Source organism: Indicator indicator, chromosome 24 (genome assembly GCF_027791375.1).
Source record: "Indicator indicator isolate 239-I01 chromosome 24, UM_Iind_1.1, whole genome shotgun sequence".
NCBI lineage: Eukaryota > Metazoa > Chordata > Aves > Piciformes > Indicatoridae > Indicator > Indicator indicator.
In genome coordinates this window covers 15,470,079-15,572,897 of record NC_072033.1, presented here as the reverse complement: position 1 = coordinate 15,572,897, position 102,819 = coordinate 15,470,079, and the positions used below count along the sequence as shown (strand labels likewise).

General features: G+C 56.0%; 7 protein-coding genes across 8 annotated transcripts; 6 read left to right on the top strand and 1 right to left on the bottom strand.

Annotated features, from left to right (window-relative positions):
- The first annotated feature begins 423 nt into the window (after positions 1-423).
- On the top strand, positions 424-5,587 carry CCM2L (CCM2 like scaffold protein). The gene is made up of 10 exons (XM_054391829.1): positions 424-453; positions 641-808; positions 1,223-1,306; positions 1,429-1,612; positions 2,185-2,639; positions 3,170-3,305; positions 3,447-3,510; positions 3,762-3,909; positions 4,247-4,385; positions 4,586-5,587. Exons 1-10 carry the CDS (start codon positions 424-426, stop codon positions 4,861-4,863), a joined length of 1,686 nt encoding a protein of 561 aa, XP_054247804.1. The 3' UTR covers positions 4,864-5,587.
- A 2,448-nt stretch (positions 5,588-8,035) lies between these two features.
- Positions 8,036-15,244, top strand: HCK (HCK proto-oncogene, Src family tyrosine kinase). The gene is made up of 12 exons (XM_054391894.1): positions 8,036-8,152; positions 8,270-8,312; positions 8,568-8,667; positions 8,798-8,896; positions 9,017-9,120; positions 9,440-9,589; positions 9,880-10,032; positions 10,428-10,610; positions 10,894-10,970; positions 14,190-14,343; positions 14,596-14,727; positions 15,042-15,244. Exons 1-12 carry the CDS (start codon positions 8,036-8,038, stop codon positions 15,242-15,244), a joined length of 1,515 nt encoding a protein of 504 aa, XP_054247869.1.
- A 2,057-nt stretch (positions 15,245-17,301) lies between these two features.
- Positions 17,302-37,033, top strand: TM9SF4 (transmembrane 9 superfamily member 4). 2 transcript variants are annotated; one of them, XM_054391834.1, is made up of 18 exons: positions 17,302-17,352; positions 22,990-23,103; positions 25,646-25,745; positions 26,608-26,776; positions 26,892-27,021; positions 28,961-29,084; positions 30,197-30,315; positions 30,461-30,572; positions 31,067-31,137; positions 31,847-31,979; positions 32,523-32,604; positions 32,687-32,762; positions 33,525-33,608; positions 33,808-33,983; positions 34,270-34,333; positions 34,883-35,002; positions 35,783-35,872; positions 36,852-37,033. In XM_054391834.1, the coding sequence occupies exons 1-18, from the start codon at positions 17,338-17,340 to the stop codon at positions 36,999-37,001; spliced, it is 1,929 nt and encodes a 642-aa protein (XP_054247809.1). In that variant the 5' UTR covers positions 17,302-17,337; the 3' UTR covers positions 37,002-37,033. The 2 variants fall into 2 exon arrangements, with proteins under 2 accessions (XP_054247809.1, XP_054247808.1); XM_054391833.1 differs by having other exon boundaries at positions 17,302-17,361.
- Positions 37,034-43,069: 6,036 nt separating this feature from the next.
- PLAGL2 (PLAG1 like zinc finger 2) lies at positions 43,070-45,983 on the bottom strand. Its single transcript, XM_054392003.1, has 2 exons — positions 45,721-45,983; positions 43,070-44,291 (listed from the first exon to the last, which is right to left on the bottom strand). The coding sequence occupies exons 1-2, from the start codon at positions 45,981-45,983 to the stop codon at positions 43,070-43,072; spliced, it is 1,485 nt and encodes a 494-aa protein (XP_054247978.1).
- Positions 45,984-50,260: 4,277 nt separating this feature from the next.
- On the top strand, positions 50,261-56,258 carry POFUT1 (protein O-fucosyltransferase 1). Its single transcript, XM_054391893.1, has 7 exons — positions 50,261-50,420; positions 50,670-50,791; positions 50,935-51,117; positions 51,708-51,820; positions 52,448-52,640; positions 53,173-53,415; positions 54,510-56,258. The coding sequence occupies exons 1-7, from the start codon at positions 50,261-50,263 to the stop codon at positions 54,696-54,698; spliced, it is 1,203 nt and encodes a 400-aa protein (XP_054247868.1). The 3' UTR covers positions 54,699-56,258.
- A 4,178-nt stretch (positions 56,259-60,436) lies between these two features.
- KIF3B (kinesin family member 3B) lies at positions 60,437-67,182 on the top strand. Its single transcript, XM_054391824.1, has 8 exons — positions 60,437-61,819; positions 62,995-63,096; positions 63,643-63,765; positions 63,868-63,986; positions 64,390-64,503; positions 65,389-65,494; positions 66,418-66,596; positions 67,089-67,182. Exons 1-8 carry the CDS (start codon positions 60,437-60,439, stop codon positions 67,180-67,182), a joined length of 2,220 nt encoding a protein of 739 aa, XP_054247799.1.
- Positions 67,183-71,782: 4,600 nt separating this feature from the next.
- ASXL1 (ASXL transcriptional regulator 1) lies at positions 71,783-92,462 on the top strand. Its single transcript, XM_054391892.1, has 13 exons — positions 71,783-71,842; positions 77,804-77,886; positions 80,135-80,137; positions 80,472-80,580; positions 82,899-83,019; positions 83,093-83,190; positions 83,911-84,004; positions 84,292-84,444; positions 85,499-85,662; positions 85,755-85,851; positions 86,844-86,949; positions 87,365-87,980; positions 89,592-92,462. The coding sequence occupies exons 1-13, from the start codon at positions 71,783-71,785 to the stop codon at positions 92,460-92,462; spliced, it is 4,575 nt and encodes a 1,524-aa protein (XP_054247867.1).
- Positions 92,463-102,819: the final 10,357 nt, after the last annotated feature.

Sequence of the window (102,819 nt, the reverse complement as noted above, 5' to 3'; positions counted from 1 at the left end):
GAGGATGGGGCTGGTGTGGGGTCATGGAGCCACAGTGGGGAACACAGGGGCAGTGAGGGGCAGGGGCTGGTGTGGGGTCATGGAGCCACAGTGGGGAGCATTGGGGCAGTGAGGGGCAGGGGCTGCTCTGCAGCTGGGCCCTGTGGGCATCCCCAGCCCCAGCACCAGTCCCATTCCAGTCTACTTCAGCCCCAGCTTCTGCCCAAATTACAGCCCGGTCTCAGCCCAAGCTCCAGCCCAGCACCAATCCAGTCCCAGCCGAACCCAGTCCCAGCACCCCCAGGAGGGGCAGGAACTCACATCCCAGCCCATCCTGGTGGAGTTTCCGACACAGGAAAAGGTCGCGGCGCCGAGCGGGTTGGTGGGGGTGGCCGTACTGGGAGGCAGCTGTACTGGGAGGCAGCTGTACTGGGAGTCCCCACCATGGACGACGAGGCCAAGAAGGGGAAGAAGGTGCGTGGGGCTGGGCTGGTGTCCCGGGGGGGCTGGTGGGAGTGGGAGAGATACGCGAGGACACCAGGACCCCATATCCCCTCAAGCTCCCCCCGCAATTGGTGCAAAGTGGGAACAGAGAGCTGCCTGCTGCCTGCTGTGTGTGTGCCCGGTGCTGAGGTGTTCCCGTGCTCGTTCTGGCTGCCAGGGCTTTGTGTCGCCCATCAAGCGCCTGGTGTTCCCCAAGGCTGCGCGGCGGCCGGCCCCCCGCGGCAGTGCCTACCGGCGCCCGCTGCACTCCGTGCCCCTCTACCCCCCCAACTACCTGATCGACCCCCAGATCCTGCTGCACGACTACGTGGAGAAGGAGGTGAAGGTAAGCGGGGAGGGGGCTCCTCCGTGGTGCCCAAGGTCCCTGCCTGGCTTGGGGAGGGGGACATGGAGCCACCACACCATGCTGAGAGCCACCAACCATGGAGGCCAGGAGGGTCCTGGTCCCCTCCCTTTCCAAAGCAGTCACCCAGGGAGGGGGATGAAGGGCTGGGGGTGCAGGGACAACCTCCATTGCAGGGACAGTGGGCTGGGGGTGCAGGGGCAACCCCCATTGCAGGGACAGTGGGCTGGTGGTGAAGGGACAGCCCCCATTTCACGTTCTCCCTGCACACCCCAGGGAGGTGCATCCTGCCCTTGGGGATGGACGTGGCTGCTCCAGGGAGGGCTCTGGGTCATAAGGTGGGGAAGGAAAAAGCCCCAGCCCCTTGCAGCCACCCTGGGCTTTGTCCCCTCTCAGTTTTTAGGCCACCTGACATGGGTGACATCCTCCCTGAACCCCTCCAGCCGGGACGAAGTGCTGCAGCTGCTGGATACAGCCAGGGTAAGAGGGGTCCCCACTCCTTGAGATTCCCCCAGGTGCTGTCCAGAGGGTGGTCACCGGGTGTGCACCCCCCGTGCTGCTGGGTGCCCCATGTGCCTGGCACACACTCTGCGTCCCTGCAGCAACTGAAGGAGCTGCCACTGCAGACGACACCCGAGCAGGACAGCATCCTCAGCCTCTCTGCCCGCTGCCTGCTGCTCACCTGGCGCGACAACGAGGAACTGATCCTGCGCATCCCCACCCACGAGATCGCTGCCGCCTCCTACCTGCGCGACGATGCCCTGCACCTCCTCATCCTCAAAACCGGTGTGGGCATCCGCCCAGGGTCACCAGCTGGGCTCACAGCCAGCCCCGAGCACTTGGTGCCCCCCCGGCAATGAGGGGCTGGAGCCCGAAGGGCGCTGGGGGGAAATGCTGTCGGTCCAGCTGGGGTGGCAGCAAGAGCTGGGCACAAAAGTTCGTGTTGCCTCCAGGGCTGGAGGAGAGCCCGAGGCAGGTCCCAGATGTGCTCCCAGCCCAAATTGCCTTTAATGGCAGGAGGAGAGGAGCCTGAAGGAGATCGCAGTGCCTGTCCCCCATCCCACATGGATTCCCAGGCGGGTGCTGGGCTCTGTTCCTTTAATCAGCAACCCGGGGCTCAGCTGCCAGCCACAGGCAGGGTCCCTGGGGAGTGGGATGCACCAGGCTGGGCTCCATCTACACATGGAGCAGGTCCCTAATCCCCTACCCCTCTCTCCCTCATCCCCTTGCCCCAGCCCCACTGCGCCCAACCCACCAGGGCTGCCCCTTCACCATCCCGTCCCCCGCATCCCACCCGTGGGCAGCCAGGGCAGGGGCTGGGCGCCAGACTGATGCTTGGTCTCTTGTCACTGTCCCAGGCCTGGGAGTGGACCCCGTGCCCGCCGGAGCGCACCCCGAGATGGTTCCACTTGGCCTGCCAGAGGCTTTCCCCGACAAGAAGCGTCCGGGGGGGTCGTGGCCGGAGGGCGGGCGGCTGGGGGGCCCCATGGAGCGGCGCCACACCATCTGCAGCCTGGACTGGAGGGTGGCACGGGGTGGGCAGGAGGCCCGGCAGGGAGGCAGCCTGGAGCGGCGGCGGGGTGGCAGCTGGGAGAGGAGGCAGCGTGGGCGACCTTCGGGCAGCTGGGAGCGACGGCAGCCCTGCGGCGGCAGCTGGGAGAGGAGGAGAGCTGGCACCGCGGGGGGCAGCTGGGAGCGTGGCACTGGCTTCGGCAGCTGGGAGCGGCGGCACGCTGGCAGCAACCCTCTGGACCCCCAGGAGCCTTGTCCTGATGCCTACTCCAACCTCATCATCCTTGCCGTGCCCAACAGGGTGAGTGGACGTGGCATGTGCCCACAGGGTGCTTGAGAGGGTCCGGGGAAGGGTCGTGAGGAGCAGCTGAGGGACCTGGGTGGGGGTTCAGCCTGGAGAAGAGGAGACTGAGGGGAGACCTTCTGGCTCTGTACAGCTCCCTGAAACGATGCTGGAGCCAGGTGGGGGTTGCGCTCTTCTCCCTAGACAAGATGAGAAGAAATGGCCTCAGGTTGCCCCAGGGGAGTTTTAGGTTGGGCATTAGAAGGAACTTCCCTGAAAGGGTTGACAAAGACTGGCACAGGCTGCCTGGGGAGGTGGTTGAACCCTCATCCCTGGAGGTGTTTCAAGACATGAAGATGTGGTGCTGAGGGACATGGCACCAGCCTGGGCAGTTAGAGAAGGGTTGGAGTGGATGATCTTAAAGGTCTTCTCCAACCAAAACAATTCTCTGATTCTTTGTGCCCACCTGTTGGCTGATGGCCACCAGCTGCACATGGCCACCAGGCAGCACCCACCCATTTGCCCACTCTCCCTCCTTGGCCCTGCAGGATGCTGGTGAGGAGTCCTGTGCCCTCATCTGCCAGGTCTTCCAGATCATCTACGGGGACCAGAGCATTGAGTGCGTGGACCGTGCTGGGTACCACTACACCTCCACACCCACGCGGCCCTGGCTCTCCAGCAGGAGTGAGTAGCCAGGGACAGGCATGGGGACACCGAGTGGGGGGGCGTGGGGCTGCCAGGTAGGGGTGTGTGGGCACAGCGTGGGCATCAGGTGCCATGGCAGAGTCTTGGGCCCACTGGGAGACCTCAGCCGTCCCTCCCCAGGTGACAGCTGCCACACAGATGGGACCTATGGCTACGATGCAGACTTCAGCTGCTGCAGCTCCTTGTGAGTCTGAGCCCCTCAGGGTGCCCTTCACCCAAGTGGGTGCCCCTGCACTGGGATGGGTGCCTCTGTCCTGAGGTGGGTCACAGAGTAGATGCCACAGCACTGGGGTGAGTGCACCTGTGCCCAAGTGGGTGCCCATCCCTGCTGCAGAGATGCCCTAGCCCTGCCTAACAGTGGGTGCTGTGTGGTGGCACAGGCCAGCCGGGCACACGAGGGGGTGCCAGGGCATGCTGACCCCCATCCTCCTGCAGCAATGGCTCTCATGAGACCTTCGAGGCTTATTACAGTGGCACCTCCTCGCCCTCCTTCCACCAGTCCCACCACAGCCTGGCCACCGCCTGCAGCGGCAGCGACCAGAGTGGCACAGGGCTCGAGCAACTGCAGGAATACATGGTGACGGTGCGGGCACGGTGACGGTGCAGGCACAGGGATGGTGTGGGCATGGGGATGGTGTAAGCATGGGGATGATGTGGGCATGGGGATGGTGTGGGCATTGGGGATGGTGTGGGCATGGAGGTGGTTTGGGCACAGTGATGGTGCAGGCATGGTGACAGTGTGGGCACAGCGACAGTGTGGGCATGGAGATGCACGAGGGGCCCTTCTCCGTGCCAAAGGATGTGAATGTGGCACAGTGGACAGGTCTAAGCTCCCCACCAGCTGGTAGGGCACAGAGAGGAGGGATGGGGCTGTGTGCCACCGATGTGCCCAAGCCTGAGCCGTCTCCGTGCCCCCTCAGCTGCGCAACAAGCTGTCGCCACAGGAGATCCAGCAGTTTGCCCTCCTGCTGCGAGAGTACCGCCTGGGCACGCCGGTGCAGGAGTACTGCGCGGAGCTGCTCCGCCTCTATGGGGATCGCAGGAAGTTCCTCCTGCTGGGTGAGTGTCTGCGTTCCCACACTGCCCACCTTCTGCCCCCACGTCACCCTGGGCATGGGGTACCGCTGCCAGGGGACGTTGGGGGGCTCCACAGCTCGTTGGGGACAGGATGAGATAAGCCCCCACGGAAGCAGCAGGTGGGGCTGGCAGTGCTGCCCACCCCGGCGGGCTGACCCCACGGCTTGCGGTGCCCGTGGCAGGGATGAGGCCCTTCATCCCCGACCAAGACATTGGCTACTTCGAGACCTTCCTGGAGAGCATCGGGATCCGGGAGGGTGGGATCCTGACCGACAGCTTCGGCCGCATCAAGCGCAGCATGAGCAACACCTCGGCCTCGGCCGTGCGCAGCTACGACAGCGCCTCCCTGCGCTCCGAGGCGGAGTCCTTCAACCGCATCATCACTGACATCACCCACGACATCGAGGCGCTGGCAAGGGATGAAGAGGAGGAGGAGGAGGAGGAAGACAACTACCTGTGAGAGAGCTCAGAAGCCCAGCAGTCCCCTCACTGCTCACCCACATAGAATCAGAGAATTGTTCAGGCTGGGAAAGCCCTCTGAAAACATCCAGTCCAACCAGCAACCCAGCACCACCAGGGCCACCAAACCATGGGCCCAAGTGACATGACCACAGGTTTCTTGAACACCTCCAGGGATGGGGACTCCATCACCTCCCTGGGCAGCCTGTTCCAGGGTCTGACCACTCTTACAGGAAAGAAATTGTTCCTCATCTCCAACCTAAACCTTCCCTGGGGCAACCTGAGGCCATTTCCTCTTGTTCGTATCACCTGATGCTAGGGAGAAGAGACCAACCCCCACCTGGCTCCAACCTTCTTTCAGGGAGTTGTAGAGAGCAAGGAGGTCTCTCCTCAGTCTCCTCTTGTGTGGACTAAGCCCCAGGTGCCTCAGCTCCTCCTCCCCAGCCCTGTTCTCCAGACCTTCCCTATTTTGGACATGCTCCAGCAACTCAACATCATGGTGGGCACCTCCGAGCTCAGACTCCTCAGGTGCCCAGCTCTGCCCCAGTGCCTGGAAATGGGGATGTTTCCCCTCCTTTGCCACCACAGGAGGGGACAGGGGCTCTGCACTGTTCTGGAAGCTCTCAGCAGGACTGATGGCATCACAGGGTAGGCATGGCTGGGGGGACATCTCCAGCTGACAATGCCATGTGCTGAATTTCTGTGGATTGCAATTAAACCCTGGCACTGGGAGTGGAGCAGATCCTGCCCTGGGGAAAGGAGGTGTCAGGGTGGGAAGGCTGCTGGGGTGGGGGCAAGATGGGGTGGGGGAAAAATGGGGTGGGGAGGGTGCTTGCAGTCCTGCCAGGCACTCTGTGCACCCTGTCCACCCCAGTGCCACACGCAGGTCTCTCCCAGATTCAGGCTTGGCCTGTGCAGGGTTCTGCAGATGCTGGGGGCTACCTGCAACAATTAATTTTGTTTCATAAAAATTTGCATGTGCAAGTGCTCACCACTTCCTGAGCCACTCCTGAGCCACCCATGGTGGCTGGTGTCACAGAGGAGCCACAGGTCCTTTTGCTGGCCCCAGCCCTGCTTTGGGGGTGCTCTGGGTGAAGCAGAGCAAAAGCTGAAGGGAGGAGGGAGGGGCTGGGAAAGGGTCCCAGGGGGGAAACATCTGGCGAAGGAACACCAGGGCCAGGAGAGACACAGTGAAACCCATGGACCACCAAGGCCCCTTCAAGCTGGGGGACACCCCCATGTCCTGCACCCCCCATCTTCTGCATGCCCCCATGCCCTGCACCACCCACACGGTTTCTTTTTCCTTCCCTGGGGACACAGAGCCAGGCTCATGTCGTAGCCAGCCCAGGCTTATCCCATGCCCCCCAAAGGAACCAGCCTGGGGGCCAGGATGTCCCTGAGGGGGTATGGGAGCCCTCAGAAGCTGGTTTGGTCCTTGGGGGATCCCGGCGAGAACGGAGGGGTCCCCAGATCCCCGCTCTCATCCCGGTTTGGAACCTCCGGGACCGGTTCCAGGAGGTATCGGCCATGCCCACCCAGTCGGGCAGCACTGGCAGGGTCAGAAGGGGGCAGGTACCGGGGGGCGGGCCTTACCGGGACGTGGCGGGGTTTTACCGGGAGGGCGTTACCGGGGCGGGGTGGTGGGAGTGCATCTGGGCAGAGCGCAGCAACGGGAGCAGCCCCGGCTGAGGGACCGAGACGAGCTCCGGGACGGCACCGAAGGTAAGAGCAGAGCTGGGCGCGGAGCCCCGAGGGCGGCGGGGCCGGACGGGAGGAGCCCCGGTGTCTGTCCCGGGCGAGTCCGGTAGGTCCATTCCTGCCCGGGACAGCCGCCGCTGCCTCGGTCGGTCTCCGTGCCGGCCCGGTCTGGCCCCATCCCTGCCACTCTCGGTGCCGCGGCTCCTGGGTGTCCCGGGGAGGTGATGCCGGGGGGTCCCGGGAGTGCACGGTGCAGTCGAGGGGAGGTCACTCCTGGCGGTGGCCTTGCAGGCGCTGTCGGGGACCTGCGACCACCTGCCCTGGCCGCGGGGGGACAGCGAGGGGACAGGGCAACAAAGAGACAGGACAGCGAAGGGAAGGGTACACAGGCAGCCATGCTCTGGAACCGATGACCTTGCCCTATCCCACCTGGTCCCCACGGGCTGTGGGACATGGCTCTCCAAAGTGGGATGCTCCAGGAACGGCTGCTCCCATGGGTGTCCCCTGTGCCAACTCGGATCAGCCTGGGTCTGAGCCTGGAGCACAGAGGGGGTCAAGCTGTCCAGGGCTGCTCCTGCTCTGCCCTGGGCACAGGCACTGGCCCAGGATTTGGAATGAGTGACTGTGGGGTGGCTGGGAGGCAACAATGATGTCCCTCGAGGGCTATAGCAGTGGGGTGGGTGATGCTGCTGGTGCCTGGCTGCTTGCCTAATGAGGCCAGTGGTGCTGCGCACCTCGTGGGGCCTCAGCCGGCCCTGAGCTTCCTCCTTCAATCCCTACCTCCACCTTCTCCTTTCTCTGCACTGAGGTTTCCCTCGGACATGGGAAGTGCTTTTTTTGGGGGGAGGGGTAGGAGGTTTCCCCTGCATCCACTGCTTCTTGCAGCTTATTTTTCTGCTGATGTTTCTCGAGGAGCTGGAAAAAGTTGAACATTTGCATTTGCCCTGTGCCCACAGCTGCTCCTGGCAGCTCCACCCTGGCACAGAGCAGCTGGGGAGCCTGGTGACCCATGGTGGGGGAGCAGTGACCCATGGCAGCATGGGAGCTAGGGCCATGCTGAAGGATGGGTGCTGAGTGGGGCAACCCTGAGCTGCCAGGGAGCCCCTCAGGCATGGGAGTCCCCTGGAGCCAAACTGCTCTCTCCCATGATTCTCAGTGCCCCCAAGCCCACCTGGGAAAGACTTTTTCAGGGCAGCAGCTCCATGGCAGCCATTGCTGCCTACTCAAAATTTGCCTTCTGTGACTTCTCCTTCCTCTGCACCAGGAGATGTTTTTCTCTCCATCATGCACCTTGCTGGGCACCCTAGTGCCCTGCAGCTGCCACTCACTTTGTGCCAGGGCTGGGCTGAGCAGGAGCTGGTGGTGGTGGAGCTGGAGTGGAGTTAGGGTGGGGCTGGAGTGGGATTAGGGTGGGACTGGAGTGGGGCTTTCACCTCTGTTGCAACAGCCTCAACTTCCCCTCCTGTGGCTGCAGGATGGGTTGCATGAAGTCAAAGGAAGCTGGTGTCCAAGAGAAGGTGATCAAAACTGACCCTGACCCCAGCCTCCCACAGGGCCACTACGTGAGGGATCCCACAGCTCCCAACAGCAAGGTGACTGGGAGCTGCCAGGTGAGTTGGGGACCTGGGCCATGGTGAGGCTGAGACCCTCCCATGGGGTAGGAGTCTCTGCCACCCATGGCATCACTCTCTGGTTTCTGTCCTTTCCAGAACAGTAATGTCCCCAGCGTGGCTGTGTCCCCACCTGAGGATGGTAGGCACAATGAGGGGGCTGCAAGTGAGTGCACAGGGTGGGAGTGTGCAGGGGGAACATGTCCTGGGTCCTCTACAACCTCAGTCCAATGGGATGTGACCTCTGAGCTTCCTCAGAGGCCAGACATGGCCGTGGCATGATGAAGATGGAGACCCCAGGTGCTGCAGGTGTCCTGGCTGGTGTTGCCTACATGTGGCAGGGGTGTCTGGGCACCCCAGCGTGGAGAGGGGTGCCCAGGGAGCTCTCTCACTGCAGGCTCGGGGGGCACCACGGTGCTGGCACTCTATGACTATGAGGGGATGCATGCTGGGGACCTGAGCTTCCAGAAAGGGGAGCGGCTGAAGGTGCTGGAGGAGTAAGTGCTACCAGCCTGGGGGCTCCTGCAGCCTCACATGGACCTGCTGGGGGTTTTGCCCAGCGTTTGCCCCAAGGGGAGCCAGCAGTGCCCAGTGCCCGAGGCTGAGCCAACTCCATCTCTGTCACAGGTCAGGGGAGTGGTGGCAAGCACGGTCGCTGGTGACAGGGCGTGAAGGTTTCATCCCCAGCAACTACGTCGCCCGAGCAGACTCGCTGGAGACAGAGGAGTGAGCCCACCCCTTGGTGGCACATCCCAGCCCGGGGTGGTCCCCCCAGCCGTGCCCTTCCCCGTGCCCTGCCCCACGCCAGCCCCAGCAGTGTTTGTTGGTTCCTTGTTTCTGCTGCAGGTGGTTTTTCAGGAGCATCAGCAGGAAGGACGCCGAGCGGCAGCTCCTCGGCCCCGGGAACATCGTTGGGTCCTTCATGATTCGGGACAGTGAGACCACCAAAGGTCTGCAGGGTGCCTGTGGCGTGGGGTGGGGAGCAGCTGCCCACTCTTGCCTGGCAGAGGAGCTTAGGAGATGTGTCACCAGCCCAGGGCCTCGCTTTGCTGTGGGGCAGCGACTGGGGGTCCTGCGTGAGTGCTGCTGTTCAAGCCCAGTGGTGGCACAGGGATGTGCCCCTCTGAGGCTGCTTGTAGTGCTTGGGGTGGTAGCAGCGTGGTGGGGGCTGCAGGTGTGGTGGTTCTGGGTGGTGGCACTGCAGCTGGCTGGGCACAGTGGGGACATGCCCTCGGTGTGGGGGCTGGCAGCTGACCCCTCCCTGGCCAGGCTGCTATTCGCTGTCGGTGCGGGACGCGGACACCGGGCAGGGGGGCTCCGTAAAGCACTACAGGATCCGGACCCTGGACAGCGGTGGCTTCTACATCTCCTCACGCTGCAGCTTCCAAACGCTGCAGGAGCTGGTGCAGCACTACCAGGGTAAGCCCCGGGCGGGGTGCCCGCTCCTCCCACCCTGAGCAGGGCAGCTGGGGGCGTGCAGAGGCTAAGGGGCTCTTGCCTGTCACTGCCGTGAGGTGCAGCGGCTCCAGGACCTTCCCACAGCGTGCTGGAGGGGTCAGTGTCCCCACATGCCGCCGGTGCCCAGGACTCCCCCTCCCTGGGCAGGCTGGTGCCCTGAAATGCCCCACGGCCAGGGAGGCTGCTGTGGGCTCTGCTCTGCCCCACGGCAGGTGGGGCAGGCTGGCTGATGGCTGTGGTGTTGCCCACAGGACAGGGTGATGGCCTGTGCCAGAGGCTCACCCAGCCCTGCTGCGTGCCCAGACCGCAGCAGCCCTGGGAGAAAGATGCCTGGGAGATCCCTCGGGAATCGCTGAGGCTGGAGAGGAAGCTGGGAGCTGGGCAGTTTGGAGAAGTGTGGATGGGTGAGAGCCAGGGGAAGGCAGCTGGGAGGAAGGTGAAGGTGAAGGAGGAACAGTGAGGGCTGGGGGGGAGGGAGCTGGAGGGAGTGACCTGTGGGAGAGAAGCACAGGGAAGGATTCAAAAGCTGTGGAGGTGTGGTGCTGAGGGCCATGGTTTGGTGGTGCCCTGGCAGTGCTGGGTCGATGGTTGGACTCCATGGTCTTAGAGGTCTCTTCCAACCAAAACCATTTCATGACTCCATGAGGTGGAAGTGACCCTGGCCTTAATGTCAGGACTGCTGTACCTGGTCTCCAGCCCTCATGCAACAGCTCCATCTGCAGAACTGGGTGCTTTAGCTCCCAAGCCCGGTGCCTGGGTGCTGGGCAGGCTGGGAATGGTCTGTGGTGCCCCTCCACAGCTACCTACAACAAGCACACCAAGGTGGCAGTGAAGACAATGAAGCCAGGCAGCATGTCCGTGGCTGCCTTCCTGGAAGAGGCAAACTTGATGAAGCTGCTGCAGCATGACAAGCTGGTGAAGCTGCACGCTGTGGTCACCAAGGAGGAGCCCATCTACATCATCACTGAGTTCATGGAGAAAGGTGCTGGTGGTCACTGTGGGTCAGGAAGGGCAGGATGCAGCCCACAGTGGGCTCCGTGCCAGCTGCTGGCATGCTGGGAGCTGGGTAGGCTCCTGCCACCCTGGGGACAGGCAGCAAGGAGCTCCAGCAGCCTCTCTGCCTGACCCACATGAGCGGGGGGGGGGGGGTGGGGTGGGGTGCTCAGGGGTGTTTTTTCTGTGCTGGGTGATGCTCAGCTCCCCAGGACCCTGTGGCAGCCCGAGGGTGGGCACAGGCTCAGCCCTGGCACGTTCCCTGCCCACAGGGAGTTTGCTGGATTTCCTCAAGAGTGGTGAAGGGAACAAGCAGCCACTCCCGAGGCTGATCGACTTCTCTGCCCAGGTAAGGAGGGAGACCACCTCCCCTAGTTCCCCCTTGCCCTCAAGACGTGTGAGAGAGGGAATTGAGGAGCCCAGGAACTAACCTGGGACTTGGGCAGTGCCAGTCAGAAGCCTAGTTTGAACTGGCTGACACTGGGAGTGATGGAGATGCTGGGAAGGAGCCAGGTTCCCTGGAGCATTGTCCTTGTGCCTGCTCACCAGCCCCAGCCCACACAGCCCCATGTAGGAGCAGCTCCGTGGGGAAGAAGTGATGGCTTCCTCCTCATTAGCCTCTTCTCAGGGGCATGCAGCCAGCTGGTCTGTGCCCAGGCAGTGCCCTGCTGGAGCTGCAGAGATCCTGGGTGGGGGAGGGAGGTGGCGAGGTGGGGTGAGGGTTATCCAGGCTGTGCTTTCTCAGGAGCTGTGAACCCTGTGTCCTGCAAGGGTCACCATGGGTCTGTCCCATGGCTGCAGCCCCTGGTGCTGCTGTGCTCTGTGGGGTCCAGGGGTGAGGGTCAGAGCTTGGTTGTGCTGCTCAAGTTTGCAGGACATGCCTGTGGTGGTCCTGGCCCCCAAAGCTGCTGAGGGACCTGGAGCAGCTCTGTGAGGAGCAAAGGCTGAGAGCCCTGGGGCTGAGAGCCTGGAGAAGAGCAGCCCCAGAGGGGATCTGAGCAATGCTCAGCAAGAGCTAAAGGAGCTGTGGGGGACAAGAGGCTGGGGCCAGACTCTGCTCAGTGATGCCAAGGGGCACTGGGCACAAAGTGGAAGCCAGGAGGCTCCATGAGGAGCAACTTGTTTGGTGTGAGGGTGCAGAGCCCTGGAGCAGGCTGCCCAGAGAGGTTGTGGAGTCTCCTTCTCTGGAGAGCTTCCAACCGCCCCTGGCCATTGTGCTCCTGGGCAAGCTGCTGTGGGTGCCCCTGTTAGAGAAGTAGGGTTGGACTGGGTGATCTCCAGAGGTCTCTTCCAACCTCAACCATGCTGGGATTGGGGGACCCTCTGACCTGTGTGGTCCATCTGAGTCCAGGGCTCCCTGGGGAGCAGCCATGGCAAAGCAAACCAATTTCTCTGGTTGCTGCTGGTGTGACACTTCCCTGCAGCCAGCACCTTCAGTGTGACACAGCCTCAGCTGCTAAAGCTCCCAGAACCCCTCACAGCCACCCTGAGCCACCAGGCACCAGCTGTGGTACTCCTGGGCATGGCCCATCCACAGCTCTGAGGTCTGTGGGCTGAACAGGGAACCTGCAGCATCATTTTGTGGCATCTTGTGGGAGGTTTTGCTGAGCATAGATTCTGGGGATGAGCCTGGCATGTGTGGAACCCCCCAGCAATGCCCATGGGAGGGCTCTGCTTCGTGAAGATCATCTCCCTGCCAAAGAGCTGTCATGGGCTTGGGGGAGAAGCAGATGGAGCTGCAGGAGGACTCCAGGGAACTGGGGGTGTTTAGTCTGGAGAAGAGGAGGCTGAGGGGAGACCTCATTGCTCTCTACAGCTGAAAGGTTGTTGGAACAAGGTAGGGGTTGGTCTCTTCTCCTTAGTATCAGGTGAGAGAATGAGAGGAAATGGCCTGAAATTGCACCAGGAGAGGTTTAGGTTGGAGATGAGGAAAAATTTCTTTGCTGCAAGAGTGGTCAGGGATTGGCACAGGCTGCCCAGGGAGGTGGTGGAGTCCCCATCCCTGGAGGTGTTCAAGAAACCTGTGGCCATGGCACTTGGTTTGATGGCCATGGTGGGGTTGGGTCACTGGTTAGGCTGGATGCTCTCAGAGGGCTTTCCCAACCCAAACTCAACGATTTTCAGGAGTGGATCTGAGCACAGCAGAGTGTGCTCATGCACAGCTGGCTTCGTGTGTGCCTTGTCCCTGCTGCTTCTGCACTGTCCCCAGATGCTGGCCAAACCTAGGGGCTCTCTGAGCCAAGTTTGGTATGAAATCATTTCTAGAGGTACCTCAGCAACAGGAAATCCAGGATGGAGCTCAGCCCCTGGGGACTTAGCCCAGGCCACTTGCTGCTCATCCCAGCTGTGCCAGGCTCTGCTGATGGGCTGCTCCCTCACACACACCATCTGCTCCCTGCAAGCTGGCTCCTGCAACCCCCCCTGCCTGGGCTGCGAGGGGCTGCTCCCTGCGACCCCCGCTGCCTGGGCTGCGAGGAGCTGCTCCCTGCGACCCCTCCTGCCTGGGCTGCGAGGGGCTGCTCCCTGCGACCCCCGCTGCCTGGGCTGCGAGGGGCTGCTCCCTGCGACCCCTCCTGCCTGGGCTGCGAGGAGCTGCTCCCTGCGACCCCTCCTGCCTGGGCTGCGAGGGGCTGCTCCCTGCGACCCCTCCTGCCTGGGCTGCGAGGGGCTGCTCCCTGCGACCCCCGCTGCCTGGGCTGCGAGGGGCTGCTCTCTGCTTTCTGAGGAGCAGGGGCTGAGGGGCTTCCGTCAGCAAGCAGCAGGCAGGCAATGAGCTGTCCGCTGGGGCTCCTGCGGGGGCTGAGTCGCTGCGAGCAAAGCTGTGGTTGTGGAAAGAACCCTCCTGCATCCTGACCTCTTCGACAGGGAATTCCCTGCATGGAGAGAGGTTCCCACACAGGAGTCAGTCCTGTCTCCTGCTGTGACTCAGGCTCCTTTCACCCCTGTCCAAGCACTGCCCAGGATCATAGAATCACAGAGTGGTGGAGGTTGGAAAGGACCTCTGGAGATCATCCAGTCCAACCCCTGCTGCCAGAGCAAGGTCACCAAGTGCAGGTCACACAGGATCACATCCAGGCAGGGCTTGAAAGTCTCCAGAGAAGGAGACTCCACAACCTCTCTGGGCAGCCTGCTCCAGGGCTCTGCACCCTCACGCCAAACAAGTTGCTCCTCATGTTGGGATGGAACCTCCTGGCTTCCACTTGGTGCCCATTGCCCCTTGTCCTGTTCCTGGGAACCACTGAGAAGAGCCTGGCCCCAGCCTCTTGCCCCTCTCAGCTCCTTTAGTTCTTGCTGAGCATTGCTCAGATCCCCTCTGGGGCTGCTCTTCTCCAGGCTCCACAGCCCCAGGGCTCTCAGCCTTTGCCTCTCACAGAGATGTTCCTGTCCCTTCATCATCCTCATAGCTTGCACTGGACTTTCTCCAGTAGTTCCTTGTCCCTCTTGAACTGGGGAGCCCAGAACTGGACACAATACCCTAGATGTGACCTCAGCAGGGCAGAGTAGAGGGGGAGGAGAACCTCCCTTGTTTGAAAGGCTCTTTGCATGCCTCTCTTTCCCCTTTTTGCAGATTGCAGAAGGAATGGCTTTTCTTGAGAAGAGGAACTACATCCACAGAGACCTGAGAGCTGCCAACATCCTGGTAGCAGCAACCCTGGTCTGCAAGGTTGCAGACTTTGGCCTGGCTCGAGTCATCGAGGATGATGAGTACACAGCCCGGGAAGGTGTGGGACTGCTGGGGGCATCTGGATGCTTTCTGGGATGGTGAAGGGTTGTGGGGTCCCCTTAGAGCCACTTGTCAGTGTGTGGCTGTGGTGGCAGTGAAGTGGGAACAGGCAGATGAGGGAAGCTGCCCTCATTTGCATCACGTCAGGTCTTCCTCTTCTGTTTGCTTGTCTCTTGTTCCCCGCACTGCACCACCCACTTCTCAGCTTTTGGGGTGGAACTCACGTTTCCCATTGGATCTCTTTGTCCAGGGGCCAAGTTTCCCATTAAATGGACAGCACCAGAAGCCATCAACTATGGATCATTCACTATCAAATCAGATGTCTGGTCCTTTGGGATCCTCCTGACAGAGATCATTACCTATGGGCGCATCCCATACCCAGGTAAAGAGGTGAAATGCCTCCTCTGACCTACTTCACAAGACATGCTCCACCTTCCAGATCTTCTTCTATATGACCTCTGGAGGTCTCTTCCAACCCAAACCATTCTACAATCCTTTATGTCCCTGACCAGGAGCAGGAGTTCCCTCTTCCCAACTCCTCTAACCATTCTTTTCTCTCCAAAGACCTTGCCCAGAGGGTGGTTAGTTTGGAGGCTGGGTGTGTTCAGCCTTTAAATAAATCAGGGCTAAAGCCTTTAAATAAACCAGGGCTAAACCATGGCACATTCCCAGTGCTGCCCTGCCCTGCTTCCCCAGGGATGTCGAGTGCAGAGGTGATCAAGGCGCTGGAGCGCGGGTACCGGATGCCCCGCACGGAGAACTGCCCCGAGGAACTCTATGACATCATGCTGAGGTGCTGGAAAACCAAACCAGAGGATCGTCCAACCTTTGAGTCCACACAGAGCATTCTGGAGGACTTCTTCACTGCTACAGAGAGCCAGTACCAGCAGCAGCTGTGAGGCAGGGAGCTTGGGGAAGCCAGCGGGCACCTCGCTGGCAGCCTGCTCCTCCCCCCCGTCCTGCTCACCTGCCTGCACATGCCTTCCTCTGCCAGCCCAGCTCCAAACTTGAAGCATTCCTGGTGCTGCTGGGCTGGAAGCAGGAGCAGGAAGAAGCCATACTCAGGCCAAACCCCCTCTCTGGAACTGGTGGATGGAGGGAGAACCAACATGAGGCCAAATCTTGTGCCTTTCAGCGTGCTCATGAGGCAGCTGCTCCGTGCCGGCTGGAGGCTGCTTGCCCACAGCAGCAGCAGCAGCACCTGAGGAAGGGCAGGGCTGGACCTGTTTCAGCTACAGTGGAAAGAACCCAGCTTTTTTTTTTTTTTTTTTTTAAAGTTCTTTTAAGATCTTATCAGGCTGATTTGCAGAAGTAGGTGCTTTAGCTGTGATGGTGGTGGAGAAATGCTCTTCTTTGCCTGTGTCACTCCCCATGTCGGGGAAATCCCAGTGGATTCCCACCTGGGCATGTGTTGGCTCATCCTTGCCACAGGAGCCTGGATTTTGAATGTCAGGTGTGGCAAAAAAACCCATCTCCCTCTCCTCCCCCTCCTGGGTTTCCTTCCTCAGCACTTTTCCTGGTGCAGAGGGCAGTGTGTATTGCAAGATATGGATGGATATGGACATGGTGCTTTACAGGGCAGCTCCTAGAATCACAGCCTCATAGAATCATGAAGTTTGGAAGAAACCTCTAAGCTCATTGTGTCCAACACCTCCCTGTTCACTAAACCATGTCCCAAAGTGCTTTCTGAAAGTCTCCAGGGATGAGGACTCCACGTCTGCCCTGGGCAGCCTCTTCCACTGCCTGACCTCTCTTGCAGTAAACTGTTCCTCATGTCCAACCACAACCTCCCCTGGTGCAGCTTGAGACTGTTCCCTCTTGTCCTGCCATTTGTTCCTTGGGAAAAGAGACAACCCCCACCTCGCTCCAGCCTCCTTTCAGGGAGTTCTAGAGAGCCAGAAGGTCTCCCCTCAGCCTCATTTTCTCTAGGCTGAACCCCAGCTCCCTCACCTGCTCCTCACCAGACCTGTCCTCCAGCTTCGTTGCCCTTCTTTGGGCCCACTCCAGCCCCTCAATGCCCTTCTTGAAGCGAGGGGCCCAAAACTGAACACAGAATTGGAGCTGTGGCTTCAATCAGTGCCCAGCGCTGGGGCAATCCCTGCCCTGGTCCTGGATGGTTCCTCCCCTCAGCTTGCCTCAGGAGGAGCTTCTCCGGCCCAGGACCGCCGCCTGTGGCAGCCCCAGACCAGGAAGCCCTCTCCCGCTGTGGCACAGCTCCGCTGCTTTGTTCATAGTCAGGATTTAGAGCCCCCCGGGGAGGATGCGCTGCAGGGCGGGCAGGACCGCGGCGTTCCTCGCTCGTTGTTGCGGCTCACCGTCAGCGTTTAGCGCTGGGGCAAGGAGGAGGAGGTCAGCTTTTAGCGAAGCTTGCCTTCTGCCTTTTCTAGCTTCTGGGCCCGCCATTCTATTTCTCTCATCCAAAGAGGCAAACCCAGTTGCTTCGGTGCTTTGAGAGGCTTCTTTTTGTAATCAATAAAGAATTGATAAACCTCACGTGTTTGGGGCATTCCTCACCTTCCCCTGCCCGGGTGAGGCTGAGAGCCTGCAGTATCCCTCGGGCCAAGCAAGGCCCGCAGGCCCTGGCCGGCCCGTGAAACGGGAAGGCCGGACCGAAAGGACCGGGCCGAGCCGTCCCGGCCTTCCCTGTCCCACCGTTTGTGTGCCCGCACCAAACATGGCGTCCACAGTATCCCGCCCGCAGCCCTCTCGAAGGCAGCTGCCCTCAACAAACATAGCCGCACTGGCTCCCCCCTCCCCTACCCCGACAGCCCTGCGGTGCCGGTGAGCTCTCTGAGGACCGAAGCGGCGGCGGCCCGCGGCGTGCCCTGCAGCAGGGCTGGGCCGGACCGGGCTGAGCCTGGTCCCGGCACCGCCTGCCCCGGCAGCGCGGAGCTACGAAGCCGGCCCGTTCCCGGCGCGGTCGCCATGGCGATCACCCCGCAGCCAACCGGCGCCGCTTCCGGTGACGCGCGCCCCGACACGTGGATCCAAGATGGCGGCGGCGCTGGTGAGTACTGCGGCCCCGGGCGCCCGCTGCGGCCCGCCCGCCTCCCGCGTAGTCTCGGCCGCGCCCGGGCAGCCGCCGTGGCCCCGGTAGCTGCGAGCTGTGAGGAGGCCCCGCTGGGAAGGGACGTGGCGCCCTGTCCGCAGTCCCTGCCGGCCTCCCCTCGCTCCGGTCTGTGGCTGGAGAAGGCTCCCCCGGTTCTGCCTGGGGCCTTGGAGCCGTTCAGTGTCTCTCCGTGGGCGTCTCCGCGGCCCGGGCGGTGTCAGCGGAGGAGGGCAGGGGCGGGTGGAGCGGGGCAGGGCAGGGCTCTGTGTCTGTGGGGCCCCGCCGGCTCGGCGCTCCCTCGGCAGCGAAACCGGCCCCGTGGCCGTGGTTCACGGCGGCGTGTGCGCAGGGGGGACGCGGGGCCGGGTCAGGGGCTCTGCCGCGGAGTGAGGGGCACCGGGCAGCTCCTTCTGTCGGAGGGGAACGTCAGCCTGAACGTGCTGCTTGTGCCCGGACAGAGGCTGCTGCGTCCTGTGCGGTTTGCACAAGTGGTGGGCAGCGAGCTGGGGGCGAGTGGGCACCTCCCCTGTGGCTGAGTTGTTACTGCCAGAGAAGGGCAACAAAGCTGGCGAAGGGTCTGCAGAACAGATGTAGTGAGGAGCTGCTGAGGGACCTGGGGTTGTTCAGCCTGGAGAAAAGGAGGCTGAGGGGAGACCTCATTGCTCTCTACAGCTCCCTGAAAGGTTTGAGCCAGGTGGGGATTGTTCTGTTTTCCCAGGGAACAAGCAATGGGACAAGAGGAAATGGCCTCAAGTTGCCCCTGGGGAGGTTTAGGTTGAACATGAGAAACAATTTCTTCCCCTTGACAGTTGTCAAAGCCTGTCCCAGGCTGCCCAGGGCAGTGGTGGAGTCCTCATCCCTGGAGGGGTTTCAGAGCTGTGGAGATGTGGTGAGGGCCATGGTTTAGTGGTGATCATGGTTAGACTCCATGCTCTTGGAGGTCTCTTCTATCCAAACCCATTCTGTGTTTATCATTGAGTTATTCCCTGAATCTTTGGTGAGCTGAAGGTGTTTCTGGTGGGGCTCTGCTGAGATAGACAAGCATCAGTGCCACCTCACAGGGAAGAAAATGAGCTGGTGAGATGTTAGTTGTCTCCCTGAAGACTTACAGTAGACACCTGGTTTCTCCCGGGTGCTTTCAGGAAAGGCTGTGAGAAGAGCTGTGAGAAGCAGTGATGTGTGTGGAGGCAAAGGTCGCTGCTGGGGTGAAGGGGTGAAGTGACTCCTGGAGCATAAAGCCTGGCAGAAACTGGAAGGGAGATTGTAAGGAGTGGAGGTTTTCATTTCTTTTGCTTTAAGCATCTTCACACTCTGCTGGCTTTCTCCCAGGCTGGGAGGAGAGAGTTCTGAGCTGGCTTTGAGAGCTGAAGCTGCTCCTGCTGGGAGTTTCCTTGCAGCCTGCTCTTTTCTGAAAGGCAGAGAAGTCTGTGAGCAGCTCTGGGTGTCAAAGGAGCTCTCTGCAATCAGTGTGAATGCAGCACTTGTCTGCTTCCCAAAGGCTGACTCCTCAGGCTGAGGGGCAGCTGGGCTGGAGGCCATAAAGATGAGCTTGTCCAGGCAGTCATCAAGAACATCCAAAGAGGCAGCCCTCAAAAAGGGGGACAGGCCCCAGGCTGGCAGCCTGGGAGTGGAGAGCAGCTCCTCTTAGCCCTCTTCATGTGCCTGAAGGTAGAAGAAGTGCTCCACATGGGAGAGAGTTTATTTGCTCTCTTGCACATGGATTTTTTTTTTCCTTCCCTCCATGGAATGGGTTTTGCTTTTCCTCCCTTTCTGCAGCCATATTACAAAGGTTTTGGGTTTTTGTGGGTTTTGTTTTTTTTTAAGTGGAACAGCATTATGAATCCTGCTGGATAAAGGAGTCAGCACAGGTTGGGTTTTCCCTGTTGTTCAAAACAGCCTTTGGAAGTTAAAAGCTCTTGGTTGTGGCTGTCCCTCAGAAGATAGGATACCAATCACCTCATTCATGTGGTCCCCATCCTTGTCCCTTCCTCCTTCCCTTTCCTCCCTCTAAGCAAGGGTCTTCTTGAGTGGATGATGAAACTGTAGGGCTTAACCCAGCCCTGATTCAAGACCAGCCCTGGGAGAACACTCACAGGATGCTTGAAGCTGCTGCTCAGAGGTTTCTCCAGGTTGTCAGTGCTGGGTGTGAGTGGATGTCTGCCTGCAGCTGAGGTTTTTTATGGCCTTGTGTGTTTGTTTTGCTCCTGGTTGCCTTGTTGCAGGATTTCCTGGCACCTCAGCTGCAAGAGTCTCATCCAAGAGAGAGATTTTATTATTTGGTTTGGTGCATGTGCTGTGAAATGTAACTGATCCCAGAGGTGACATCTCCTGGCTGCTGGAATTCTGGGGGGCTGCCATGGGGGCTACCAGAGCTCTGTCCTGCAAGTTTGGACTGTGCACAGGAGATAATGTGGCTTGCAGGCATCTCCCACATGAGTTGATTGCCTGGCTCATGAGTCCTGCACACACTTTGCTGTGGCTGTGGTGGTGGTGCTGAGCTGCTGCCTTCTCCTGGGGAAGGATGGAGCACCTCAGGCAATATGAAAGCAAAGAACCTGCTGAGAAAGGCCCTTCAGAAGCTCTATTGGCCTTAAGCTGCTGGGTTCAGAACGTGTATTGGAGCATCTCCTCCAAATTTCATTCCCCCAAAACTTGCCCCACCTGTTGCATGGCAGCTTTCCCATCTCTTGCTCCCACGTTTTCTGTCCCTCTCCTTGCCGCTGCCTGAGTCGTCATCCTCTGTGTGCAGAGAGCCTCACTTCTGCCAAAGGTGTCAGCAGAAATGTCAGTTTCTGAGTCTTGCATGTCTCCTGAGTGCCCTTCACTTGCCCTCTTGGAACTCTCCAGGGCAGGGTGGCACCGGGGTAGGTTTGGCTTTTATTAGGTGATGTGCTGTGTGTGTCTGGCACTGCAGAGCCCAAGGGAGGCAACTGCGAACAGGACCAGAGTTGGGTTTCTTTCCCCCCCCCCTTTATCCCCCCCCCCTTTATCTCCCCCCCCTTTTATCCCCCCCCCTTTATCCCCCCCCCTTTTATCCCCCCCCCTTTTGTCCCCCCCCTTTTGTCCCCCCCCTTTTGTCCCCCCCCTTTAGTCCCCCCCCTTTAGTCCCCCCCCCTTTAGTCCCCCCCCCTTTAGTCCCCCCCTTTAGTGTCCCCCCCTTTAGTGTCCCCCCCTTTAGTGTCCCCCCCTTTAGTGTCCCCCCCTTTGTGTCCCCCCCCTTTGTGTCCCCCCCCTTTGTGTCCCCCCCCTTTGTGTCCCCCCCCCTTTGTGTCCCCCCCCTTTGTGTCCCCCCCCTTTGTGTCCCCCCCCCTTTGTGTCCCCCCCCCTTTGTGTCCCCCCCCCTTTGTGTCCCCCCCCTTTGTGCCCCCCCCTTTGTGCCCCCCCCTTTGTGCCCCCCCCCTTTGGTGCCCCCCCCCTTTGGTGTCCCCCCCCCTTTGGTGTCCCCCCCCCTTTGGTGTCCCCCCCCTTTGGTGTCCCCCCCCCTTGGTGTCCCCCCCCCTTGGTGTCCCCCCCCCTTGGTGTCCCCCCCCCTTGGTGTCCCCCCCCCTTGGTGTCCCCCCCCCCTTGGTGTCCCCCCCCCTTGGTGTCCCCCCCCCCTTGGTGTCCCCCCCCCCCTTGGTGTCCCCCCCCCCCTTGGTGTCCCCCCCCCTTTGTGTCCCCCCCCCCTTTTGTGTCCCCCCCCTTTTGTGTCCCCCCCCCCCTTTTGTGTCCCCCCCCCCTTTTGTGTCCCCCCCCCCTTTTGTGTCCCCCCCCCTTTGTGTCCCCCCCCCTTTTGTGTCCCCCCCCCTTTTGTGTCCCCCCCCCCTTTTGTGTCCCCCCCCCTTTTGTGTCCCCCCCCCTTTTGTGTCCCCCCCCCCTTTTGTGTCCCCCCCCCCTTTTGTGTCCCCCCCCCCTTTTGTGTCCCCCCCCCCTTTGTGTCCCCCCCCCTTTGTGTCCCCCCCCCTTTGTGTCCCCCCCCCCTTGTGTCCCCCCCCCCTTGTGTCCCCCCCCCTTGTGTCCCCCCCCCTTGTGTCCCCCCCCCTTGTGTCCCCCCCCCTTGTGTCCCCCCCCCCTTTGTGTCCCCCCCCCCTTTGTGTCCCCCCCCCTTTTGTGTCCCCCCCCTTTTGTGTCCCCCCCCCTTTTGTGTCCCCCCCCCTTTTGTGTCCCCCCCCCTTTTGTGTCCCCCCCCCTTGTGTCCCCCCCCCTTGTGTCCCCCCCCTTGTGTCCCCCCCCTTGTGTCCCCCCCCCTTGTGTCCCCCCCCCTGTGTCCCCCCCCTGTGTCCCCCCCCTGTGTCCCCCCCCTGTGTCCCCCCCCCTGTGTCCCCCCCCCTTGTGTCCCCCCCCCTTGTGTCCCCCCCCTTGTGTCCCCCCCCCTTGTGTCCCCCCCCTTGTGTCCCCCCCCCTTTTGTGTCCCCCCCCCTTTTGTGTCCCCCCCCCTTTTGTGTCCCCCCCCCTTTTGTGTCCCCCCCCCTTTTGTGTCCCCCCCCCTTTTGTGTCCCCCCCCCCTTTTGTGTCCCCCCCCCCTTTTGTGTCCCCCCCCCCTTTTGTGTCCCCCCCCCTTTTGTGTCCCCCCCCCTTTTGTGTCCCCCCCCCCTTTTGTGTCCCCCCCCTTTGTGTCCCCCCCCTTTGTGTCCCCCCCCTTTGTGTCCCCCCCTTTTGTGTCCCCCCCTTTTGTGTCCCCCCCTTTTGTGTCCCCCCTTCTGTGTCCCCCCTTTTGTGTCCCCCCCCTTTTGTGTCCCCCCCCCTTTTGTGTCCCCCCCCCTTTTGTGTCCCCCCCCTTTTGTGTCCCCCCCCCTTTGTGACCCCCCCCTTTTATCCCCACCCCCCCCTTTTATCCCCCCCCTTTTATATCCCCCACCCCCCCTTTTCCCCCCCTGCCAGTCTAAGCCAACCAAGCTGCTGCTCCTCCTGCTCTCTAAGACTCTTTCGAGCTCCACTTCCATTTCACAGCCTTCCTGGGATCCCTGAGGTGAGGGCAGGGACTGGGGAAGCAGCACAGTCCAGCAGATTCTGGATTGTGTTGGAGCCTGATGGAGCTGAGTGAAGCCTCCAGCCTCAGCCAGCTCCTCGCTCCCTGCAAAAGGAGTGAAAACCTTTGGCTGTGTTGTGGCAGAGAGCTGGGAGGAAGGAGAAGAGGAGCAGGATGTGACCATCCCTCTGGAGGCAGCAGGTGGTTGGGTTGGTGTCAGATCTTACTCTGCACTGGCTACAGGTAGCAGGATGTGAGCGTGAGTCTGTGAGAGGCTGCAGGGCAGCTCCTGGTGTGCAGAGCTGACAGAAGGGCAGTGCCAGGGCCACAGCCCTCTTCTCTAGGAATCCCTGGAGTGCTCCAAGGCAGGGGGGTGTGAGTAGGAGAGTCAGCTGACAGCAGCTGGATGAAGCTGCTGGGGAGCAGAAGTGCATTTTTCTTCTGGCTGATGTTTTTCTAGTGGCAGCTGCAGAGACAGACTGGAAGGTGACTCGATGAGAGTCACAAACCAAGAGCAGCTTTAGTGAGTTCCATCCCCTGGCTCTGCAGCCTTCCTGGTGCCTGGGATGAACGTTTCCCCTCCTGGTGGCCTTTCCCCACGTTGTTTCCATGTTGCTGCTGTGTTTTAAAGCTGCTTCTCCTTGCAGGAAAGGCTGAGGTGCACGCTGGTGTTGCTGCTGGTGCTGCACGCTGCAGGCTCCTTCTATGTGCCTGGGGTGGCTCCTATCAACTTCCACCGCAATGACCCTGTGGAGATCAAGGTAGGAAGGGCTTGGGTGCAGCTCTTGGCCCCTTTTGGTCTGGGTTCTCTTGTCTTTGGGGGTTTTCCCTCTCTATCATAAGAGCTAAGTGAGGCTTTAGGCCAGATTTGGGGATCCTGCTGTTCTCTTTCACAACATTTTCTCCTTCACCACATTCCTCTTGGGGATAAGCAGCCCTCAGCTGCTCACCATCATCACCTTGCCCTGCAGTTCCATCTGAGTCTCACTTCTCTTCAGCCAGATTCCTTCAGTGGCTGCACCAAAGTCCTCAAGATGTTGCTGTATTTGAGAGAAGAGTTAGGGAGAGAGGGAGAAGGCTCCTCTCTCACTGGAGTTTGGAAGTGAATTTCAGAGAGCTAAAAGCACCTCTCCCATGCAGACAGGCTGAGAGGGTTGGGGGTTGTTCAGCCTGGAGAAGAGAAGGCTCCAGGGAGACCTTAGAGCAGCCTTCCAGTACCTGAAGGGGCTCCAGGAGAGCTGAGGAGGGACTTGGGACAAAGGCATGGAGTGACAGCATGAGGGGTGATGGCTTCAAACTGGAAGGAGCTGGATTGAGATGAGACATTAGGAAGAAATTCTTGCCCAGGAGGGTGGGGAGGCACTGGAACAGAGTGCCCAGAGAAGTTGGGGAGGCTCCAAGCCTGGCAGTGTTCAGAGCTGGGTTTGGATGTGGCCTTGAGCAGCCTGGCCCAGTAGGAGGTGTCCCTGTCCATGGCAGGGGGTTGGGACTGGATGATCTTTGAGGTCACTTCCAACCCAACCCAACCCAGTCTGGGATTCTGCATCAGTCAGAGTCTCTCCTCCAGCATGACGCTGACCAAGTGCTTGCAGAGGTTGGGCCTTCAGGTGGAATAAAGAAAAGGTTTGGCACAGAGCTTTTCCACTCTCTCCTCTCCCCATTTTCCACGTGTTGGATCCTCAAGTGGAGTGAAAGCCAGGAGAAGCCTTTCCCAAGGGTAGACTTTTGTCCTTGGGCACTGCAGATGGTCCAGCCCAGGCTCACTGGAGCTGTGCAGTGTGGCTGGTGGTGAATGGTGGAGCTGCTTCCAGGAGGAAGCCAGGCTTTGTTTCCAGGCATCAGCAATTTATAGCCCATTTCATTTCTTTTTCTAAAGCTGTGGCCTGTGCCTCAGCACAATCCAGCTCCCCTGGGGGTGCTGAGGTTGGCTGCTCCCACGTGAAGCCCTACACAGTTTTCTCTTTGGCCACAGGCTGCCAGACTGTGGCTATTTTTAAGCTAATGAGACTTTGCCTGTGGCTGCAGACAGTTTCCCAGAAGAAGGAAGAGGAGGGTATTGGAATGGCTGCTCTCAAAGGGATTGCAGGAGCCAAATGCTTCCTCAAACCATCAGGCAAGTCAGCCTGGTGTTGGCCAGAGCCCTTCCAGTCAAGCAGCTTGGCTCTGTGACAAAACCCATCTGGGTTTTGGGTTTTTTTGGAGCACTCTTGCCTGTCCTGCTGTGTCCCCTGCACTTCCCTTCTGCCTTGTGATTTGTGGGAGCTCTCCAGAAACATTTGGGGTTTGTCACTGTCTTTTGTCTTCCCCATCTGACAGCCCTGGGCTTGCCCTACAGAGATGAAATTGCTGAACCCCGAGGTTCAGTGAGGCAAGAGAGCTGTGATGAAGAAATCACCACAACTGTCTTGTCTGAAATGTGACCCTTGGATCTCTTCTGAGCTCTTTGTTGTTTCTTAGAACTCCACTGAGGCAATAGATTTATGAAACCAATCCACCACACTTCTGTCTTCCAAGTGTTGCTCTGTTGGTGAATGAATAGCTACTAAATCACAGAGAAGGTACAAGCAGGAGTTGTGCAGAAGAGGGGGAAGCTGGAGCTTTCCCAGCATCACCTGCCTCTCTTTCTACACCTCCCAAAAGTCAGCTTTATGGGAGGTGTCTGGAAGGAAACTTCAGGTTCTGGCTGATGCAGAGAGGGTAGGAAACTGTGTTCTACCTGGGGCTAACTCCTCTGCTCAGGGTTGCATTAGAGGGACAGTGGTGAGTAAGTCAGAGAGGTTCTCCTCCCCCTCTACTCTGCCCTGATGAAGCCACATCTGGACTATTGTGTCCTGTTCTGGGTTCCTCAGTTCAAGAAGGACTTCAGGGAACTGCTGGAAAGAGTCCAGCACAGAGCCACAAAGCAGCTGAGGGCAGTGGAAGATCTCCCTGTGAGGCCAGGCTGAGGGAGCTGGGGCTCTGGAGCCTGGGGCAGAGCAGCCTGAGGGCTGCCCTCATTGCTGGGGATCAAGATGTGCAGGGCTGGAGCCAGGCTCTGCTCAGGGATGGCCAAGGACAGCACAAGGGGCCCTGGGGGCAAGCTGGAGCAGAGGAGGTGCCCTGGGAACAGGAAGGGAAACTTTGTCCCTGTGAGGGTGCAGAGCCCTGGAGCAGGCTGCCCAGAGAGGTTGTGGAGTCTCTTCTGGAGACTTTCCAAACCCACCTGGATGTGCTCCTGGGTGCCCTGCTCTGGCAGGGGGCTTGGGCTGGAGGATCTCTGGACGTCCCTTCCCAGCCCTGCCCATGCTGTGGTTGCTCCTGCAGGCTGTGAAGCTCACCAGCTCCCGAACCCAGCTGCCCTATGAGTACTACTCCTTGCCCTTCTGCCAGCCCACCAAGATAACCTACAAGGCTGAGAACCTCGGTAGGTGCTGCTGAACACCTTCAGTCCCTCAGCAGGAGCTGGGCTGGGGGAGGGGTTGTGTACAGGGGTGAAGGCTGCTGCCAACATCTTCCCTAAGGAGCTGCTCCTGGAGAACCTGCTTCCCCCAGCTGTGCTGGCCACGTGCAGTCTGGGGTGTCCATGCACTGGAGAGAGGAGAGGCCTTTCCTGAGGGAGGGCATGTCACCTGCTTCAGAGCTGGATACTCCCAGCAAAACAGTTGGATACTCCCAGCAAAACAGTTAAACTCTCCTTGAATCTTGTCTTTCAATCTGTGGTCACAAAGAGGATTTGCCATTACCACTCCAGCTGCCAACCCAGGGGCAGGAGCAGTGTTGGGAAGGTTGGAAGGCTTCAACATGCCCTTATTATTTGGGGTACAGGGTTCAGTTCTGGTGCCCTCAACACAGGAAGGACATGGAACTGATTGAGCAGGTCCAGAGGAGACCACAGAGATGATGAGAGGGCTTGAGAACCTCCCCTGGGGGGACAGGCTGAGAGAGTTGGGGTTGTTCAGCCTGGAGAAGGCTCCTGGGAGACCTCAGAGCAGCCTTCCAGTACCTGCAGGGGCTCCAGGAGAACTGGGGAGGGACTTGGGAGTGCCAGGATGAGGGACAATGGCTCTGAGCTGGGAGAGGGGAGGTTGAGACTGGGGGTGTGGAAGAAACTCTTGACAGCGAGGGTGGGGAGACACTGACAGAGGCTGTGGCTGCCTCCTCCTTGGAGGTGTTCAAGGCCAGGCTGGGTGAGGCCCTGGTGGGAGGCAGGGGGTGGAAGTGCCTGAGCTTGCAGGTGCCTTCCAGGGGAGAGCACTCCCTGACCCCACGGTGTTCCTGCCTTGCAGGGGAGGTCCTGCGTGGGGACCGCATCGTCAACACTGCCTTCCAGGTCTCCATGAACGTGGAGAAGAAATGTGAAGTGCTCTGCAACCTGCCCAACAAACCTCTCACCCTCAGCCTGGAGCAGAGCAAGCTGATGGCAGAGCGCATCAGGGAGGACTACTACGTGCACCTGTGAGTCTCCCCCACCCCGGGCTGGGGGCTGCTGCCAGCTGGGGGCTGCTGCCAGCTGGGGTTTGGGCCCTGCTGGGGGCCAGGCTGACCCTGGGCTCTCCCTCTCTGTGTGCAGCATTGCTGATAACCTCCCCGTGGCCACCCGCCTGGAGTTCTATTCCAGTCGTGAGGAAGAGGAGAAGAAGAAGGAGAAGGATGTGCAGTTTGAGCACGGATACAGGCTTGGCTTTATGGATGGTAACAAGGTAGAGAACCCTGCTGGGTGCCTGAGGGTCACAGGATGGGTGTTAGGGGTTGGAAGGGACCTCCAAAGATCATTGAGTCCAACTCCCCCCCCGCCAGAGCAGGAGCATAGAATCCAGCACAGCTCACACAGGAACACATCCAGACAGGCCTGGAAGGACTCCAGAGAAGGAGACTCCACAACCTCTCTGGGCAGCCTGCTCCAGGGCTCTGTGACCCTCAAAGCAAAGAAGTTTCTCCCCATGAGGAGTTCAAGTGGTGTCTGGTGGAGGGGGTTAGAAGTCTCCCAGAGAGCACCAGCACTGGGGACACACCAGAAAGGTTTTCTGGGGTGGAAATCTGAGGGGGAGGTCTCTTGGAAGCAGAGGATGGGCGGTGGGCTGCCAGGAGTCCTGCCTTTGACTCACTCTCTGTTGGACAGACTCCTGCAGTGGTTGCTCCTCAGTGTAGCCCAAAGGCTGGCAGATCTTTGATAGTCTTGGAGCATCTTGTGTTTAAATAACCCCCCAGAAGCAATACTTGTTGGAGGAAAAGCTGCTGAAGCAACTCAGCAAGTGTCTTCCTGAGCCCCAGGAGTGGCTGTGGCACTTACGAGATTCTTAAGGCTCAAATGTTCAGTTGGACACAGCTCTGATCACTTGAACCTGAGTTCTCAGAGGTGAATGAACCTGCTGGGCCAGCTTTTGGGGTCCCTGGGGCAGTCTTGGGGTCCCTGTGCTCTGTTGATGGGGTGGTGATGCCAGAGCCTTTAGAAGGCAGAAGCTTAGGACAGCCCTGAGCCCCTCAGAGGCTGGGAAATGCCTGCCTGGTAGAAAGAGCAGGCAAGAAACTTGGGATTGTAGCTCCTGAGGTGTTTCCAATCTAAAGGTGGTGATTCTGCTACCCCATGGTTTGAGATAGGAGAGGTGATGAGATTTTCCAGGCCAGAAATAGAAATCCCAGGATCACAGAAACATTCAGGTTGGAAAAGAGCCTCAAGGTCACCAAGTCCAACCCGGAACCCTGCTCTGCAAGGGTCACCCCTAAACCATAGCCCCAAGCACCACATCCAAACCTCCTTTAAACACATCCAGGCTTGGGGACTCCACCACCTCCCTGGGCAGCACATTCCAATCCCTGACCACTCTTGCTGGGAAAAGAATGTTTCCTACTGTCCAGTCTAAACCTACCCAGTTGTAGCTCTTGTTCTGTCACTAATGAGCTGTGAGAAGAGACCAGCAGCAACCTCTCCACAACCTCCTTCCAGGTAGTTGTAGAGAGCCAGGAGGTCTCCCCTCAGCCTCCTCTGTTTCAAACTAACCATCCCCAGCTCCTTCAGTCACAGATTCATTCTCCAGACCCTTCACAGCTTCCTTGCCCTCCTCTGCCCTGGCTCCAGCACCTCCACATCTCTCTTGGATTGAGGTTCCCAAAACTGGACACAACACTCCAGGTGTGGCCTCCCCAGAGCTGAGTCCCAGGGGACAATCCCCTCCCTGCTCCTGCTGGACACAGCATTGCTGATCCCAGCCAGGATGCCTTTGGCTCCTTTGGCCACCTGGGCACACTGCTGGCTCCTTGCTTGTCCATGAGCACCCCCAGGTCCCTTTCTGCCAGGCAGTTTCCAGCCACACTGCTCCAGGTTTGACCTGAGGCGTTGCTTGGGGTGGTTGTGACCCAAGGGCAGGCCCTGGCACTTGGCCTTGTTGGGACCAAACCCTGCTCCCTGATGCTGCTGTGGCTGAGAGGTTGCTTTTCCAACACCTCTGCTCTCTCTCCTCTTCTTCCTGTGCCCTTGGGCAGTGTTGGGCTGACCTTGCTCTGCAGCACAGCACAGCTGGTGATGGGAGGGAGCCTTTGGCTCTCTGCCCCGAAGCTGCTCTCTGCCGTTGTTGCTTCTCCACTTGGGCCTGTGCCTCCCTTGGGGGTGCTAACATCTTGTTTGATGTCCATCTGTTTTAGTTCTACCTGCACAACCACCTCTCCTTCATCCTTTACTACCACAGAGAGGATGTGGAAGAGAGCCAGGAACCCACCTACAGGGTTGTGCGCTTCGAAGTCATTCCCCAAAGCATCAAACTGGAAGGTGAGAGATCCTTGGGGAGGGGGACAGGGCCCAAGAATCTCCTCCAGTGGGGCCCAGGGGTTGCCCTGATATGCCATGGGGCCCAGGGAATGCCCTGCTGTACCATGGGGCCAAGAGTTGAACACATCTCTGAAGGGTCAGGGTGCCACTTGCTGCTTCCACTGTGGTCTCAGGGCACAGAAATGAGGGAGTCTGAACTGTAAGGACAAGAAACCTCTTTGCTATTAAGGGAACACCAAAAATAGAGATCTCCTTGAAATGCAGCCCATGGGAAATGGGTGACTGGAAGAAGGTTGGAATTTGGGGGTTGGAGGTTGGGGTTTTTTTGCACTGTGTTGCCTAGAACAAAGGATGGGGCCTGGGTCTTGGTACACACACTGTGTGCCAGGCCAGAGACCCACAGAGTGTTTGGAATGGTTCAAGGAGGCTTGGATGTTAAAAATGATGGTTCAGGGCAAAACTACCTCAGGGAGCCAAATGTGGAATGGGTGTCATAAAGGGAGGGTGCCCATGGTTTGAAATGAGAGCAGAGCAGATTGAGATTGGATGTGAGGAACAAGTTGTGCAGCAGGAGGCTGCTGGAACACTGCCACAGGTTGCCCAGGGAGGGAGCTGAGGCCTCATCCCTGGAGATATTCAAGGTGAGGCTGGGCAAGGCTGTGAGCAAGCTGCTCTGGTGGAAGATGTCCCTGCTGAGTGCAGGGGGATTGCACTGGGTGCCCTTTGGGAGGTCCCTTCCACCCCAAGCCATTCTGGGATTCTCTGGTGTGTATCCTGCCCTGCAGCTCCCTCCTGGCAGCAGGCTCTGCTGGAGAAGGGTCATTTCTCAGCAGGTCCTCTTGAAGCAGAGGATTCATCCATGGTCTAGATGCTTGGCTTCAGATCCTCTGGCTTTTATCCTTCCAGTTAAGGAAAGCTCTAACAGTTTGTTAATGGTTCCCCACCTCTGATGGGAAGAAGCTTTGCAAACTGCAGAAAGCAGAGGAGAAAGGAACAAGAACTTCTCCTGCAGTGCTTGGAGCAGTCAGAGGGTACCTGTGCCAAGGTGATCGCTGAGAGAGGTGGTGCCTGGGGAAGGGCTGACCTCACCTGTGCCCTGTTTTGCCTTCCAGACTTGAAGGCTGATGAGAAGAGCATGTGCACCCTGCCTGAGGCCACAGGCTCTGCCCCACAGGAGATAGACCCTTCCAAAGAGAACCAGCTGCTCTTCACCTACTCTGTGCACTGGGAGGTGAGGGAGTGCTGGGGAGCTGGCAGCTCACCCCCCACCCCCCCTGCTCTGCCTGGCTGGGAGTTGGTGCTCCCAAGTGTCCCAGAGGGGTTGTGGAAGGCATTGGGAACGTGCTGGTGTGAGAACAACTTCCCTGTTCTTGCAGGAGAGTGACATTAAGTGGGCTTCCCGGTGGGACACCTACCTGACCATGAGTGATGTGCAGATCCACTGGTTCTCCATCATTAACTCGGTGGTGGTGGTCTTCTTCCTCTCAGGTGGGTGAGCTGTGGGGTGAAGGAGAAGGCTTCACCATTCTGCAGGCAACTTTCTGTCAGCCTCAGCTGAAGGGGGGTGGCTTGAGGAGGCCACATCTGCACCTGGGGTCGGGAGGGGCAGGAAACCAACACGAGAGCAGAAACCTCCCAGTTCAGCCCAGTGCCTTGTGTGGGGTCAGGGAATTACTCACTTCTGCCCTCTGACTGACTGGGGGAGCTGAGGGGGTGGATTGTGGTGGACACACATCTTGCCTGTCTGTATTTTGGGGGGGGGGGGGGGGGGGAATAAAAAAAAACCCAGAGGAAAAGCAGAGTGCTCCATTCCTGCTGGGCTCGTGCCCTCCCTGCTGCCAGGGGTTGTGTTTGTCTGTGCTGGGAGCCAGGGAAGGTGGTGGATGAGCTGGGGTGGGGGGGTAGCTGTGCAGATGCAGAGGGTGGGGGCAGCAGGGGCAGGGAGCAGGCAGTGAGCTGAGCCCAGCTGTGGCTGCTTGCAGGGATCCTCAGCATGATCATCATCCGCACCCTGCGCAAGGACATCGCCAACTACAACAAGGAGGACGACATCGTAAGTGCTGGGGGCTGGGCTCAGGGGCAAGCAGGCAGCAGGAGGAGGCTGGCAGGTGGTGGCTCTTCCTTTGCCCTTCCTTTCCTTTGAGCCCTGAGGATGGGAGGGGCAGTTCTGTCTCTCTGGGTATGGTGGCAGACCATAGAATGGTCAGGGTTGGAAGGAACCTCAAGGCTCAGCCAGTCCCAACCCTCTGCCATGGGCAGGAACACCTCACACCACAGCAGGTTGCTCACAGCCACATCCTGCCTGACCTTAAAAACCTTCCACCACCTCCCTGGGCAACCTGTTCCAGGGTCTCACCACCCCCATGGGGAAGAATTTCTTCCTAACATCCAATCTGAACTCCCCACTTCTAGTTTTGCTCCATTCCCCCAAGTCCTATCACTACCTGACACCCCAAAAAGTCCTTCCCCAGCTTTCTTGTAGGCCCCCTTCAGATCAGATGTCCTCAGACCAAAGTAATGACTGCAGGTGGTGCCCTCACGCTGGCAGTTCAGGTCTGAGCTGTTTGAAACCCAAGGAGGAAAGAAGTTTCCTAAATGGTGTGACAGAATTCTGTAGTACTGGGTCCAGAGAGATGAACCTCTTGGGCTGGCTGTGGTAAAACCTTCACTGTACCTAGAACTGAGTCCAGGGAGAGGAACCTCTTGGGCTGGCTGTGCCAGGACCTTCACTGTGCCTAAATAACCTTTTCTTGGATTTGCAGGAAGATACCATGGAGGAATCTGGTTGGAAACTTGTGCATGGAGATGTCTTCAGGCCTCCTCAGTATCCTATGATCCTCAGCTCTCTGCTGGGGTCTGGAATTCAGCTCTTCTGTATGATCCTGATTGTCATCTGTAAGTGGCACACGTTGGCCTGGGCTGGTGTCCTGCTTCCAGCTGGGACAGGCAGAGCTCATTTGAGCTCCTCTCTATCCCCAGAGGAGGAACAGTGCTGGAGAGTCTTTGTAGCTCCTGTTGACTTCAGCCTGTGCTCACCTTGGCTTGAGTGAGGTCACACAAGGCTGAGGAAGGGGCCAGGCCTGGGCTCAGTGCTCCTGGGTTTCTAGAGAGCATCTCCCAGCTGAAGGCAGCTTTCTGTGCCCAGATTTCCTGTTAGCAAGATGCAGGCCCTGGGTAGGGGGCAGCTGAGAGACCCCTGCAGATGTGAAGAAGCTTCTGAGCTGCACCTGCTGGAATCTCAAGGGAAACTGAGGCTGGACACGATCTGTGGCTTGAGATCAGAGCTGAGCCTTCCTCTCCTGGCCAGTGCTGAAGGCTGTGGATGTGTGTAGGCTTTGAAGGCCATGAGGGGTGTGCAGGAGGCAGGGTGCAGGCAGCTGTGGGCAGTTCCTGGCTGCCTGCCCTCCATCAGAGCTGCTCTTTGTCCTTGCCCTGCAGTCGTGGCCATGCTGGGGATGCTGTCGCCTTCCAGCCGGGGGGCCTTGATGACCACTGCCTGCTTTCTCTTCATGTTCATGGGGTAGGTGTCTCCACTGCTGCCCACCCCTCCTCATCCTCTCCCCAGTGGTGAAAGCTCCCTTCCTTGCCTTCTTTCTCTCCAGGGTTTTTGGTGGCTTCTTCGCTGGCCGCTTGTACCGGACGCTGAAGGGACACCGCTGGAAGAAGGGAGCCTTCTGTGTGAGTCTGCTGCTGCCCTGGGCTGCTCTCCTCACTCCAAGGAGGACACTGAGGGGCTGGAGCAGGTCCAGAGAAGGACAGTCAAGCTGGGGAAGGGTGTGGAGAATAGGTCTGATGAAGAGCAGTTGAGGGATCTGGGAGTGTTCAGTCTGGAGAAGAGGAGGCTGAGGGGAGAGCTTCTGGCTCTGTACAGCTCCCTGAGAGGAGGCTGGAGCCAGGTGGGGGTTGGGCTCTTCTCCTGTGGAACAAGCAACACAACAAGAGGAAATGGCCTCATGTTGTCCCAGGAGAGGTTTAGGTTGGACATGAGGAACAATTTCTTCATGGAAAGGGCTGCCAAGGCCTGGCCCAGGCTGCCCATGGCAGTGGTGGAGTCCCCATCCCTGGAGGGGTTTCAGAGCTGAGTAGCTGTGGTGCTGAGGGCCATGGTTTGGTGGTGCCCTGGCAGTGCTGGGTTAAGGGTTGGACTCCATGATCTTAGAGGTCTCTTCAAGCCTAAAAATTCTATGATCCATCCAGGTTTGCTCATGGCAGGAGATGTGGAGAAGTTCAGCACAGCTGCACACAGCCTGGCAGGGACTGGGTGTGGGTTGAGTCCTTGTAATGAGGGCAAACACCAGAGCACCTCCTGTGCCTGAGATCCTCCCCAGGGCCCCACTCGTGGTGCATCAGTGCTCCACAGGTGCCATGGCCAGCAGTGGCCTCATCAGAGGAGGATCTGCTGGGTGCTGAGGGTTCTCTGTCCTGTGGTTGCTCTTGCAGACAGCTACCCTGTACCCGGGGGTCGTCTTCGGGATCTGCTTCGTGCTGAACTGTTTCATCTGGGGGAAACACTCCTCTGGAGCAGTGAGTACCACCTGCACCTGGGCCTGCTGCTGGGGTGAGGGTGGTGGGGCTGGCAGGGGCCTACCTGGGGGGTCACAGTGTGTCCTCCTTCATGGGGGTGCCAGTGCTGTGGTTGGCTGGAGAGAGAGTTGGGTTGGCTGGTGACAGCAGGGCAGGTGAGCAGGCAGAGCTGACTTTGTGGCTCTGGGTGTGCTTCCAGGTGCCTTTCCCTACCATGGTGGCCTTGCTCTGCATGTGGTTTGGGATCTCCTTGCCCTTGGTCTACCTGGGGTACTACTTTGGCTTTCGGAAGCAGCCCTATGACAACCCTGTGAGGACAAACCAGATCCCCAGGCAGATCCCAGAGCAGAGGTGGTACATGAACAAATTCGTGGGGTGAGTGGCTGAGGGGGTGAGTGTCCCTCCCCAACCCTTGCTTGGCCTCCTCCCCTTGGCCTCCTGGGGTTGCTGAACATCACCTGCTGCTGCTGCTGCTGCTCTCTGCTCCTCGAGCAAGGCGGTAGCAGAGACAGCCTGGGCAGTGCTGGTGCTCAGCAGTGGGGGCAGCTGAGCCCTGCAGTGTGTGGCACGAGCTGCAGAGCTGCTGGGATGGTGCCAGGGGACTTGTGGTGCCCAGGCAGTTGGGTTGTGCTGCTCTTCACTGCTCCTTCTCACTCCACAGGATTCTGATGGCTGGGATCCTGCCTTTTGGAGCTATGTTCATTGAGCTCTTCTTCATTTTCAGTGTAAGCACCTAACCCTCCTTCCTCCTGAAGCTTTTGGGAGGGGAGGAAGCTTCCTCCAGAGCAGTCTCCTCCTCCTGTACCTACTGGAGGGACTGGAAGGTTCCTTCCAGGCTGCTCAATGTTGATTCCAAAGGAAGCTGGGCTGTGGGTCTCTGCAGACTGTCCTTGTGCTGAAGGCACCTGGAGGTGTCTCTGGGGCACTCTGTGGTGCTAAAGAGGGAAGCTTACAGCAATGTTGTGTAAGGGAGGTCCTGATCTGAAGAGGTTCAACTGAGCCATTCCAGCTGCCTCCCATCTGTCACCTTCTATGTATGGGGAGGGATTTGCTGTCCCATTGCTGGGGAGATGGGGGTGGGATGACCAAACTACCTCAGAGCTGGCTCTGGACACCTTTTTGCAAGCAGATTCCTCTGCAGGAAGGTTGTGAGAGGCAGCAGATTTGTGGTTTCATCCCCACAAGGGGCTCCTCCTTTTCCTTTTGGGGTTGTCTTGTGCTTGCCTGGCGATGACAGAGCCTGGAGCCAGACCTGTGCTGTGTCTTTGCTGCAGGCAATCTGGGAGAATCAGTTCTATTACCTCTTTGGCTTTCTCTTCCTGGTCTTTATCATCCTGGTGGTGTCGTGCTCCCAGATCAGCATCGTCATGGTCTACTTCCAGCTCTGTGCTGAGGTGAGCTGTCCACAGGTTGTAGCTTCAGGAGCTCAGGGAAGCTTCCTCCTGGAAAAGCAGTGCTCAGGTTACTGCTGTTGCCCAGCAGAAATCTTGTGTGGCCCAGCTTCAGGAGTCTGGTTGTTCCCAGTACCTTTTGCCTTGAAGGAACATTTGGAGCTGTTTGATGTCTGCTGGGCTGGGAACTGTGGTCTCATAGCAGGAACTCTGCTGGGAGCAGGATGTTTTGAGCTGACATTTTGCTTGAGACTGGAGATGAGGAAGAAATTCTTCCCAGTGAGGCTGGGGAGACACTGGCACAGGTTGCTCAGGGAAGGTTGTAGATGCCTCTTCCCTGGAGGTGTTCAAGGCCAGGCTGGATGAGGCCTTGAGCAGCCTGGGCTGGTGGGAGGTGTCCCTGCTCATGGCAGGGGGTTGGAACTGGATGAGCTTTGAGGTCTTTTCCAACCCAACCCATTCTGTGGATCTCTGAATCTCCTCACAAAGACACAGTTTCACTCCACACCCATGTCCAAAACAAGAAGCAGGACCAGGGCTGGGCCCTGCTCTTCAGCAGCAGCTGCTGTGCTGCTGGACCTGGCTTGGCTTTGCTGTCAGCTCTGTGCCTTCTTTGTTTGGAAACCTCTCTGTGCCAAAACAGGTCTCCAGCCCCAAACCTGTGGTTTCCCTCTGAAGGAAAATGGGTGGTGGTCTCCCTGCCTCAGAAGGGGCAGAGCTGCCCTGAGGCAGTGGCAGAGGAGCAGGAAGGCTGTGGGGTAATGAAGCTTTTCACCCCGGCAGGATTACCGCTGGTGGTGGAGAACCTTCTTGGTGTCTGGAGGATCTGCCTTCTATGTCCTCATCTATGCTGTCTTCTACTTTGTCAACAAGGTATTGGTGTTGGTCCTCCTGCCTGAAAGTGTTGCCCTTCTGGAAGGGGTGGTTGGATTTGGGAAAGGAAAGGATGGGACTAGCTAGTCCTGCTCTGTGCCCCTGCTCACCACCAGCCCTTCCAGGGAGGAGAGGAGGTTCCCAGGGCCTTGGGACCCTGCCCATATTACCTGGGCAGAGTAGCATTCCCTAACTCCACCTTGGAATCCCAGCATGGGATTCCATCCAGTCCAACCCCTGCTCCAGCAGGGCACCCACAGCAGCTTGCCCAGGAGCACAATGCCCAGGGGGGGTTGGAAGCTCTCCAGAGAAGGAGACTCCACAACCTCTCTGGGCAGCCTGCTCCAGGGCTCTGCACCCTCACACCAAACAAGTTTCTCCTCATGGATCCTCCTGGCTTCCACTTTGTGCCCATTGCCCCTTGGCCTGTCCCTGGGCACCACTGAGCAGAGCCTGGCCCCAGCCTCTTGTTCCCCACAGCTCCTTTAGCTCTTGCTGAGCATTGCTCAGATCCCCTCTGGGGCTGCTCTTCTCCAGGCTCTCAGCCCCAGGGCTCTCAGCCTTTGCTCCTCACAGAGCTGCTCCAGGCCCCTCAGCAGCTTTGGAGCCTCCCCTGGACTCTCTCCACTGGTTCCCTGTTTCTCTTGAACTGGGGAGCCCAAAACTGGATCCAGGATTCCAGATGTCACCTCGCTAGGGCAGAGTAGATGGGGAAGAGAATCTGCCTTGTACTGCTGGCCACACTCTTCTTCATGCACCCCAGGAGACCATTTTCCTTCTTGGCCACCAGGGCACATTGCTGGCTGATGGGCAGCTTGTCCCCCAGCACTCCTAGATCCTTCCCAGCAGCTGGAAGGTGATCTCCTTTCATCTGGACAAAAGGAGTGGGTGGAGAGTTTGCTGGCTGAGGCTGCTTTGAGGACCTTGCTCTCCTTAGCTCTGTGCCTGATTTTTGTTTGCTTTTCCCCTCCTCTCCCAGCTGGATATTGTGGAATTCATCCCTTCCTTGCTCTACTTTGGCTACACTGCCCTCATGGTCCTGTCCTTCTGGCTCCTCACTGGCACCATTGGCTTCTATGCAGCCTACATGTTCGTGAGGAAGATCTACGCCGCCGTGAAGATCGACTGAGGGTGCAGAGACCCCAGCAGGACTCTGATGCCTCCCAGGGGGTATCCTCCCAGCAGCCAAGGGCAAAGCTTCTCCCAGCAATTGTTTTCTTTTTTTTCTTTTTTTTTTTTTTCTTTTTTTTCTTTCAAAGTCAACAACAATCCCATGGGAGAGCAACAAGAGAAAAAGAAACAGAACAGCAAACTCCTCATGCACAGTGGACATGGACTCTGGGCTACTTCTGGGGGGAAAGGGGACTGTAGATACCCCACAGCTGAACTTTCTTCTCCTGTTCCATGTTTGAGGGAAGGGTTTTGTTTTGGTTTTTTTTTTTTAGCAGAGAACAATCCCTCTCTATCACTAAAATCCCCTTTTGCTAATTCATCCTTTTTTGGTTTGGGTTTTGGTTGGGTTTTTTGGGTGCTTTTCTTTTTTTTAATGCTGATGACAAATGGATTTGAGGCAGCAGTGGAAACTCTTCTTGTGAAAATGTTTTCTTCCAGCCCCTGGGATGCTCTGGGATTTAGGGAGAGACTCTTCAGACAGATCCTGGACTGGGTTTCCTTCCTGCCTTTGGTGTCTGCACGGAAGAGGGAGCTTGGCTGTGACAAAACCAGCGTGAAGGCTTCACCCAGCTGGATCCTGGAACGCTCTGCCTGCAGAATTCCTGCATTGGGCTCATTTCCAGTCAGATGGAGCTGCCCTTTGGAGCCTGGGAAGTGCAATTTCACCCCAAGAGCCTCAACTCCAACCTCTCCAGCATCACCTCTGCTTCCCTCCAGCCTCAGGGGCTGCTGCGGATGCCTGCTGTGGAAGGGCTGAGGGAGGGTGGGATTGCCTTCCTTTGGGAATGCTGCAGCAGGACGTGGATGTGTGTGAGGTAACTGCAAGGGTGGTTTGTGTCCATGGCTCTGCTCCAGCAGCCTGAGGAAGCAGGGCAGGATTCCTCCTGGGAGCACCGTGGGGATCGTGCGGAGCCCTGCGGGGAGGCTGCGGCGCTGCCACCGCTCCAGTGCCAAGTGACCTGAGGCAGCCTTGGGCCTGGGCTGCCCTCAGCTGTGTGTGGGGGGCTGGGGACAGAGGGAGCAGCCCCCAGGAGCTCCCCCATGGCCAGGAGCTCCCACTGCTCGTGCTGCTCTTCTCCTCTGAGACTCTACCTCCAGGGAACAGAAAAGTTTCACCCACCCAGGGCTGTGTTTGGTTCTTCTCCACAAAATGGTCCAAGCCCCCCCTGCCCCAGGGTGGCTGCTGGGGGCTCTGTTGCAGCAGGTTCCACTTCTTCTATGGCTCAATGCCTCGAGCAGCCCACAGGAAGCTCTTTGTAAGAGGTTAAAAGTGGTTTTATTTTGGTCACTTACCAGGAAAACGGTTCCCTGCTGCAGTGAAGGCTCCCTGTGTGCCCACACCAGCTGGATTCAGTCAGAGCTACAGGGAAGAGGTTTGGGTTTGTGGTTTTCTGGGTTTTATTTTTGGGGTTTTTTTGTAGTGACATCTGTGAAAATTGTGCTGCTTTTTTTTTTTTTTTTTTTTTTTTTTTTTTTTTGCTTCTTGCTGTGGTAAGCAGGAAGGTCTCCAAAGGACCAGCTGCCAGCATTCCAACCCAGCACTGTCCAAAGCCCTCCCTGGTACCAGCACTGATCTGCACCCTTTGAGGGGCTTGGGAGGGAGGGTTTTTTTTTTTTAATTAACCCCCAATTGCCATAAGTTTCCATCAGGTCCTGTGTCTCTTCCCAGTGGCCTTGCACCCTTCTGAGGCAGGGGCTTCCTGGGAGGCTCAGCTCTTGAGTCCTTCCAGCCTTGCCCCAGTAGCTTTGTCACTTCCCACCCATCCATCACGCCAAAGTCTTAATCAGCCAGGAATCAAGGATGGAAAAAAAGGGAGCAGAGGCTGTGTGAGCCAAGCTGTGCAGTGGAGTCTGGCAGTGCTGATTTTGAGGTCACTTTCTGAGATTTTGGTTGATTTTTTTTTTTTTTTTTGGTTGGTTGGTTTTGTTTGGTTTTTTCCCCTCCTCTCTTCTCTTTCTTGCCCCTGCCCCAGTGGAGAGGCTCAGCCAGCACTGATTTCTCTCCCTTCCCCCCAAGTGTTTTCTCTGTATTCTTTGTAATTTTTAATTAATGTATGTATTCTTTGTGTCCTACTGTAAATAAATCTGCCAATGTCCTGTTGTCCTGCTTCTCCTGCCTTCTCCTGAACCACCTCTTGGGTTTTTCTCTGCCTGACACTTTGAGTGCTCTTTGCTGTGTGGCTTTTTCAGCAGTGGAGCTTGGAACACTCCAAGGGTTCCCTTGGGATGGGTTTCTCCTGGTGAAGTGAGCTGGGCAGAGGTTTCCCTTCAGTGTGGTGTGTCCTGAGGGCTTGTAGAGAGGTGGTTCTGCCACTTTGTTCTGGCCAGATCTCTCTCTGGATCCTCCCAAATTCCAGATCCCTCTGTGGAACCTCCAGCAGACCAACACTGCCACCCAGTTTGGTGTTCTCTGCAAACTGCTGAGTGTCCCACAGTCACCAACCTGCCCTGCAGTCTCCTATTCCCTACCCTAACAATGAGCTTAGGACAGAAGGCAGCAGTGTGAGCTCAGCCCTCAACCTTGATTTAAACCAAGGTCCCTTTCTGGGACAAAACTTGAGGGAGGGTTCTATAACCTAACTGTGCTTCAGCTGCTGATCCTTCATGCCCAAAGCTCCTGCACACACCCAGCCAGCTACTTCCCAGGTTCATCCTCACAGTGTGGCAGGTTTAACACCAACATCAGCAGGAGCTTGGCCAAGCTGAGCTCTGAGGGCATAGCTCCTAAGGAATCTGGATTCCCAAGTGATGGAGCTCAGATGCTGCAAAGGTTTTGCTTATAAAGAGATGAAAATTGTTCACTAATTGGCTTCAGGGATTCATTTGTGAGCTGTTACTGTGTGAGAACAGCTCTGGTGAGGAGTACCTGAGGGAGCTGGGAGTGTTCAGCCTGGAGGAGGCTGAGGGGAGACCTTCTGGCTCTCTACAACTCCCTGAAAGGCAGCTGGAGCCAGGAGGGGGTTGGTCTCTTCTCCCTACTATCAGGTGCTAAAAGGAGAGGAAATGGCCTGAAATTGTGCCAGGGGAGGCTTAGGTTGGAGATTAGGAAGGATTTCTTTGCTGCAAGAGTGGTCAGGCACTGGAACAGGTTGCCCAGGGAGGTGGTGGAGCCCCCATCCCTCGAGGGGTTCAAGAAAGGTGTAGCCATGACACTTGGGGCCATGGTTTGGCCACAGTGGTGTTGGGTCACTGGTTGGACTGGGTGCTCTCAGAAGGCTTTTCCACCCCAAACAATTCTCTGATTCTATGAGTTGTGTCCTTTAAACCCTCAGCAGCATTGTTAGTTCCAGCCTGGCTGACAGAACACTTGCAGATTCCAAGCTCTGTTGGAGAAGGGGAACTTTGAATTCATTCCCCAGTAGACAGCTGGTACTGGTTCCAGTTTGCTGCCCCTGAGCAGGGTTAAGACTCTCTGCAGTTCTGCTGGTGAGGGTGGCTGTGGGAAGCAAATCACACATGAGAGTCATAGCAAAATGAATCCATTTATTCTTTTGACTACTGGCAGGAAACAGAGGCCTGGCTCTAAGTCCAGCTACTGCTGCTAAAGGGCTCCAGTGATGGCATCTGCTGGGGGTACAACGCAGGCGAGAAGGGGCAAACGGTGTGGAGCAGGAGGAGGTGTGGGCTGGCATTGCATAAATCTGCTAATCCTACTTGCAAGGGACCACTTCTGACCCTTTTATTGCTCAGAAAGAGAAGGGGGGAAGAAAAAAAAAAAAAAATAGAAATCCTCTTAACTGAAGGCAGGGATAAGGCTGCAGAGAGCTGACAGCAGTGTGAAACTCTTTAATTTGCACAGGGTGAAGACCCAGAAGACAAGGCTGAGGTATTCCGTGGTGGTAAAAGAGGAGAGGAGCTGAGCCACCCCTACCCCTCTTTTACCTTTGCTGTGTTAGAGAAGAAGGCACTCATTGGAAGGTCAGAAGGCCACCACGTTTCACAGTGGAGAGAAAGGAAGTACTGCATCCAAGTGGGGAGGAGGTCACTGCCACAGGGCATGGCTGAGGTAAATAAATCTTATATTACATTTTGATACAAAAGTCTCTTCTGCAGCAGGGCTGCCTAACCCTAACCCGACTGATCTAGCTTCTGGAGAATCAACAGAGCTCTACAGAGTCATTCTGGGAGGAATCACTACAGCTAAATTAACAACAAAATCCTGCAGGCAAAAGGCAGCAGGGAGTTGGAGAGGGGGAGAAGTTGGGAGGGGAGAAGCCTGTGAGCAGCCAATGCACAGCTCCTGGCACGCCGTGGGGGGGTTCGGTGGCTCAGCAGAAGGTGACGTGCACTGGGCTGAGCTGGGAGAGCAGGGAGGGCAGTGGCTGGAGCTGTGAGACAGATCAGAGGTAGATTTGCATTTTCTAGCTTCATGGAGAACGACTTGGATGGATTTCCTGGGTTCTGCTGGCCTAGAATGGTTGCTGCCAGGCTGAGGTGTGAAGAGCTGTGGGGCTGTGTTCAGAGTCGGGGTGAGATCGACCTCTGGCTGTGCCAGCTGAGGTGCCAGCACTCAGGAAATGAGCAGGAGCCAACACAGCTGCTAAATGGTGCCACTTCCCAGTGCCACCCCTCTGTCCTCAGCAGGCAGACAGTCCATGAGGGAGCTGCAGTGGGGCAGGGAGCAGGGGAAGCAGGACTTTTAAGTGCAGGAGGCAAGGCTTGAGAAGGAGAGAACAAAAAAAGGGCAGTGGGACCAAATCCTAAGTGACTGGGTGGCTGCAGGCCCAAGCCCTCTGGGCTTGTTGGAGCTGTTAGTGTTGGGGGAAGCAGCTCCAGATGCACTGTTGGAGAGCACATGAAGCTGGGACCACATTTTCCTCCCAGTTCCTGGATGTTACTCTCTTAGGACTGAGGTAAAAACATACCTCTTGAGACTGGTCTATGGATAAGCCAAAAAGGTACTGAGCTCCCCAGGCTCTTGTGGTAGAACACCTCCAGGAACTCATCCTCTGTCTCTCCTCTCAGGAGTGGGGCCTGCAGCCTGTTCTCACCCCTCCCTAGCACAGCAGAACCTGGTGCCACCATCCCTGAGCTCCTAACCTTGCTTCCTCACATGCTTTGGTTTCCAGCACAGATGGAGAACCTGGGGGGAGATGGTGACCAGGGCTCCACCTGCACAGCACAGAACCAAGCAAAGCTGCAAGAGCTGCTCCTTCCCCTTGACACACGGGGGAAAACCAGAGAGAAAAAAGGGAGGAAGCTGCTGAAGTGGTCCAAGAGCAGAGCCATTTCCCCATGGGGGAAGATCATGGTGAGTGAGGAGAAATCAGTGCAACCTGACTTGGTTGTGTAAACAGTGTTCCAGCTGCACCAGCCAGCAACCCAGTGTCTGCTGGTGCCTCCTTGTTATTGTCACGGCAGAGAGAGGTTTGGGTGTGTAAACAATGGTCACTGTGAGGAGGTTCACCTCCTGGTTCCCCCGGGAAGGGGAGGTGACATCTCTGAGCTCACAGTGTAAACGGTCTCGTTGCGTAACACTGACGTGGAGTAAGTGAGTACTCTGTGGAGTAAGTGGTGTGAGGTGCTGGGTGAGAGGTAGAGGGGAAGGACTCAGCCTCTTCCCCGTCGGGCTTCAAACGCAGCGGGGATCCCGACTCCTCCTCCTGGAGGCGTTGGCTGCTGGGCCGCAGCTGCAGCGTGCTGAGGTGAAATGCGAGCTGGGCTCTTCAGAAAAGTTTAGCCCAAGATGAAAGAGTCTCAACTCCTTCTCAGGGACAGTCCCTTCCCAATGAGGAACACAGCTCCAGGATGTTAGGGAAGGGCAGTGCTAAGCGTGGCTCCTGATTCACAGATTTAAAAACTGGATTCAAATCTCTCCGGTCTCAGCTGCAATCTGATGGCCAGGACTGGGACTTGGCATGGGGACAGCTGCTGGTCCAGGCTCCGAGTGCTCTCCCTCCAGAGAGCAGGAACCTCCTGCTTGCAACAGCTTGGCAAAAGCTTTCCCACCCCCAGGGGAGTTGAGAGTTGTGCGTTTTTAAGGCTCTCCACGGCAGGGTGGCTGCGAGGTTCCCGAGCTGCAGCTCACTGGAAGGCCTGGTGGAAGCGCGGCAGCGTGGTGGTGCTCAAGCTGGAGGTGAAGACGGGGGGCAGCGAGTGAAGGGGCCCAAAGTTCAGCGAGGCCCCAGCTCCAGGAGACTCCTGAGGCTGATGTTGCAAAGTGGTGAGCAGTGGCTGCGTCTCCCCCTGCGAGTAGCCCATCACCAGGCCCCCTGACGACACTGGGGTGTTGCAAGGAGGGAGGTTGAGGGGGAGGAGGCCCAGAAGGTGAGAGAAGTCCATGTTAGCAGCACAGAGAGCCTCTGAGAGGTTAGCAGGGCTCTTGGAAAGCAAAGCCTCGTCCAGGGGGGATGGCTGAGGCGAGGAGGACTGAGGCTCACCAGATGAGAGAGACAGGCTACCAGGGAAGTCTGACAAGAAGCTGTCCACCTCTCCTTTGGATAGTTTCTCAGGCAGATATGAGGTAGATCCAAGCGGATACTTTGGAGGAGGTTGTGGTGGGGAGGAGATGGGAGAAGAAGACTCCAAGGGGTAGCTCATTCCCATGGGAAGAGAATTAGGAACCAAGGAGTGGGGCATCCCTGAGCTGGGCACGCTCTGCAGATGTGTGCCATACATGCCCACAGGCAACATGCCAGGGAAGCTCTTCCCACCTATCATGTCTCTGGGTGCCATGCACAGGACAGGGCTCAGCTCTTCCTTCGCCGCCACGGAGGAGCTGCAGCTCAGCAGTCCCAGCATGTCCACCGGCTCCGTCTTGATCTTCAGCAGCTCCTGGGAGTGGCTTTTCTTCATGTGCCTGGTCAGATGATCCTTCCTCCCAAACCTCTGGGCACAGTACTGGCACAGGAAGTCCTTCCTCCCCGTGTGCACCACCAGGTGCCTCCGCACGTCCTTGCGGGTGTAGAAGCGCCGGTCGCAGTAGTCGCAGGGATGCTTCTTCTCCTTGGCTCCCCCAGAAGCCCTCCTGGAGTGAGCTTTCAGGTGCTCCAGCAGCACCTGGGTGCTCTCGAAGGTCTGCAGGCACACCTTGCAGCTGAGGTCCCCGCTGGCGGCGGCGTGCATGGCCAGGTGCCTCCTGAAGCCCAGCTTGGTGTTGTAGTTCTTGCCGCACTCCGGGCAGTGCAGGGCCTCCTTGTTGGGGTCGTGGGTCTGCAGGTGGTTGCGCAGGTGGTCCTTGCGGTGGAACATCTTCTCACAGTACATGCACTGGTGAGGCTTCTGGGCAGAGTGTGTGGCCATGTGCCTTGGAGGGGGGAGGAGAGCAGCAAGTTGAGACCAGTGAGCAAACCCTCCCCCCGCAGGAGAAGGCTGGCTGCTGCTTCAGCCTGCTCCGTGTGTTCTACAGCCCTGGAATTCCAGCACCACTACGCTCTGCAGCTGGCTCTCTGCCTGTCCCGGCAGAGCCTGCACTCCCTACAGGGCACCACCTCCACAGCACGACCTTGGTTGTCTCCTCACCTCCTGATCTCTCTGCTGAGGTTATCGAGGGGGGGAAATGAGAAAGAAAACCCTGGGGGATGATTTAATCTCATCAGGAAGCATCACACCGTGGCAGTGCCTGTGGACAGCCACCGTGGACTGATTTCTCCTTGAAGATCTCCTTGGATCTTACACCCTCTGATGCTGTGGTTCATCTAGTTTCATGTGATAGCCATCCTGGTCTAGATCAGCAATGGTGTGGCCAGCAGGACCAAGGCAGAGGTTGTCCCTCAGTACTGGGTACTGGTGAGGCCACAGCTCCAACCCTGGGATCAGTTTTGGGTCCCCCACTCCAAGAAGGACATGGAGGGGCTGGAGTAGGTCCAGAGAAGGGAAACCAAGCTGGGGAAGGGTCTGGAGAACAGGGCTGGGCAGGAGCAGCTGAGGGAGCTGGGGGTGTTCAGCCTGGAGAGAAGGAGGCTGAGGGGAGACCTTCTGGCTCTGTACAGCTCCCTGAAAGAAGGATAGAGCCAGATGGGGGTTGCTCTCTTGTCCCAAGTAACAAGCAGCAGAACAAGAGGAGTTGCCCCAGGACAGGTTTAAGAGGAACAAATTTCTTCCTCTTAAGGGTTGTCAAGGCCTGGGCCAGGCTGCCCAGGGCAGTGGTGGAGTCCCCATCCCTGGAGGGGTTTCAAAACCATGAAGGTGTGGTGCTGAGGGCCATGGTTTGGTGGTCTCCTGGCAGTGCTGGGTTAAGGGTTGGACTCCATGATCTTAAAGGACTTTTCCAACCAAAATGATTCTTATTCCTTGATTCTAAATTGCTGGTGACCACATCACTGGATTATTCTCTGCTCTATTTTAGTACAGAAACAAGACCTCTGCATCCTGCTAGAACAAAGCTTCCATTGGAAACCCTCCTGTGATTCGAGGCAGGGCTCATGAAATGGGAGCTCTGCTCTTGCTTTTCATTTTGTTTTTCAATCTCTGACCTTCACTTTCTGCTTCAATTTCCTCCTTAGTAAAACAGAAAGCAGCCTGAGCTCAGGATAAAGCATTATCTGAGGTTCTCTAGAAGGTGCTTAGAGAGGTGCCGAGTACGGTAAGGTCTGGGACCAAACCTGTTGTGAGGCACTAGGGGCATTCCCCCTCCTCCACCTTCTCAGAAGTTCAAGTCAAAAACAGGAGGGAAGGGTTTTCCCCTCTGCCCTGGCAGGGAGCTCTGTGGGCTGGGGCATTCAGGGGGTACCTACCTGTAGAGCTTGTACTTGGAGGCAAAGGCTTTGCCACAGTGCAGCTGGGGGCAGTTGTAAGGTCTCTGCTCGCCGTGGGCAAGCGTGTGAGCCCTCAGCTTGTCCACGCCGGCAAAGGAGGGCTCAGAGAGGTCACATTGGCATTTTCCCTGACTTTCAGTCTCTTCTCCTCTTGGTCTGGGGACTAATTTCCAGCCTGTCTCTTCCTCCTCCTGCTTTGCATCTTGAATCCAGTTGGGAACACTGGGGAAGAATGCCGTCATGGCAGGGCTAGTAGAGCAGGGCCATGTCAAGCAGAACGGGAGCCTGCCGGCGCCTTGCCGCGGGGCCGTCCCGCCGCAGCTTTCTGTTGGAGATCTCCGTGGCCAAACTCCTTCAAGAGCAAAACATCTTCACCTGAAATCACAGCAGGCTTGGTGTTAAGAACCAGCCCCCTGCACCTTGCACCCATGCACCCAAAACAGGTAAGCATCCAGGCAGTGTGGCTGGCACGAAGCTGCGTGCACAGACACGGAAACTCCCCTCTGCAGAGCAGGTTTTGTTCTCCTTTAAGCTGTTCCCTGAACTCAGTGATGTCAAACTTTCTCTGAATTAAGAGGTTTTTTTGCAACTCTTTTAAGAGCCAGCATCACCCCTCACCTGCATTTTCTCCTGAAATACTGGCACTAAGTGTTTCTCTGTGGCTCCAAACACCTCACCTTTCCTGCTGTGCTTTGTAGCTTGCTTCTCATCCCCTTTTCCACCTTCCTCCCTGTCTCTTCTCCCTTGCTCTTGATCCTCGCTCCCATGGAATTCCCTTCTAGAGCTTCTCAGAGAAACTAAGTCTCTTGGAAGAGCTTTTTTTTCACCCACTCTGCTACCAACCTGGTGCCACTAGCAAAGGCATCTCGTTGTAAACCAGTCTGAGCTGTCGCACACAGGTCAAGAGGGCCAGAAAGAAAAGTTGCTGCTCTCAGCAACAGGAACCCTTGTCTTGGAAGGTGAGAGATGCTGCTTCTCAGCAGGCTGTGGTTAGTCACTTGTCTACTCCAGGGTTAGACTCAGCCTCTCTGGATTAGCAAATTTTCTACAGTAATGAGCAATTTTTAGTTCTTTTCTTCCTTTTATGCTCTCATCCAGTGATAATGGAAGCTCAAACCGTTTCCTGTTCAACAGAAGGCACCTCCTGGGTGCTTGGCTGGCTCTCAGGGCAGTGAGAACCTGCACTGATCTCTCTTGGCAAGTCTTGAGTTGTGTTTGTCTTGTTGGTAAAACACCACAGTTGGTCTCTGACTCCAAGAGGGGCTGGAGTGGAGAGGGGAGAAGTGGTGAAGGGTCTGGAGAACAGGGCTGGGGAGGAGCAGCTGATGGAGCTGGGGGTGTGCAGCCTGGAGAGAAGGAGGCTGACGGGAGACCCTGAGGCTGTCTACAGCTCCCTGAAAGGAGGTTGGAGCCAGGTGGGGGTTGGTCTTTTCTCCCAAGGAACAAGTGACAGGACAAGAGGAAACAGCCTCAAGTTGCCCCAGGGGAGGGTTAGGCTGGGCATTACAAGAAAACTCTTGCTCAAAGGTGCTCAAAGACTGGCACAGACTGCTCGGGGAGGTGGCTGAATCCTCACCCCTGGAGTGAGGCACTGAGATGAGGTGCTGAGGGCCACGGTTCAGCATCAGCCTTAGCAGAGTTAGAGAAGGGCTGGAATGGATGATCTCAGAGGTCTTTTCCAACCAAACTCATTTCATGATTCCCTGATTTTTATATGGTTCTACCAACACCTGAACTGCTGAACGGTTACCTGGAGTGACACCCTCAGGGAAAAGCTCTTTCACTGAACTCAGCTGCCTGAGAAACTTTTCTTAAAATAGCATCAAACCCTCAAGCTCTTTCTGCCTCCAGGATTGCTTCAGAGGGAGGAAGTTCCTGCCTGCACATCAACACGAGTGCCAGTTGTGGGCAGGATGTGCAACCCTGAGGGGACCAACCAGCCCTGCTGAACGTTGTGAGCAGCTCAAATGACAGGAACTGCAACCACAGCATGGCTCCCAGCACCAGCCTCAGGGTGGGAAACACTGGGAAACAGGACTGCTTCAACCCCATGTGTCACTGTGAGCTTTGGAGTGTCCATAAGGGACAGAATTCAGCCTTGTGGAGGTTGAATCTGCTCAGACAGAGCAGAACAGCGGAGGACTGGAAGTGCTGATGTGCCACTTTGATGTGCCACAGGAACACATCCAGGTGGGTTTGGAATGGCTCCAGAGATGGAGACTCCACCAGGGCTCCAGGGTTCCATCACCCTTAAATTAAAGAAGTTCCTCCTCACGTTTAGATGGAACTTCTTATGTTCCAGTTTGTGCCCATCCTCCCTTGTCCTCTCATCAGGCACCACTGAACAAAGCCTGCTGCCATCCTCCTGCCACCCACCCTTGAAGTATTGATGAGGATTGGTGAGTTCCCCTCTCAAGCTGCTCTTCTCCAGACTAAAAAGCCCCAATTCTCTCAGCCTTTCCTCATCACAGAGATGTTCCAATCCCCTCATTGTCCCTTGCAGGCATCTCAGACCATGAATATTCCAACTCTGTATGAGATGTGTGCTGGAAAAGAGGAGTGTTGTCTACCTGCTGCCTCAGAGCTGCACGTGTGTGCCAGGAGCCTCTGCCACCTTCTCCAGGGAGCTGCTGCTTTCCCTCTGAACAAGCTCAGCCATCAGTGCCAGTTTCAGAGCTACCTGCAAGAAGACAAGAGTTTGAGTTTTGCTCTTGGTAAGAGTGAGGTGCAGAGCAGAAACCCAACTACACATGGGTAAAGATATTGTAATCTCTGTGATCAGTGTAAACTGTCATCAGTTTCCTTTAAAATCATAAAGGTTTGTCAAGAAAAAGAACTCTGCCTGTGTGAGTCTTGGGTCTAAATTCACCTGCTAGGACACTTACAGCTGTGGAACAAAATAAACAAGCTGAGGATCTTGAGTGCTAGCAGTGAAGGACAGCAGCTGTGGAAAGTCAACAACACAGAATCACAGAATTCCAGAATGGGTTGGGTTGGAAGGGACCTCCAAAGGCCACCCACTCCAACCCCCCTGCAGTCAGCAGGGACATCCTCCACCAGAGCAGCTTGCTCAGAGCCTTGTCCAGCTTCACCCTGAGTAGCTCTAGGGATGTGGCCTCAACTCCCTTCCTGGGCAACCTGTTGCAGTGTTTCAGCACCCTCCTGGTGCAGAACTTGTTGTCATAACTCAGTTCTTAGTAACATTTCCCCCAGGAAGGTTTCCAAGGTGCTCCCTGTTCACTGTAATTCTGTAGTCACCAAAGAAAGAGTCACAGCTGTGTGGAAATGACCAGCACTTGTTCAGAGAATACTCACCTCCCCGGGGAAAGCTGGGGAGCTGAGAAAGGTTTGTACTAGTCCTGGAAATGTATCTCCAGCCTACCCAGCTCCAGAAATCTCAGTAAGTCACTCACAGAAACCCTCACTGGGGAGGAATCTTCCTCTGCTTTAGTTCTAGAGAGATTAAGAGGCTGGTGGGGTGAATAAGGAGCTGGAAAATGATACAAGCCACCCTCTAAAGAAGGAAAAGTGGATACCAGGCCTAAATGCACAGTGCCAGCCTTGCCACTGTCACACTTGGAGGAAAAATCAATCTCCCATCCCCCTGCACATGTTCTATTGACCTTTTTTCCACAGTCTTCCTACATTCACAAACACGACTCTCATGTCACTATAATTCCATTAGGGAAAACATAATTTTCCTGCAGTAAGTGCCTTTGTCTCTTTCTAGACACGTGGATTTTTACACCCAGACTCATTTTTCTAGCTGAGCTGCTCAAGCCTCAGCAGCACTTTCTCCCATTTGCTCACTTGGAGATATTGGACAAGCTCTGCATAAAATTTTTGTTTACTTTCAACCCCCCCAAATCCTACTGCACCTTCCCATAAGGATACAACCACCCACCAGCTCCTCTTTGACCTTCTATTTCCCTGTCACGACAACAGACAGAATTTTTAAAGCCCTGAGCCTCCGGGAAAGCTCCACATACACCGCTATGATTTATTTATGATATAAACCCCCGCTTTTTTCCCACCCATTCAGCCCTGGGACAGAGTGTTAAGAGTGCTGCTTACATGCGACTTGCAAACAGTGGGACTGCCTGGGCACACCACCCCGGCATCCTCGCCGTTGGCACCGCGAAGGAAAGGGCAGCCCCAGTGGATGCGATGCCCGGGGGAACACACGTGCCCACCTCCACCTCCTCGTTACCCGTTACCATGGCGCAGCCTTGAGGGGAGGGAAGGGGAGAGGCGGGCCCGGCCTACTCTCCCTCTTCCTCCTCCCCCCACGCCCCCCTCTCGCCTGAGTGGGACCGTGACCCCGCCCCGCACACATTCCTTCCCCCGGTGCCACCTGCCCTCCTCCCCGCCTCGTACTCACCCCGTTCCCCCGGGCCCCGCCAGGCGCTGCTCCGGCGCAGGCCGCGGCGGCCCCATTGTGCGGGGCATTGTGGGAGTGACGTCACCAGCCCACTTCCGTCCCGGCCGTGGCCATTTCCGGGCCGCGGGGCATGACGGGATGGGGTTGTTTCTCGTTGGCCTCTGCCGGGCGGCTATGGTGGCGTCTGTGGGCTTTGTTGTTTTCCTCCTGTCCTTGGTGTCCGTCGTGATGGTGGCGGGAGGCGACGCTGCGCCTGCCTGGGACGAGGCGGGTTACCTGCTCTACTGTCCCTGCATGGGTGAGGCCCTCCCGCCGCGCGGGACCGCTGGGAAGCGCTCGGTAGAGGCTCCGCTGGGAGGAGGCCCCGGCGGAGGAGCCCCGGTAGAGGCTGCCCTGGCTGAGTACCCCGATGGAGCTCCCTAGAGAAGCTCCCGGGAGGAGGCCCCGGCTGAGGTTCCCGGCGGAGCCCACAGGCGGTTCCCGGCGGAGCCCACAGGCGGTTCCCGGCGGAGCCCCCGGTTCAGCCCTGCTTTCGCCTCTTTTGCAGGCCGGTTCGGGAACCAGGCTGAGCACTTCCTGGGAGCCCTCGCTTTCGCTCGAGCCCTCAACCGGACCTTGGCCGTGCCGCCGTGGATTGAGTACCGCCACCACCGCCCGCCCTACACCAACGTGAGCCCCGGGGCAGGCAGGGGAGGGTGGCGGGCTGGGCCGTGGACTGTCTCCGGGTAGGGAGGCTCGGTCCCCGGCAGGGGAGACTTGGAGCACTGCCAGTGCTCCGTGGGTGAAGCTGGTCTGGTCACTGTGGTTCTCAGCTGCACGTTCCCTACATGGAGCACTTCAAGCTGGAGCCACTGCTGCAGTACCACCGAGTTATCCCCTTGGAGGAGTTCATGGAGAAGCTGGCACCCCTTCACTGGCCTCCTGGCAGGAGAGTGGCTTACTGCTTCGAAGCAGCAGCCCAGAGGAGTGCAGACAAGAGCACGTGTCCCATGAAGGTGAGTTCCTTCTGTGTCCCCACAGAAGCACAGTTTACTTCTGCTGCTGTTCCAATAAGAGTGACTGACCTGCATTGATTTGATTTGTCAAGTTAGGAGTCACCTATCCCAGACCTGAGGGGCATCCCTTTTCCCCCTCTCCAGGTGTGACATCTCTGTCACCCCTCATCAGTGTGGCTTCCTGGCCTTTATGCTTTTCTTTGTCAGCAAATACTTGAGGTTCAGGAGGATTTTCTGTGTAAGAAGGTTTGAGCACTTAAGGCTTGGTCTTGACTGTAAGAAAAGCAGATCTGTAGTTCCTCTCCTACTGGTCTGTGCTGGTTTCCCATCTGTGGTACAGTTGTCTGCCTGCTTTTAAAGGAATCTCTCCTCAGTGTAATTGTAGAACTGTGGAGTTCCTGTTCTTTCAGCTTTCAGGTAACTTTATTTAACAGCCCTCCCTTTCTCCATCCTGTGCAGCCCACATGCTGTTGTGTGCCCTCTGCTTTCCTCCTGTAACAGAAAATCTCAGCTTTGCACCCCAGGATCTTGCTAACTCTACCTTTCAGCTCACTTCATGCACCAGAGGAACATTTGCCTTTCCTTTGCAGGATGGAAATCCCTTTGGTCCCTTCTGGGATCAGTTCCAGGTGGATTTTGACAAGTCAGAGCTCTTCAAGGGAATCTCCTTCAATCCTGTATACAAAGACCACTGGGTCCAAAGGTAGGGAAAAGATGGAAAGGTGTCAGCATGCTGCTGTAGAATAACTCAGGAGTGTGCTGCTGACTGTGTAAAGCCTTTGCTTTTGGGGGAGTGTCTGATGTGGTCAATTAGCAAGATCATCAAAACCTTAAAGCTTTTCCCATGCAACATTTGCTGGGCATGCCCTTCCTCTGGGCACTTTTGGGTGTGATTTCTGAGGCAGTGATGTTTAGTTGCAGGATTTATTGATTGTGATGATTCAAAAGGGATTTATTGCTCAGCTGGATTTTGCTGCTTGCCTCATGTTTTTGGATCCACTTCAGTCACCTTAGTGCGTGACAGAATTATTCTAGTCTGGGGTAAAACCTTCATCTCTCCTTGCTTGGCAGCTCACTGCTGTGGGTGGGATTCTTCTCTTCCACCTCTCAGATAATCCTAATTGATTTATCGCCAGGTTTGAAGTCAAATACTGTACCTGAGTTTGGCTTTGAGGTTCTGAGCAGATGGCAGAGTGGTTAGGGCTCATCTTGAGTAAATGTGGAGCAGCAGCTGCTGCCTATTTCAGGGTGTTGAGAGTTTCCATCCTATTCTGCAGGACATTGATGCACAGGTGAGGTTATGTCACTGTTTGGGTCTTCTCCTTTATAGATTTTCCCCCTCTGAGCACCCTGTACTTGCCCTCCCTGGAGCTCCAGCCCAGTTTCCAGTCCTAGAGGAGCACCGGCCCCTCCATAAGTATATTGTGTGGTCTGAGGACATGGTGAAGAAAGGAGAAGCCTACATTGATTCTCTGCTGGTCAGGCCCTACGTGGGAATTCATCTGAGGATTGGCTCAGACTGGGTATGGCTCCTGAGTGTGGCTGGTTGCTGTAGCCTGCTGGTTGTGCTGGGTTAGTCCTTGGACTTGATGATTTTAAAGGTGACTTCCAACCAAAATCATTCTGGAGAGGGACTTTTCATCAGGGTATCTAGCAGTAGGACAAGAGGCAATGGTTTGAAGCTGAGGGAAAGTAGGTTTAGACTGGATTTTTAGTATGAGGGTGGTGGGACTTTGGAATAGGCTGCCCAAGGAGGCTGTGGGTGCCTCCTTCCTGGAGTTGTTCAAAGCCAGGCTGGATGAAGCCTTGAGCAGCTGAGTCTAGTTGTGGTTGGAGTAGATGATCTCTCAGGTCCCTTCCAACCTGAGCCATTCTGTGATTGTGACACTCTGTGGAAGAGAAGCTTTGCTTTGGAGGTGCCAACCCAAACCCTGCTGGCATTCTGGGAATGCCATTGGGATTCCTCGAGTTGTGTGTGTGGGAGAGGGGACACACGTGGTGGTGTCTTCTCACCCTGTTGCCATTCAAACATGGTATTTTCTCTTCTTTTGATAGAAAAATGCCTGCAATATGTTGAAGGATGGGACAGCTGGGCCCCACTTCATGGCATCCCCTCAGTGTGTGGGCTACGACCACAGCACTGCAGTGCCACTCACCATGGACATGTGCCTGCCAGACCTCAGGGAGATCCAGCGTGCCCTCCAGCTCTGGGTGAAGAAGATAGAGGCTAAATCTATTTACATAGCTACTGATTCTGAGCCCTACACGAGAGAAATCCAGCAGTTCTTCCAAGGAAAGGTGAGTTTCAGAAAGCTGCTCTGGCAGGAGGACTTCAATAAAAGCCTTCCTTGGACTGTGGCCCATGGCTGGCACAGAGAGCAGGCAGGCAGCTCAGTGGTTCACAGCCAAATCTTAGCATCTCAGAGGGAATTTTCTTCATAGCAATAAAAACTAGAGTGTAAACTTCTTCCTTTCCTAGAGGATGAAGAGTGTTTTGCTGTGTGGTAGTAAATTTCTCCTTGAGAAGAGCTTTAATGAACTAAACCAAAGTCATCTTCTAAAAGGGTTTGATATTTATCTGTTCATAAGAGAGTTACAGTGACTTAAGACAGAATCCACTCCCTTTTGGTTGTGTGTCCTCCCTTCTAATACTGTTTGGACTGGAATACCCATTGCCAGCCTTATGTCAAGACATTTAGGTTATAATGTAGGATTTTAGTAAAGGCTGGGTGAAGAGTGGCTTGAGAAAAGCCATGAAGAGAAGGCAGCTGTGTGCATCCAGAGCAGGGAGAGCAGCAGCACAGGGAGGGAATTCTGCCCCTCTGCTCTTCTGGGACCAGACCTGCAGCACTGCCTCCAGTTCTGGGGCCCCCAGCGCAAGAGCTGCTGGAGAAAGTCCAGAGGAGGCCACAAAGATGATGAGAGGGCTGGAGAAGCTCTCCTGTGGGGACAGGCTGAGAGAGTTGGGGTTGTTCAGCCTGGAGAAGAGAAGGCTTCAAGGAGACCTTAGAGCAGCCTTGCAGTACCTGAAGGGGCTCCAGGAGAGCTGGAGAGGGACTTTGACAAGGTCTGAGAGTGACAGGATGAGGGACAATGGCTTTGAGCTGGAAGAGGGCAGATTGAGACTGGAGGTGTGGAAGAAATTCTTTCCAGCAAGGGTGGTGAGACACTGGCACAGGTTGCCCAGGGAGGCTTTGGATGCCCCCTCTCTGGAGGTGTTCAAGACCAGGCTGGATGAAGCCTTGAGCAACCTGGGCTGGTGGGAGGTGTCCCTGCCCACGGCCATTGGGGTTGGAACTGGCTGATCTTTAAGGTCTCTTCCAACCCAAACCATTCTGTCATGCTATGGTAATCGACAAGTGAATTAATTTCCTTTCCTCCTTTCCCTGCAGGTGAAGGTTGTGAGCTTGCAGCCAGAAGTGCCTCAGGTTGATCTGTACATCCTTGGCCAGTCTGACCATTTCATCGGGAACTGCGTCTCCTCCTTCACCGCCTTCGTGAAGCGGGAGCGTGACGTGCATGGGAAGCCCTCCTCCTTCTTCGGCATGGACCACCCCCCACGGCTGAGGGATGAGTTCTGAGCAGGACAGGAGCAGGCTCCACGCTTCTCAGGGTGCTGAGCTCAGTCCCCTGCCCGAGGAGTGCTCAGGGTGTTCTCCTGCATGCCACCAGGCTGCCCTGTGGTACCCCCCACAGCCACTTCCAGGCTGTCCTCTCTGACTTCTCTATTTCTAGTCTGAGGTCAGAGAAAAAAGACGTTTTAATCCTGTTGATAGGAAACTATAAACTCTATGTAGTTTTTAAGCTGTAGTTTACATAGCTCTCCATTCTCACCAGTGTGAGGATAAAGCAGCTGCTCAGATTTCCACTTCTCCATTATTATTTTTCTTTTTTCCGTTAAATTTTCCATTTTTCATCGAGATTCTTAAAAGCTGCATTGTCCAAAACTGACCATAGACTCTGTCAAAGTGCAAAGTCTTTTCAGAAATAATCACACGCCCTGGAAATGGAGCAGAAGGTGAAGCTCAGGACGTGGAAGGAGCTCTGGGTTTTCTCAATTGCTGCCATTGCCTTACCAGAGCCACCTTGGTGCCTCTGCTTCCCTTCCCCTGTCAGAAGAGATTTCACTGCTGTGGAGCTGGGAAGCTCCTGGATCTCTTCAGCAGTGGTGGAGATTCACAGCAGGGACATGTTTTAAGGTGGCAGTTTCTTCTTCATCCCATCTTCCTCTGGAACTGAGGAGGAGGTGTCTGCAGGGCCACAGGCTCAGGAGATGTTGTGTAGCCAGCCTTAGGGCTTGGAGCTGTCATGTTAGGTTGAGGTCTGGTAAAAATGAAGCTGGTTTTGAGCTAAGACCTGGGAAGTAGCTGTAGTGGGGTTGGTGTCATGCCTAGGTCTGTCTTAGTGCTTTCTGCTTTTGGTGGTTTTTGTACTTTGTAAAATAACCTCTCTGACCACAGAACCTTTTGTCTGTGGGGTGGTTCCTGCTGGAAGGTAACTGTGGGAAGAGTTTGCTGCTGGTGAAAGAGCAGCCCCAAAAAACTTTGTTTGGTCCAATCCAGTTTAGTGTTGGGAGCACCAATAATAGTCTTGATGTGTTGAGTCTCAACTTGACCAGTGCCTTCGGTATTCCTGTGACTTAAGTTTTTACAATTTTTGTCCAAAAACTGCACAGATTTTAATTGTTCCTCTTCTAAAATGCCATTTAGGTAAGTCCATGATACCAGGGCTGGCTGCCTTGAGTGCTCCTGTGGTCTGAGCAAGTCTGGGTCTAAACGATGCTCTTTGTGGGGTTTTAACTCTAAATGTCATTTTGGTGCTGGGTTTGTTGCTCTTCAGAAATATTTCTCAGCTTTGAAGGAGTTTGGAGGCTTGAGGGAGTGAGGTAAATGTGAAGGTGCCCTAAGGGTCAGAGTGGCAAAGACTTGACTCTGCTTCCCTTGGTGATGGCTTCCAGAAATTACGAGGTCTGGGGGCTTCTGGCCACCTCCCTGGAAGGAGCCAGGTGCCTGCATACCTGCAGACTCCTTGGGATCTCCTTTGGCTTTGTGATCTTGGGTGATGCCATCAGGGCTGCCCCATCCCAGAGCAAGGGCAATCTTTTCCCACAGCGTTGGGAACAGTATTCACACACACACAAAAATGGGGCTTTTGATAAAAAAATGGTATTTTTTGTAATAATAAAAACCTGATTTTGTATAAACTGCAGTTGCACCGAACTTCCTTCCTCGGCCGCAAGGTGCCCCAATGAGGTGGGGCCCAGTTGCGGCCCAGCAGCGCGGAGCACCCTGGCCTTTTCCGCGCTCCGCCTGGGACGGAACCCGCGGATTTGGCGTCTTGGGTAGGGCGAGCTTCGGCCGGGAGGGGGTCGCCGCCGCTCTAAGTTCCCGCGGTACCTCCCGGGGCGGCGGCCCCTTTGTCCCGGCTCCATCCGGGGCCGGTCGCTACGGAAATGGCGGCGTGGGGGCGGGCGCGAGCGTTGCCAAGGAAGTGCGTCAGAGGTGGGGGCGGGGCCTCCCCGCCGCTTCCGGTGCCGCGGGAGGAGGCGGCCGAGCGGCTCCATGGTGACGGCGCAGGTGAGTCCGACCCGACCCGACCCGACCCGGCCCGCCTGTCCCGGGGCCCCCTTCGCGGCCTTTCTGCGGCGTCACCGTTCGCCCCGAGGAGCCGCCGCGGCCCTGGCCGCTCATCCCAGGGGCGGCCCAATGGTACCCGCCGGGTCCTGCCTCTCCCTCGGTGCCGCGCGGGTGTGACAGCCCAGGGCACCGGCTGCTCGGGTGGCCACCGCCGTTTGGACATGTGGGCACGGCTAGGGCAGCGGTCGAGGGAGGCGGCAGGCGCGGCGGGTGTCCCCGTTTCGCCGAGCGGCCCGGTTTGGGCGGGTGGCCCCGTTCGGGTGAATGTCACCCCCTCTGTCGCCCTTCCCGGCTCGAGGCCGGCCCTCAGTCCCCGTCCCTGGAGCTCGGGCTTCAGGATTGCTCCGGGACCACCTCCTCTCCGCGCCCGGTTTCGGAGCCGCGAGGGCAGGCGGTGACACTCGGTGCAGCAGTGACCAGAAGGGAGCTCGGGGGCCTGGCTGGGGCGGGGATCCCGCACCTGCTGCCTCCCCGGGTCGGAGACACTTTGGGACGCCGAGATGACGCTGGTGGAGGTGACAGAGGTGGCCGCAGGCGATAAGTGAAACTGGGGCATGCCGGGGCGGAGGTGGCACCAGGGATGTCCTGTTGGGGCCGCGGCGCGTTGGGCGGGGAGGTAAGAGGAGACCGGCAGCGAGGGAGGCCTTGGCTAATGAGGGATCAAACACAGGAGAGATCAAGGCGGGACATGGCCAGCCCGCAAATACCCGACGGGTTGGGACTGTAAGAGAACGATGGAATGCTTTAAGTGGTACCTGGGGATGTGCAGGGAGATGCGAGGGAAGGGCTGAGGAAGCGTCCCAAGAAAATTTTCCTCAGATCTTTAAACTCAAAGCAGGAGGTGGAGAGGCCTCAGGACTCGGTGATGGTGGCTGCTGAGAGCCTGGAGTTTGCTGGGCAGGGCCAGAGCCACCAGGTCCTGACTAATGCTTCCACCTAAACACGAGGAGAAGCTTCTTTGGTGTGAGGGTGCAGAGCCCTGGAGCAGGCTGCCCAGAGAGGTTGTGGAGTCTCCTTCTCTGGAGAGCTTCCAACCCCCCCTGGCCATTGTGCTCCTGGGCAAGCTGCTGTGGGTGCCCTGCTGGAGCAGGGGGTTGGACTGGATGATCTCCAGAGGTATTGAGGGTTCTTGACAAATTTTGAACGCATTTGTTGTTGCTCTTGTGTGATTCTTTGTAGAATAACAGTCTGGATTTGGGGCTAGGAATGTTCTGCCTTGTTTCTTGGTCCTCTAGCTCTGCTCCTGAAGTTCTGTCATCTTGTCTGAGAAGCTCCCCTCAGCCCTGCAGTTAACTGAGTGAAAAACAAGTAGAAGCCATGGGTTAGAGCAGATCTGGTGGGTAGTGGAGCAGCAAGAATGTCCTGAGGAGGCCAAGTGAACACAGCCAGCAGTGCTGGGGGTTTCCAGCATGCATGAGGTTGATGCTTAGTTCCAATTGGCAGTAGGATCTTGAAGCTCTTTCTAAGAGCTCTATTTGAAAAGAAGTTTATTAGGAGTCACCCAGCATTCCATGAGCTGCTGCTGGGATCCTCCATGGGTGGCTGTGGCTGGAACAGGGTCTTCTCATTGTTCTGAATGGCAGCTCACTGTGCTGAGGGATGCAGCAGGAGGTTTCCTTCTCCCCACCCAGAGTCATGAAGGACTCAGGTCTGTGAAGTGGCTTTGTGCAATGTGAGTTGAGACTGATCTGGATCTCAGATGCTCAGCTGGACACCAGAGCAGGAGCTGGAGTGTTCCACTTGGTGGCTGTGCTTGGGCAGAGCTGGTTCTTGGAGAAATCTTGGAGTAAAAGTATCATGCCAGAAGACAAATAATACCTAGGTCTGTGCTGGGCTGCATGAAAGACATCAAGGGGCTGGAGCAGGCCCAGAGAAGGGCAACCAAGATGGTAAGGGGGCTAGAGCAGAACCTTGTGAGGAGCAGCTGAGGGACCTGAGGCTGTTTAGCCTGCAGAAAAGGAGGCTGAGGGGAGACCTGGCTCTCTATAACTCACTGAAAGGAGGCTGGAGCCAGGTGGGGGTTAGGGTCTTCTCCTAAGAAACAAGAGACAGGACAAGAGGAAGTGACCTCAAGTTGCCCCAGGGAAGGTTTAGGTTGAACATGAGGAACAATTTCTTGTCCTTGAGGGCTGTCAAGGCCTGCCCCAGGCCACCCAGGGCAGTGGTGGAGTCCCCATCCCTGGAGGGGTTTCAAATCCATGGAGCTGTGGTGCTGAGGGCCATGGTTTGGTGGTGCCCTGGCAGTGCTGGGGTAAGGGTTGGGCTCCATGATCTTAAAGATCTCTTCCAACCACAACCATGCTGTTTCCATGAAATATCTAAAGCCAGAGCAGTTGTCTTCAGCCTCCCCATAACAACGGGTGCAGAAGCTTTAGCTGAGGAGGAGGCTGATGGAGTTTGCAGGATCCTCTCTCACAGGGCCATCAGGCTCCAGAACCAGGAGAGCAGATTCAAAGCACTGAGTGCTTCATGAGATTTTTATAAGAAGAGATCTGAAAGGAGCTTAAACTCCCCTTCAAAAGCCTGAGAAAGGCAAATCCTGGCAGGTGTCCACTTCACACCCTGAGGTCCTCTGGTTGCTTGAGCGTTAAGTTTGCCCTCATGTAGATTATTCCATCCTCACAGCTTTGTTTCCTGCTCCCTGATGACTGTGAGCAGGAAGTGCTGCTGGCTGGGGTAAGAGTGCTCACCATAGCTGGGTGAAAAGTACATGTGAAGAGCAACATTGACTGAGCAGTTTGGAAGTGAAACAGAAATACGAGGAGCAGCCCAGTTCAAGAGAGACAGAGAACTACTGGAGAGAGTCCAGCAGAGGCTCCAAAGATTCTGAGGAGCATCTCTGTGAGGAGGAAGAGCTGAGAGCCCTGGGGGGCAGCAGGGCACCCACAGCAGCTTGCCCAGGAGCACAATGGCCAGAGGGAGGTGGAAGCTCTCCAGAGGAGACTCCACAACCTCTCTGGGCAGCCTGCTCCAGGGCTCTGCACCCTCATACCAAACAAATTTCTCCTCATGGATCCTCCCATTTGTGCCCATTGCCCCTTGTCCTGTTGCTGGGCACCACTGAGAACAGTCTGGCCCCAGCTTTTTGCCCCTCACAGCTCCTTTAGTTCTTGCTGAGCATTACTCAGATCCCCTCTCAGGCTGCTCAACAGCCCCAGGGCTCTCAGCCTTTGCTCCTCACAGAGCTGCTCCAGGCCCCTCAGCAGCTTTGTAGCCTGCACTGGACTCACTCCAGCAGTTCCCTGACTGTCTTGAACTGGGGAGCCCAGAACTGGACACAATCCTCCAGATGTGGCTTCACCAGAGTGGAGTAGAGGGGGAGGAGAACCTCCCTTGCCCTGCTGGCCACATTCTCCTGAATGGCCTCCAGATGGAATTGGATGATTCTCTGGGAGCAGAGCCCGTGGCAGTGACCCACTTTGATTCCAGGCTTTGGTCCAAAAACGCTGCCTCAGGTCAGGCCTTTTCCATCTTCTCCTCTGGTAGATGATTTTCTTTTGTTCCCCAGACCCCTTCCTCGCACGCAGCTGAGCGAACACAAAAGGCAGCTCCGGTCGATGGCTTTGTGCAGAGCGGTCACCTGCAGACCGCTGGCCTGGCCTCTTCCTCCTCTGTTTTCTGTTGCAGGTGGCTGGCAGGGGATCGTGCAGCAGCGAGGTTGCAGCAGCCCCAGCCCTGCCGTCATGTCTAAGCTGAAGAGCTCCGAGTCGGTGCGGGTGGTGGTGCGGTGCCGGCCCATGAACAGCAAGGAGAAGACAGCTTCCTACGAGAGGGTGGTCAACGTGGACGTCAAGTTAGGGCAGGTGTCGGTGAAGAACCCCCGGGGAAGCTCTCATGAGCTGCCCAAAACCTTCACCTTCGACGCCGTCTACGACTGGAATTCCAAACAGGTCGAGCTCTACGATGAGACCTTCAGACCTCTGGTGGACTCTGTTCTGCAAGGCTTCAATGGGACAATCTTTGCCTACGGGCAGACCGGGACGGGCAAAACCTACACCATGGAAGGGGTGCGTGGGGACCCTGAGAAGAGAGGGGTTATCCCCAATTCCTTCGATCACATCTTCACCCACATCTCCAGGTCTCAAAACCAGCAGTACCTGGTTAGAGCCTCTTACCTTGAGATATACCAAGAAGAAATCAGGGACTTGTTGTCGAAGGATCAGTCCAAGAGGCTGGAGCTGAAGGAGAGGCCGGACACGGGCGTCTACGTGAAGGACCTGTCCTCCTTCGTCACCAAGAGCGTCAAGGAGATCGAGCACGTCATGAACGTGGGCAACCAGAACCGCTCGGTGGGGGCCACCAACATGAACGAGCACAGCTCCCGCTCCCACGCCATCTTCGTCATCACCATCGAGTGCAGCGAGCTGGGGCTGGACGGGGAGAACCACATCCGCGTGGGCAAGCTCAACCTGGTCGACCTGGCGGGCAGCGAGCGGCAAGCCAAGACCGGAGCCCAGGGGGAGAGGTTGAAGGAAGCTACCAAGATCAACCTCTCGCTCTCGGCGCTGGGCAACGTCATCTCGGCCCTGGTGGATGGCAAAAGCACTCACATCCCCTACAGGGACTCCAAGCTCACCAGGTTGCTGCAGGACTCGTTGGGTGGCAACGCCAAAACAGTGATGGTGGCCAACATAGGCCCTGCCTCTTACAACGTGGAGGAGACTCTGACCACCCTGAGGTACGCCAACCGTGCCAAGAACATCAAGAACAAGCCCAGGGTCAACGAGGATCCTAAGGATGCTCTGCTAAGAGAATTCCAGGAAGAGATTGCTCGGCTCAAGGCCCAGCTGGAGAAACGGTCTATCGGGAAAAGAAAGAGGAGGGAGAGGAGGAGGGATGGTGGGGAAGAGGAGGAGGACACTGAAGAGGGTGAGGATGAAGGAGATGACAAAGATGACTATTGGAGGGAGCAACAAGAGAAGCTGGAGATTGAGAAGAAAGCCATAGTGGAGGATCACAGCTTGGTGGCAGAGGAGAAGATGCGACTGCTGAAAGAGAAGGAGAAGAAAATGGAGGACCTGAGGAGGGAGAAGGAAGCCACAGAAATGCTGAGTGCTAAAATCAAGGTAGAGTTCCTCCTTCTCGTGCTTCCTGGAAGCAGCTTGCTTGGACTGAAGGGGGATAGAAGGTGTCTCAGTTTGGAAAGATTCACAGAGTGGTTTGGCTTGGAAGGGACCTCAAAGTTCAGCCAGTTCCAAACCCCTGCCAAGGGCAGGGACACCTCGCACCAGCCCAGGTTGCTCCAGGCCTCATCCAGCTTGGTCACAACCTCCCTGGGCAACCTGTGCCAGTGTCTTCCCACCCTCACTGTGAAGATATTTCAGAAAGGTTTCCAGGACAGTGATTTGTGGTTAGAGTAGAAGATTTCTAGACAGAAGGGGACATTTCCACCATTAAATGACACATTTTGATATTCAGGGGTTCTGAGGTGCTGAGCTTGTGGGATCTTAAGCAATCAGCACAACAAAGTGTTGGTGCTGCATGTTTGCACAAGCTGTAGCACCAGAAATGCTTCACTCTCTCACAGGTCACTGACAAGTTCTTCTCAGGAGAGCACATCTTGGTTCTCCAGCTTTGCCACACACTGCAGCAATCACAGAATCACAGGATGGGAGGGGTGGGAAGGGACATCTGGAAAATATCCAGTCCAAGCCCCCTGCCAGAGCAGGGCACCCAGGGCAGGGCACACAGGAGCACATCCAGGTGGGTTTGGAAAGTCTCCAGAAGGGACTCCAAAACCTCTCTGGGCAGCCTGCTCCAGGGCTCTGCACCCTCACAGGGACAAATTTTTCCTTTCTATTCCCAGGGCACCTCCTCTGCTCCAGATTGCCCCCAGGGCCCCTTGTGCTGTCCTTGGCCATCCCTGAGCAGAGCCTGGCTCCAGCCCTGCACAGCTTTATCCCCAGCAATGAGGGCAGCCCTCAGGCTGCTCTGCTTCAGGCTCGAGAGCCCCAAGCTCCCTCAACCTGGCCTCAAGGAGATCTTCCACTGCCCTCAGCTGCTTTGTGGCTCTGTGCTGGACTCTTCCAGGCAGTTCGATGCCTGATTCTAAGCAAGTTCCCTTCTCCTAAATCCTAAACAGCTTTAGAGGCATGTGAAGAAGTGAGCATTCTTGTAGCAGTTTACTGGAAAGGCAACATGAAATAAGGGAGCAGCCAGGAAGGAATTGTATGAACATGAGAGAAAGTTACACTATGTGGTTACTGAGAGAAACTTCTGACCTTGGTTTTTTACCTTCCAGGCCATGGAAAGCAAGCTGCTGGTGGGAGGGAAAAATATTGTGGACCACACAAATGAACAGCAGAAAATCCTGGAGCAGAAACGACAGGAAATTGCAGAACAGGTACAGGGGGGAACAGTCCTTATTCTGCACAAAAAAACTGGTGCAGAACTTTGGTAAAGTCTCCTTTACTGTCCTGGAATGGTTTGGGTTGGAAGGGATCTCCAAAGGTCATCCAGTCCAACCCTCCTGCAGTCAGCAAGGACATTCTCCACCAGAGCACCTTGCTCAGAGCCTTCTCCAGCCTCACCTTGAATATCTCCAGGCATGGGGCCTCAACTCCCTCCCTGGGCAACCTGTGGCAGTGTTCCAGCAGCCTCCTGCTGCACAACTTGTTCCTCACATCCAATCCCAATCTGCTCTGCTCTCATTTCAAACCCTTGCCCCTGCTCCTGTCCCTGCAGGCCTTTGCACACAGTCCCTCTGCAGCCTTCTTGTAGCCCTTCAGCTACTGTCAGGCTGCTCTGAGGTCTGCCTGGAGCCTTCACTTCTCCAGGCTGAACAACCCCAGCTCCCTCAGCCTGGCTTCGCAGCAGAAGGGTTCTGGCCTCCTCTGGCCCCAGTCCAGGAAGTTCACTGTGGTCCTTGGCACTGTGTCCCCTCCTCCAGAAACGCCGTGAGCGAGAGATCCAGCAGCAGATGGAGAGCCGGGACGAGGAGACGCTGGAGCTGAAGGAGACCTACAGCTCTCTTCAGCAAGAGGTGGACATAAAGACCAAAAAACTCAAAAAGGTAAAATGATTCCGTGTCTAGTGGGTCAGGAATGAAATCATCTTGTGTGGGGAAGTGAAAGGAACCTTGGCAAGTTGTGACTTTGGCTCCTGTCTGCCGCAGTTGTTTTCCAAGCTGCAAGCTGTGAAGGCAGAGATCCATGATCTCCAAGAAGAGCACATCAAGGAACGCCAGGAACTGGAACAGACCCAGAATGAACTTACCAGGGAATTAAAGCTGAAGTAGGTCCCAGCATTTCCTCACCTGCTGTTAAGAGAAAGCATGAATGGCTCAGGTTGGAAGGGACCTCAGAGATCATCTGCTCCAACCTCCCCACCATGCCCAGGGACACCTCTCAGCTAGACTCAGCTGCTCCAGGCCTCATCCAGCCTGGCCTTGAACATCCCCAGGGAGGAACCATCCACAACCTCCCTGGGCAGCCTGTGCCAGAGTCCCATGGTTCCCTTGGATAGGCACTGGAGGGGCTGCTTTGCAAGTGCTTGGGGAACAAGATTTAAACAGGAGAAAACTGAAACCTGCCTCCCTTTCCAGGGCTGTTTGAAGTCAGTGGGAGAGGAGCAGGGAAGAAAAGTCATCTGCTAATTGTGTTTCTGATGTCTTTCTCATTTTTGTGGTTGCATCTAGGCACCTGATCATTGAAAATTTTATTCCCTTGGAAGAAAAGAATAAGATAATGAACAGATCATTCTTTGATGAAGAGGAAGATCAGTGGAAACTGCACCCCATAAGCCGCCTGGAGTAAGTCTACCTCTGATCTCTCCTTGGGGTGGAATTACAGAGTCATGGAAAACCCTCTCCTAGGAAAAAGAATCCCTCACAAAAGAGGGGATTGAAGTGGGGATTTAAAGCAGTCCTCCAAAGTTTGTGGCTTCTTGCTGCACAAGAAAATACAGAAAGCTCTTAGTGGGTTTGAGTAAAACCAGGAATGCACAGCTAGGAGAAGTCTGGGGAGATGAGGGTTGGCTTGTAGGGGAGCCAGTTAATTATGAGGAAAATATATCTAATAGTGGATTCACCATGAAAGTAGCAGCAAATCCCTGTCATGCTTCCTTCCTGTGAGGTGCACAAACTGCAACCCAGGAGGTGCCATCTGAACAGGAGGAGAAACTTCTTTGCTGTGAGGGTGCAGGAACCCTGGAGCAGGCTGTGGAGTCTCCTTCTCAGGATATACTCCAACCCCAGCTGTGCTCCTGGGCAAGCTGCTGTGGGTGCCCTGCTTTAGCAGGGGGTTGGACTGGGTGATGTCCAGAGGTCCCTCCTGGCCCAAACCATGCTGGGATTCTGGCATTCTTTCCTGTTCTAGGTAGGAAAGCTCTTGAAAATAATTATGGTGAGAGCTGTGGCCAGATCCTGCCTCTCTACACAGAAAGTTCTCTGCAGCAGGTCTAGAAAGGTGGCTGCAGCTGTGGTGTGTAGAGTGAAAAGGTGCAGAAGTCCTCCCCTCTGTGCAGGGAAGAGGTGACACAGGGTCACTGTCTTCTCTTCTTGCCTCTGCCAATGCAGCCGAGGTCATTTCTGCTCCCTTGCAACACCTTTTCTCTGTGGAGTCTGCAGATGTTCTAGCTCATAAACTCCAGGAGGAATCTGCTTTTGGTGTATAGTACCCTGAATGACTTTCTCTAGGAACCAGCAGATGATGAAGAGACCAGTATCTGCTGTAGGCTACAAAAGGCCACTGAGCCAGCACGCCAGGACCTCCATGATGATCCGGCCAGAGACTCGGTACAGGGTAAGCCCACATGGGGTTGCACCCTTCATGTGCTCACCCTCCTAACCTGGGCAATGGAATTCTGCAGGATTGTTTGTTCTCTAGAATGGGAATTGCTGGAAAGGGCCCAGAGGAGGCCACAAAGATGATCAGAGGGCTGGAGAACCTCCCCTGTAGGCTGGGAGAGTTGAGGCTGTTCAGCCCAGAGAAAAGAAAGTTTCAGGGAGACCTTAGAGCAGCCTTCCAGTGCCTGAAGGGGGCTGAAAGAAAGCTGGGGAGGGACTTTTGATGAGGGCTTGGAGTGACAAGGTGAGAGGGAATGGATTGAAATTTGTGGAGAGGAAATTTAGACTGGAGATTGGGAAGAAATTCTTTCCAGTGAGTGTGGGGAGAGACTGGAACAGGTTGCCCAGGGAGGTTGTGGATGTCCCCTCTCTGAAGGTGTTCAATGTCAGGTTGGATGGGGCCTTGAGCAACCTGGGCTGGTGGAAGGGTTGAAACTAGATGATCTTTAAGGTCTTCCAACCCAACCCATTCTATGAGTCTATAGATCTATAAATTTTTACAGTGCCCTGCATACATTTATGAAGTATAGGATGAGTGGAAATGGGACTCAAGTTGCTCCAGAGGAGGTTTAGGTTGGATATTAGGAAAAAATTTCTTCACTGAAAGTGTCATCAGGCTCTGGGCCAGGCTGCCCAGGGCAGTGGTGGAGTCCCCATCCCTGGAGGTGTTTCAAAGCCCTTTGTATAAAGAGCTCAGGGACAATGTCTGAAAGCAGTGTGCAGGGAGATGTCAAGTTGTGGTTGGATTCCATGACCTTAAGGTCTTTTCCAACCAGGCCATTCTAGGAGTCTCTGATCACTTCAGACACAGCTTCTGGAGGAAAAAGAAACAATTGATCTGAAAATGAACAGACTTGGATCCTGCTTTTGCTGTCTCAGGCAGAGAACATTGTGCTACTGGAGCTCGACATGCCCAGCCGAACGACGAGGGACTACGAGGGGCCAGCCATTGCTCCCAAAGTCCAGGCAGCTCTGGAAGCAGCTCTGCAGGATGAAGATGAGATCCAGGTGGATGCTTCAACCTTTGAGAGCACTTCCAATAAAAAATCAAAGCCCAGGTGAGTTGGACTTTGAGGGAAGAGGGGAAACAGTAGAGGTGAGAGTAGAGCTGCTGTGTGTCAGCGTTTCTCATCGGCGAAGTTAAGGGCAGCTGGGCTGTAAAGCAGAGAAGAAAGACAGGAGGGAGAGAAGAGAAAGCTGAGAGTGGGCAGAGGATAAATCCAGGAAAACCAGCTCAGCTTTTGGAAGGCGAATTTTGATAAGTACCAGGTGACTTTAGACTGGACATTAGGAAGAAATTCTTTCCAGTGAGGGTGGAGAGACACTGGTACAGGTTGCCCAGGGAGGTTTTGGATGCCCTCTGCCTGGAGGTGTTCAAGGTTGGATGAGACCTTGAACAACCTGGGCTGGTGGGAGGTATCCCTGCCCCACAGCAGTGGGGTTGAAATTGGGTGGTCTTGAAGGTCCTTTCCAAGCCAAACTATTTTGTGATTCTATGACTTTCTGGGGGCTTTTTGTTTATTTTTATTTTCCCACTTCTACTTCTTCAGGCCTAAAACTGGAAGGAAATCAGGGGCATCCTCTTCAGCAGGCACCCACAGTTCTCAGCTCTACCCACAGTCCCGAGGGCTGGTTCCAAAGTAAAACCAGCAAGTTCCTCTCCAGGGCATGGACAACCTTCACCTTCTGAGAACAGAGACAAGAACAAACCTGCAGAGAGATCTCCCAGCCCCTTCCCTGGAGATGGCCTCTGCTCTTTGACTGCCCTGTGTTGGCTGGAGTGCAGCAGGCTCCTGCTCTGCCACTCAGCCTCTGGCCTCCATGGGAAACAGATTTTAGTTAGGAAATGAGAAATGCATGAGGTACGTTCAAGTGTGTTAGAAGCAATGGGAAGCATGGGGATCACCTCACACCATCACCATCTCTCCTCCTGCACTGGCCCTCTTGCTGCACTGGGCTTTTCTTGCTGTTGGGCAATAAGAAGAGTTGAAAGTCATCTCAGCTGAACTCCACGGTGAGAACCAAGCGAGGCTAAAGGAAGCAGAGGATCTGTTCAAACTTGCCTGGGTGCTTAAGTTTTGCCTCTTTCCTGCTCCAAAGCCTGGTGTCATCATTTGGGGTGAAGAGGTGGATCTGACAGGCAGGCTCAGCAGTCAGTGTGGACTCACAGCAGGCAGCTGTGCCTCCCTCTCGAGCTGTAGGACACAAAAGTGTCTGGAAAGCAACTTTGTGCTCTCTAGAAAGGCAGCAGTAGAAGCTGAAGGCCTTTCTTTGTTTACAAGCATAAGGAAGAGCTTCTCCAAAGTAACCTCCTACAGACCTCATCCATACCAACAGGAAGCACCTTGTCAAAGAACAGACCTGCACACCAGTGCCAGCTCCACCATTTCTTCTCCTCTCTTGCCTCCATCTTTACCCCTGAAGCCAGTGGCCATGTGCAGTCTTTCAGCCATGGGCTGCTGCATGGCCATTTTCTCACATCTCCCACTGCTCAAATGTAGCACTGGCTCAGAGCCTTCATCCTGGCAGGCTCCTGGGTCTGGCTCTGCTCTCCCCTGTGTGCTGGGCAGAGGGTGGAGCAGTGCCAGGTGGAGCTGCCTCTGAGTGCACTTGGCTGGTCCCTTCCCTTGCTGTCGAGGGAGGTTCAGCATTTGGTACCTTTTGTGCCTCGCCTGTTCCACTTTGGGAGCTTTCCCTCTGCACCTCCCAGCCTGTGCAGAGCCCGCTGGGAGGGAAAGCTCATGGAGCTGAGTCTGGGTGATGGAATCTGGTATAAATTCCAGGGGTTTTACTTGGAAAACAAGGGAGGAAGAACTCCTGCTTTTGATAGTCTCATTGCCAAGCTGCCCTAAGACTAAAGCAGGCTCCTGTGAAGCTGCAGGCTCATGTGGCAGGGTGGAGGGAGGTGGAACTGCCACACTGAGGACAGTAAGGTGTCCCTGTCTGGTGTCTCACAGCTCACTCGTAAGTTTTAGTTCACTGTATATTGAGACCTGGGATTTTATTTTTTCTGGTTGCTGTTAGCCCTCCCCCATGGACTTTTTTACCCATTTCCTTCCCTGCTGACTCCCTCCAGACTACCCTGTGAGGCTGAACGAGGACTTGGCCTGCTTTTAGAAATGTTCTCATGTGCAGACTCTGCCTTGTGAGCTCCCTACAGTGAAGTCACCCAGGCTGGAGAACTCTTAGAGGTCCTGAGTGACCCCCATGAGCAGAAGGAACAGAACAGAAGGGCACAGCACAGCTCACCCCTGCATCCTGCGGGCACGGTGCCTTGGTGAGCTGGCTGGGCCTGCTTGAACCCTAACCCAGCTGCTCTAGTTCATGGAGTGCTTTTCTGGCCCACAAGATTAATATCTATATATACACAGACATATGTGTGCATATATATGTTAGTCTTGGTGGAGGAAAGAGGAGTTTGCTTCTGATTTCAAGAGCAGGCAGCTGACAAATTTCTTTCCCCCTGAAGATGGGACCCTGGCATCATCTTCCTTTTCATAAAGCACTCTTGGTGAACCAAGAGCCTTTTAACTGGTTCAATGTTGCATAATCTAACGTCACCTTCTCTTCCCTTGCCTCCCTCTTCTCTCTAGCACATCACCTCCTGTCCTTGGACATTTTTTAAAAGATGATTGTATGGTGTTGAGTGCTCCAAGAATTTAAATGAAACAAGGGAGGGGGGTGTCTAAAACCTGACACAGCCACAGAGGATTTCCCCACGTCCATACCAGCACAGCTGTGTTGTATGTGGAGAATGCACAGACAGAGAGCTCTGCGCCTGCACACGCACACACTCCTCCTTCAGACACTCCCAGTTCCATAGGTAATTCTGGATTGAACTGACATGCTGGAAACTCCCCCTCCAGGGCAGGATTGGTGCAGTGGAAGTGGCCGTCCAAACCCAAACTGTTCCCGGTTTAGTATTGGTGAGTTCAGTGGTGACTGCCTCAGAGAGGAGCTGCTTTTAATGCTGTTAGAAACTCCTTAGCAAGGTGAAAGAAATGTCCATAGGAGTGTGTGTGTGGGGGGGGGTGGTGGTAAAAGAATTAAAGCTGCATATTTAGTCATTGTCTGTAACATGGAGCTGTGGCTGGAGATTTGGGTGGTGTATCCTGGGCAGTTGGAGAAGCTTTGAGAGGTTCCTTCTGCTGGACTTGCCCTGGCCTGGGCGCTCAGTGGCACTGAGCCTGAGGGGAAAGACATTGTCTTAAGCTGTGCAAAACGTGCTGAGCTCTGGGCTGAAGTTCTTTCAAAACATTCCTGCTGTTTGCCACTCTCTGGGTTGTTATCTGACCCTTCTGGGTTTCCTGCAGCTTCCTGGCCAAAGGCAGGAAATCCAGCTGCCTCCTGGAAGAGGCCGTCGGATACTCTGCACCCTCACAGCCTCCTCACGGGAATGTTTCACGTCCTTCTACTCTCTGCTCTGCTCTGTATCACGAGATCTGTGTTTAAAGAGGGACCTGGGGCAGATGCTGGCGCTTGGCTCTGGGTGCAAGCACCACCTGACACTGAAGCAGAGAACTGAAAGCACTTTGTGAACTCTGACCACGGATCCAGCGCCTTCTCCAAAATAATCTGCATGCTGCTTGAACCTTCTCAAAGACATACCTCTGCCACAGCACCTTGGGCTACGCCAAAGCCTTACACAGATCACACCAGACCCCTCTCCAGCGGGGTTTTGGTGTAGTAAAGCCTGCCCTCACTGCACACACAGCACTCCCCGAGCCTGGGTGTAAAGCTGGATTTGTCCTCTCCTCTCTGTGACATCCACACGCCCCAAGCTGTGAGCAGATCAGCGCAGCTCCTGCGGGGCTGTTCCTGCTGGGTTCCAACACAGCTTGGAGAGGGCAGCCTGCAAAAGCCATAGTCGGTGCAGAGATGGAAGTGAGGTGAGAAGACAGATCCAGGCACTTCCCACATTCATCAGGCCCCTCCGTGTCTGCCCGGGGCTCTCCCGTGGGCACAACCCGTCCAGATGAGACCCTGCAGCTCCTCACAGCTACACCCATCTCCACCTCCGCCTAGGTGATCTAGAGACAAAAGAATCTGTCGATAGTTCTGTCCATAGTTTTACAGCTTGTATTTATTTGTATCATCTCTTTTGTCTAGGAATGTAAAGTGATCCTAAAATACAACGTGTTAATAAAGTCAATTAAGATTTATTGCATCTATCAAAACGTGCCTGTTCTTTTTCATTCTTGTTAAGGAGGGTTCAATGAATTCAAATTTTACAGAGCCTTAGGGTATTTTTCTTCCCAAAAATGAGTCTCTGGGCAAACTAAATTATTATTAAGCAGTAAAATATAAATAACAGAAGTGACGAACGTTGTGCAGCTGTCTGGCACATGGCACCTCAGGAGCTACAAGCAGGGGGTCCTGGACCTGCAGGCCCTGCTGCTCCTCACTAGAGGGAAGCAGCGAGGGCAGCAGCGGTAACAGCCCTGAGCAACTGGTGTCGGCTTAAATAAATCCAACAGCGGCGGCCTCTGCCCTTGGCCCTCGGCTCCGTGGGGACAAGCACCCTCAGGGCCATCACCCGAGTCCTGAGACACCCAGAGCCGGAGCCTTCAGCCAGAGAGCGGCGAGAGACCAGGGTGGACATCTTCGCTTCTCGCATCCCCCGCCGGGACCATGGGCACTCAGGCTCTCCCGCTCGGCCAAAGCCGAGGACAGCGGTCCCACAGCCACCTTCAGCCCGGCCGCTGCCACCTCTCCCACCGCCGCCCGGCGGTAACACGCCGCCGCCATGACGCGGGGCCCTCTCCCGGCATGCGCCGCGACGCACGCAATGCCCGCCGGGAGCTGTAGTCCACCGGCGGCGACACACCCAGGGCTGGGCATACCCGCTAGGACTACAACTCCCGGCACCCCCTGCGCTCTGTTTTCCTTCAAACCGGCCCCCGGCTCCGCCCTGTCGCTGCCCGCGCCCGCGCAAGCGAGGTCCCGCCGTGTCCCGCCGCGGCCACCGTCGCCGAGCTCCGCCCACTTCCCCCCTCCCCCCCGCCCCATGCTCCCGGCCCTTTGACCCCGTTGTTATGTCGGGCCCGAACTGCCGCCGCCGCCGCTTCCCGTAACGCTTCCCGGAGACGCCTCCTCCTTCCCCCCCCGCCCCCACCCCACCCCGCCTCGCGCCCCGCCCGCCCCGCGCGCTCCCGCCCCGCCCCCGCCGCCGCCACCGCCCTCCCGCCACCCGCGCGCGCCTAACGGTCCGCGCCCGCCCGCCGCCGCCCCGCGCGGGAGGAGGATGAAGGAGATGAAGCAGCGGAGGAAGAAGGAGCGCACGTGGGCCGAGGCCGCCCGCCTGGTGAGGGGGGGTGGGGAACCGGGGATCCGAGCCCCGCCGCCGAGGGCCTGGGGCGGGCCCCGGCAGGCGGCGCGGGGGCTCGGCTGGGCCCCGAGAGGCCTTCTCCTCCGCGGGGGGCTCCGCTCACGACCGGGACCGGCCCCCCCTCGAGTAACGGGACCGGCGGCGGGCATAGGCCTGGGGCCCGGGCTTCCTGAATCCGCGGCCAGTGTCGCCAGGTCCCCCTCTCCCGCGTCCCGTGGCCAGGGTCTCCTCTCCGGTTGTTTTTCTTCCCAAGCCGAGTGGGAAGGAGGAGAACCCCGCTGGGGGGGGGGCGGGCAGGGCGCAGCCCCCAGCGCGCCGTGGGGGTGGGGGGGCGGTTCTGGAACCCACTCCCCACTCCTTCGGGGGTCCCTGCGGCCACAGCCTCCTTCCACTAGGCCCAGGGTGGCCCGGGACGGGTTCTGAGGAGGTTCCATCTTGCTTTTCGGTGTCTGCCGCCGCGGTTGTTGCCTTCAGCTAGGGCTGGGGCCGTGCTCAATGTGGGGAGGGTTCATTTTCTTCCTTTTAGGTGGCTCCAGACTGAGCGGGAGGAGCCGGAGGCTTCGGCCTGGCCGCTGACGCTGTCAAAACTTTCTGGGTATTTTCCTGAGGACTCTGCTGTGCCCCAGAGGCAGACGTGGGGGGTGCAGCAGGGGCTGCCCAGGCCACAGGGACAGCATGGCTGCGGGCAGGCATTGTTTGGTCACTTTGGGCTTTTAGGAGATGCAGCTGTGGGTACACTTCAATTCTTTTTGTCTTTGAGAAGCTGCTTTGAAAGCTTCAACTTCCAGCCCCTAGGTTTGTGGGGGTCTGTTGGACACTGCTGCTGTCTGACCGTGGCAGAGGGAGGAGGAGGAGGAGGAGGAGGAGGATGGTGATTTCCCTCCAGAAAGCGTTTGAGCCACGTCTGTCTTCAACCCCATTTAAAAACTAGGAAATATCAACCTCAAAATAACTTGAGTGCCTTCCAGGTGGTGAGTGGGAACTGGTCAGAAGTTTTATTTAGGGGTGGAATTGGAGGTGGTTGGGTTTGTTGCTTGGCACCACCACGTGCTGATGGGCACTGCTGCTGCAAGGAGCCTGCTCCCTTCAGCCTCTGCCTGGGAACTGGTCACTCTTGGTGGCTTGGTGGCACAGTCCTGTGCTGGGACACAGGGTAAGGAATGATCCCACTGCCTATGGCCAGTATGAGCAGATCCCTGCAGTGTTCTCCTGGAGCTGGTCACTCCTGGTGGCACAGACCTGTGCTGGGACACAGGGTAAGGGCTGATTCCACTGCCTGTGGTCAGTATGAGCAGGTCCCTGCAGTGTTCTCCTGGAGCTGGTCACTCCTGGTGGCTTGGTGGCACAGACCTGTGCTGGGACACAGGGTAAGGAATGATCCCACTGCCTGTGGCCAGCATGAGCAGGTCCCTGCAGTGTCCTCCCCATAGCCCTACCAGTGGCACTGGCTGGTGAGGGTATGGTGAAGTGGCTGTGTGACATCTGGAGGAATGGATTTGAGGTCCTGGAGGGTGTCCTCATCCCTTGGGTTTTTGCTTTTGTGTGTCTTTGGTTTGCTTTTGCCTGGCCAGGTTATGCTGCTGGAGCACATAAACATTCCAGGGAACAGCTGGGGTCAGTCCAGCTGAGACTCGTGTCTGGAGTTGGGCATCTTCAGGGTAGGTCTTGGTGCTCCTTCTGAGTAAGGTTTGTTTGGCTGTCAGAGTGTTTTCTTAGGGCCTGCCAGGAGGAAACCTAATCAGCCAAGCATCTATCTTCCAGTGACTTGCATAATCTTTTGTGTGTAAACTATAATGTTTTAGAGCCACGTGACTGAGGTGGAGAAACTGGAGAAGGGCAGGAGCTGGCCACTGTGGAGCTTCCCTGCAGGAGCAGGTGGTCAGTGCCATGCTGTGTGTTCCTCTCTGGGATCCTGGTTCTGCCAGCCAAGCAGCTTGGCAGGGATGCTTTCCTCCTAGGTGACCTGTGGGGCAGAGGCTATGCTAGGTGACCTGGCACAAAAGTCACCTGATTTGAATCAGATCAACCAGCAGATGGAGAGAGGGGATTCTGCCCCCCTGCTCTGCTGAGGCCTCACCTGCAGTGCTGGGTCCAGCCATGGGGCCCTCAACACAGGAAGGACATGGTCCTGGTGGAGAGGGTCCAGAGGAAGCTATGAAGACGCTCAGGGAGCTGGAGCAGCTCTGCCAGGAGGACAGGCTGAGGGAGCTGGGGGTGTTCAGCCTGGAGAAGAGAAGGCTCCAGGCACACCTCAGAGCAGCCTCCCAGTACCTGCAGGGGCTGCAGGAAGGCTGCAGAGGGACTGTGTGCAAAGGCCTGCAGGGACAGGAGCAGGGGCAAGGGTTTGAAATGAGAGCAGTGCAGATTGAGAGTGGATGTGAGGAACAAGTTGTGCAGCAGGAGGCTGCTGGAACACTGCAACAGGTTGCCCAGGGAGGGAGCTGAGGCCCCATGCCTGGAGCTGTTCAAGGTGAGGCTGGAGAAGGCTCTGAGCAAGCTGCTCTGGTGGAGATATCCCTGCTGAGTGCAGGGGGTTGGACTGGGTGGCCTTTGGGAGGTCCCTTCCAACCCAACCCATTTTAGGATTCTGAATGGTCTCAGGTCTAAGAGGTGAGAACCTCTCCAGTATCTCTGTGCTGCCCAGAGCAGCACCTCTGAGCCTTCGCCTCTGAAACAACCTCCTCATACAGCTCCTCAGCCCTGTGTGCTGGGAGAGGGACATCTTCACACCTTTCCTGTCACCTGTCTCTGGGCCAGAGCCTCAGGCAGAGTGGGTGCATGAGGTCTCCAAGCCTCAAGAGCACCTTAGAGCCGTGGGTGAACCAGAAATAGCCTCATCTCACACCAGGTCATCCACTTAGAGAGCCCTGCAGCTGTGGAGCTGCTCCTGCAGCTCACAGGACCGATTGTAAACCCACTAAAAATAGCTCTGTCGTTACCACTCCTCTTCCACGTGCTCCCTGTCAAAAATGCTTTTCACTTCCCTTTTTGACACACTTCTGGGCTTTGTGTTCCTCTGCAACGTTTCTCAGCATCCCAGGCAGAAGTGGTTTCCAGTGTGGCCACTCCTGCAGAGCTGGGGCTGTGCACATGCCGTGAAATGAGCCTTTAAGCATCTGTTTGGACACCCAGAGCCTCTGTCAGAGCTGATGTCTAATTAATTAATGGGGGAGTGATGTAAATGCCATCATTAGGGGTGCAGAAACCTTTGGCTGTCAGTGTGACAAATGGGAAGGGGGTGGGGAGGAAGGTCTTTTTTTTTTTGGGTGGGGGGTAAGGGACAGCTAAATGCTCAAGTCGTAGCTGCTGCTGGAAGGTTGCTGTGGTGCTGGCAGTGTCAGGATGGAGTCTGGGCTGTGGTGGGTAACCTGCAGGATCATCTCTTCCCCCCCAGTTCTCCCATGAAGCAGCCTCTCCACTTTGTTGGCTGGAAATTGTTCCCCTGAGCACAGATTCCTTTCTCTTTATGTAAATGCTCCTCCAGGCTGAGTTTTTAGGCTGGCTGTGGCTGTCACTTCAGAGGGGGCTTTCTGAGCTGGGAAGAATTCCTTTCTCTTTCACAACATGTTCCTTGTTGTGGCTCCTCAGCTTGGGGGGTGATGAGTTTCCCCTTGTCAGCTCTCTGCTCCCTGTGAGTGACAGGGGGAGAGGTCATGGGCAAGGCAGGAAACATCACAAGCTCCAGAGAGGGAGGTTTGATTAGTGGAGGGAAAAAAACAGTGCTGGAGCTGGATGGACTCAGAATGAAAATTGTTTACTGCCTGTGAGTGAGGCTGAGTGCTTGCTTTGATCTTTGCTTTAAACCCTTGGTGTGTTCCTTGGGTTTTATCTCAGGGAGCTCCCACGTTTCTGTCCCCTGCCAGGTTAGCAGCACCACCATCCTCAGACAGACATCTGGAAAATCCAAGTCTTGGGTGGAGCTAGGTTAAGAAATTGCTTTGATCCCAACATGCAGCTGAAGTGCAGCCCTGCAGTGCCCTGGCTTGGGTGCCTCTTCCCTTGTAGAGGTTGGAGATGGTCTGGAGATGTAAATGGTTCCCTGCATCACCATTTGGGTGTTTGTTTTGTGTTTTTTTTCTGCAAATGGCCTGTTCCTGCCACTCCAAAAGGCAGCCTGAGGCTCTGGGCCTCCCCACAGTGCTGCAGTGACTCAGATCTGGATGGTGCTGAGATAAATGTGGCATTTGGGTTGCTCCATGGGCTCTGCCACAAGTCAAAGTGAAAGATGGCAGCGTGGCTGACTCCTCTGAAGCTTGGTGACAGGGCTGTGCCTCGCTGTGGCCCTTGCAGCAGGGGAATTCAGACCACAGCCCCATCACAAAGTTCCCAAGTGAACACCCATGGCTGCTTCTTGGCTGTCCCAGGCCATGTCCTGTGCCTTGTGGCTCAGCATTTGTGCCCCATCAAGCCCAGAGCTCTGCTGAGTTCCATCTCCTTGGCATTCAGCAAGCAGCACTCTGCTTCCCTGGCTGTCCTGGGAGGCAGCTGCAGGGGAATCTGCCTCCAAAGACACATGGTGGTTTACATCTACTGCAGCTTATTTTGGTTCCTTGTTTCCTGTTTATGTGGGAAATCATCTCCACAGAAATGTCCCCTCCTCTTTTCCAGTCCTTGAGTTCTTGCTTTGAGAGGGTTTGGAGCAGTCAGTTCCACAGCCTTTTAAAAAGGCCTGTTCAGTTTGCTCCCAAGGAAGGGGCAATTCACAGGGCATGTGGGGGGGATGAGATAGTTCTTGCTCTGCCTTTTTCCTGCCTGCTTTTGCTCACTGGCTCCCAAACAGCCCAAAGCTTTAAAGAGTGTCTCCAGCCATCATTTTTTCCACATCCTTCACTGTCATTTTGGGTTTGGTCAGGGGCAAGTCTGCAGTTGCTGCCTCAGGGATGTGCTGATGCCTTTCCCTCTTCTTCAGCCCTGAGACCAATGAGGCCTTTGGAGTCTTTCCTCTGAAGCTCTCTTGTTTTGCCTGTCCAGCTGCTGTGGGTCCCTTCCAACCATTTCCACCCAGGATGCTGAGAGGCCTGGAGCATCTCTGAGGGGCAAAGGCTGAGAGCCCTGGGGCTGAGAGCCTGGGGAAGAGCAGCCCCAGAGGGGATCTGAGCAATGCTCAGCAAGAGCTAAAGGAGCTGTGGGGGCAAGAGGCTGGGGCCAGACTCTGCTCAGTGGTGCCCAGGGACAGGCCAAGGGGCAATGGGCACAAACTGGAAGCCAGGAGGTTCCATGAGGAGAAACTTGTTTGGTGTGAGGGTGCAGAGCCCTGCAGCAGGCTGCCCAGAGAGGTTGTGGAGTCTCCTTCTCTGCAGAGCTTCCAACTCCCCCTGGGCACTGTGCTCCTGGGCAAGCTGCTGTGGGTGCCCTGCTGGGGCAGGGGTTTGGACTGGATGAGCTCCAGAGCTCCCTTCCAGCCCCACCGGGCTGGGCTGCTCTGAGCTCTGCCCTTCTCTGATCGGAATTCTTGAGATGAAGCAAAAACCAAATGCAGCAATCCAGCGATGGCAGCTGCTGGCTTGTGCAGTTATTGTCCAATAACACTTTTATGGGCAGAAAAAATGCTGGCTGCTTCACCAGGAGGTAGGAAGGCCCATGGCAGGGAGAACATTTTGCATCACTAAAGGTCACACTGACTGTGACACAGCTTTGGAGGCTGCGTGTGGCAGCAGCTTGGTCTCAGAGCTGGGGTAAAGCTTCTGCTGATTTCCTGCTCTGGGGTCAAGGCCAAACCCTGCTGCTTTTGTTTCTCTCCTCCTTGTTTCATTAAGGAGCAGGTCGAGGGCAGGTTTTGTGATGCTCAGCCTGGTGCAATCCTGAGGTAGCCTGAAATTTTCAGCCTGTCTTCTGCAGTGGACAACATTTCAAGAGGCTTAACGATTGGGTCTGAGGCACAGCGTGAGCACAGAGGGAAATTCTCTGCTGACACGTGGCCCTGTCTTGTCTTTTCAGGTGCTGGAAAATTACTCTGATGCTCCTATGACCCCAAAACAGATTCTGCAGGTCATAGAGGCTGAAGGACTGAAGGAAATGAGGTTAGTATTGATGGTCTTGCCTGCAGCCTGGCGTGGAGCCTGGGGGAGGCTGCCCGGGGAGCCTCCTCGTCTTGCTTCGTGTGGTTGTGCTTCATCTCCAGCCCACTTCCCTTCTTCTGCTGCTTCCCTTGCAGTCCTTGCAGATGACAGGGGAGACATTTCTGTACAGGTTGTGGGTTGGGATTTAGTTTTTTTTTCCTTTGACAATAACTGGGAGCTGTTCTTCGGATTTTTTGATAACAGAGAGAGTCCTCTTCAGCCATCTCTTGTGAAATCAGTGCCTGCTGCAGGTCAGGCTCCTGCATTGGCTGGTACTTCCCACCTCCTCCTGTGGTTCTCTCCTGAGTAGCTCCTCCCAGTGCTTTCTGCTGCTCTGACTCCAGTTTGAGAACAGTTGGAAGTTTTGTCTCCTGTGATGCTCCCTTTCTGGAGCAGCCCATGATGGTTTAGGAGATTCCAGAAAGTTTTATATCTCTCTACCAGCTTCTGCTCAGGTGTTTGAGCACTGTGACAGTGCAGCTCACACTCTCCTGGCATCATGGAGGAGATGCCCACCCATGGTGGGTTTCCTGAGGAGCAGAACCTGATGTGGAATCTCAGAAATGGCAGGGGTGGGAGACTCTTTTCCTTGGTTAAATTGCTGTGAGCTTCCATCTGTCCCTGTGACAGCTGTAGGGGATACACAGAGTGCCCTGCAGATCAAAGAAGTAGGTAACTGTGGTGGCCCAAGTGCCTCAGTCAGTGCCATGTGGCAAAAAAAAGGAAGTTTGAGTAGCAGGGGCAGGCAAAGCTGCCTGTTGATTGGCTCTGGTGAGACCTCACCTGCAGCACTGCCTCCACTTCTGGTGCCCAACACAAGAAGGACTTGGAGCTGCTGGAGAGGGTCCAGAGCGGGCCATGAAAATGTTCAGGGAGAACCTTCTCTGTGAGGACAGCCTGGAGAAGAGAAGGCTCCAGGGAGACCTTAGAGCAGCCTGAAGGGGCTCCAGGGGAGCTGGGGAGGGACTTTTGACAGAGGCTTGGGAGAGGGCAGATTGAGACTGGAGATGAGGAAGAAATTCTTGCCAGTGAGGCTGAGGAGACACTGGCACAGGTTGCCTGGGGAGGCTGTGGCTGTCTCCTCCCTGGAGGTGTCCAAGGCCAGGCTGGATGAGGCCCTGAGCAACCTGGGCTGGTGGAAGGTGTCCCTGCCCATGGCAGGGGGTTGGAACTGGCTGAACTTTAAGGTCCCTTCCACCCTGAGCCATTCTAGGATTCTGTGATTGTTTTGTAGGCTCCAGAAGCAAATCAGGGTAAGTTTGTTGCCAAAGCTTGTAAAGAAATGTCCAGACCTTAAATGCTTTCACAGGGTGGAAAAGGAAATTGCTGTAAGTTTTCAATTTGAGAATGATCATCTCTGAAATGTTTTGTCTCAATTCAGGTTTCAGTTTCACTTTTAGTAATGAAATCAGCCTGGCTTTAGTGGCTCTCCCAGGTAACTTTCTGCCTGTGACTTATTGGAAAACACCAGGTGAGGTGCCACAGAAGTGTGGGATGACAGAGGAGTGCACCAGACCTTTTCCCTCCAACTCTGCTAGTGCAGAGCCTGAGACTTGTCAGGAAGGAGATCCCAGAATCCCAGCATGGTGGGGTTGGGAGTGACCTCTGCAGCTCATCCAGTCCAACCCCCTGCTCCAGCAGGGCACCCACAGCAGCTTGCCCAGGAGCACAATGCCCAGGGGGGATTGGAAGCTCTGCAGAGAAGGAGACTCCACAACCTCTCTGGGCAGCCTGCTGCAGGGCTCTGCACCCTCACACCAAACAAGGGACAATTGCTGCTGGGTTAATTTTCATCTTTAGGCTGCTGATCAGATCTGGGTGCTCTACAAAAACAATCCAGCTCAAAGTTTCATGGAGACAAAGAGAGGAAATGGGTCACAAAAGTCAGAAATATCTGAAATTAGCTGAGAGCATCTTTAAAACTGGTGTAGCATTTCCTGTCTGCTGCTGGTTGCTTTGCTGAGTTGAGGCTGATGTCAGGTCAGGAGGGAAGCAGCTCTGATTGTCCCATGAAGGTGGTGAGCACTGGCACAGGTTGCCCAGGGAGGTTGTGGCTGTCTCCTCCCTGGAGGTGTTCCAGGCCAGGTTGGTTGAGGCCTTGGGCAGCCTGGGCTGGTGGGAGGTGTCCCTGCCCATGGCAGGGGAGTTGGGACTGGATGAGCTTGAAGGTCCCTTCCAACCCAAGCCTTGGATGTAAACTCCAGCACAGGAGGTTCCACCTCAACATGAGGAGGAACTTCTTCACTGCGAGGGTCACAGAGCACTGGAACAGGCTGCCAAGAGAGGTTGTGGAGTCTCCTTCTCTGGAGACTTCCCAGCCCCATCTGGATGTGTTCCTGTGTGCCCTGTGCTGGATTCTCTGGTCCTGCTCTGGCAGGGGGTTGGACTCAAAAGTCTCCAGAGTTGCTTCCAACCCCTAACACCCTGTGAGCTGTGATCCATTCTGTGAATCTAGGAATGGTCTCTGCAGCCTCCATCAGCTGAGGGCTGTCCATCTGAACACCTCCTCCAGGCTCTTGCCCTAAGCTGGCTGCTCTCTCTTCCAGTGGCACCTCTCCCCTGGCCTGTCTCAACGCCATGCTGCACTCCAACTCCCGGGGAGGTGATGGCCTCTTCTACAAGCTGCCTGGACGTATCAGCCTCTTCACACTCAAGGTAAGTGCTGAGCTCCTGCCCCCAGCTCAGCTTGGGAGTTCTTGCTGTGCATCACTGAGCGTTGCAGCTGTCACTGAGCATCATCTGAGCTGCCTCTGCTGCCTGTGAGGTCATGGTGGCAAAGAGGGTCTGGAAGTCGTTACTCTGTCAGAGCTTCAGCCTCTCAGCTGGCTTCAGCCACAGATGATCAATTCCTTTTAAAGCAACCCTGTTCATTCTTGGATTGCACAGGGAAGGTCATAGAATCATGGCATGATTGGCATTGGAAGAGAGCTTAAAGATCACCTAGTTCCCACCCTCCTGCCATGGGCAGGGACACCTCCCACTGGAGCAGCTTGCTCAAGGCCCCATCCAACCTGGCCCTCAACACTTCCAGGCTTGGAGCCTCCACAACTTCTCTGCACAACCTGTTCCAGTGCCTCCCCACCCTCCTGGGGAAGTTTCCTCATAATGTCTGATCTAAATCCAGCTCCTTCCAGTTTGCAGCCATCACTCTTCACCCTGTCACTCCATGCCTTTGGACAAGGTCCCTCTCCAGCTCTCCTGGAGCCTACTTCAAACACTAGAAGCTGCTCTAAGGCCTCCCTGGAGCCTTCTCTTCTCCAGGCTGGACAAGCCCAACCCTCACAGCCTGGCTTCACAGCAGAGGGCTTCCCAGCATCACTGTGGCTTCCTCTGGCCCTGCTCCAACAGGACTTATGCTGAGGGCTCCAGAGCTGCCCCAGCACTGCAGGGGGAGGTTCAGCAGAGGGGCAGAATCCCTTCCCTGCCCCTGCTGGCCACACTGCTGGGGATCAGCCCAGGATTAGCACAGGTGGCTCTGGGCTATGAGGACACAGTGACAGCTCATAGTGAGCTTCTCATCACCCAACATCCCCAAGTCCCTCTCCTCAGTGCTGCTCTTTATCCATTCTTCACTCAGCCTGCATTCATGCTTGGGATTGCCTGAGCCAGCTGCAGGACCTCCTAATCTTCTGATTCCAGTACTTGGTGTCCAGTTCAGGTGCCTGCTTTATTGCTGCTCCTTTTCTGCCAGCCAGAAGGGAACACAACCAACCAGCAGATCAAACTGCTCTGAGAGCTTGGAGCTAGAAGTAAAACCTTGCTAGAAAAGTTCATCCTCCTGCTTGATTGCTCTGTGTTCTGCAGTTGCTGTATATTTAGCATCACCATTTCCCTCAGATTTTGAGGTCTCTCTGGGATGTTTTATTTTCAGTTGGTTTTGGGTTTGTTGTATTTTTTTTTTGTCCCAGTAATCAGAAATGTTGACAATGTTTCTGGTCTGAGGCTTTTCTTTTGCCTTGTCATGTGCTGTTGGGTTCCCTGCTAAACATCAGCTTGGTGGAGCAGCTGAGCTACCTGTTTTCTGTTTGCATCTTGTCTTTTCTGCTGTCAGAAAGTGTTGTTGAGTTGCCATATTTGGCTGCAAACAGATGGAAATGAAATGGCTTTGATTTATACAAGTAGTAAACACACCTCCTAAGCTTACTGTCTTAGTAGTTGGCTACTCAGATGCTGCTCTGTTCTTTCATAGTAGGACTGAGATGCTTTTCACAATCCCAGAATGGTAAGGGTTGGAAGGGACCTCTGGAGACTGAGTCCAACCCCCCTGCCAGGGCAGGGTCACCCAGAGAAGGTCACACAGGAACACACCCAGGTGGATTTGGAATCTCTCCAGAGATGGAGACTCCACCACCTCTCTGGGCAACCTGCTCCAGGGCTCCAGCAGCCTTAAATTACTGAAGCTCCTCCTCATGTTCAGGTGGAACTTCTCATGGTCCAGTCTGTGCCCATTGCCCCTTGGCCTGTCACTGGGCACCACTGAACAAAGCCTGGTGCCATCCTCCTGCCACCCACCCTTGGAGTATTGATCAGCATTGAGGAGATCCCCCTCAGGCTGCTCTTCCCCACACTAAACAGCCCAAATTCTCTCAGCCTTTCCTCCTCAGGGATGTTCCAGGCCCCTCAGCATCTCTGTAGCCCTTTGCTGTCCCCTCTCCAGCAAGTCCCTGAGGTCCTTCTTGAGCTGGGGAGCTGAGAATAATTCCCTTTAACAGAAGCTGCTCATGTGTGGAGCAGTGCAATTAGTAACCTCAGTGAGCTGGGATGCGTTTGGGTCACTCACCCTGGAGGTGTCTGCAGAGCAGCCCAGGGGAGTTCTGTTCCACTCTGAGCCCATCCGGGGTTAAACCAGAGAAGGTTAAAATAGGGCAGGTAAAACCCCAATTAATTTTCCAAGCTCTGTGCACTGAACATGGTGTTGGTAGAGGTGGTGGAGGGGGGCTGCAGCCATCCCAGTTCTCTTTGCCCCCCGTTAGAAGGATGCCCTGCAGTGGTCCCGGAATCTCTCGGTGCCAGAAGGGGAGGAGCTGGAGGATGCAGTGGATGCAGAGAGCTGTGGGTCCAATGAGGCCAGCACTGTGAGTGGTGACAACGATGGTAAGTGTCTGATGGCCTTCACCTGAAGCCACAGGGCTGCTCCAGGCTCTGCCTGACCTCTCCTCTCTTTCAGTGTCTCTTGACGAAACCTCCTCCAACGCCTCCTGTTCCACTGAGTCTCAGAGCAAGGCTCCTGCTGCTACCCGGGAGAGCTACAGGACTGCCTCCCAGGTAGGAAAAAGTGGGAATGCTGAGAGAGACCTTTCACTGCTGGGGGCTAGCTGGGTGAGCAGGGTGGGGACTGGTTGTGCAGGGCCTGCTCCTGGGGCGGGATGGTGGACAGGGAGGTGATTCTGTATTCCCTGCTACTCACAGAGGTGACACCTGAAGGGTTACTTCAGAGCTAGGCAGCTCTTCAGCCAAGCTGCTTAGAGGATGAGGGCCACAAAGATAATCAGAGGGCTTGAGAACCTTCCCTGTGGAGGCAGGCTGAGAGAGCTGGGGCTGTTCAGCCTGGAGAAGAGAAGGCTCCAGGGAGACCTTAGAGCAGCCTTCCAGCACCTGAAAGGGGCTACAGGAGAGCTGGGGAGGGACTTTTGACAAGAGCTTGGAGTGACAGGATGAGGGACAATGGCTTTGAGCTGGAAGGGAGGAGATTGAGACTGAAGATGAGGAAGAAATTCTTGCCAGCAAGGGTGGGGAGACACTGGCACAGGTTGCCCAGGGAGGCTGTGGATGTCCTCCCTGGAGGTGTTCAAGGCCAGGCTGGATGAGGCCTTGAGCAACTTGGGCTGGTGGGAGGGGAGGTGTCCCTGCCCATGGCAGGCAGGTTGGAACTGGATGATCTTTGAGGTCCCTTCCAAGCCAGACTGTTGTGTGAATCTATGATTTTTACCCCTCCATAATGCCTTTGCTTCTCTGGTTTGTTCTTGGCTCCTTCCTGGGCTGCAGGCAAGCAAACAGAAGAAGAAGACGGGGGTGATGCTGCCACGTGTTGTGCTGACACCACTGAAAGTCAACGGAGCACACATGGAGTCTGCCTCCGGTGAGCATTGCTCTGGGGGTGCTGCTCTCTCTCTAATGACTGCACAGGGAGCTTTTAATCACTTGTCCCTAATTACCTGGTTCAGTTTGCCTCAGATTTCCTTAGCACTTGCTGAGAATGCCTGGGGCTGTGGAGAGTTGTGCTGAACTCTGTCAGAGGAGCAGCTAAGTGGGCAACACCCTGTCACGGTGCATCTGTTGCTAGCAGATCCTGCTTGCATCAAACCTCTCTCCAAGCTGGGTTTCTGCTGCTCTTTGCATGGTTTTATGAGGTTGGTTTGGGTTTAGGCTTCACAGGCAGGCATGCTGATGGGGAGAGCAGCAGCACCTCCAGCAGCAGCAGCAGCTCCTTGGCCCTCTGCAAAGCCTCCTTGCGCAGCAGAACAGAAATCAACAGGGATCCTCCGCAGCTGCTGAGAGGCATCCGAAAGCCCACAGCAGGTTGGTGCTCTGGTTGTGGTTAGAGGAATGAATGGCCATGGATAGGGCAGGGTGGAGGTCCCTCCGTAGCTGAGACAAGAGCCAAGGTTCTGTTCCTTCTGAAGGCAGAGGATGATCTCAAGGCTCTCAAGCCAGACCTCCCTCCCTGAGCCAGGTGAAGTTTGTCTCCTCTGAACTGTACCTGAATAGCATCAGTAATTGTACCTGAGTGTGCCAGAAATGAGACCTCTTGTCAAAATTCCAGCTGCACAGCCATTAGTTAGTGTGGTGGAGAGTCATCCTTCATGGAATCAGAGAATTATTTTGGGTTGGGAAAGCCCTCTGAGATCATCCAGTCCAACCAGCAACCCAACACCACCATGGCCACTAAACCATGGCCCAAGTGCCATGGCCACACCTTTCTTGAACACCTCCAGGGATGGGGTCTCCACCACTGCCCTGGGCAGCCTGGGCCAGGCCCTGATCATGCTTTCAGGAAAGAAATTTTTCCTAATCTCCAGTCGAACCCTCTCCTGGCACAATTCCAGGCCATTTCCTTTCCTTTTGTTGCCTGAGACTAGGGAGAAGAGACCAAGCCCCACCTGGCTCCAGCCTCCTTTCAGGGAGCTGTACAGACCCAGAAGGTCTCCCCTCAGCCTCCTTCTCTCCAGGCTGAACACCCCCAGCTCCCTCAGCTGCTTCTCCCCAGCCCTGTTCTCCACACCCTTCCCCACCTTCATTGGCCTTCTCTGGACCTGTTCCATCCCCTCAGTGTCCTCTTTGAAGTGAGGAGCCCAAAACTGATCCCAGGATTGAAAGTGTGGCCTCACCAGTGTGCAGTGCAGGACAACCCCTGCCCTGCTCCTGCTGGCCACACCACTGCTGATCCAGGCCAGGATGCTGGTGGCCTTCTTGGCCACCTGAGCACCCAGCTGGCTGATCTCTGTCAGCCAGCACCCCCAGTTCACCCTCCACTCTTGCTCCTTTCGCTGTTGTACCTGAATTTCTTGCCTCTGGTTCTGCAGTGCTTCCACAGAGCCAATGTTTATTTTATTTACCTGTCCTTAAACTCCAGGGCAGATGAAACGAAACCGTGGTGAGGACATTGACTTTGAAACCCCTGGGTCCATCCTGGTCAACACGAACCTGCGAGCCCTCATCAACTCCAGAACCTTCAACGCTCTGCCCTCCCACTTCCAGCAGCAGCTGCTCTACCTCCTTCCTGAGGTGGACAGACAGGTATGAGGATGGCTGCAGCTAGGGGGGGTGGTGTTTCCATTCCCTGCCCTGCCTCTGGAGGGCTGGAGGCCATGCTGGCTGTGTCCCATCAGGTGGGGGCCGACGGCTTGATGCGGCTCAGTGGCAGCGCTCTCAACAATGAGTTCTTCACCCACGCCGCCCAGAGCTGGAGGGAGAGGCTGGCTGATGGTGAGTGGCTTTGGTTCTCCTGGAGGAGAGCTCCTCATTTCGTGGCAGCTTTTTTGGGGGGGTTTACAGGATCACAAGCTCACAGGATGTTAGGGGTTGGGACCCTCACAGATTGAGTCCAACCCCTCTGCCAGAGCAGGCCCATAGAATCCAGCACAGGTCGCACAGGAATTGCATCCAGATGGGTCTTGAAAGTCTCCAGAGAAGGAGACTCCACAACCTCTCTGGGCAGCCTGTTCCAGTGCTCTGTGACCCTCACAGTGAAGAAGTTCCTCCTCATGTTGAGGTGGAACCTCAGATAACGAGGAGGAGTGGCTGATGTGTTTTCCTTTGGGACCTACAGAGCGAAGCAGTGGAGATGTAAAGAGTGCCAGACTTACCTTCATGGAATGGTTTGGGTGGGAAAGGATCTTTCAAGGTCACCCAGTCCAATCATTTTGCAATCCCCAGGGACATCTGCAACCAGAGCAGGTTGCTCCCAGCCCCAAAAAACCTGACCTGCAATGGGGCCAGGGATGGGGCAGCTCCCACCTCTCTGGGCAGCCTGGGCCAGGCTCTCCCTACCCTCAGTGTCAAACATTTCTCTCTTCTCTCCAGTCTGAATCTGCCTCTTTGAGTTCAAACCATCACCTCTTGTCCTGTGACAACAGACCCTGCTCAAAAGTCTGTCCCCAGCTTTCTGATGGGCCCCTTGAAGCACTGCAACGCCACCAGAAGGTGTCCCTGGAGCCTTCTCTTCTTCAGGCTGAACAACCCCAACTCTCTCAGCCTGGCCTCACAGCAGAGGGCTTCCAGCCCTCAGTGGCCTGTGTCTTGCTTGAGGCTTTGTAAGCATTGCCCTTAAAGGAGTTGCAGGCAGTGTGTGGATCCATGGGGCACTGGCAGAAAAAGTGTGCTTTGTGCCTGTCCAACTGCTGTAGAGTCACCAAAGGCTGCATTTGCAGAGCCAGGCTTGTGCAGAACCTGAATTTCAGTCTCTTGCTTCCATGTAGGTGAATTCACCCACGAGATGCAAGTTCGAATTCGGCAGGAGATGGAAAAGGAAAAGAGAGTGGAGCAATGGAAGGAGAAATTCTTTGAGGATTACTATGGACAAAAGTGAGGCATTTTACCTCCTCTGTCCTGGTGTTTTGGTTTGGGTTGGGTTGGGTTTTTTTGCTGTGCCTGTGCAGGTATCAAAGTGCTTGTCCTTGACAGATCCCTGAGAAGATGAAGCTTAAACCCCAGCTTGTGGGGTTGCTGCAGGGCAATGCTCAGTGGAACTGGCTGGCTGACAGCAGGATTTGTGTCCCAGAGATGTTCACATTCCTGGTTTCCACCACAGATCTTGGCATTGCCTTGTTTTTCTCAGTCCCTGTGGCAGTGGGAGGGGGGTGAGAGGTGTGACTCTGGGAGGTCTGAATGGGCTCAGCTTTGTGGTCTGTGTTCCTGCGTGGGGGCTGCAGGTAGGAAGCTGAACTGTGGGCGTTGGATGGGCTTTGACTTTTAGCTCCTTTTTGCATTTGCCTCACAGGTTGGGCTTGACCCAAGAAGAATCCCAGGAGCAGAATCTGGTGCAGGAAGATGCAGAGAACAGGACAGGGCTGGCTGTGAAGGGGGAGGCTCGGGTGACGCGCGGCCCCGCGGCTCGGCAGCGGGATGGACGCTTCCGGAAGCGCTCGCGGCCGGACCTGCGCTGCAGGGCCAGGAGGAGCCTCTACAAGCTGCGGGAGGCTGAGCAAGCAGAGGCCTCCAAGGAGGCTGCTCCTGCAGCCCCAGATTCCTCCCTTCACAAAGAGACCAAGCCCGAGGCAGAGCTGAAGAAGGAGGACCCGCTGAGCCCTTCGGCTGCGGCGCTGAAGCCGGAGAGTTCCGAATCCCATCTCTCTCCAGAGGCTTCCAAACTCCACGGGAAATCTGAAGAGCCCTCCTTGGCAGCTGCCAACAGAATTCCCACTTTGCCCCAGGAGAACTCTGCTCGGGATTCCAAGGACCAGAAGAGGAAATGCTTTGAGGAGGCTGCCTCTGCATCCTTCCCCGAAAAGAAGCCCCGGCTTGAAGATCGTCAGTCCTTTCGTAACACAATTGAAAGTGTTCACCCAGAAAAGCCACAGCCTACTAAAGAGGAGCCCAAAGTCCCACCCATCCGGGTAGGAAAGGGATCATTGATGCTCTTGGGAGTGGGGCTCAGGGCTCTCATGCTCAGCACCTTGCTAGAACATGAAGTGTTGGCATCCTGAGAGAAGGGGCAAGGCTCTCGCTGGCAGAGCTGGGGAAGTGCCCTCTGATCCCCACTGTGTCCTTTAGGCAACACAATTGAAAGTGTTCACCCAGAAAAGCCACAGCTTACTAAAGAGGAGCCCAAAGTCCCACCCATCTGGGTAGGACTCATTGATCCTTGTACGGGGGAGCTCAGGGCTCTCGTGCTCAGCACCTTGCTAGAACGTGAAGTGTTGGCATCCTGAGAGAAGTGGCAAGGCTCTCGCTGGCAGAGCTGGGGAAGTCCCCTCTGATCCCCACTGTGTCCTTTAGGCAGGCAAAGAATGGAAAATCACTCCAAGGTCTTTGCAGAAGAGCTCAGTTAGGTGACTGTGTTAGGTCACAGTTCTGTGAGTGCAGAAATCACTTTTCCTGAGCCTGGTGCAAAAGAGACCTTCAAATGGTCTTCTTCATCCTGTGTAGCTTGGCAGTGCCTTTGGGGAAGAATCTTCTGACTTACCTTATCCTGACTGGAAGTGTTTACTGCCCCTGCAGGGTGGTGCTCACCCTGCTGTAAAGGGTGAATGAGAGGAAATGGCCTCAAATTGGGCTGGGGGAGGTTTTAAGTTGGAGATTGAGAAAAATATCTTTGCTGCAAGAGTGGTCAGGGACTGGAACAGGCTGCCCAGGGAGGTGGTGGAGTCCCCATCCCTGGAGGTGCTCAAGAAACCTGGGGCCATGGTTTAATGGCCATGATGGTGCTGGGTTGATGGCTGGATCTTAGAGGTCTTTTCCAACCCAAACAATTCTCAGATTTCTATGATTTTGGTCTCTGAAAGTCCAAATCCAAGTTGCTCATTCTGGAACAGAGCCACAGAATTCTTTTGATTGGAAAAAAACTTTTAAGATTATCAAGTCCAGCCATCATCTAACTGGCAGATCTGGTGTGTGTGTCCATGGGCTCTGGCAGACCAATCTTCATGGAGCTTTACCTGTCCCATGAGAGAGCACACACAGGCTCCGGGGGCACAACCCTGCTGCTTCTCTGCCAAAATCAGGTTTTAAGTTGGAATCTTCATTTTTATGGAAGCCTTTGATGCTGACTGTGCTGAGCAGATGCCAGTCCAACATTTTCCTGTCCCCTGTGGGGACAAGCTATGAGAGTTGGGGCTGTTCAGCCTGGAGAAGGCTCTGGGGAGACCTTAGAGCAGCATTCCAGTACCTGAAGGGGCTACAGGAGAGCTGGGGGGACACATTTGACCAGGGCTGGGAGGGACAAGATGAGGGACAATGAATTGAAACTTGAGGAGGGCAGATTGAGAGTGGGGATGAGGAAGAAATTCTTGACAGTGAGGGTAGGGAGACACTGCCACAGGTTGCCCAGGGAGGCTGTGGCTGCCTCCTTCCTGGAGGTGTTCAAGGTTGGATGAGGCCTTGAGCAGCCTGGGCTGGTGGGAGGTGTCCCTGCCTGTGGCAGGGGGGTTGGAACTGGCCGAGCTTTGATGTCTCTTGCAAGCCAAGGCATTCAGTGGCAGGACTGATGTCCTCTCCTCTCTTTGCAGATTCAACTTTCACGTATCAAACCACCCTGGGTGGTTAAGGGTCAGCCCACTTACCAGATCTGCCCTCGCATCATCCCCAGCTCGGAGCCCTCTGGCCGGGGCCGCAGTGGCGCCAGGACCCTCGCAGACATCAAAGCCAGGGCCCTGCAGGCCCGAGCCCAGCGGGAGGCTGCCGCAGCCGCTGCCATCGGAGGGGGTGGTGGCCCAGGGGGAGGGAGAAGCCCTGACGAAGGAGGCGGAGGAGGAGAAGGCAGCAGCCGGCCCGGGCACAGGAGATCCAAGAGGACTCGCGGAAAGCGTTCGGCAGATCTGCAGCGAGCACAACTACTGTCGCCTCGCCAGCTGAGGGGGCAGCAGCTGCACTCCCAGCTGCCTGCTCGGGAGGATGACTCCAAGGCCTTCCTCTCCTCCAGGCCAGGCTCCTTCTCCTCAGCTGGCGAGGGAAGCGGAGCTGCGGAGCACGGTGCGGGCGCTGGCTCAGGGGAGGCTCAGCCTGCTAGTGGGTCACCTAGAAGGGCCTGTGAGGATTTGACTGGGTCAGCAACTTGTGAGAGACAGGAGAAGGGCCCTGAGCAGCTCCCCTCTGACCCAAGGACCAAAACCCCATCCTGTGGAGCACCACAGGAGGGGCAGAGGAGGGAGCCAAGCAGTGTGGTTCCTCCAGTGAACGGCCTGTGGTGTTCTCAGGTGCAGGGAGCTGCTGTGCTTGGTCCTGGGGCAGGTGGGCTTGGGTCAGAACTCAAAGCTGGTGGTGGTGCTCCTGCTGTCCAGCTGGCTCAGCACTCCAGCCTGAAGGGAAATGCTTCCAGCTGTCCTGCTCTGCTGCCAGAATTGTCACCAGCTGGTAAAGAATGCCACCAGCCAGAAAAGGTGTCTAGGTTTAGAGTGAATGGCTCAGAGACACTGGTGGAGAAAGGTGGCACTGGCAGTGGTGACTCCAAAGCAGTGGAGCAGGAGGTCCCTGGCCTGGGCAGCTTTGCAGACCTGCAGGCAGAGAGAGTGAGTGAGGGCAAACTATGGCATGAGGAACAGAAGATGGAGTCTGTGGTGGAACCTCCCCACGATGGCCTTGTTTCTCAGAACAGGATCAATACCTCTGACAATCTGCAGCTGAGGGACAGGTGCCCCAGAACAGGACCAGAAGATGCCCATCAGGGAGAGCCTGAAGAGCTGCAGCCAAAGGGAGATGCTGAGGTGCAGAGCACACACAGCGAGACGACAGACACCGCTTCTGACTTGGAAGCTGAGGAGAGCACAGAGCTGGATGCCTGTGGCAGAGGTGGTGGCTGCAGGGAGCTGGCTGGGAAGGGCTCCTCTTGTGGCAGCAGCACTGAGGGCTGTGACAGGATCAGCTCAGGACCACCTGTGGAAGCAGAGGGCCTGGTCTGTGCCGGGGCCTTCCCCGAAGCGCTCAGCACCACAGCTGCAGCTCAGAGGTGGGCATCACACGCACCAATGCCCCAGAAAGCTGAGAGGCCAGGAGGTCCTGCTCAGTCTGTGTCCTCTGTGGAAACCAACAACCCCCTGGTGATGCAGCTGCTGAAGGGGAAGCTTGCTGTGGAAGAAGCTCTCCCAGGCTCTCCCAGCACCGCCAAGCTGGATGTGGCACAGCCGGCGCTGGACACGCGGTCGGAAAGCCTCTCCCTGCCAGTGGAGAGAGGCAGCAGTCGCTGTTTGGCCAAGGAATCTCCTCCAGATGTAGGAATAAAGACAAGTGCCCGAAGCAGGAGTGATGACTTCCACTCAATGAGATCTTCTGGAGATCCCCAGGAGAAGTGTGGGTCAGGGGCAGCATTGCCTAGAGCTGAGGGTGCAGAGCATGAATCTGTTCTAGAAAAACATTCCAAAGTTGGGTCAGCTTTAAGCTGCCAAGACCAAGTGGCAAGTGTGGCAAGTGCCTCTCAGAAGCCTGAAGATCTGGGACCTCTGGGAAGAACATTTCCCTCCTGTAGCTTTGAGGAGCAGAAGGAGTTGCCCAAGGTCCATCGGGTGCCACAGCACAACCTCTTAACGACCATCACCACAAATAAAAGCCCAGAGAAGCTGAAAGCATCTACAGAGCCTCAGTTTTTATCTCCAACTATCCCTTCTCTTGGTCCAAATCAGACAGGAGGTGCATCAGGCAGTAAAAATTACATTGGGGTTCAAGGCAAGAAGCTCTTTGGCTCTGGCTTCCCTTGCAGCCCCAGCGTTCGCCTGCAGCACCCCAGGGCTTTAGATCCTGCTTCAGCCATGGGAGCCTCATCCCCCAGCAAGCAGAGTCCTCTGGAGAAGAGCTGTGTGGCAGGAGAGGGCTCGGTGGCTGCGAGGGATGGGTGGATCTCAAAGCACCACAGCACCCCCCTGGGAGCAGGCAAGACCGAGAAGGGCTCAGCGTGCAACAGCCTGGCCAAGAGCAACGCCGAGAACAGGAGCGGCGCGGCCGGGACCCCCGCGGAGCTGTGGGAGCCGCCGCAGGGCGGTCCCCTGGCCAGGGACCTGCCCTTCCTCAAGCTTTCCAGGGAAGCAGGAAAGGGACAGAGTCAGCCATTGGAGCCTTCTTCCATCCCCTCTCAGCTCAACATCAAGCAGGCGTTTTACGGGAAGCTGTCGAAGCTGCAGCTGAAGCCCGGCAGCCTGGGCTGCTCCCCGGGGGCTCCGGCGTTCCCCCGCAGCCTGGCCGGCAGCGTGGTGCAGCTGAGCCGCAGGGCCAGCCGCGGCGCCGCCCTCTCCGTCCAGATGTTTGCTGACAGCAGCAGCATGGAGGAGATCTCCTTCAAGTGCTCCTGCAGCCTGAAAGCCATGATCATGTGTAAAGGCTGCGGGGCCTTCTGCCACGACGACTGCATAGGACCCTCCAAGCTCTGTGTACTGTGCCTTGTGGTGAGATAATGGCTGCTGGCCCCCGGCCGAGCTGTGTGTTGTGTGGTGTCTTTTGGTAACGACTGACCCTGACCTCCTGTACACAAAATCCTCTCCTGTTTGTAGTAGAAACGCTGTCACGCTCTGGCTGGTGAGGAGAGCTGAGCTGCCTGCCCACCACACACCAGGGTGCAAAGCCCTTTCCTGCTCCTGGGGTGGGATCTGGAGGGATCCTCCTGCCGCTTCGTGCTCCGGTGGAAATCCCACCTGTGCTCTGCTGCACGCCCGCAGGGGGGAGGCCTGAGGAGAGGCAGCTTGCTGGGGCCACCCGTGGAGCCTCTGCTGAGGAGGGGTTGACATCCAGAGGAACTGGAAGGAGGTGTTTTCTACTTCAGGGCTGTGCTAGGTGAGGCCCTTCAGTCTTCCACTCTCCCCTCCTGCCATCTCCATCGCTGGCCTGTGTGGGAAGAGCCAGCAGGGCAGCCTGGGAGCGAGGAGCTGCTCTGCAGTGATGATTTGAGTGGTGCTTGGGATGCTGCAGCAGGATGTGGTGCCCAGCAAAGCACTCTGCAGGTGGCTGTGGAACCAGCCACAGCTCACCCATGCTGGATGGAGCCAACGTGGAGGACGCAAGGAGAACAAAATCAAATCAAAAGAGCATGGCAGGTGCCAACCCAATGCCTTCTGCTGGTCTGCAGGATGATGTGTGGCCCTGGCTGGACTCCTGGCCAGCTGCTGTGACTGCCTCTTGGCTGGCTTCACAAACTTGAGGTGAAACCTTGGAGGTTCCCCCCCCAAAAAAAGCTGATTCATGTGGCTGGTGACCTCTGCACCGCAGCCCTGCCCACGGGGACCTCAACCTGCCACCATCTGCCCACGGGCAAGCACCTGGCTGTGCATCTGTGTGACCATCAGTGACCATCAGCTAACATTTAAAGATTTAAAAGCAGTGTTTTGTTTTTTTTTTCCCCTTTTAAATTTTTTTTAACGATTATTTTTAATTATTATTATTATTGTTTCTTTTCTATATTTTCCTTCTCTGGATGTATAAAGTGAATCCTTTGGCTCCTGTAAGTACTCTCTCTGCATCTGTTGGGTCATGTATTTATATGTTGTACACAGTACTGGCCAACTCTGTAAATGGATGTGATGTACATAGGACATAAAGGGGGCTCTCTCTCTCTCTTTTTTTTTTTTTTTTCCCTTTCTTTTATTTTCCCCCCCTGTTGTTGTCCCCCCCCTTGGCTTTCCAGGCTCTACAGCAGTATTGCATTGAAATGGTGGTAGAGAACCAACCTTGCACCCCTGGGCTGGAGCTGCTCTTCTGCCCTGCCCAGCGTCAGGCTCAGTGCACCAAGGAGTCTCTTGGTCCCCTCTGGGCTCCTTGCTGCAGGCAGAGGGTGAGATGGGTGCTCTGGGGTGGGGTTTGTGGAAGCTGGGTGGACTCCAGCAGTTGCTGCTCTGAGCTGGTGTTGCTGGAGCTGCCTTGCAAGCTGCTGAGCATCCCCGTGGAGGGAGAGCGACGCCCTCACTCCTGCTCCGCGGAGCAATTGCTGAGCAGGAGGGGATGGCTTCGGGGTGGGGGCGGGGGCGGGGTGGGAATTGGCTGTGTTGTCGCAGCAGCAGCGAGAACGGTGGGGGGTTGATGTTTCTTTTCTCGTCCCTTCTCTAGCTCTATCCTACCTCCCTTGACCATGCACTTTTGTTTTTTCTAACCGTACAAGTCCCTGTTTGAGGTGCAGCCTGAGGGATGCAACGAGTTGTAGTCTGCAATGGTTTACCCTGAAAACATCTGACAGCCTCCGAGTGTGGGGGGAGGAGAGGGACCAAGGCAGCCCGGGCTGGACACAGCCACGGCGCTGACAGCAGAGCTGGGGGGTGTGGAACCTGCTTACCAAAGATAGGGAGTGGAGCCAGGGCCTGGCTCTGCCTCCTTTGGGGCCACTGTAGTGTACAGCTGGAGCTGGGCTGGTCTGGGGGGCCCTGGGGGGGCCCTGCTCTCATGTATGTCCCTTGTGGTATTGGAAAAATAAACACTCTGTAAAACCTGCAGCTGTGCTTCCAGTCCTTCCCGCACCACTCCTCGCTGCTCTCTGGCCCACTGCTGCTTTGCCTTTGCTCTTTTTCGCCTGGGGGGGTTCCAGAGCTCTGCTCAGGAGCAGGGCCAGAGGAGGCCACAAAGGTGAGCCAAGGGCTGGAGCAGCTCTGCTGTGAGCACAGGCTGAGGGCTGGGGGTGCTCAGCCTGGAGGAGACTCCAGGGGGACCTCAGAGCTGCCTGCCAGTACCTGAAGGGATCCTGCAGGAAGGCTGCAGAGGGAATTTTCCTGAGGGTGTCCAGAGACAGGCCAAGGGGGAATGGTTTGAAGCTGAGGGGGAGCAGGGTTAGACTGGAGCTGAGGAAGTTCTTCAGTAGGAGGGTGGTGAGACTCTGGCACAGGCTGCCCAGGGAGGCTGTGGCTGCCTCCTGCCTGGGGGTGTTCAAGGCCAGGCTGGGTGAGGCCTTGAGCAGCTGAGTCTACCTGAGAGGTGTCCCTGGGCACGGTGGGGAGGTTGGAGGGGATGAGCCCTTCCAGCCTGAGCCATTCGGTGGTGATCCAGAGGGGCTTGGCCTCCTTTAATTGGCTTTTAGACACTTTCAGCACCAGTGGGGAGGGACCTGCCCTGGCTCTGGGCAGCAGCATCCAGACTGGCCCAGGTGGCACTGGCAGCTCTTGCTGCTGCCATTGCTGGCTTGACATCACCTGAGCTCCAGAGGTGAGTACAGGGATCTGGAAAGGTCTCCTAAAGAGCACAACCTCACAACACTCACACTGCTCACTGGAGCCACCTGTGAGCTTTCTCTCCTAGGCAGTGAGAAAAGGATCAGGGCAGTTCTGATGGGCCATGCCTGGGGGCTGGGCTTGGGGAGACCCTCCCCAAGGCAGCTGGTGCTCTCCCAAGGTGTGCAGCTGGGCTGTGGGAGTATTTGGATCCCTGTGCTGACACAATGTCCCAGTTCCTCATGTCCTGGAATGCTGCAGGTCAGCAGTGATGCTGCCACCTCCTCCCAGGTTCTTCACCTTGCTGATGCCAGGGGGTGGTGGAGCCCAGCTGCCTGGCTCTGCTGGCTTCAGAGGTGGTGGGGAGAAGGCAAAGGGACAAAGCTGCCTCTTGTGGTGTCCCTGGGAGAAGGCTTCTGAGTTCAATTCCACATTGCTCCTGTTGAGAGGTAAGATTGAGCTCTGTGGCACCATTGGTTCCTTCAGTGGGGGGAACTGACCCTCAGAGACCTGCCAGCCTTGGGCACCTCCAGCAGCTGGTGACACAAGGCATGGGGCAGCTCTGGCAGAGGAGCTGGGGCTGGCTCCTGCATCAGCTTTTGTGGCTTTTTGGTAGCTCCTTGATGTTCTCCTGACTCTGGCAGACTTCAGGGTGATTAAAGATCTCCAGATAATCAAAATATGCTGAAAATGAGGAATGCAAAATAAAAAATTCCTGAGGCTGTTGCTAAACAGCTGCCAGGGTTTGTGTTCTGCTGGTGGCTGGGTGATGATGTCAGGGTTGGTTGCTCTTGGAAGAGGGGAGCTTGGAGCTTTCAAGAGTGAACCCCAGTTCGAGGCAGAATTTCACACAGAGCAAATAGAAATTAATATTTTTTGAGGGGGTGGTATTTCTCTGAGAGTTAATTAATTTTCTCTCTCACAGACTCTGCTTTTTGGGTCTGACTCTGGTGCTCTGAGGTGTCCCAGCTGCAGACAGAGGGGACTGAGCCATTCTGTGACTTTCTGAGCTGCCCAAGACACCTGTGGAGCTGTGGGAGCAGCAGAAGCTGCATCCCCAGGTACCAAAAGGTGGTTTGCACATTGCTGTGACCCAGCACTGCTCATTCCCATGGCTGCAGCCAGCTCCCTCCAGCCCTTGGAAGTTCAGCAGCAGCTTATCCAGGGGCTCAGTGTCACCAAACCTGCATCAAGGACAGAAGAGAGATGCTTTGCCTGTGTGTTCTGCAAAGCCTCAGGTGAGCTCTATGCACACTTGGACTGTAAGAATCATGGAATGGTTTTGGTTGGAAGAGGCCTCTAAGATCTTTGAGTCCAACCCTTACCCCAGCCCTGCTAGGGCACCACCAAACCATGGCCCTCAGCACCACCAGCTCTGAAACCCCTCTAGGGATGGGGACTCCACCACTGCTCTGGGCAGCCTGGGCCAGACCTTGAGAACCATCAAAGGGAAGAAATTATTCTTCATGTCCAACCTAAACCTGCCCTGGGGCAACTTGAGGCCATTTCCTCTTGTTCTGTTCCTTGTTCCCTGGGAGAAGAGACCAAGTCCCACCTGGCTCCATCCTCCTTCCAGGGAATTGCTATGGATGGTCCAGCTGGGCCATGCTGTCCCATTTACAAGCACCAACATTCAGTTAGGTCCTTGGCCAAAGTCCTGCCCTTTGCATCCAGAAGTGAAGCAAATCCAGCTCCAGAGCTGCAGCTGATCGGACTCATCCTTCTGGGCTCTCCTGATCATCAGGCACTGAGGCAAAGCAGGAGCTTTGATCTACACAATGCTTTGAGGTAAGCATCTTATGGATGCAGAGATTCATTCCACTGAAGGTAAGAAGAAAAAAAAAAAAAAAAAAAAAGGATTTTTCCAGGAAGGAGAGGGAGAACTTCCCACAAACCTCAATGAAAAGGTCCATTGGTGGTTGGTTGGGGTTTTTCTTGTTTGTTTTTTGGTTGTTTGGTGGTGGTGTTTGTTGGTTTTGGTTTTGTTTTCACAACCCCCCAGACACTTCACAAACTTAACTTTGTTAAACAAATTCAAGGGAAGCATAAAATTGGTGCCCAGCCCCACCTGTGGGTGCTGCCAGCAGCTCTCTGCAATCCCCAGGACTGTTGGGAAGGAAAGGGAATCACAGCTGATGGCAAAAGGACCCAAAGAAGAGGGGGGTGGAAGGAGGATTTTTGTCTTTTGACACTGAATTTAGATCCTGCTCTGGTGACCACTGGTGCAACCTTCTCACACAAGGTGTGGGGCTGGGATGGGGTGAGGGGCAGTGGCCAGTGCTGGCTACGGAGCAAAGAACCATGGCCAGAGATGGACAGAGGGGATCCTGCCCTCTGCTCTGCTGAGACCTCACTGTGTCCAGCTCTGAAGCTCTCAACACAGGAAGGACCTGGACCTGATGGAGAGGGTCCAGAGGAGGCCAAGAAGATGATCATGGAGCTGGAGCAGCTCTCTATGAGACCAGGCTGAGAGATCTGGGGGTGTTCAGCCTGGAGAAGAGAAGGCTCCAGGCACACCTCAGAGCAGCCTCCCAGTACCTGCAGGGGCTGCAGGAAGGCTGCAGAGGGACTGTGTGCAAAGGCCTGCAGGGACAGGAGCAGGGGCAAGGGTTTGAAATGAGAGCAGAGCAGATTGAGAGTGGATGTGAGGAACAAGTTGTGCAGCAGGAGGCTGCTGGAACACTGCAACAGGTTGCCCAGGGAGGGAGCTGAGGCTCCATGCCTGGAGATATTCAGGGTGAGGCTGGAGAAGGCTGTGAGCAAGCTGCTGTGGTGGAGATGTCCCTGCTGAGTGCAGGGGGTTGGACTGGGTGACCTTCGAGAGGTCCCTTCCAACCCAAACCATTCCAGCATCCCATGACTCTTGTTATACAGTGTTTATTAAGTAGATTCAGTCTTATATATGATATACAGATCCAAAAGGAAAAAAAAAAAAAAGAAGGAAATGAAAAAGAAAAAGAAACAAAAAAAAGGAAAAAAAAAACCCAAAACTAACCAAAAAATGACCAAAAAAGAGGATTCCACATAAAAATCAGTGCATTTAGCAGTAATACCATGGAGAGAACAGCTTGATTAACAGCTCATTGGTCTTTGTTAAGTGAAGGGGCAGAGGGAGTTGGCCTGTGCTAATCATTCCACAAACAGAACAGAATTCAGTTGCATCACAGAGAGGACAGACACACGTCCTAAGAATCAAAAGAGTAAGCCACAGGTACTGGAAAAATCCACAGTAGAGAACACAAAGAAAGTCTTCTCCAGCTCGTTGAGGAGGAAGTGCTCAGCTGCTTAAGAGCCACGGTAAGTTGCATAGGTGCCTAGCTGCAGAAAGGTCCTTTCCAAATCCAGCCATTGATTAAGCCATAAAGTGTCACCTTCAGAGCTGGAGGAAGTGCCAGAAGCTTGCTGCCTGGCCCTGGGGAAAGCACAGCTTCCCAAGGAACGGCTGCAGCTTCCCAGGGAACAATTGCTGCTTCCCTAGGAACTGCTGCAGCTTCCCTGGGAGCCGCTGCAGCTTCCCTGGGAGCCACTGCAGCTTCCCAAGGAACAAATGCTGCTTCCCAAGGAACTGCTGCAGCTTCCCAAGGAAGAGCTGCAGCTTCCCAAGGAACAATTGCTGCTTCCCAAGGAACAATTGCAGCTTCCAAGGGAGCCACTGCAGCTTCCCCCAAAAGAACTGCAGCTTCCCAAGGAACTGCTGCAGCTTCCCAAGGAACAATTGCTGCTTCCCAGGGAACTGCTGCAGCTTCCCAAGGAACAGCTGCAGCTTCCCAGGGAACCACTGCAGCTTCCCAGGGGGCCACTGCAGCTTCCCAAGGAACAGCTGCAGCTTCCCAGGGAGCCACTGCAACTTCCCAAAAAAGAATTACAGCTTCCCAAGGAGCCACTGCTGCTTCCCAAGGAACACCTGCAGCTTCCCAAGGGGCCTCTTGCTTCACAGGGAATGTGCTCCCACCCTCAGCCATAGAAGCAGTGGCCTGCCTGGGTGATTCCATCCTGTTGGCTCCAGTAGGGTCCCAGTGCTGGAGCTGTTTCCCACCCTGCCCTCACAACCCCCCTGGCTCCAGTGCTCTCCTGCCTGGGTCGAACCTGCCCCCCGCTCACCCTCCTAACCTTGCGAGGGGCACTCTGAGCTCCACCAGCCCTGGGGCTGAGCCTCAGCCCAGCCCTAAATCATCTGCTGGGGGGAAAAGAAAAAGAAAACCAACAACCCAAACCCCCAACCATCCAAAAAACTCCAACAGCTTGTGCAAAACCCAGAATTGCTTTGAAGGGCTCCTCAATTTGGCGGGGGTCTTCCTCGGGGGGTGGGTGTCAGGGGGTGGGGGACGCTGTGGCTCTGTTAAGCAGACGAAGCAGGCGAGGGTGGCAGCTTCCTCTTCAAGAGCAAGGTCTGGCAGAACACAGGGGGAGGGAGGAGGAGGGGTGGGGAGTTCTGTACATGTAAACAGTACACTTCCACTGAGTCCAAAATGAGGAGCAAAAAATACAAAGGTTCACATTGGTCTTAGGTAGATCAAACAGGCGAAGAACCGAGCTGGACAGCTCCCAGACAACCAAAACCAAAGGTTCTCTAAAAGCACCACTAAATGATATAAAAAACCAGAGCATGGAGGGAGGGGAGGGACTGAGAGGTTGGGTGTGGTGGTGAGAGGGTGAGGCTCTGCTACCTTGTAAAAAGTCTTACAAAAAAAATTACAAATCAAAAGTCTTGTTTAACCCTCTGAGTTCGAAGCAGCATTGGTTGGTTCGTGGTTCGCCCTAACCCCGACGGCCGCTGGCGGGGGGCAAGGGGAAGAGGGGAAGAGACCCTTTGGGGCAGGGAGGTACAAGGTTGGGTCTGCTCACCAGCCCATGGAGGAACTGCACAGCCAGGGTAGGGTGGGAGTGTTTCCAATAAAATACGATTAAATAAAGAGCAAAAAACCTCTCTTTTCTCACCCAGCTTTGTCCTAACCAAACCCGAGCACAGCCCAGAGCAGCTGCTGACCCTGCACCCTGCTTCCACCCCTCACAACATCTTGAGCAGCTGCTGCCACTCTGCTCCTGCTCCTTCCCTCCTGTGGAGAAGCTGGACAAGTGATTCCTGAGCCCAGCACAGGGATGTGGCTGGGACACAGTCCTGCAGCACGGAGGGACCGCAGCTGAGCAAGGATCAGCTGCAGAGCACCGAGATGCCTGTGGAGCTTGTGCCAAGGAAAGCAGAAAGCTGCAGCTCACCAGAGAGAAAGAAAAGAAGGGAAAGAAGATCCCTGACAGAAACTCATAGTCAATCCTGTCTGCCTCCTAATGTGTCACAGATGTGCCTGTCCCCAGGGCTCTAAAGTCCTGAAGGTCAGCCCTGGGGACAGGATGGGCTGTTGGGGACCTTCCTACACAGCCATGAGCCTCGACTGTCTTCTACAGCAGGTAACCAAGTGTGAGAGCTACAGAACTTCAGCAGGTGCTAAGAGGAGCTCAAAGGTGACCTGGGACCCACAGCTAAAAGTGCACAACTCCAACTAACCAAGCTGTGGCTGATGGTGACCTGTCCCTGAGGCCCAAGGGCCACCTCTGGGCCAGCAAACTGGATGGCAAAGTATGGCTAAACCTTCTGGATGGGGTCTGCCAGGGAGGGAGGCACTGCCCAGGCTGGGATGGTGCAGGGATTGTCTCTGCCTCCCTTCCCTGAGCAGCAAAGGACTCCCACAGATGGTCACAGGTGGTGGTGTCACAGGTTTGCTACTTCATGGTATCCACACAAAAATAAATATTTACAGAAGTCCCAAGGAGGGGAGGATGAAGGGGGGCAAACCAAGTAGGCTCCTGAAGTGCTGGGGGAAGCCTGAGTCTGATCCCTGGCTTGGAGGGGAACCAGTGGCCCCCAGAGCCCACTGCAGGCAGTGAGGGGATGGGGGCTCAGCCCCCCACGATGCTCCCAGGGTCAGCACCAGCTGCACCCTGGGGCCAGGTCCCTTTTCTCCAAATGCTATGGAAAGCTTCAGGTTTGGGGAAAGCAACCCAAGGGTGAATCCCTTTGGCTGCTCCTCAGGGTGGAGACTAAGGGCAGGGCAGAGCTTTTGCTTCTCTTCCAGTGTGTGGGGAGTGAAACAGAGGGTAAAGGCTACTGAGGAAGCTGCCTGGGTCTGCTCCTGCCTGGCACCAGATCCTACCACTTCTCGTAGCTCAAGCTCACACCAGCAACATCAGCTCCATGGAGCAGCAGCCCCCAGCCACCAGCTCAGAGAGCCCCAAAAAGAAACAAGCTGGCTCCAAAGGAATCACTGTTTAAAAGGAGTGTACAGGGGGCTGCACTTAGCAAGTTACAATCTTGTGGTGAAGACTCAAGCCAGGGCAGGGGGGAGGTGTCAGGAGGAACAGGGATCCCCCAGCAGCTGGGCTCCAGATGAGCAGGATCTCCACTAGCTGGACTCCAGGAGGAGAAGGGATTCCCAGCAGCCAGGCTCCAGGAGGAGCAGGATCCCCAGTAGCCAGGCTCTAAGGAGCAGGGATCCCAGTAACTGGGTTCTAAGAGGAGTGGAATCCCCAGCAGCTGGGCTCCAGGATGAGCAGGACCCCAAAGCTGGGCTCCATGTTGCATTGCCTGGCTCGGTCCAGCATGGCCAAGCCAGACCCAAGTCCCTGGTTTAGCAGCACTGGTAGCAGGTATTGCACTGAGCAAAGGGAAGTGCATTCTTGGGGGTGGGGAGGTGGGCAGGGCAGGATGGGTATCTCACTAGGGGTTTTCCACACTTTGGGGCTTGTTCCAGGACTGTGAGCAGGGAGGATCCTGGGCCCAAGAGGTCTCTGCCAGTTCTGCTGCTGACTGCTGCCCATCTCTGTGCTCTGCAGGGGAGTCAGCGGGGCCCTGGTGCTCGCCTTGGTGACACCCAGGCTGCTCCTCACCAGTTCATTCTTCTGGTGCTGGCCCAGGGCTTGTTTCATGGGGACTGGAGTGAGCTGCGAAGGAGGAGGGGGGTGGGGGGAAGGGGCGAGCTGCTGCCCAGCAGCAGGATCCCAGCGGATCCCCTGGATCTGCCGGGTGGGTTCCAGCCTCCTCTGCACGATCCACGCGTCTGCGACACTCACCCTGCCCCCCAGGACCAGCTTGGCCGGTCCTGGAAGAAGCCCACAATGGAGTGTGAGGTAGAGTAGGGATGGTGACCACAAGACAGTGTTTCTCAGGTCCTTCCTTCCTTCCTTCCTTCCTTCCTTCTCTGCTCTGCAGGGGCTGAACCGAGCGTGAGGCATCCTCCTGGCCGCAGGTTCTGCTGAGCTTCCGAGTCGCCGCGGGGAGGGTCAGAGCCTGCTGCTGCCACAGGGCCGCCTGGAGCAAAGGGCTGAGCAGGACACTGCCTTGGGCAGCTCCCTTGGGCAGCTGCCACCTATGCTCACTGTGGTGGGGGGGAAGAAGGGCTGGGGGCTGGATAGCAAATTTGCTCCCTGTGGGACAAAGGGCTCCCCAGAGAAGCTGGCAGAGCTGCCTGAGCAGTAGTAGTGTGGTGCTATGGAATGTGGGGGGGTTGTTGGTTTGGGGTTTTTGTTTTTTGTTTTGTTTTTTTTTTTTTTCACAGAGCAAATGCCTTCTGAGCAGACAGACACAAAACTGGCAACCTGTACAAACTCAACAGAATCCATTTTCAGAAAAATA

Bases quoted from the DNA above. Each gene is read 5' to 3' on its own strand.
- KIF3B (XM_054391824.1), top strand. From the start codon at position 60,437: ATGTCTAAGCTGAAGAGCTCCGAGTCGGTGCGGGTGGTGGTGCGGTGC. The intron at 63,097-63,642 runs GTACAGGGGGGA...CCCCTCCTCCAG, and splicing joins GACAGGAAATTGCAGAACAG to AAACGCCGTGAGCGAGAGAT. The intron at 65,495-66,417 runs GTAAGCCCACAT...TTGCTGTCTCAG, and splicing joins GGCCAGAGACTCGGTACAGG to GCAGAGAACATTGTGCTACT.
- ASXL1 (XM_054391892.1), top strand. From the start codon at position 71,783: ATGAAGGAGATGAAGCAGCGGAGGAAGAAGGAGCGCACGTGGGCCGAG. The intron at 83,191-83,910 runs GTAGGAAAAAGT...CCTGGGCTGCAG, and splicing joins GCTACAGGACTGCCTCCCAG to GCAAGCAAACAGAAGAAGAA. The intron at 85,663-85,754 runs GTATGAGGATGG...GTGTCCCATCAG, and splicing joins TTCCTGAGGTGGACAGACAG to GTGGGGGCCGACGGCTTGAT.
- PLAGL2 (XM_054392003.1), bottom strand. From the start codon at position 45,983: ATGACGGCATTCTTCCCCAGTGTTCCCAACTGGATTCAAGATGCAAAG. The intron at 44,292-45,720 runs GTAGGTACCCCC...CCCCCCTCCAAG, and splicing joins TCCAAGTACAAGCTCTACAG to GCACATGGCCACACACTCTG.
- POFUT1 (XM_054391893.1), top strand. From the start codon at position 50,261: ATGGGGTTGTTTCTCGTTGGCCTCTGCCGGGCGGCTATGGTGGCGTCT. The intron at 50,421-50,669 runs GTGAGGCCCTCC...CCTCTTTTGCAG, and splicing joins GCTCTACTGTCCCTGCATGG to GCCGGTTCGGGAACCAGGCT. The intron at 53,416-54,509 runs GTGAGTTTCAGA...CTTTCCCTGCAG, and splicing joins AGCAGTTCTTCCAAGGAAAG to GTGAAGGTTGTGAGCTTGCA.
- TM9SF4 (XM_054391833.1), top strand. From the start codon at position 17,338: ATGGCGGCGGCGCTGGTGAGTACT. The intron at 17,362-22,989 runs GCGGCCCCGGGC...TTCTCCTTGCAG, and splicing joins CGGCGGCGCTGGTGAGTACT to GAAAGGCTGAGGTGCACGCT. The intron at 34,334-34,882 runs GTAAGCACCTAA...TCTTTGCTGCAG, and splicing joins AGCTCTTCTTCATTTTCAGT to GCAATCTGGGAGAATCAGTT.
- CCM2L (XM_054391829.1), top strand. From the start codon at position 424: ATGGACGACGAGGCCAAGAAGGGGAAGAAG. The intron at 1,613-2,184 runs GTGTGGGCATCC...TCACTGTCCCAG, and splicing joins CCTCCTCATCCTCAAAACCG to GCCTGGGAGTGGACCCCGTG. The intron at 3,306-3,446 runs GTGAGTAGCCAG...GTCCCTCCCCAG, and splicing joins GCCCTGGCTCTCCAGCAGGA to GTGACAGCTGCCACACAGAT.
- HCK (XM_054391894.1), top strand. From the start codon at position 8,036: ATGGGTTGCATGAAGTCAAAGGAAGCTGGTGTCCAAGAGAAGGTGATC. The intron at 8,897-9,016 runs GTGAGCCCACCC...TTTCTGCTGCAG, and splicing joins GACTCGCTGGAGACAGAGGA to GTGGTTTTTCAGGAGCATCA. The intron at 10,971-14,189 runs GTAAGGAGGGAG...CCCTTTTTGCAG, and splicing joins TGATCGACTTCTCTGCCCAG to ATTGCAGAAGGAATGGCTTT.